At 40.6% G+C, this 144,179-nt stretch overlaps 4 protein-coding genes across 17 annotated transcripts; 2 read left to right on the top strand and 2 right to left on the bottom strand.

The window, feature by feature from the left end:
- The first annotated feature begins 47,994 nt into the window (after positions 1–47,994).
- Positions 47,995–105,067, top strand: SLC6A9 (solute carrier family 6 member 9). 9 transcript variants are annotated; one of them, XM_087960136.1, is made up of 14 exons: positions 47,995–48,228; positions 57,938–58,026; positions 92,466–92,622; positions 93,360–93,491; positions 95,174–95,429; positions 96,855–96,987; positions 97,587–97,721; positions 97,854–97,957; positions 98,675–98,912; positions 100,527–100,661; positions 100,786–100,885; positions 102,103–102,203; positions 102,536–102,706; positions 102,844–105,067. In XM_087960136.1, exons 4-14 carry the CDS (start codon positions 93,368–93,370, stop codon positions 103,057–103,059), a joined length of 1,713 nt encoding a protein of 570 aa, XP_087816262.1. In that variant the 5' UTR covers positions 47,995–48,228; positions 57,938–58,026; positions 92,466–92,622; positions 93,360–93,367; the 3' UTR covers positions 103,060–105,067. The 9 variants fall into 9 exon arrangements, with proteins under 9 accessions (XP_087816262.1, XP_087816258.1, XP_087816264.1 ...); XM_087960132.1 differs by having other exon boundaries at positions 57,938–58,088; XM_087960131.1 differs by lacking the exon at positions 47,995–48,228 and adding an exon at positions 48,997–49,329 and having other exon boundaries at positions 57,938–58,088.
- A 127-nt stretch (positions 105,068–105,194) lies between these two features.
- Positions 105,195–116,041, bottom strand: CCDC24 (coiled-coil domain containing 24). 4 transcript variants are annotated; one of them, XM_087960141.1, is made up of 9 exons: positions 116,006–116,041; positions 114,219–114,418; positions 110,362–110,528; positions 109,058–109,165; positions 108,291–108,380; positions 107,193–107,247; positions 106,355–106,424; positions 106,066–106,189; positions 105,195–105,782 (listed from the first exon to the last, which is right to left on the bottom strand). In XM_087960141.1, exons 2-9 carry the CDS (start codon positions 114,372–114,374, stop codon positions 105,416–105,418), a joined length of 1,137 nt encoding a protein of 378 aa, XP_087816267.1. In that variant the 5' UTR covers positions 114,375–114,418; positions 116,006–116,041; the 3' UTR covers positions 105,195–105,415. The 4 variants fall into 4 exon arrangements, with proteins under 4 accessions (XP_087816267.1, XP_087816265.1, XP_087816269.1 ...); XM_087960139.1 differs by lacking the exon at positions 116,006–116,041 and adding an exon at positions 115,804–115,825; XM_087960143.1 differs by lacking the exons at positions 108,291–108,380; positions 116,006–116,041 and adding an exon at positions 115,804–115,824.
- Positions 116,042–116,092: 51 nt separating this feature from the next.
- On the top strand, positions 116,093–121,639 carry LOC113410875 (von Willebrand factor C domain-containing protein 2-like). 2 transcript variants are annotated; one of them, XM_087960128.1, is made up of 5 exons: positions 116,093–116,317; positions 116,404–116,967; positions 120,071–120,200; positions 120,955–121,122; positions 121,526–121,639. In XM_087960128.1, exons 2-4 carry the CDS (start codon positions 116,641–116,643, stop codon positions 121,113–121,115), a joined length of 618 nt encoding a protein of 205 aa, XP_087816254.1. In that variant the 5' UTR covers positions 116,093–116,317; positions 116,404–116,640; the 3' UTR covers positions 121,116–121,122; positions 121,526–121,639. The 2 variants fall into 2 exon arrangements, with proteins under 2 accessions (XP_087816254.1, XP_026521438.1); XM_026665653.2 differs by having other exon boundaries at positions 120,955–121,639.
- A 350-nt stretch (positions 121,640–121,989) lies between these two features.
- B4GALT2 (beta-1,4-galactosyltransferase 2) lies at positions 121,990–138,101 on the bottom strand. Of its 2 annotated transcripts, XM_026665734.2 has the most exons (8): positions 137,820–138,093; positions 130,392–130,768; positions 127,480–127,715; positions 126,377–126,567; positions 125,554–125,676; positions 124,879–124,983; positions 124,437–124,490; positions 121,990–123,490 (listed from the first exon to the last, which is right to left on the bottom strand). In XM_026665734.2, the coding sequence occupies exons 2-7, from the start codon at positions 130,699–130,701 to the stop codon at positions 124,469–124,471; spliced, it is 987 nt and encodes a 328-aa protein (XP_026521519.1). In that variant the 5' UTR covers positions 130,702–130,768; positions 137,820–138,093; the 3' UTR covers positions 121,990–123,490; positions 124,437–124,468. The 2 variants fall into 2 exon arrangements, with proteins under 2 accessions (XP_026521519.1, XP_026521518.1); XM_026665733.2 differs by lacking the exon at positions 124,437–124,490 and having other exon boundaries at positions 137,820–138,101.
- Positions 138,102–144,179: the final 6,078 nt, after the last annotated feature.

Below are 144,179 nucleotides of genomic sequence, written 5' to 3'. Positions count from 1 at the left end.
AAAATGTAAAGAAAGCCTCTAAAGCAGTGTTTTTCAGCCCCCAGCAATTCTGGCAGTTGCAGGTCACACATCTTAATGTTGCTGAGGTTGAGAAATGATGCTCTAAATATGGTGTTTGCAGGTAGACCCTAAAGCTTGGCCTGCTGGAAATTGCTATCACCTTGCACTTTTACCTCTCCTGAAAAATAGGGGCTGCTTCAGAAAGTGTACAATGCAGAGGTGGTATTCAGCAGGTTCTGACCAGTTCTGGAGAACCGGTAGTGGAAATTTTGAGTAGTTCGGAGAACCAGCAAATGCCACCTCTGACTGGAGACTTACAGTATCTTTCCCATGCCACACCCACCAAGCCACGCCCACAGAACTGGTAGTAAAAAAAATTGAATCCCACCACTGGTACAATGCCTGTGTTACTGAAGACAACAACATTGTGTCAGAGGGAGGAAAATAGCTTTTTTTACAGACAAAATGTGGAAGTAAAGCTTTACCAAGAATGTTCTGATGAATTCTTCACAATTGTGCCTTTGGCATTTGGTCTCACTCTGGAACTACTGTCCCTGATCTGAAAGCTGATCAAAGACCAAGGGAGTGGGGGAAGAGAAATCCCCTGAAGGAGTCAGCCAATGATGTTCTAACAAGAAGTAAGGTAAAGGTAGAGATTCCCTTCACACATACGTGCTAGTCGTGCTAGTCGTTTCCAGCTCTAGGGGGTGGTGCTCATCTCCGTTACAAAGCTGAAGAGCCAGCACTGTCCGAAGACGTCTCCATGGTCATATGGCTGGCATGACTAAATGCCAAAGGCGCACAGAACACTGTTACCTTCCCACCAAGATGGCCCCTATTTTTCTACTTGCATTTTTACATGCTTTCGAAATGCTAGGTTGGCAGAAGCTTGGGACAAGTAACGGGAGCTCACTCCATTATGCGGTGCTGGGGATTTGAACTGCCGAACTGCCAAGCTTTCTGATCGACAAGCTCAGCGTCTTAGCCACTGTATGAATCTCTAATAATTTGATTCTACAAAAGGGTAAATCATGGGATCTGTGGTTTTTCTTGCTGGACTGCAAGCAAGGAATGAAATAGGGAGGGAACCAGCCCAATCTGAACTAGTTGGACCCATTGTTAGCTATATTTATGCATAGAAGGAAATGAAGCTATTTGTACAAATATAAAGAGCCTGGTATTCTATGTATATTATATAGTACCAGCTGGGGTAAATATAGTGGGTCTATATTCTAACATTCTAAGGAGCAGCACTTTTACATGAAGATACTCTACTTCCTCTAAATTTAATGAAATACTTTTGATATGCCCCCTTGTGCTGATTTTCTGTAATGCATTTTCACATTAGTTGAATATAACAGGGCTAAAATTGCATAACACCATTGGCTTCCAAAATCCATTATGAGGTAATCTTAATTAAGTTTTCAAAAGAGTTGCAAGCTTTGAATTTCAAAGAAAACAAGAAAATGTAAAATCCAGAAAAGAAAAGATAGAGGAGAAATGTTTTAATATCCGAGCCATATAATTTTTAATTTCCCTATATTAAAATTGTAGTCATGTACTACAAGTCTTCCCCAACTTAGGGGAAAATGGGGATGATATCTGAAGAGTGCCAGGTTAAGATAGGGTACATCTTACTCACTTATCTGAAAATACAGAATTCTGAGAACAAGATGGCAGTACCTAAATTTATTAAGTAAATAAATAAATAAACAGGATTGCAATGTTAGGATGATTGTGATATGGAGGCAGAAGATGAACAAAGGAGGGCAAATTGATAAAGAGAAAGCACTAATTATTATGAGCCATCTAGCTAATTATTGTTTCATTTGTGGAATCTTACATGTGCCAAATGATTAGGACATTAAACCCAACATGGTCTTTGATGGAATCCAAAAAGATCCTTCTGTAGAAATGACTAATAAGGTTAAGAGCAAATAACAATAAAGCAATACACATTAGATGGTTGGATGCTAACTGCATTTCATTGCCTGTATCCATGGCAATGACAATAAAGTTGAATCTAATCTAATCTAATTAACAATAGCAATATATTCATCAGTATACTAAAGGACTGAACAGGACCATCTAGCTACAATAAAGATCTTGAAGTTATGAATAAAATGTTAAAATGATGAAGATGATGATTTTGTCACATTTATATCTCACCTTTAAGTCTTCAGGACCTCAAAATGGTACACACAATACTTGGCAGGTGGTTCCAGAAACATACATAAGGTTTTTATAATTTTCTGCACATTCAACACATGGCATTGTCTGGTTCAAGGGAAGTTGCTTGGGCCACGATTGAAGATAGCTTTTGAAAGAGACTAGAAGATTAATGCTAGATAAAGCCATTAGTGGGTGCTAATCAAAATGGGATCTCCAGCTACCACAGAGGAAATGATCATGGAAAGGAGAATAAAATAGAGCGCCTCATGAGTAGGTTTCTCAGAGGCCTTGTTTGGGAAACTCACACCTGAGTGGATAGTCCCTGTTTCCTTAAAAACCAAAATAGCATTACCTTCCTAGTAGGTTCTTATTTTCTTTATAATATTTTCTTTGGCAGACCTATTTACATTCCCATTGAATTTCCTTCCCTGGTCTGGCAATATTGATCAAACTGACTAGGAATTCAAGGAGCTAGAGACCAACATTTGGAAAGACCTGTTGGAAAAAAATATCCTCCTGGGTTGAGTTCCAAGTGGGGAAGAAAGACACTGGAAATATGGTGACTGCTTGGAAAGATGGTTTAATGGTAGACAGGATCACATGCCTTGGGTGAAAAAAAGGGGGGGAAGAAATGCTGAGAGTCCCTAGATTTTATGCTCTCCGTTGGGATTTGAATTTGAGCTTGTATTCTGATTGGTTGTCAGACTCCCATGGGGCCATGCAGGGATAACTCTATAGGCTGTCCTGAGTCCCAGGCTTGGTTGAGCCTTGCTGGATGATGATGTAATGAAAGGGCTTTGAGTAATTCCTATATGGCTCTACCTGAAGCAGGTAGATCTTTGTTATGTAGAATAAACTGGCTCAGGCCTTAATGGCCCATTGGCAAAGATGGTGGGGCTGGGGCTGAGGTTCTGCGTCTCTTGAGTTTCTACTTCTCTTTTAGGGGAAATATTCTGCCTTTTTAGTATATCCTAAAATACTTCATTTTTTAGGAGAGGGGTAGGTTTTAATTTCCCAACAGCCCAGAAGAAGAGTGTTTTTAGCTGAGATTTTACTTCATTGTCACTAACATTAGATAAGCAAGTTCTACTGACCATTATTTCAGGCATTGCATTGACTTTCCATAGCCCCCATTTTCTTCTACATTATGCTCTTATTGAAAATTAAGCAGAGATTCAGCATCCTTTTTTTTTTTCTCCTGTTAGACCTCAGCTGAACTATCCTGCAACTTCAGCCCTGCTAACCCAGGAGTCTCAGTGTGCATAGGTTGTGATATCAACCAGATAAAAGGCTTTTTATAGGGAAATCTGACTCAGAGTGTGACTGATGTCCGATACCATAAGATATGAATGCCAGGCAGCAAGAAGGAGCTGGAAATATCACTGCCCTGTGGACTCAAGTGCCCAAAAGCAAATGTTTCCTAAAGGTGAGGCTTGCCTGTCCACTGGAATATGAGTGATAACTGTGATTTAATAATCTCAGTGTTCAGGTTGTAATCTAAGCAGAATTATAGGACAGTGTGCAAAACAGGAAAAAGTGGCAAAGATCAGATTTGGGCACAAATTCAAATTATACAACTAAAATATTTGTTCAAGGGATGTTTGAACAAACAAATTGCATTTTCTTACACAGATGTTCACAGGAAGCCAATTACTATAAAAACTCAAAAGATCCGAAGTTGGTATAGATATAACCAGTGATATGGTTGAATATTAAAATAAAACATAATTTGTCATTACCATAGTTCCTTCAATAGTTTTATGGATAATGAGTGGTAATTTGACAAATACATATACATCCAATAAACTAAAAATTTCAAATTTTTATCGCTTGTAGTATTTTCATGTCTTATATTTCCACAAAGTCTCTGTGATTTGGTAAAAGACAAAGAGAGATATTAAAGAATGTATTATTATAACTACAATGTAGCAATTTAGTTTTTAAGAATTTTTCATTGTGAAATCTATGCAGTGGGTTTGGAATAAATAGACAATAATTTTACTGTATTGCATTAAATAGATCTGGTACTTTTTGATTAATCCATATTATATCTGAAGGTATATTTGAAATACTTTTAGATTTGAATATTTGGACCATTTAGACAACCTATTAAAATATTATTAGGAAGACAAATCTTAATTTCAAAGCTCAGAGTAATGTTTTCCTTGTCTCTGCAATTAAGGTAATGCTTATAACTAAATGCCACATTTTATTCCATGTTCAAACGTTCATTAGCCTGCATATCATTCCAGACCTTCTTATCTATCCTGACCAGCTTAGATTCTCTATATACAGGTGAAATTTAAAAAATTAGAATATCGTGCAAAAGTTCATTTATTTCAGTAATCCAACTTAAAAGGTGAACCTAATATATGGGATAGACTCATTACATGCAAAGCAGGATAGTTCAAGCTGTGATGTGGCATAATTGAGATGAATATGGCTAACAGCTCATGAAAACCCCAAATCCACAATCTCAGAAAATTAGAATATTGTGAAAAGGTTCAAATTCTAGGCTCAAAGTGTCCCACTCTAATCAGCTAATTAAACCATAACACCTGCAAAGGGTTCCTGAGCCTTTAAATGGTCTCTCAGTCTGGTTCAGTAGGAATCACAATCATGGGAAAGACTGCTGACCTGACAGTTGTGCAGAAAACCATCATTGACACCCTCCATAAGGAGGGAAAGCCTCAAAAGGTAATTGCAAAAGAAGTTGGATGTTCCAAAGTGCTGCACATGAATAGAAAGTTATGTGGAAGGGAAAAGTGTGGAAGAAAAAGGTGCACAAGCAGCAGGGATGACCGCAGTCTGGAGAGGATTGTCGGGAAAAGGCCATTCAAAAGTGTTGGGAACTTTCACAAGGAGTGGACTGAGGCTGGAGTCAGTGCATCAAGAGCCACCACACACAGACGGATCCTGGACATGGGCTTCAAATGTTGTATTCCTGTTGTCAAGCCACTCCTGAACAACAAACAACGTCAGAAGCGTCTTACCTGGGCTAAAGAAAAACAGAACTGGTCTGTTGCTCAGTGGTCCAAAGTCCTCTTTTCTGATGAGAGCAACTTTTGCATCTCATTTGGAAACCAAGGACCCGGAGTCTGGAGGAAGAATGGAGAGGCACACACTGCAAGATGCTTGAAGTCCAGTGTGAAGTTTCCACAGTCTGTGTTGATTTGGGGAGCCATGTCATCTGCTGGTGTTGGTCCACTGTGCTTCATTAAGTCCAGGGTCAACGCAGCCCTCTACCAGGAGATTTTGGAGCACTTCACGCTTCCTTCCTCAGACAAGCTTTATGGGGATGCTGACTTCATTTTCCAGCAGGACTTGGCACCTGCCCACACTGACAAAAGCACCAAAACCTGGTTCAATGACCATGGGATTACTGTGCTTGATTGGCCAGAAAACTTGCCTGACCTGAATCCCATAGAGATCTATGGGGCATTGCCAAGAGAAAGGTGAGAGACATGAGACTGAACAATGCAAAAGAGCTGAAGGCCGCTATTGAAGCATCCTGGTCTTCCATAACACCTCAGCAGTGCCACAGGCTGATAGCTTCCATGCCACACCGCATTGAGGCAGTAATTGCTGCAAAAGGGGCCCAAACCAAGTACTGAGTAAATATGCATGGTTATACTTTTCAGAGATCCAGAATTGTTCTATGTACAATCCTTGTTTTATTGATTGCATGTAATATTCTAATTTTCTGAGATTGTGGATTTGGGGTTTTCATGAGCTGTAAGCCATAATCATCACAATTATGACAAATCATGGCTTGAACTATCTTGCTTTGCATATAATGAGTCTATCTCATATATTAGTTTCACCTTTTAAGTTCCATTACTGAAATAAATGAACTTTTGCAGGATAGTCTAATTTTTCAAGTTACACACTCACACACACACACACACACACACACATAAAATTATGTCTGTGATCAGTTTACATCACAGGCACTTAAATCCTAAAACGCATTTGTGTTTACCCAAGTCTGAATGCAATACGATCTGAAGAAATCCCAGGATGTTGTGCTTATACTAGACATCCTGGATTTCTTCATTGTTGACATGTGATAAATAGCTATCTATACCAGCTGAGTTACAAAATATTTTGCATCCTCATTCTTTCCATTTCTTATAATCTTATAATTGATTATTTTATCACGTCATCTCTTCCCATAACTAGCATTTGCCTTCAAACGGACAGGATATTCACTTGCATTTCTACTATATTGTGTCAAACTCCCTCACTTCATATTAACTATAAAGAATAAGATTATTCTGGATTGTGAGAAACCATTGTAATGATATGAATTAATGTTGTTTGACATTGAGATTCTGTCTATAGTCTCATGAATACTTGTTAATCAGTCTATAGTTTTTAATTTGTTTTTGTCTCCTCCAAGAGTTAATTTTCACTGATGAATAATAATAATACATTTGTAAATCAACAAAGGCCTCAGTATTATATGTTAAGAATAGTAAGAGAGGCCTTTCTGAAGATCATGTACATAGTATGCATTCTTTGGGTGTAATAACTATATTCCAAAAGTCCTTTGAGTCTTCAGAATACAATGCTGCCTCCTATTTGAGGGTATATAAGCTTGATTGTTCCCGCTGTCACAACTGTTTTTCAAAGGGTTCTTCATATGGGGTCCTCCCCAAGGCCTGCTGTTTGAGAGAGATAAGGATGCTAGATTCTGAGCTGCCTTTCGGTGACAAAGTTTTTAAGGAAACTAATTTTAAGGAAACGAATTTACCCAGTGGTGGTATTCTACCGGTTCAGCCCAGTTCTGGCATACTGGTAGTGCCGAAGATCAGTGGAGAATGAACCGGTTTCTCTCTGAGGAGCTGCTAGAGCTGATGTTGGGCCCACCCGCCCACCTGGGCTCCCATAATGACCTTTATTCCCTGCTTTTTAAGAGCAGCTGCTTTGTGTGGCACAACAGGGAGAGTGCAGGATTGCAGGAGAGAAAGCCTCTGCGCCTACGCAAAGTGCGCATTTGGTGTGTGCACACGCAAAGTGTGCGCGCATGCAAAGCGCGCCCACCAAGCCATACCCACCGAACCAGTGGTAACTATTTTGAAATACACCACTGATGTAGCCTCTTAGCTCTGTAACTTAGTGAATCTTCAAGAAACATGTCTCTCTTTGGGAACAAAGAGATAAATAAACATCACAAGACATGAGACAAAAATCAAACTCTGTTTTGAAAAAGGTAAAATATAATCTTCCTTTTTGATCTTAACATCTATATATACTAAATGCTGGTAGATAATGATAGAGCAGTTTTGATTATAGACATAAATATAAAAGGGAATTACAGGAGAAAATTATGGGGCTGATCTGCTTCAAATGGTTTGTTTCCAGTCAGAAACTATGTACGAGTGACTGGGGAAATAAAAAAACAACATACAGATCATGGGGGGGAGGGAAACGGGACGACAGAGAAAATAATATATCTTCATGAAGACTTATACACAGAGCCTGAGGTTTGCTTCAATACTGACATAAAACCAGCATTATAATTAATACATCGAAATAGAGACAGACTTAGCTAAGCACCATGTTAGAGAAAGAGAGATCTGAATCAAACTCCTGGCTTAAACATTATCTATTTTTTTTACAACAAAGCTATCTGAAGTCTCTTTTCTTCATTTTTCCTGTTTCCTGAGGCTATTTTCTGAGGCTATTGGAAAAAATAATGTTAATCCTCTGAATTTCCCAGGCCCAGTTCAATGTCTTGCCCAAGTTCTCCCAAGTTCGTTTTTCTATCTCCAGTAGAGGGAGGTGCTGAGATTACTACATCTGCACCTTTGTGTACACGATGGAGGATATTTCTCCCAGGTACTGCATGAATATGTATTGAGTACTTGAAACTGTCTGGCAAGCAAGAAAATTACATTTGTAGCTATTCCTTTGGAAATTGTACTTGGACGTCACTCTCTATCTTTGAACATATTCTCTTTGATTAGCCCTGTATTAATTGAGTTTCACACTGTTTTTTTTTTTTTTAAAGAATTGAAAAGTGGAATAGCAACTGAATGCATGCATGCCTTGAGTAGCCCAGGTCTAGGTAGCTTATTTGCATGAATTCAGGTTTTAAAATATTGTAAAGAGAGATTGAATGAATTAGGCATGAGAACAGGAAACAGGTATTATAATAGCATTCTTCAAACATTAAAAAGGATTTATTTGATTGAGTGATTAAGTGATTGGTATTTAGGAGCTCAAGACAGCATGCAGAAATCTTATTTTCTGTTGCTCAAGAGTGTTGGACACATAATAAAATAACATAAAATTTAAGTTATAGGAAGGTAAATGCAATGGAATCTTCCCAAAATTTCATAATGATTAGCATTTGACTATAGCATCAGTTAGGGAAGTCTATTAAGGACAATTTTGTTTCTATAATTTTTCATGTAAAGGTTTCATCATCTATTTTTCATCATCTATTAAAGAGATTAAGAATAAGCCATCCTTTCTAACTATATTGTCATGACATAATTATTCTAATTTTTAAAAGTATTGGCCCTTTCAAGCACACCATTAATTCACCAGCAACTATTTGGAGATAAGCTGAGAAAGTAACTATTTAGCCAGCTCTCTTTGCAAGACCAGGAATATTGTTGCTTATTTTTCTATTACTTCACTTTATATGGATACCCATCACACATAGACAACTCTGGTGTAAAATTTTAAAATAAATAAAATACATACAATTACTAAAACAAAATTTAAAAATAAAACTCATAGCAGCCAAAGAACTCCTAAATACCTTCAACATAACCCCAAAAATGGTCTCTGTTCTGCAAATTGTTTGGATAGTGAAAATTTTCCTGGGCCAATGGGTACTTTACTGAAGAACTGACAATAAAGCAATTTGCTATATGAAAGGACAAACTTTTAGATTTTATGTAAGGACACTGATAGTAAGTTGGCGTTCTAATGCAGAAGGATTTTCATTAATCTCACAATTTTATTAATTTACAATTTGTTATTCATTACGGTAAATAAGTTGAAAACCCAAGAAGGTGGGGGCCACCAATTGAAAAGTCCTGCTTTTTAATGCCTGCTCAGTTGCTAGTGAAATATCTATTATCCAACATTTATTATTGGATGAAAAGGCTGTTTTTACATGTATCGTGGAGATCTGGCTGAGAGATGACAGAATGATTTCTAGCATGGAAATGGATCTTAGATTTCTGGATTTGAAAGATTTCAGTGTCCATGCCAACATTGCCCAATCGTGAGAATGATGCTTCCTGACAGCATGCAGTCAGACAGTAGTGCTGAGGAACTACAGTGTGATATCTAGGTTGTTGTTGATTTACACTAATTCACAGATCATGTCTCCTCTCCTAGGCTATTTAAAACTATAACTGAAACTGCTGGGAAGGTGGTTCAGAACTTTGCCATGTGGTAAAATCAAAATTCTTCTGGACTGGTTGGTAGTCCCCTACCAGCCAATTCCAAGGAAACAATATCCTTGAACATTATCAAATTTTAATAGTGGGATGGATAAGGAAGGGTGAGCTGAAATAGAGCAGAGCTGGAGGAAAATGAGAACAAGTCTGACCAGGCAGGGTTAGAGTCGCTGTTAAGGCCTACCTCATGGTATTGGGGTCAGCAAAATAGCATCGTTTATGCCCTTTTATTGCATTTGCAGAGTGTCACCCATTGGCCCTTTTTAGGATCACTCCTGGGTAAGCAGGGCTCAGGGGATTGATTACCTTCAGGGCTGCATGGAGGAATTTGCTGAATATCTGATGGATAAAATCATTGATTTGTTCTCTGTTGAGACTCCAAATATGGGACAGATCCATTGGAATTATCCAGGGAGTATGCTTACCCTGTTATCTGGGAGCAATTTGATCCTATTGGGCCCGAGAAAGTGGACAGAGTCCTTGGGGCTGTTAGTACAACTACCTACTTATTAGATCATTATCCCTCCTGGTTGATGAAAGTCTCAAGGTCAATGACATCCAGATGGGTTCAGCAGTCATTAATTCATCAATGCAGAAGTTCCTGAACCTGTTTAAGGAGGCCTTGGTTTGGTCCCTATTTAAGACCCTATCACTTGTCCTCCCCCATCTAGATAATTTTTCTCCTGTTTTCACTATCTCTTTTTAGGGCAGGTGGTGGAAAAGGTGCTTGTGCTACAGCTCAAGAGGATTTTGGACAACTGATTATCTGAATCCCATCCAGTCAAAGTTTCAGACCTGATTATGGGACAGAAACAACACTGATTTCACTTGTAGAAGATCTCTGGTGAGAGCAGGATTTGGGTAGTGCATCCATCCTTGCTCCCCTTGACCTCTTGTTTTTCATCACCATCAGCTATGGTACCCTTTTAGAATCGCTACAGGACTTGGGGCTGAGGGAGGACAATTTTACACTGGCTTGCTTCCTGTCAGCGTTCCAATTCCATTTCATTCAGCACTCAGAAACAAAGTTCACCCAAATAATAATTTATTAAAGAAGTCATACTGCCATATCTGGGAAAACCCAAATTTCAGAGTTCCAGGTTTTCCCTTTGTAATTGAAAATCAAAACCCATCCCCTGCACCCACCGGTCCATCACATGATCCAATGACCCATCATCCCAACTGGAGACATTCCTCCAACCACTCCTTTCCAGGTGCAGAGTAATTTGTCCTTGACTTTATGAGAAGAATGTTGTTATGTCTAAACTTCCACCTTCCTCTGTGAAATCCCCCCTCCCAAATTCCCAGGCACTAAGATGTGGCAGCATGGAAGCTTCTAGGTAAAATATGGCTTCCAAAGCTGACACCTCCTTTGTTCAAAGTTCCAATTGGTGTTGATAAGGAGCAAAAAGTCTACTACAACTTCTCCTTTATGGGGTGCTGCAGAGCTCAACATTCTGCTCTTTTTTAACATCTACATGAAGCGACTAGGTGAGATCATCTGGCACCATGGGATGAGGTGTCTTAAAGTTAACTAATGTTACTCAACTATATATCTCTATCCTGTGTGATCCAAAATAATGCGGAGGGGATCAGATAGGGGACAACAGACATCAACTGAACCCTAGTAAGACAAAGTGATTGCAGGTGCATGGAACTTCAGGATCTGGTAGTTTATCATCTTTAGTTCTGGATTAAGTTATCATACTCCAGAGAGACCCAGTGTACAATGAACTCACAATTCCTGCTCTGAGCATGTAACACTTGTGACTAGGAGTACCTTTGCACAACTTTGTGTTGTGTACCATTTGTACTCTTTCCTGGATTGTGAGGCCCTGTTCTCAATCACTCATGCCCTGGTCATCTCTCTAAGAGGCACACACATAACACCTCCATTACGCAAGCTGCACTGGTTTCCACTTTGCTTCCAAGCCCAATTCAAGGTGTTGGTTATCATCACCTTTAAAGCCCTTCATGGCACAGGACCAGGTATTCTGAGGAGCTGTTATTGGTCTGCCCTACTTGGTCCAGTAGAAGGGGCATGCTGTGGACTCCATTGATGAAAGAGTTTCAGCTGGTGGAATCTAGAAGGAGAAGTTTTTTTCTGCTGTGACTCCTGCTCCTTGTAATATCTTGCCATCTGATGTGAGGTCTACTTGTATCTTTTTTGGCCTCCTGGAAGGATGTTAAAACCTGGGTCTTCAGGTTAGCCTGGGGTCCTGACAGGGGTGCTGTTGGTTGGAGATAGTGAGTGGATCAACAGAGAAGATACTACCACCGTATCAGTCTTGTCTTTTGCTTCTTGTCTATCTAATATTCTTTAAATTTTAGTATCAATATATTCATGATTTTAATTGTGTGCCACCCAGAGTTGTTATTTTTTAGCATCAGATGAGTGGCATATATATTTAATAAATAATGAACCATGAACACCAACTGGCAGTCAGAAGATATGACAACATAAATAAATAAAAATAAATTAAATCCAAACAAGCTGGAGGTGCTATTTAATAAGGAGAAAACTAAACTCAGGAATGTTGGTGAAGCTAGTTTTGGATGGGGCTGTACTGCCTCAGAAAAAGCAGGTTCACAATTTGGGAGTGGTCCTTGTTCTCACTGGAACTGCATCTGTGTCAAAATATTTGCATAATGGTGGCTACTGAACCAAATGTGATGCTTCTGAGTTATTTAGACTTGGCAACACTTACTTGGATATAACCCATTTTAGCAACTGCATTATAAAAAGAAGAAAAGAACTGCATTAAAAAGAAGAAAAGAAGAAAACAATTCAGCGCTCTTCCTGGACATCCTAATCAGCAGAGACCACAATCGTAAACTAGAAACGCAAGTTTATAGAAAAACCACCCATACTAACCACGTATTCCCCTACTTGTCTTGAATCAAACAGGGCATTTGTGATTTAATCCTATTATTATTTTAATTTCTAAATACTCTGTAGTGTGATTGTGATGTGGTGTTTGGGGCACTGTGCTGGAGTAGCTTTCAAATTTCATTGTATTCGTGGAATGCAATGACAATAAAGGTATTCTGGACTTCCGGTGGTGACGTGGGACCGAACAGCACAGGGTGACAGCGCTCTGCCTCCCGTTGTCGAAATCCAGCGATCTGGTGGCTGTCCGAGGTAAAAACCAGCCCTGGGGGGATCGGCGAAGAAGAGGGGAACCTTCGGAGTCGTAGTGGGAAGGTGCGATCCCCAACAATGCAAGCGGAGGAGCCCTCAGAGCCGGAGCTGGAGACTCGGACTTTAATGGCCGACCCAGAGATATTCAGAAGCTAGATGAGAAAGTGGGGCTGATCCAAGAGGTTTTACAGAAAAACGACCAAAGACTGCAAATGATTGAGAAGAGAACAGAAAAAAACAGAACAGAAGTTGGAATCGGTGGACCAGAAAATGAAAGAATAGAATAAGGAAGTGGAAAACTCTTTGATCCAGCTGGAAATGGAGAGAGCCTCATTCTACCTGCGATTTCAGAATGTGGAAGAGACAAAGGAAGAAGACTTAACAGCAATAATGGCTGAAATAATCGCAGAAGCTCTCCAAAGAGATAAGAGCGAAATAATTAACGAATTGGACGAAATTTACCGAGTTTACACGAACTATGCCAGAAGATTTAGTTTGCCAAAGGAGGTCCACATCCATTTTGCATGGAAAAAGTGAGGGATATAATCTACAAAATCACCAGAGATGAGCCTATGTCCTATAGAGGAAAATAAATTATTATGCTAAAGAAAATCCCGAAAAGAGTGCATGAACAATGGAAAGAATATTGCTTCTTGGCCACTTGACTTAATAAAAATAACATACTGTTTAGATGGATAACACCTGAGGGAACGTTTGTGTCATGGCAAGGGAAGAAGATTAAGAAAGATACCTTGGAAAAGGCGCAAGACTTCCACACCCAACTGGTAGGAACAGAAGAAGCGGGCAGCAGCAGAGAAGAATTGGAATCGAGCAGCCAAGAAGACCAACAATTAGAAACAAAAGAAAAAGAGCAGGAAGGAGAGGTAGAGAAAAGAGAAGAAAGACCACAAGAAGAGAACAGAGTAAGAACAAGGGCACAAACAGAGGCAAAGAACAACAGGAACTAGGTAGTAACAACAAAGAAGGAAAATGGAAAATAATTTGAAAATATTGTCAGTAAACGTAAATGGACTCAATTCTCCATCTAAATGAAATCAATCCTTAAAGAAATAAGTAAAACAAAAAATGGATATAGTGTGCTTCCAGGAGGTACACATTAGAGCTCAGGATAAGAAATATCTACAATATAAAAAATTAGGAAAACTCTATGCAGCATTAGCAGAAGAAAAAAAGATATATATTATCTAACATAATATATGTTAGAGAAGGAATAGAGGCAAAAATATTATATACAGAATCAGTGGGGAGAACATTAATGATAGAAGTTGTATGGGAACAGAGGAAACTTTTATTTGTTGCAATATATGCTCCTAACAAACAACAAGAAATTTTCTATAAAAAAGTACATGAGAAAATTTTAGAATTTTAGAATTTAGAAGATATTTGTATGATAGGAGACTTCAACGCAGTCTCAGACATAAAAAAAGGACTACCAAAGCACCAGTAAAAAAAGAAAAAAAAGAACACCCTTCCAAAAACATTTTTTAATATGGCAGAAGAACAAAATTTAATTGATATTTGGACAACATATAACCTAAAAGAAAAGCAGTTCACCTTTTATTCTATTCCCCACAAATCATGGTTGAGAATTAATATGGCGTGGATAAGTAAAACTCTAATGAAAGATATAGTGCAAGTAGAAATAGTACTATGAAGCACATCCAGAAAAACAGGCTGTACTAGTTTTTCTGGAAAAAAAATACTGGGGAAAAAATAGAATTTGGATAAAAGAAATTACAAATATCCAACTAGAACTTAAGGCTGAAATATTTTTGTTGGGAATGTTAAAAGGGGACTACGCAAAAGAAACGAAATATTTAATTTTCCATATAATTACGGCAGCAAGAATTGTGTTGGCACAAGGCTGAAAGGGTGACCAAATGCCAACAATTTGATTATTCAGAAAGTTCTTGACTGCGCTGAAATGACAATAAAGGTATTCTATTCTATCCTATTCTATTCTATTCTATTCTATTCTATTCTATTCTATTCTATTCTATTCTATTCTATCCTATTCTATCCTATCCTATCCTATTCTATTCTATTCTATTCTCTGTTCAAAGCAACCACCCAACCTCCCACAAGAGAAGCTGTGTAAGGACTTTATTTAAGGGACCCCAAACACACTGCAGCAACTCAGAACAGCAGAAAAAGGAAATGGAGCATCTAGACCAGGGGTCCCCAACCACCAGGCCGCAGACCGGTACCGGTCCGTGGATCACTTTGCACCGGGCCGCAAAGAAAATAAAAATAAAAAATAAAATAAAAATGGCGGCTTTCTTCGCCTTCGGTGAATGCTGCTGGGATCAGGGATCAAGGACACAAATGAAAGAAGGGGAGGGAGGGAGGAAGCAACCAAAGCCTGTCCTACTCTCTGGCTCAGCGGCTTCGGTTTCCTCCCGCCTCGTTCCTCTCTCAGTCGCTCTCTCGCTCCTCCACCAGCCCAGGAAGAAACTGCTTCAAAGAAGCCGGCAGGGTGGCTTTTCCTGTCGGCGCAGCTCCCCCGAAGCGCCCATTCACCCCCACCTCGCCGCCAATCAATCCAGGTTCAATCCAGTGTTCCGTTCTGCCTGCCTGCCTTCATTTCTGGTTGTTTCGGAGCAGCTTCGGCTGAGAATAATAACTATTCGCCTCTTTTACTCAGCCGAAGCTGCTCCGAAACAACCAGAAACGCAGGCAGGCAGGCAGGCAGAACGGAGCACTGGATTAAAACACGGGCGGCGGGGGGGGGTGAACGGACGCTTCGGAAGAGCTGCTCCAACAGAAAAAGCCACCCTGCCGGCTTCTTTGAAGCAGTTTCTTCCTGGGCTGGTGGAGGAGCGAGAGAGAAACTGAGAGAGGAATGAGGCAGACACCTGAGGGATGAGGCTGAGGGAGGGAGGGAGACACTTGAGGGATGAGGCTGAGGGAGGCAGGGCCGAGAGGTGGGGCTTCTCAGCTGTCCTGTAGGGACTTGTCCTGAGCCGCGGAGACAGCCGTGGGCCGCCACCGCCCAGCGCTCAGTTTTGAAGGCGCTCCTCAGCCAGGCGCAGTTCCTGAATCTGCAGCTGAAACCCTCCGTTTTAAATGTCCCAATAGAAGAGAATATCTGTCGCTTAGGGTTGCAATGAGGAGGCATTGGCGCTCCCTGAACTTGGTGGTTTGCTGGCAGATGTTTTATTACAACATCAGATGTTACCTAGTCAGGTAATGAAACGTCTGCAAGCAAACCACCAAACTCGGACTCCTTCCCCCCACCCCGGTCCTTGAAAAAGTGTTTCTGCGTGAAACTGGTCCCTGGTACAAAAAAGGTTGGGGACCACTGATTTAGACAACACATTCCAACAAAATTGATTCTCACACAAATTTATCAAAAAGTTATTGACCACTCAACCCAATACAGCATAACAAAGACAAACCCTAAAAAGGATTACCCTGCCATAATCAAGAATATCTCAGAATCCAACAAACAAATACTATGGAATCAGTGTAGCACACAAAGCCAGCAAAAGCCCTCAAAATATCTTAAGCAAGCCAAAAGGCTCAGCAACCCCAGAAAAAAAAACAGGAGTCATCTACAACATACAATGTAAGAACTGCAACCACCACTATGTAGGACAAATAAGCAGAAGACTGGCACAACGTATCCATGAACACCAACCGGCAATCAGAAGACATGATGAAAATTCTTTAATTTCACAACATATAAACAGATTTTAACTATAGTTTTAATTGGGAAAATGTGACAATCCGAGACCAAGCCAAGTCCAAAAATGCCAGGGAATTTCTAGAGTGCTGGTACTTTGACCTATGAGCCCTCAATAGACACATAAACATCAACTACATCTATAGACTATGCAAAAGAGACAATCAACCAGCCCAAAAGAGAAAAGATCTCAGCAGCTCTCCGCTGGTAATCAGCACTCAGATCAGCATACATTAAATCCAAGATTAACTTCAAACCAACAATCAAGTAAACAATACCCCAATCAAAAAACTGCCTAAGAGCCATCAGTGAACAGCCCAACCAAAGAATCTCTGCTTCCATCCACACAGACAGGTAAGACAGCAGAATATAAATGGACAGCAAACAGCACTCCTTACTAGCACTGATAATGTTACCTAGTTAGGGCAATGAAACCTTTGCAAGAAAACAAGCTCAGAGAGCACCAAGGACCCCGCATTGAAAGGGGTACAGACATTACAATTACAGTACAATTACTTCTGTTCGTGACCAACCCAATTTGGTCATGAACAGAAGCGAGACTGACTGCGCATGCACCTACAATTCTGCACATGCGCGGAAGGGGAAGTCACCGTGGCAGGGAAAATCACCACAGCTGTATTTGATCGGCACCCGAGGGTCTGTTCATGACCAGAAGCAACAATTTCCCCAAATTTTTGGTCGTGAACAGAAGCGTTCGTGACCAGAGGTTCCCTTGTAGAGTAAAATGTGATGGCCAAGTTGCAATTCAATGCAAGAGGTAATATGGGACATTCAAATTAAATAGTTGCACAAATTGATTCCTGGGTATAATATAAGATGTTGACCTTTAAGTCTAAATGGTTTAGACAGTCTACCCATTTGAGGAAACAACCTAATTCATCCACTATGAACATGCCTGATTACTTACTGTAGATCTGCAGATCTCTTCTGAAGAGAATCCTGCTGCCAAAAGCTCAGCTTTCTGGTACATGGGGGCATTTCTTCTTATGACTTCCAGGCTATATACAGTAGAATCCCCTCCCCAGTGAGGTACATTAGGCCCCCATTCCCCCAGTATCCAGAAAAATGGCACAGATATCTCTTTTGCCGACTTTTCAACCGTTAAATTGTTCCAATAATGATTTTAATTCCGATTTGAATATACTGTTCTGTTACACTTTGGATTTCTTTACAAGCTATCTTGAAGAGGACAATGGGGTAGATGGTGGTATTTTTCCTCACTACCAATCCCTGCGCAACTCATCCTATAGAAGTAAAACCTGGTACTTACTCCCAGGAAAGTAAATATATGGCTGCTTATCGGGTTTGTGTGTATGAGGGAAATGAAATGACTACACATGCATTAGAATGATGCAATAGCGCGTGTTATGTAATGTTGTTGTTTATGTAACGACAATATGGCATATGTCAGCATTTTGACATTATTGTGGTTTTTTTAACCAAGAGGGTCAGAGCTTTGGGGGAATAATTGCGTGCATTTTTATAGAATGCTTCTAAAAGGGAGTGAGTAAAAACTATATTAAGTACCCAAAAACATTTGAACTTGCAACAATCTGCAGGATTTCATTTTATTTTTTATCTTCCTACATCAGATCTCCTGACAATGCAAGGCTCTTTTTGGATTCTCAAGTGCCTTTTTGGATGCTATTACAGAAGCGCAGCCCCAATCACAGCATCATTAAGATCTTCAGCAATGTAGACTGAATATTGCATTTAAATGTTGCAAAATGTGTAAAGAAAGGTGTACATTAAAAGCATAGCTTTTTGCTAAATGCTACACCATTGCTATGAGCTGTAATAGCCATCAGAGGGCCTTCTGCTCTTTCTAAGCTGACCAGGCTAATAAAATTGCTTGCTGGGAAGCAGGACATAGAATTATGTAATTTGAGAGCAAAGGCTGCCCTCCACATGGCTTGGAGTGCCTGCTAATATGGAATGCCATCTGGTACAGGCTTCTGGATAAATCTTTCTTTGCAGCTTTCTTTGTAAACTCAGTTCCAGTTTACTTTTTTTCAAATGTATTTTTGTTAGTTTTAATTATTTTCGAATGCTAGCACAATAAAAAAAAACAACAACTTTGACCTGGATACCACAAACTGCTGAGAGAAATACATGACAACCAAACAGCACTAACAATACTTTATGTATCCAGAGAGAGAATTTAAATTACTCATTAGACCTGATCAATAGGGATGAACAGAGTTGGAATGGAATCGACTGGCACACCGAAAGAAATCAGCAAATATTTCGGGGGTTTACATGTTGAACAATAGCATCTGCAGAAATTCCACCTACTAATTCTCAGAAGGTTGGAAATTCTTATTTTGATGGAACTCAGAGACCCATATCTCTGTCTGTAGATCAGACAAGTTCAAAATTTACAAAAGGCAATTAATTCTGCCAGCTGCCATTTTGCATATACTGGTAGATTTAAATTCTAGTGGCTGTTTTAAAAAGACTAATTTGCACTCATGCCTAGTGTATATTTTCTATCTGTACCTGTTGGGGATGATGGAACCCTTTCCAAAACAAAACTTCAAGATTCTACTTGACCTAATTTACTTTCAGAGAGCTTTCATACAGTTGGAACAGAGATCAGGTAAAGCATTGAATTACTCTTTCGACAGTTCTAAATTCATTCAGTTGTATTTTTAATTTGGCATCAATGTGTTCATTGTACCTACTATTTGATTCCAAAATTTCTGACATTTTCTGAAAGGATATAGCCATAGGTAAGGACTAGGAGTGGGTGGGGAATTATTTCTTGCTCAGTTCACTATGCCCTGTTCTGGTACAGTAACCAAACCACAACAAATGGTGCTGCTATTACTGATTCAACAGGCTAGTAAAGGAAAGCACTTTGAGGATTTTTCCCAGCTTCTTCAACCTGTGATGTTGCACAAACAAGTCACAAGTGCACAGGTGTCACCTCTGTCAACTGTACCATTTCTGAGCAAAGATCCACCATATCAGGAAAAGTATTAAATCCATGTTCAAAAGTAATCCCGCCCACAGATTGTAGGTGGGGAGGAAGGGATGTCTGGAACAAAAGTGTCAGAAGAATTTTCCACCCACCCCTATTTCATCCCACACTTCTGTGCCACGTCTATCACTTGTTGGCCAACCTCTATAGCTCATTTGCAGTGATTTCCTTGGTGCTATTTCTCTTCCATTAGTGTTATAACCAATGTCAGGGCAGTTCAATATAGCAGTATTGCAAATCTTTACTCCCACAATACACATGTACTGTGGTCCCGTAGGGCTTTACTTCAGCTGCACCAGTTCCCCACTGAACAGGAGTGTGCTAAGGTGAAGTCATACTTGTGAGTGGAAAACACAATAGTGGCTCATATTCCCATTACTGGATGTTAGAAGATCTTGGTCACCGACAGCCCCTTCAGTTAGCCTGTACATACAATAAAACTTTCAGGAAGTTGTGGAAGGAAGGGTGTGTAAATATTCCTAAATACATTTTTAGCTTCTTGAATTTGCTTATTTCAGTTATAAGATGGGCATGATGGCAGGCCATCGATCTACCACTGCCCTCCCTTCTTTTGACAACAGGAGGGCACATTGAGTGACCCAGCAGGATGATCAACACCTGTTATGTATGGAGGGATTGCTCCTAGGTATTCTTTCAGCCTATTAATATCTAAATATGCACGTGTCTGTGATACAGGTATTAAAGAATTGGGATTTTACTGCACTTGTTGCTTATTAGAGCTGGAAAAGATAATTCACACATGTCAGTATAAAATGATTGCTGATATATGGCTGTCATTTCCTTAGGTTGCAATTCCTTCCTGTCTTTTCTGCAGGGTCCTTTAGGTGGGTTCAGCAAGTGAAAATACCAGGAGTTTGAGGGATCATTTGAACCGCTTTGAGATGATACAGCAGACCCAGGTTTGCCTCCACTGGAAGTTCACGCTGCTTCTAGGTCAAACTTCAGGAAGAGCTCTGTGTATCCAACCTTGGTCAGGGGCATCCTGGATATTTGTTTTGCTATTGGATGCAAATCATGAGTAATAAGGAATGAATTGTTAACAATGGAGCTCAGACTCACACTGCAAACTTTCCTTTCTATATATCTAACATTCCATCTAGTAGCTATTCATTTAGTGCATGGCACACTGACGTTTATTCCTTAACTGCATTGACGTGTTCACCTTCAAAAATAACCAACCCCCCTCACACTTCCATCTCTCTATATGTACTGTAATGGCATCTGTACTGCTGGATAAGCTCCAATGCTTCATTAACTACTGTCCGCAATCCACAGGGCTCCACATAGTCCAGAAAAAGAATCATGTCATTGTCCTCATCTGAACCAGCGGATGATCCAGAAAAGTCCACCAAACAAAGCACTTCTGCTAGAAGCAAGCCAGTTGAAAGTGAAGGAGAAAAATTCCCCACCACCCAAATTACAAGTGCAGACCACACAATCTGCTTGAGCCAAGTTTACTTGAACAGCACTGGTCATAGACTACAAGGTCCTGCTCAGTGAAGGAGGATATATGCAACCTTTACATACTTGTATAATAAATGCTGACCAGTAATAGTATCAAAGGCCAATCACAACATGGGTTAGATTTTCTGTTTATAGTAAGATAAGCAGAATAATAAAGTCAGTTTTTGTGTTAGTTACTTTCTAGTTTCCATCTAAAAATACAAGTGCTGATTTAAACTAATTTGTGAATCAGCTACTAAGCAGGCTTTCTTGAGTTAAGGGCCTTTGGAGGTTTCGGTCCAGGTACTTATTTCACTCCTTCAGTCCCCCTCTTTGGAGCTTAAATCTGGAAGCCATTCAGAGGAGGATTCAGAACTTGCTGGTAATCGCAATTGATTGATTCTGTCACATCAGCCAAAGCCACATTATATTTGGAAGCAGATGCTGAGACTTAGGTGGCCCGTGCATCAAACTCAGCTGTGGGTTTGGACCTTAAGTGTGTACAGCTGTATAATCTGTACAAACTTATCAATTCCATGCCCATCTAGGGCTGCCAGAGAAGAAGCTTGTCTCCTCCTTTTCAAGGTCTCACACGGCAAGGACCACTTGCCTCTTTGGAGTTGCAGGTAGTGACTTTGGCCACAGAGTGGGAGAGCCATAGCAGCGTAGCAGGCAATGTTCCTATAAGCCCCTCAGGAGCAAGGGAATAATTGTGCTCTACGGCAGGGGTCCTCAACCACCGGGCCGCGGACCGGTACCGGTCCGTGGAGCACTCTGTACCGGGCCGCAAAGAAAATTTTTTTAAAAAAATGGCGGCTTTCTTCACCTTCGGTGAATGCTGCTGGGATCGGGGATCAAGGACACAAATGAGAGAAGGGGAGGGAGGAAGCAACCAAAGCCTGTCCTGCTCTCTGGCTCAGCAGCTTCGGTTTCCTCTCGCCTCGTTCCTCTCTCAGTCGCTTTCTCGCTGCTCCACCAGCCCAGGAAGAAACTGCTTCAAAGAAGCCGGGGTGGCTTTTCCTGTCGCCGCAGCTCCTCCGAAGCGCCCGTTTACCCCCACCCCGCCCACCCGCGCGCGCTTCAATCCAGTGCTCCGTTCTGCCTGCCTGCCTGCCTGCCTTCGTTTCTGGTTGATTGGGAGCAGCTTCGGCTGAGAATAATAACTATTCGCCTCTTTTTATCAGCTGAAGCTGCTCCGAAACGAAGAAGGCAGGCAGGCAGGCAGAACGGAGCACTGGGTTGAACCGCGCATGGGCGGGCAGGGTGGGGGTAAACGGGCACTTCGGAGGAGCTGCGGCGACAGGAAAAGCCACCCCCCGGCTTCTTTGAAGCAGTTTCTTCCTGGGCTGGTGGAGCAGCGAGAGAGCGACTGAGAGAGGAACGAGGCAGACACCTGAGGGAGGGAGGGAGACACCTGAGGGATGGGGCTGAGGGAGGCAGGGCCGAGGCGCCCTGAACTTGGTGGTTTGCTGGCAGACGTTTTATTACCCGACTAGGTAACAACATCAGATGTTACCTAGTCAGGTAATGAAACGTCTGCAAGCAAACCACCAAACTCGGATTCTCCCGCCCCGTCCTTGAAAAAGTGTTTGTGCTTGAAACTGGTCCCTGGTACAAAAAAGGTTGGGGACCACTGCTCTACGGGGCATAGTAAAAGAGCACACCTTCAGCTATGGGGTGTGTGTGGGGGGGGTGAATCTCTGTTTTAGAGAGGCATCCTCTGCCTACTGTGCCATACAACCATCACCCACCCACCCTTGGCTCAATTGAGGCTGCAGACGTACCAAGCATTGACAGCTATGGGTCCATATTCTAGCCAAAATCTTTTAAAGGAGAGGTCAACCTTTGAATTGTACCGCATGAAAAGAATGTGGAGAAGAAAAGCACAACCATCACTGATTTGCTTGTTCCATCCCAACATCCCTGGTGAAGAAAAGGCAACAGGATCTGGGAGATCCTCTGCTATTCTCCAGAGAATCCCTAGTGGAAGGGGTGTCAGTCCTCAGAAATAGTAAGTCTGAACATCTTAAGCTTTTCTTTCACTCATTATTCAGTTTCCACGTTACAAAATGGACTGAAAAGGCAAGAGAGGGACAATTGGATGCCTACCCTCCGGTCATGTTCATCAAAAAGGGATCGATAGGATGTTCCTGGCTTTGCTTAGCAGAGGGAAAAGATGTAAAGTAACCTCAGGTTGAAAGCAATTGACGAATCAAACGTCAACAAGCAGGGGAGGAGGAGACACACTTCAGTGCTTTGAGAATATGTGGACTGAATGTTAGGGCAGGAAGGACACAACACATCATCTGGGCCTCCGCTCTACTTAGAGAAAGGTGAAAGGACTCAAGGCAAACTTTTGCCAAATATTGACCTACCAATAGAACACTACATCCTTAAAGTGGCTAGATTGTACTTTAAGCACCCTGTTTATATATGTGGGGGAAAGTAAGGGGAAAAATGGGGCTCACAGGTGTAAAGATTAAGTTTCCATTCAGATCTTGCTTTGTAATACTGTACTTTATTTGCATCCAGCAAGATAGTGATTCAGGGAACACAAAAGCACTATTTTCTTCATCATCTCTATAATACATGTGTACGCTCAAGTATAGATTGGAAGAAATGGTGTAGCAGAAAGTATTGAAAGATACAATAATAGAGTTCCAAATGAAATCTCTATAGTCAGTTTTGTTGGATGGATCTTCTCATTCTATCTTTGATCTCTCCCCGCAATAAGAGGAATGCACCACTGAAGATTCTGATGCAACTCTGGAGGCTGCCCAGAGGCTTCCCAGAAAAACATCAGTTTCCCTTCCCCCACGTATACAAAACTTGAACTTTGTGAGGAGGGAGGTATAAAAACAACCTGCCCCGTCATTCACTTCGTACCGCTTATCCAACTAGCAGGAACTCGCCTATCCCTATGGTCTGGGAAGTAGGGAACACACAGTGTAGAATATTCCCAATACAGATCATTATGGGAGTTTGTCTCAATCAAATCCTGTTTTGGTGTCACAGTATTGTATCCTTTCCAATGAGGTACAAACCCCAAAGTTATGTAAATCTACCCACACATACAATGCTTCTGACAGGGCCCTTTTAGCATACGGAGTCCCTTTAACATTATAAATTTAGGAAAGTCCAAAAAAAGGAGCATTATAACCATTAGCATTGTCAAGGGATGGTGCAATTATCTCAAAATGTTTTCCCTTTTATGCTGTGTCACAATGCATAGACCACCATTATAACCGGTAAACAAACAGGCCTAAAGGAGGAAAAATGCATCCACACATGGTTGCCAGGACCACTTGCCTTTCCCAAAGAAGTAAAGTGTACGCACTACCTCTGCAGTTAGTAGAATGAGATTAATACACCAGATAATGGAGGGATTTCTGGGCACAAAAGTATTGCAATCACTCCTATCCCCATTAATGTTATCTTCATGTCCATGGTGGAGTGTGTTCCATTATGTAGAAGTGGAATCTTTCTAATCCCTGCTACTGTGAGTTATGGTAGTTGTGTTATCTATAGAGTGGCAGTCTTCAGATTTGGGTTGCTCTCAAATTGTGCCTATTCCTTTCCTGTGTGGTCTTCTGACTGGAAGCATGATCAATCTGTAAAGTAGTAGTAAACCTTGATTATAAGCCAGTCAATAGCTTTCTGTCTACTTCTGAACCACATTTCTGATAGAGGTGGGTTTGAATTCCCGGTGACAATTAGGATAGAAAAGAAGCCAAACATTGAGATGGAATAAGCTGGGCTGCCAGCAGAATGGTGAAAGGCTTGTTTGTTGGATGGTTTAAGAACTTCACAGATAGCATGTTGAAACAGCAATGCTATTCGTTTATTTATCTAATTTATGTAGCCACTCATCTCACAGGGAAGAACTTTTATTTCTTCCCCAGTTGATATAAAGGATGAGAAAGTTTGACGTAGCGGGGAGTTAGTGAGGAGAGCAGACACAAAAGGTCCATCGGTGGAAACCATGCATCCTCAAGGATCCACCCAAGAAAAGGAAAGTGAAAGGAGGAAAGAGAGAAAAGCAGACTCATCAATTGGGAATTGTAATAAATAGAGTCTGGACAGAAAACTGGGCCATCACTTTGGCTAAAGTGGAGGAAGGGGTAGAAAGCCAGGAAAGGATTTATTACGCCAACCTCTTATGCTATTTCTAGCTGATTTATGGACAAGGCTGCAGTAAAAGACAGACCTGTGTTTTGGGTCTAGATGTGGGTTGCAAAAATCTGGATAACCACTAGATGATAGCAAAGCATCACAATTTACAATAGTAACTATAATTACAGTGAGATTTTGATAACCCAAATTTGATAGTCCTAACTTTCTGTATATTTGAAATATATAGAGATAGCTCCAGTTGTATCTATTATTTTTGATATATTGAATGAAATGTTTTTGTCCATGAAAGCCTAGGTAACTATGTTTTGAGACCAAAACTCCCAGAGTTTGCTCAGCCAGTGAGAATTTTAATCTTAACTCATCTGGTTAACAACAACCTAGAGAAGGCTAATTAAAATACCACAAGATTTTCTCTTCCTTCATAATAGACTATTGAATGAATGACTAATTATATACACAGCATCATTACTTTGATTGTGCTTTACAGAATATTTGGGAACTTCACCCTGAGTAGTTTACAGCTGAAGGTCCAATTCCATAAAAGCAATCAAGAGAGTGGAGGAGAGGAAAGAGAAAGCAGGAATATATACAATGCAACAGTAAATTGTTCTTTTGCTGCACATCTTTAAGCTAACCACAAGCTAAATTGCAATATAGAAGGAGAGTAGAAAATTGTGCCAAATGTTTTACCAAGAAGGCGATTCTGAGGATAGCTTGGAATGGAGAGAAATGGGATGCTATTCTAAGCTTCAGGGCTCCTAACTATTTGGAACTGTTCCCTCCCTCTCATTGTATGACCAGCTGACTTCTATAGAATGAAATACAGTATTTAAGTTTGTTTGCCTTTGGAACCTGTATTTGCCTTTGGAACTTTGTCTTTTGCCTTTGTCCCAAAAATGTTTATGGCCTACAGCTTCTGTTTAGAGACAAATGGTGCTTCAAAGATTCTGATCAATTTGATAAGTTAGATGAGACTTTGCAATCTAAGGGACTACACTGAATTCTCTCTCAAAATTCTCCGAATTTCTGGAGTATTTTGGTATATATACATGCATTTCAATCAAGTTTTTTCCCCCCTTGGTGTTGTTTTTCAGGAGTGATCAGCTATTGCTGAGAGAGTATGGCTAGCCCAAGATCACCTACTGGCTTAGTTGCTAAGATAGCACTAGAATTCACAATCTCTCGTTTCTAGCCCAGTGGCTTTAACCACTACTACAACATGCTTGTCATAAGACTGAACTGAGAGCTAGTAGCCAGAAGAACCATCTAATCACAACCAAAATCTTGTGACTCCCCACCTTTTTCAACTCAGAAATCTATTGGGACAATTTGTCTCAGCTTCCAGTCCAAATCAGCTGCCTACTCCAACCACTGAGCCTCCTGTGAGGGCCATCACAAGGTAATAACACAATGGTTATTTTGAGTAAGGATACACAACTCAGCTGTTGTGCTTTAACAGCAGGTGGGATCAGAAAGCAGTTTACTTAGGAGATCTTAAGAATTCCAGTCCCTGTAAAAACTCTACAGGAAAGCTGAGAACTTGACTGTTTTCTCTTTTAAGGGCCCCTTGGAATTGCTGTCATAATCATAATGTGCTATATTGTATGCCAATATAAATATTCAAGCATTTTATCCCTTAGAACTGCCACAGTGAATAGCCCATTATTAATCTCATAACTGAGGGAAAGAAATTTTCCTCTTGAGTTCATGACTATAGTGGAAGTACTTTTCCAAATTACATCTGCTGCTATCAACAAAATGTCAACACTGCTCTGCTCAGGGCCACCCTAAATAAGCAGCTGCCTAAACATCCTTCCAGAATTTAAGTATGTTTTGCTCTAATCTTCTGTCTTCAATAAATGACATTTACTGTTCCTTTCTCCATAATGTCAGCCTTTCACTTACCGAACTTTATCAGGGATAGAGTTGATCTGACTTACAGCTAAATAAAGTTTCTTTTTATCAAAGCCAGCTCAAGATATGTTGCTGCTTGAGATGGTGAGAACTTTTTTGCCTCATTCCATGTGCAGAACATAAGCGGACTAGTAGCTGAAACATTAACAATGGGGGAAGAACATCTGGGGCAGAAAGTTTTCTTAGTCCATACAAAATAGATTTCATGACAAGCTCTGTTCTGTTCTCCAATACTTTACTGCAGTCCAAACTTTCTAAAATGTACTCTGCTTGAGGGAGCTGCCCTGAATCTTCAGAATCAGGAAAAGGTTCACTAACCCTAAAGGGCAAGTTACATTAATAATAAGATTTCTTATTAACTCCGTTTTCCAATTTTAGTAGAACAGTTAATATTGCAATTCAGTTCTGTACCAAAGGATGTGACCACTCTAATTTCCTCAGGCTATTGTAATCCTCTGCTCAAAGTAAATACTACCAGTAGTCACAAATAATTCTGCAAGCTATTCAACTATTTAAGAGGTACTTTACACCCTCAAATATACAGGTTACAAATGAAGTGAAATTATTATTGGACAGATGCAGAAAAAGAAATAGGATATAGCTACTAGATAAGCTAAAATCTGATGGGTATAACTTTATGTGGAGGTCCTGAAAGATTAGTACAGCCACACCAATTGATTGTGTTGTGTCTGTTACTAAGAAAGAAATACTGCAATGCTAGCGTGCATTGGTCCTTCCGAGTAGACCATTCTATGCAAATGTCACTAACATGCAGAGTGTTAATTTTCGATGGACTAATGCTGGTGAGCAATTTTGGGGTTGGTTTTGGAGGCTTTGATATTTCCAGAAACCACGGAGTCTCCTCTCTCTTCAGAGCCTATGCAGCATCCCCTCCACAGATACCCTAATTTTCATGTACATAATCATTGTATTGACTATGCAAGTTGTATAATATATAACAAAGTCAACTATTTTATATCCTCACTAAAAGAGAGAACCTTAGACAACTGCACATTTCTTTCCAGCTATTTCCACCTTTTAGGCTGTTGTGCCTTAACCAGTTTTCTTACAGACCGAAATCCAGCATCGTTTTCCCTTAGCAGAGACGGGTAGAGGTGGGCACTATTATCTGCTGCATTTCTCTTAAGATTTATTTATTTGTATCCTGCCTTTATTATTTTTACAAATAACTCAAATGTGAACATATCCAACATATCTTCCTCCTACTTTCCCAACAACAACCCTATGAGGTGGGTGGGATAAGAGTGTCTGGCCCTAAATCACTCAGCTGACTTTCATGGGACTTGAGCTTATGGTCTCCAGCTTTCTAGCCCGATATCCTAGCCACTAGACCTAACTGGCTGTCCAGTTATAGCTGGTAATGATCCAGGAAAATAGGCAGTTTTGGCACCTTAAGAAAAGTTTTGAACTTGTTTGCCTTAGCCTGCAGGACTAGTCAGATTCATCTAGAAATGAATTCCTATTTCCCATTAACTATTCTTTGCCAGCCTTTCCCATTTTCAGTAATCAATTAACATTTTTCTCAAAACTGCTCTGAAGTTTTACAGATGGGAGGGACAGGTTTGGGTTGAAGGGAGCTTCCCAAGCACAAAGAAAAGTTTAACTTCCTATTTGGGACATTTTTTGGCCAGGCATTGCAAAAGTGCAAGCATGAGGTAGATACAACTTGAACATAAACATGGGGGGGGGGGGGTTGATAGAACTGTTCTTAGACATTTTTTAATTACAAAAACAGTTTTGTCAGATGATTTTAACTTACCTGAAGAGATAAGTAATTCAAATGCATATCTATTGTGCGAAGGTACTCTATTTTATTTTTTTTATTTTTTAATATAAATTTTATTAAATTTACAATTAAAAACATATCAACATTACATACACAAAGAAAGAAAGAAAAAACACTCGGCCTTACGAACTGGAAAGAGAAGAGAAGAAGAGATTTAAAAGAAAGGAAGAAGCAAAGAAAGAGAAAAAGAAATGAAAAGAATACTTTTAAAAAACAGACAATATCCTTTTTGACATTCTGCAAGATCCAATTCTCCTAATTTAATTTGAATATGCACATCTTATCGATATCTATGCTTAAATTACCCATTGTCTTTTAAGCAGTTTATCTCTGGATTAACCAATTATACCAAGAGTTCCAATTATCATAAAATGTTGAAGGCTCTTTATTTTTAAGTGCTATAGTTAATTTGTCCATTTCTGCACAATCACATATTTTCTGGATAACCATTTGTTCTGTAGGTGTATAAGGTGATTTCCAACACTGAGCGAACGCTAATCTGGCCGCAGTTAAAATATGAATTGTTACATATTTCATCTTTTTGGGTAAATGTTTGTCAGAGATCCCTAGTAGGAAGAACTCTGGTTTGTATTCGATTTGTTCTTTGGTTATCTCCTCCAACCATTTTCTGATTTTTTGACAATATTTCTGGGTTCCTTGCAGGACCACCACATGTGAAAAAAGGTTCCTTCTATGCTTTTACATTTCCAGCATTTTGGACTCGTGTTAGGGTTCATTTTCGCCAACCTCGAAGGGGGCAAGTGCCATCTATAAAACATTTTGTATGTATTTTCTTTATACGCTGCCGATTTTGTAATCTTGATATTTCTGTTCCAAATCTTTTCCCATTCTGATAATGTAATACTTCTTCCGACATTCCTGCTCCAGGCTATCATGTTCCCTTTGACTATCTCTTGTTCTAATTCTACTTCCAGTAAATATTTATAGAATTTAGATATGTTCTTTTTGTTTGATCCTAATAAAATTTTATCTAAATACTGCAGTTTGTTATAAATTCCGAAGTCTTTAATGTCTTGTTTGTATCTGCTATGAATTTGAATATATAACCACTGATCAATTTTAAATCCCTGTTCCTGTAATTCTTGTCGAGTTTTTAATTTTCCTTGCGGGTCTAATAAATCTTTGTATTTAATCATTTTTGTTATGTCCAAATTATTGGGATGTACCATTGCCTCCAATGCGAATAAGAACAAGAAAGGGAAAAGAGAATTTTCTATGCCCTGTAAGGACATGATGAAAGAGCTAAACTTAATAGATTTATGGAGAAAACTAAACCCAGAAGAGAAACAGTTTACATATTATTCCAATCCACACAAAATTTGGACCAGAATAGATATGGCCTGGATGGATGGGGAATTGGCTAATGAAATAAAAAAAAATTAAAATCCTACCAAATGAATGGGCCGACCACAACCAATACAATTAATTTGGAGAGATAGGAGAAAAACAAAGAAAAGATGGACACTAAATACTCAGTTAATAAACGAAGAAGAGTACATTAATAAGCTGAAAGAGGAATTAATTTTTTTTCTAAAAGAAAATAATAATGAAGCAACCACGAAACAAAATATTTGGGATACAATGAAGGCAATTATAAGAGGAACAACAATCTCTTATTTCTCCATGAGAAATAAAAGAATACATGCCCAACAAAATAAATTCCAACAACAAATTAAAGAATTAGAAATACAACTACAAAAAACCCCTAAAAACCAGAGAATACAAAATCAGTTAATAATAATTAAACATAAATTGAATTTACTTGAACAAGATAAAATAGAAGTTAATTTGAAAAGGTCCAAACAAACTTATTTTGAGTATGCAAATAAACCAGGAAGATGGTTATCCCATAAACTTAAAAAAGTGAAAGAAAAGAGATTGATACATCAACTAATGGATGAGAAAGGCATCTTACAACATGAGATAGAGAAGAAAAAAGATATCATTTACAACTATTTTCAAAGATTATATAAAAAGGAGGAAGTTAATGAAGATAAAATAAGAACTTATTTAGAGGAGACGAATGACAAGGTAATTGGAGAAGAATGGATAGAATTATTGAATAAAGACATTACATGGTCTGAAGTGAAGTCAGCAATGGAGAACCAAAGTAATAACAAATCTCCAGGACCAGATGGGATTCCGGCAGAACTATACAAAGCAATAATGGAACTAGTAGGACCACTGATACTGGAAGTGTTTAACAAGGTACTTCTGGCAGCCAAGATGCCAGACTCGTGGAGGGGGGCGCTGATTTCGCTAATTCCGAAGGAGGATGCAGATCATAGATATATTAACAACTACAGACCGATTTCACTTTTAAATGCCGACTATAAATTATTTACTTCTATCATAGCTAATAGAGTTAAACAAGCTTTAAATCCACATATCCATGAAGATCAAAATGGATTCCTTCCGTCCCGACAAATAAAAAACAATTTAAGAACCGTTATCGATGTCCTAGAATACTACCCTGTTTCTCCAACAATATGGCCTCCCCCAATAGGAAGTCCCAGCATGTTTTATAGGCATGAAATGAAATTAAGCCCTTCCCCCCAAATTAAGGCCTATATTAAAACATGCGAAATGGTGGGGGGGCTTGCCGTTAGGAAGTACTTTTGTTGCACACCCGGATATGGTGCTGCCTGCATTGACCCCGATACGAAGTGCCCCACCAACGCCGAGGTCAACATCCAAGCCATCGCCGCCCACCCGCCTGAAGATGCAAGGGGGGGGAATTAAGTCACCCCCCGAAAAGACGGCCTAGCCATTTTTTCGGGGCTCAAAAAAAAATAAGACCCGGCCTTATTATATGAGAAACACGGTATGAAGCCCATCCGGAGAAACAATCCGCACTCATGTTTTTGGATGCTGAGAAAGCATTTGATAACTTAAATTGGCACTTTCTAATTCAAAAAATTTACAATATGAGTCTTGGCACCAAATTCAAAAACATTATAACAACAATTTACAATACACAACAGGCTAATATACTAATTAATGGCAAACAAACAGGTCCAATAAATATAGAAAAAGGTGTTAGACAGGGCTGCCCTCTCTCACCTCTTCTTTTCATATTTGCCCTAGAATCACTTTTAACACGGATTAGACAAAATTCTGAAATTAAAGGAGTGAGGGTCAAATCAGAAGAATATAAACTACAAGCGTTTGCTGACGATATGGTTTTCTTTTTGGAGGAACCTATGGAAAAAGGATATAATCTAATAAAAGAATTAGAACGATTTGGCGCAGTGGCAGGATTAAAAATTAATAGAAAAAAGACGAAACTAATGACCAAAAACTTAACAGAAAACCAGAAGGAAGAATTAGAAGCAATGATGGGGATACAGGTAACAAAAAGGGTCAAATATTTAGGAATATGGTTAATACCACAAGGTAAATCACTCAAAGAGAACAATTATGATAAATTACTTCAACAAACAAAGAAAGATTTAGAATCCTGGAATAAGCTCCCTATTGGGCAGGATTGCCTCGATTAAAATGAACATATTACCAAAATTCCTTTATTTATTCCAGACAATTCCAATTAAGTTGCCAAAATTTTTTTTCGAAGAATTAAATAAGATTACACTTAAATTTATTTGGCAGGGGGGAAAAGCCAGGATCAATGTAAAGGCCTTACAAGATGCGAAAAGGAGAGGGGGTCTAGCTCTTCCAAACTGGGAATTATATTATTCGGCAGCTATCTTATTATGGTTAAAAGACTGGGTGAACTTACTTAATAAAAGAATTTTAGCATTAGAAGGGCATGACCTCCAGAGAGGGTGGCATGCCTTCTTATGGGAAGTGGGGAAACCCAAGCAGTCTTATTTTCACAGACATCGTATTAGGGACTCATTATTAATTAATTGGAAAAAAATATGCAAAAAACACTATCTAAAAATTCCGATCTGGTACTCTATTTTAAACTCAACTCTTTGGGCCATGTTTACTTAGCTGAGCCCTGGCTAGATTTTTCCAACAAAATCTGATGTCCATCATTTCAGGTACATTCTCTAGGAAGCCCAATATACTAAATACACTTTTATGAATTAATATTTTTTCATCCTTTTTTCAAACCATGTTTTGCCAAATCCATACGTTAAGGATGATGTGGAAAGTCATCATTACAAAAGGTAAGCCTGTGTATACCTTAGCTAATATGTTGTATAGAGGTAGTCCTTTCTTAATGTCTGCTTTATGACTGGTTGAAGTTACAACAGCCAAGGAATGGGTGCTTTATGACCCACAAAGTACCCTAGTCTATTAAAATAGGTTCACTTAAAGACTGTGGCATTTGCTTAACAACCATGGCATTGGTTTAATGACCATCATAAAAAGGGCCAGAAAATTACTTTGTCATTTCGGTGCCTTGACTTACAACCTCTACAATGTACAATCATAGTTTCCAGCTCAGTTATGATTGTAAATTGAGGACTACCTATATTTAGTCTGAGATGAGATCATGGGTTGAAATTCCTTTCAGAATTTATTTTCTTAGGAAATTGGTCTGTTACTTTTCAACTTCACCTAGGATCATAAAAAGCTGCCAATCAAACCAATAGCCATCTATTTCTGTATTGCCTAAGCCAGGGGTGGGCAAACTTTTTGACTCGGGGGCCTCATTGACTTTTAAAATTTGACAGACGGGCCGGGTCAGCACAAGATACGATACATATAAAAAAACTGCAAAATTTCCGCAAAATCAAGTCACTGCGCCTAATGCGCCACCTGGTGTCAAAATGCCTGTCATTACAAGTCAAAATCAAATGAATGCAATCATTCAATCATTCACATCAAACCTTAATTCTGTACCAATCTTCGGCGGGCCGGATTAAAAAGACCAACGGGCCGGATGTGGCCCGCGGGCCGTAGTTTGCCCACCCCTGGCCTAAGCTATGAGAGTTTCAGGAATAGCCAGACTTCCTGATCTGATCTACCTGAAGATGCCAGAGACTGACTCTCCGTTGCTCTTTTTAAAACCTAGTCACACATCATCAATAGAGAACTATTCTTTCTACCACTTCAACTGCTAAGTAAGGTAGATTTGTTTCCAAAGTGCCTTATGCTATAAATTTAGAGATGTTATAACTATTGCCTAGGCAATAGATTGTATTGGAAAAATCCTCTGACACTTTTGATCAGTGAGATTCTTTTCCAGTGTGCCAGTGCATATAAGCACATGCATTTTTTAATATGGATATATATTTTTATGACATGCTCACTTCCTGGAAATGCAGCATTTGTGAGTTCACAAGTCAGTTTGCACAGATTGAAACAAAGATTAATTCTATTTTTATTTAGGTCTAATTGTTTGTACTTTCCCAGCATACATTTGCCCCTTTTAAGATTACTCAAATTTTCTCAAATTGTTCAGAAACCACATTTCAGTCTCTTTAATTTCTCCACTGCTAAAGATAAAACTAAATCATATGGGAGACATTTGACCAGATTTTCTACTGCTTCTCTCAATTTCCTTTGAGCTCAGAAAAACTATTAGAGAAGTTATCAGCAATGAGGGAAGTCTATGAAAACTTTTTGGTCAGAGTATGTAAGTCCACAATTTCTTTTACATCTACCATGAATGCTGGTTACCTCTTAACCAAACTAGATATTTCTGAAGTATATCATGCCTCCCCCACATTTGTCAACTTCCTGGTGACAACTCAATGTCACTTGTTTTGGGGGTGCCTGTGGTGGCCTGAGCGCTCTGCCAGAGAAAACAGACTCCTGAGCTCCATTTTCAGCTGTGATGGCCTCCGACAACCCTCTGCCAGAGAATACAGAGCTCAGAAGGGCTGTGGGTACTCTGTTTTCACTGGCAGAGGCACCACGGGACAGTCCTTCACTGATCCAAGGGTGGCCTTGTGGTCCAGATCTAAGCACTAAACAACAGGCTGGCTCCTGCCCCCGGACCTTCAGTTTGACACCTCTGGTCTACAGTCTTGGACAAACCATACCGAGATTCTCAGGGGAAACCCGAAGCTGTCGCTGGAATCACTAGTGAGTTAAAAAGCAACCAGAGACTGACTAACAATGTCTTCCACTGCCAAATCACATCTCTATTGCCCTAAGAAAAAAGCCAGATCCGGCAGGTGGTTGCCAATATGTGTTGGACTGCCAATGATTTCGAACAGGCCCTTTACTACCATGGAGGCCACAAAGTCCTAGAGTGCTGCAGGTGTAATGTCACTGGTTGACAGATTGAAACCTCCAGACACCAACAGTTTTTGGGACTCTATTGCTAATGTAGCAAAAGAATCCAGCATCTCAGTCAGGGATGCCACTAGGCAGCAGGGAAAGCCAGTACACCAGCAGCAATTCCATCTGCGGCCTATAAGTGCAGCTTCAATCAATTACGCTATTAGTGGAGCAGAACCTCCTGAAACTCTCATGGATGATCACAGCCATCACTCAGTCTTGGACTCTTGGGCCCAACCATGCCTCAGTAAAACATGCCAGGCCAATTAATGCCCTCAATCTGGATAACATCATGGAGGAAGGCAGTTTAGTTACACACCAACCGACATTTAATACCCTCAGCGAAAGTCCAGGGACACTGGGGAACTGACACCAAAGGTGGAAGCCAAGGACCAAACAGTGGAACTACTTTCAAATAACAGATCCAGTATCCCTAAATGTGGCCTACACCCAAACCTCCCACCACACCTCCCTCTGCCCATCACTATGACAATGGCATTGCCTATCCTGACCAGAGGTGGTATTCAGCAGGTTCTGACCAGTTCTGGAGAACCGGTAGTGCAATTTTTGACTAGTTCAGAAAACCTCTGGCTGGACATTTTACAGTATCGTTCCCCTGCCACGCCCACAGAACCGGTAGTAAAAAAAAATTGAATCTCACCACTGATCCTGACCCACTGCCAAGGGACACATAAATAATCTACCACCACCACCACACAAATGAAATCCAATGCTCTGGAATTAAATTTTTGGTTGTACTGTACCAGTAAAGCAATATTTGAATTAGCTGATGTAATAACTGAGTCTTTGGATTCGTAGCAACCCAGAGTTGTTTTTAACCTTTTTATTGGTATGTTTCCTGCTGCTCCTCTCCAATTAAGTTTGTTTGCCTTATGTTACTTGCTGCTAAGGTCTATTGCCTAGAGGAAATATAACTGCTTTTAGAACTGTTTCCTGTCTCTCCCAAAGTAGGAGAAGTAACTGAAAATTGAGCTGTTCAAACATGTAAAAAGAGGGGAAAGGTTAGGGTTTCATTATATACATTCAGTTCATGGTCTTGCTCTTGGAACAGCCAGTAAACTGGTTCTTCTGCATTCAGGTCCTGACTCCTGACAGCTGGCATGTTGAGATTAAATTACAATCAGAAGAGAACCTTCTTCATGTACTCTAAATACCTACCAGTCAGCATGATACCGAGCTCAGTGTGACTCTCCTGCCTTGGCTGGTTGCCCCATAGAAGCTAACATCATACACACAAATCACAGGAGGTGGCAAGAAAACAACCCCTGGGTGATATACACAGGATAGGCAAGGAAAACATTTCAGCAAAACTGAGACAGCTCAGTATACATCCAACAATGGAGTGATCCATTCTGTGGAAGGTCTAGATCAGGGGTGTCCAACCTTGGCAACTTTAAGACTTGTGGACTTCAGCTCCCAGAATTCCTCAGCCAGCAACTGAGGAATTCTGGGAGTTGAAGTCCACAAGTCTTAAAGTTGCCAAGGTTGGACACCCCTGGTCTAGATTCTTACCACATGTGATACAATAGCAATAGCACTTAGACTTATTATACCACTTCATAGTGCTTTACAGCTCTTTCTAAGCAGTTTACAGAGTCAGCATATTTCCTCCCAGTAATCTGGGTCCTCATTTTACTGACCTCAGAAGAATGGAAAGCTAAGTCAACCTTGAGTTGATGAGGATCGAACTCCTTTTAGTGAGCTGAATTAGCCTGCAATACTGCATTTTCTAACCATTGCGCCACCATACAATCTGACTACATATTCTGTATCTTTGACATAAGGAAGAAAGTTAGAAAAGTGCTTCATTGTGAAATCATGTAAAATGACAGCAGTTCAAGTAAAGATCTTTAAAAGGGATTCAAATTTATGAGTGTTTGAGAAGACAAATAGCCCTCAAAAAGAGACTCAAAAAATAATGTTCCCTTTTCTGCTGCTTAAAAGTCTTATGGACTCTTTCAAATGCCTACTATATTTAGTCTCACCAGTGCAAACACGGCATACATCACATTGTCAGGGCTTTAATTTTTCTTTACATTATTGATCTCTTTTTTCATTTGTACTTAGTCAGCATTTCAACATAGATACACAAATGTGTACGAGATTCCATTTCCTGAGTTTGGTATCCTGGGAAAATAAAATGCTTGGTTTCGGTGGTGCATGTGTATGTATATGTGTGTATTTTCCAAAGAAAATTTTCAAACTTGGGTGTGGATTCACTGATATCCTTATCAGCACTTCCTGAGTTCTCTGGACTGTCAGTTTTGTCTAACATTGAGCAAAGTAACCCATGTTGTATCCGCTGTGAAAGTAATCTGCCTGTTCAGGCAAAGTTGCCTGCAGGTTTCCAGCTCATGCTGGCAACTAGCACCTGTTGATATTTTAATTGGCTGGGATTACTTATAAACCAAATTAATAGTTCTAGACTCTATGCTAAAGGAACACAATGTAAACTATGCATAACTCTGTTCATAAAATCCTGATTAAAAGAAACATATTTGTGAACAAAAAAACAAAAAAATTAAAATTAAGAGTACTAAAAGGAAGATGTAGAGAAAGAGTAGTAAAGATGACCGATGGCATAAAAATTCCATGACTGTTTGTTTATACTCAGAACTTGTTTGTTTTGAGAACTGCATGAATAAAACTCCCTCTGTGTGAGACGTTAATTCAGTTTCTCTAGGTTTGCCTGGAAATTTTCTCGAGAAAAGCAAATCTCCCACTTCTTGTTCAGATTTTTCTGACCCTAATTCTTAATCTTCCCGCTCTGTCACCCTCTTTTACCATCTTTTCTTACAAATAGTGGCATTTGATCCATCCAGAGGCTCATTTCTATCATTTTGTTTCCTTGGCGTTTGCTAAAGAGAAGACTCAGCTGTAACAGCAAGGGTCCTTTTTCAAGAGATGTGTTTGATCTCTGTATGTCTTCATATTAGCAGCCAAACCCAAAACAAAACAAAATTCAGATCAGTGAGTTGCTTGTGAGAAACAATGGCTGAAAGTCCTTTTAGTCCCCCCATTTCTCACCATGCAACAGATAGAACAAATCAGATAGGGTAGGAGGTAGAACAGACTGATGGCTTCAGTTTCAACATGTTGTAGAAGTTAGCAAATAGAGGCTCCCATTCAGTCTGTGGGGCTAAAATACAGTACTATTTTGGATGCACTTAAAATTGAAGAATTTCACTTTCTTAGCACTGCTTTTTAATCTTACAGATAAATGATTTCTAAGAACATTTCCTGAAGGTATGCATTCAGCTGAGCTTTATCTATGAAGAGTTTGATAACTCCCTAACCTGGTGGTGAGATTTGACTTTGATTTTTCTTTCCAACATGCTTTTACCAATTCCTTGTTTTAGAGACTCTTTTAAAGTCTGTGTTTAAATGCCAAAGTTGAAGTTTCTTGACAATATTCCATGCACGTCTGTTTTAAGAGCACTGGGTAAATCATGTGAATAATACTTCCATTAAATTCTAAGCATTATTTAGGATTACATCCAGAGTTGTGTCCTCTTTGACTAGTCAATGACCAACTGTTCTGAGGCATATCTGTTAAGGAAACCTCAAATTTTTACTTCATTTTTCATGACTGGAACTGAGGTCTACATAAAAGTACCTGTGATTACACTATTTTCTGCTTTGGATGCCTTCCTGGTTTTATTTTCTATCACAGGACAGCTATGAGCATTCTGTAGTAAATTACTAGGGAAGGAGCAGTGGTGGGATTCAATTTTTTTACTACCAGTTCTGTGGGCATGGCTTGGTGGGAGTGGCAGGGCAAAGGATACTGTAAAATCTCCAGGCGGAGGTGGTATTTGCCAGTTCTCCGAATTACTCAAAATTTCCACTACCAGTTCTCCAGAACTGGTCAGAACCTGCTGAATACTACCTCCAGGAAAGAGACATGATTGATACTAACACCCCTAACAATTCAATGAATTGGTCTTTCTGTTCTGAGGTTCTACTTCACAGGTGTCAAATTTAATTTCATTGAGGGTTGTGTTTGACCTTTGGGGGTGTGTGGCCAGGATGGGCATGGCCAACTTGATGTCCCTCATGTCGGGGGCGCTTGTGGTGGCCCGAGTGCTCTGCCAGAGAAAACAGGCTCCTGATCTCCATTTTCGGCTGGGACGGCCTCCTGCAATTCTCTCCCAGTAAAAACAGGCTGGTCCTTCGCTGTTTCCACAGCAGCCCCACAGGCCAGATCTAAGCACCCCGCAGGCTGGATCCAGCCCACGGGCCTTGAGTTTGTCACCCCTGTTCTACTTAGCATGACCTCCTTCTTGATGTACAAAGTGATACCATCCTCAAGAATGTCATTAACCAATCCTTCTGTAGATAATGACGCAATCAGAATATCCAGTAGTACTGTTATATTCACAATGTCTGCACTCTCCTTTTAAAACAACATCTCAAGCCTTTATGGTGATTTGGTGGTTTTTAGCATTAGCACTTTATTTATTTATTACCATTATTTATGTTCTTCCAAAGAATACTGGAATTTCCAAAAACATATATACCAATATGTTATGACCAATTCAAACTCTTGAGAGAGAAAAGCTTTTCTGAATTTTCCTAAGCAATGGATTAAACAAAAAGGGTTTGTTTTTTTAAAAAAAAATGCTTCAGAAAAAAAATTCAATTAAATGATGCATTCTTTTTATTTTTTTAAGTTTTATCTTTTTGCTGTTCATTTGTAGGAAGTAATATCTGAAATTCTTGTGCAATATTATTTCTGAGATCTCCCTTGGGAAATGATAGACTGGTTGAAACATGTAAGCAGTGGAAATCTTATCTGGAAAGCAGATAAGATGTGATCAAGGCTCAGCTTGAGATTTTTTTTTCTAATCCAAAAATGACTATTATAATAGATTAGATTAGATTAGATTCAACTTTATTGTCATTGCACATGAACACAGGCAACAAAATGCAGTTAGCATCTAAGCAGAAGTGCAAAACAGCAATGAAGTATATAAATATATATATACAGATATACAAAATATATCACTATATATGGATATACAGAATATCTATGAATATACAGAATATATATCTATGGAAGGATATACAATTGTACAGAGTGTTTATGAACATATTGAACATAAGTATAATGCACAGAGAGTTTATACAAGATATATTATATATTATCAGGGGAAGTATCAGTGTGTGTGTGGGGGTAGACAAGTTGAGTAGTTCAATAAGGAGACCGCCATGTGGTAGAAGCTGTTCCTTAGCTTGCTGGTCTTGGACTGCAGGCACCTGAACCTTTTCCCAGATGGAAGAAAAATAAACAGTTTATGGGCTGGATGGGAGGAGTCCTTAACAATGCTGTGGGCTTTTCGCAGACATTGTTTCCTCTGAATGTCCACAATGGCAGGAAGTGGGATCCCTATAATGCGTTGGGCAGTTTTCACCACCCTCTGTAATGCCTTCTTTTCTTTAATGGTAAAATTTCCATACCAGACTGAGATCCAGCTGGTTAGGATTCTCTCAACTGCACAGTGGTAGAATTTGATCAGAATAGTCGGGGAAAGGTGGTTCTTCCTCAATAATCTCAGGAAGAAGAGGCGCTGGTGAGCTTTCTTGATCAGGCTGGTGGTGTTGATCTGCCAGGACAGGTCCTCAGAGAGGTGGATCCCCAGGAACTTGAAGCTGGTGACACGTTCTACCGTTCTCCCATTGACATATATAATATGGAGCAAGTTCAGAATACTTTCAACAATCATATATTTATGGCAGTGCTAGGAAGGAAGGAAGGAAGGAAGGAAGGAAGGGAGTTTAAGCAATATTTGAGACCTTATACTTACCACTGAATATCATTCCTGCTCTCAGATTAATAATTGTTTTCTGGATGCTAGCAATAGCCTAGCTTTGATCATAACCTACCTGCAGTGTTAGTTGTTTGTTTTTTCCTAAAGGTACTGATATCCTCTTTAAAGCCCTTAATCATCTAGAATTACCTAGTTTCTTGATATAAATAAACCACAGTCCATTTCCAAATCATCAAATGAGTTCAACTAGATCAGAATTATGAGAGAAAATGTCATCTGTTCTTCATTTCAGAAGCAAAATATCTTGAGTCAGCATGACAACAGCATTTCTATTTTAGCTGGCAATGCTTATAAAAGCAATTTTCTAGTCCCTTTGCCAAACTTACAAATAAAGCAACAGAGAAGTAACATTTTATCAGCCTTATACAAGTTTATAGTGCCATAGCCATTTCCTAGATCAGGGCTTTCAAGTTTGTGGGCCGTGGGCTGGATGTGTCATGCAATGGTCATGCACACGCCCTGTTAAGTAAAGTGGGAAAAAGTCCTGATATGTCACATGATGCTGCCATGATAGGAGTTTGACACCTCTGTCCTAGATATTCCAGGTATAGTCAATTATGTTTAGGTTTTGGTCTGGGAGAAAAAAAGGAATATATGGTAATTTTTTGTCTATGTGTCCAGGTTTGGACAGAATGCACCCAATTGCTCAGTATTAGGTATTGAAAAAGCATTGGGATTTTCAAGTTTTATACCATGTTCAAGAGAAATTTTCCCTCCTACATTACTTCATACAATTTAATTTGTGCAGTGTGGTGCAAAAAAAAATATCAATGTACAAGTTTTAGTAAGAGCTAACACATGATAGGACCTGATGGTAAAGACTGCAACGACGACACCATTAAAGCCAACATCTTTAACACATTCTTCGGCTCAGTATTTGTAAACAGCAATGGATCATGCCCAGTATTTCCTAGCCGTACCACAGATAACAACAATGATCTAATACATATCGATTTCACAGAAGACAATGTTGAAAAAGCACTACGCAATCTAAAACCATCCCTATCTATTGGACCGGATGGAATATGTGCCTACTTCTTAAAAAAGCTATCCACTGCCATAGCCAAACCTCTAAGCATAATCTTTGAAAAATCTTTCAGGACCAGCTCCTTGCCTAACCTATGGTCACAAGCCACAGTCATCCCCATCTTCAAAAAGGGAGACCCAAGCCTAGTTGAAAATTACAGGCCAATCTCCTTATGCTGCGTCACCTGTAAAGTCATGGAATCAATTATTAACCAATCCATCATCCTCCACTTAGAGACAAATAACCTACTCTCCAATAAACAATTTGGTTTCAGAAAAAAACTATCCTGTAATCTGCAACTCTTACACTGCAAAAACATATGGACGACACAACTCGACCAGGGCAAAGCAATAGACGCAATCTACATAGACTTCTGTAAAGCCTTTGATTCAGTGGTACACGACAAACTACTCCTAAAAATAAAATCCTATGGTATCTCTGGACAACTGAATAACTGGATTCCTGTCAAACAGACAACAAATGGTCAAAATTGGGAGCGTCCTATCAAATCCAGTACCTGTCAATAGTGGTGTCCCCCAAGGCAGTGTTCTAGGACCAACTCTCTTCATACTCTACATAAATGACCTCTGTGATCATATTAAGAGCAATTGCGTTCTCTTCGCTGATGATGTAAAGCTGTTCAATACCACAGACAATACTGCTACCCTACAAAAAGATCTTGACTATGTATCAGAATGGTCAAACAAATGGCAACTTCAAATCTCAACAAATAAATGCTCTGTCTTACATATTGGCAAAAAAAATCAGAAAATAAAATACAAGCTGAATAGTCAAGATCTTGTTGATGACCCAAGCTCTGTAAAGGACCTTGGAATACTCACCTCTAATGATCTAAGTGCTAGAGCCCACTGCAACTACATAGCCAAAAAGGCATTAAGAGTTGTTAACCTAATCCTACGTAGCTTTTTCTCTGGTAATATCACACTACTAACCAGAGCATACAAAACATTTGCTAGACCAATACTCGAATACAGTTCATCAGTCTGGAACCCACATTACGTATCTGATATTAGCACAATTGAGGAAGTCCAGAAATATTTCACAAGAAGAGTTCTCCACTCCTCTACTCGTTGTAGAATACCTTATGCCACCAGACTTGAAATTCTAGAACTAGAAAACCTTGAATTACGCCGTCTTCGGTCTGACTTAAGCATGGTATATAAAATCATACATTGCAATGTCCTACCTGTCAATGAATACTTCAGCTTCAACCATAACAACACAAGAGCACACAATAGATACAAACTCAAAGTTAACCGCACCAAACTTGATTGCAGGAAATACAACTTCAGCAATAGAGTGGTCAATGTCTGGAATACTCTACCCGACTCTGTAGTTTCTTCCCCAAACCCCAAAAACTTTAACCTTAGACTGTCTACTATTGACCTCACCCCTTTCCTAAGAGGTCTGTAGGGGGCGTGCATAAGCGCACCAACGTGCCTACCATCCCTGTCCTATTGTTTCTCTTATTCTTTTATTTTTCTTATATGTACCCATTTCATGTATTCACAACTATGTATACACTTATACTTATTATCTTGTAAACAATTGGCAAATCAAATAAATAAATAAATAAATAAAAAGGTATAGCTGGACTTGCCAATTGGTAAAAACCAAACTGTCAATATGTGTAACGCATTTGGTATATTACACTTGATCAAGATATTCAACTGAATACAATGGATTGGATGGAGGCTTAGCCATACTTTTCTGCAGGACCAATAAAAAAGGTTTTTATTTTATTGTTTATTTAAAACATTTATATAGCCACCCATCTTCTAATCAACTGAACAGCTCCCACCAAAAGTCAAAACAACATATAAAATAATATTAAACCTACAAAATTAAACAGATTAAAACCACAGACTACTAAAAACAACAGAGAGCTAGCACTAAGTCAAACTCCCAACATGCAATTATCCAATGTTATTCAATGCTTGGCGGAAAAGCCAGGTCTTCAAAGCTTTACTGAAGACCTGCCAAACTTCAAGGGATAAAGTGTTCCATAGGGTTGGGCTGCCAGAAAAAAGGCACACTTCCTATCTCCCATCAGAGGATAATAATTAGGGAAGAGGCTTAAGAATGTGTCCACGCTATCTGACCTTGTAGGACAGGTAGATATCCTTAGGGAAAGGCAGTACCATAGATAACTTCACTGTGTACCAATAGGGTGTTAAAATTATGACCGGCACCTTGAATTGCACCCTCTTCAGGTCACACAATGAAAGTGTTACACATGGTCAAAGTTATGGGCCCCAAGAAAATATAATAGGGAATCTGAGAAAAATATATATATTTGTGTTTTATGTTAGATAGGGCGATTGATATTAAGGAAGAATGAAGGTGGTTAGCTCGAATTACTAACTAGAGGGGACAATTATATTTATAGTTAAGGATTGATAAAATGACAAATGTGACAGGAAAAAAATATGAGAAGTGACAATAGAAAGGAGTTGAGAATTTTACGTAAAATAAGATATAAGAATACACTAAGAAAAATGGAAGGAGATATAAGAGGATTTGGAATTGAATAAATGAACATAAAATTGAGATGAGAATTTTAGATAATATTGTAAAACAAGATATGAGAACATGAATCGGGATTGAATAAGTTTAATATTTAATAATGACAAGGACGACGCAATATGAAATTAAACAAATAAAATGAATAGGTAACTATGGTCATGTTTGTATTGGGATGTGAAACCTGGAACCACACTAGTTGCCAAATGAGTTTTTTTTTATTTAAAAAATAAAATGAAAACAGGGAGAAAATTGAATAATGGAATTGCTAGGTATGTTTAATTGATATGGTGGTAGGCATTTGGAGAGAGTAAGGTTGAAAATAAATATATGCAATGAGAGATGTATGATATATTGATGCCACACTGTTAATGTATTGTTGTTATATGTAGATTGAAATAAAAACATTTTGGGGGAAAAAGTTATGAGCCCCTACTACTCTGTGCACTGCTGCATTCTGGATCCATTGAAATTTTTGGATAGTCTTCATGGATAATGTGCATTGCAGCAATCCATCTTCATCCCAATTCCAAAAACATTGCCAAAGATTGAACCACCTTTTTTTTTCTGGTGTCTTTGCCAGAGTCTTCTGGAACTGAATCCGAAGCAAAATCCTTTCTCTCTCAATTGTTCAAATCTTCCATCTCCAGAACTGTTGTTGTTTCTTTGTCCCTTCTTACAGAACATTAGAAACGAAAGGCACATTAAGGACTATTCATTAAAGCAAAACTAACAGAGCCATGTAGCATACTATCAGCTTGATTTTGGAATAAACCATAATGGAAATTTTGAGATTTTGCCACACCTGTACTCCTTCCACAGATACAGCAGTTTGTCTAGTTTGCGGCTCTTCCTCCTGCGATTTTGTTCCTTTCTAAGGAACTTCATAAGTGTTTGCCTATGATCTTCCAGAGAACTGATAATCTGAGATTATGTCACTTCAAAGAACTGATATCGGACTGACTAATCTGAGATCATTATCATCATTTGAGACTTTTTTCAAGAAGATTGGACTCCCATCTGTCAGAAATGGTGTAGGGTCTTCCTGCTTGGGCAGGGGGTTGGACTAGATGACCTACAAGGTCCCTTCCAACTCTGATTATCTGTTATCTGTTACGTGCATCTATCTTTCTTTCCCTTTTTTTAACAGAGTGGAATGAGGTGGAGGGGAAGGCTTACGGTATGCATCAATAAGACACTCATTTTCTCTGCAGTAAAACTCCACACCTGGTGAAAAAAACTCCTCCCCCCTTTCTAAAGTTAGCTGTTAGCTGCCTCCTCCCACTCTTCATTGACAGTGTCTTGTGTAGTTAAAAATAAAGCTCTGAAATGTTGGTTATGAATTTTTCCACCTATCCACATTTTGCCTAGAAGAAAAAAGCTGGCACTTCTTAGTTTGATTCCCAAGAAAATGGTGAAATTCCACTGTCCCTCTCTTTTTCTCTGTCATGCAATCACTGGGTAGAACTCCTTGCAAATATTACTTATATACCACTTCACAGTGCTTTACAGCCCTGTCTATGTGGCTTACAGAGTCAGCATATTGCCCCCAACAATCTAGGTCCTCATTTATTTTATTTCTTCACCCTTCGTATAAATATTGATGCTGCTATTGTGTTCTAACTTCTTAGTAGCTGGTTAAATAATTCTGTGTGATAAAGATCTGATCTTTGTCATTCATGCAGAGAGTCATTATTTACCCCATTAATGGCTCTTGGGGTGGCAAAGAAGCTCCGTCATTGGCCACATTTTTATAAGTCTAGGTTTTAGAGCTAAATCCTTCTAAGAGGATTGGTGAATATCTGAAAGAGAACAGTATTATCAGTAGGACTGAAGAAGCAATAGAGCATAACTAAAATGTATAAATCTAAAATAATAAGCATGGCTGAAAATGCAAGACAATTTATTATGTAATAGCACTTTGACCTACACTGGAATACATGGGAACCTGATAACTGTTCCATTTATCTAGGTTATTTCCTTCTGCAGGAAGATTTATAGTCAAAACAATTGACTATCCAACACACATGCATGGACCATACACACTTCCCTTCAATTCTTTTACTTTCAGTAATTGACATTTTGAAGAAAGAAAAAAAACAAGATTTGTAAGCAAGTCATTGTTACAAGTTTCAGCAAGTACAAAAAAGAAAAAGTGAATGGTAACTATTTGCTCACAAATCAACAATTCATAGGAGTTAGTCTTGTTTCTTTGAAGAAGGGCACTGTGTGCATGCTAAGCAGTGGAAGCAGTGCTGCTATTTTGGATGACACAAACACTGTTCTCAAATTAAAATCCATAAGGCTGCACTTGCCTATATAGAGCAGGACAATAATCTCAGTCAGCAATGCTGGGGCAGAGGGGATCAGTAGCTATTTCCTTAATGTTTTTACAGTAAATAAGATGGAATTTAACTGGACCAAATACAAATCCTGCATTTGGATAAGAAGCATGTGAGAGAGTAATATAAAATGGGAATCTGACTTGGCAGTAGTATATGTAAAAAGGATCTTGGTGCCCTTGTCAAACACATGAATCAGCAACATGATACAGCTGCAAAAAAGCCAAATGCTATCTTAGGGTAGGATATGAAGTGTTTTTCCTTTTCTTCCGAAAGACCTCTTGTTGAATTACTGTTTGGAGGTACGAGAAGAGGGAAGGACCATGTGCTCCTAGCTGACTCAAATGTTGTGTTGCAAAGAAACTAGATTCACTGTCAACAAATATGAAAAAAAAAGCAGTGCCTTCAGCCAGCCTGGTTTTTTACAGTGTACTTTCCAGAATGATTGCATCAGCCACCTCCCTGCAGCAAAGCCAATGCACGCACCCACTACATAAACTGCTCTAGTAAATGGTCATTGTATATATTGGAATTGGTTGGTTGCATTCTTCATTGCCATTTAAGAAGCCCGAAATAATTCAATTACAACACTGGGGTTTGTTTGCATTTACCAGAAGACGAGTCTGCCTGTCTGCCTTTCCCTCACACACAGCATAAATGAACCGCCTGCCTTGGAGCAAATATTACTAGTAGACAAACTAGGCTACTTGTTACATCCTATCTAAGATCCAACTGAGTGACTGCTGGAACGTGGGCACTGACAGAAACCCAAGCCGATTGGGGATGACTGAATCGTTGCTATTTACAAAATCTATGGCTTATGCTGTGAAGGAAGCCTTATTCCCCCCCACCCGCCCCCACACACACACACGTCCAGTCCCCATGCCTGAAAGGATGCCAGCAGGGGGCGGCAGGGCACAAAATCCAGGGGTTCCCAGGCAGAGTTGGGGAAAGCAATGCCACGTAGAAAGCCAAGTCTAGAAGATCTACCGCCACCCTGCCCTTGGTTCTGCTTCGCCCATTCTCTGCCAAACAGGCCGGAGTAGCAGAATGCGTGAGGGATGTTTGTATTTTAAAGCAGCCTTCCCCGGTACGGTATCCGCCACATGCCTTTCTGCGTTAGTTTCCGTAGTTGAGGATTATGGGGGTTGTAGTCCAAGGTAATCTCACCCGGATGGGTGAGATTACTGTATTATAAAGGCGGGGCGGGGTGGAGTAGGCGCCCGCGCCCGCGTGTGGCGGCAGCGTGGAGACGAGGAAAGAAGGCAACATTTGTCAGGGGTGGAGAACAAGGCTTTGAACTGCCCCTCCCCTTCTTTATATGACACACGCCGAGCCAGACAGATGCTTTTGAGCTTGAACTCGCCGGAGATCCACCGGCCCCAGATAGCCGAGTCGAGATCGAGCCACGCTGGGCACGCTTAAAACCAAGGCGCTGCGGGCAGTGCCGAGCGATCCACCGGCTGATCTTTAGGTAGGAGGAGGAAGAGGCCAGAGAGAAAACAACGGCCTGTTTGCTAACCTTTTAACGGAGTTAAGCTTTCCTTGCAGGGAAAAACCCTCTTGAATCCGTTGCACGATTGGGTGAGGTTAAGGATGAGCCCCGTTGAGAGCTAAAACCTACGCCTGTGGGTGCGTTTGTGTTGTATACTTAGGTGTGGGTTTTTCCCGGCGTGACTGTGCATGGTTCTGTTTGAAGGTGAGATAAGCGATGCATGCTTGCCTTTCTCCCCCACCCCTCTCCTTTTTTCCTAACCCGCCTTCCGACGTTTGCGCGACGAGCTGTCAGTTGTTGGCAGCTCTCACGTTTCCAGGCTCCGGGCATCCAGACGTTTAAAAAAGATCGGCACGTTTCGTCGCGATCGAATGTGTTCCTGGTTTTATGCGCGCGCGCGCAGACGGAGCCAGGCGCTTTCAACACACACACGTGTGTGTGTGTGTGTTGTGTGTTTTGCTCTTCCCTTCGCCCGGATCGTTTCCCTCGTCAATCCTCCCACCCCACCCTGGGCGCTTTTACCCCTTTCTGTGTAGCTTATTGCCCGAGCACGCCAGACGGGTTTATTGGGTTTCCTCCTTGCCGCGTGGACTTGCAGCGCCCAAGTAGCAGGGGGAAGAACGTTAGCCCTCCGCCGAGTCTGGATTTGCTCGGCACCGCAAATCCAGACTCGGCACCGCAGCCCCTCCCCGGAGCTTCGCGGCGTGGCTAGACTGAGAAGCAAGAGCGTTCCAATCAGCAAGGGGGGCGGGATGGCTGGACCGCGACGCGGGGAAGGCGGGATCTCTCCGCTGCTGCTGTTGCCGCCGCCCCCCCTCCCTTCCCTCTTCGAAGCCGCGACCAAAACTTTCACTGAAGTCGGTGGCGCTCGACCCCCGACCCCCACAGAAAGGAGAGTGGGAAACGAAGGTGGGCTTGAGACCACGCGTTGCGGTCGCTTCGCCCCGACGCGCGGAGGGCTTGGGAAAGGGAGTAGCGAGAGCTGATGCAACTTTCTCGCTGAGTGGCGTGGGAGCCACCTTGACAACGCGCCTGGAGAGAGAGAGAGCCCGCGCGAGGCACCAGAGCGGCATGGCCAGGGTAAGCGGCGTTGGCGGGGACTCGAACGCGCGAACCAACGATGCCCCGAGGAACCTGTCTGGGCGCAAGAGCGGCGGCGTGGATTTTACTCTGGGGGTGGGGGTGGGGGGGGGGTGACAGCGGCGTCCGGCATCTTGCGCCTAGCTGGAGAAGAAAACGTGCCGCTAGGAAACCTGAGGCGAAGGGTAAGAGCAGCCGGCGCCTCCTTCGGCCTCCAGCGCTTTGCATTTGCGGCTGTCATTGGTCCTACGGTGCCAGGCCGAATTGCCTTTCAGTTCGAGAAAGGATGGCTGCGGTAACTCGAGCCTAGGCTTTCTCGGAGCCGGGAAGCAGCCTCGCGGCGAAGGGGGTGGGTGGGTTGTTTAGGGGCGGGGCGCGGGGTCTCTACTGTATGCTACCGAGGGTGCATCTCGTCCCACGGCCAGAGCTGGCGAGGGGGTGGTGGTGGTTCCTGGCTGTAATTTTCTATCTCACCATGTGTGGGAGGACGTGGAACGGCTCCCACGTGGCAGCTGATGTAACCCCCGCTTTCCGCCCATCGTGCTTTTAAAGGGTTCGGGAATCCTCTCCTGTCAGGTGTTCAGGATTGTTCTGGATCAATATTTATCCCCTTTGGGATATTTCTCAAACTGTTGGTTAGTGAAAGCCTCGCCGCTGGACCACGCTGTAGCATAAAGTATGGAACTTAGCTGAAGGGCTGACTTAGCAGAATAAGGGCTGGCTGTTTGTCAGTGGTCCCTTTTCCCCCCTCTTCATAGGACATCTTCATTTCCTGCTTATGGAAGAGAAGTAATTCCTTTAAGCAAAATCTTCTCAGTCTAAGCAGGTGATGCATAGTGTTTATGGATCACCTGCTTAGACTGAGAGGCTCTTGCTAAAAGGAATTACCTCTTCCATAAATGAGAAGGATGGAGTCTAAAGCATAAACCCACAGGAAACAAATGGGATAGTGTAAGAGCTGCCTTAAACTATTTGGAAGATAGTTTGTCAATACAGGTCAGAAACGGAGTACTATGAAAGGTTCTTTACTATTCTGTTTCTTTCTTTCTCTCTCTGTAACCAAATGCATAAACATCCCTTCCTTTTTTCTAGTTGATCAGTTGCCAAAGGAGAAAACAATTCAGCCAACATTCATTTCCCAATAAATAGTAACTCACTCTATCTTGATAAAGATAATCTACCAAAACACACATTGGGAATTGGAGGAGTAGCATTGTAAGAATAAAATGTAGCCATTCAAAAGTATGTTTTCAGCATAACAATATAGTTACTACAGAGTTTTATTTGAGATTCATTTAAATTGCTGTTTTATTTGAAGCATACTGTACCAAACTGTTCAGGCTATTGCAGATCCCTTAACTTAAATAAATGGAACAACTTCCTGATTACAGGAAGTTATTCACATAATAAAATGGGGGTGGGGGGAATGTAAAACAAAGAAGTTTTGAGAATTCTTGAGAAACACAAATGTCACTTCCAGTTCAGATTCAGAAACTGAGATTCATTAAAAGAAATAAACAGAAATTTCAAAATTACTGTTTAATTTTACATTACATTTCATAATAAAAACAGAGATCTATGTTGCTAAAAGAGGAAAATCTTTTCATTGCAGCATAAGTTTTGCACGTTAAGATCCTTTTCTGAAGTGCATGAAATGATCATTAAATTGGAGATGGGAACTGTTTGTTGTTGCGATTGTACATTTGTATCCTGCAAAAATATGAAAATAAACCACCAGATTTTAGTGCAGTCTTCTTGCAGAAACGGTTTATCCACCCTTGAGAAGGTGACACTACAGGTTCATTTTAATACATATCTTATTTTTGTGTAGCCATTGCTCTAGTTGCCTTCCAACACAACTTCCAATATGGGTGCAGTGCTCCCAAGCTTCCAAGGGTCCAAGACTGGCAATTTAAGATTGGGTAGCATAGCATGAAGTCTTTGAAGTGAATCAGTAGCCCTAGGGGGTAGGGAAACTTGGCTCTTTTATCACTTATGGACTTCAACTCCCAGAATTCCTGAGTGAGCCATAAAAGGTTCCCCATCCCTGGCCTACTGGTTTTTCAGTTGTGGGGGAAATCAATTTTTGACTTGAATGGGACTGTTTAATATATTGTCCTACATTTGTATGGAGTTGAAGTCCATAAGTGATAAAAGAGCCAAGTTTCCCTACCCCTGCCCTGGGAGATGGCACCACCTAAATGAACTTGACTGATCTTAACATAGCTTCCTAGGGACAGGCCTAGTTGACACTTGCATGGGGGGATCATAAGTAGACTTGAGAAATGGGGAAAAAAAAACCCACAGATAGGGCAGAGCAAACCATTTCTTGTCTTTGTTAAGAAAACAATGGTGTATGCTTGTGGGATAATCAGGAATCAAGTTCAATTTGAATAACTCTTAATTTACCTTTTGAGTGAATCTGTAACAACTATAGAGAACTGATTCCTGTCAATATAACATTATGGCTAAGCTGGGCAACATTTTTCTCATACTATCAGCTAAAATATATCCGTGTAGGTTATCCTCAACTTAAAACCATTTGCTTATGACCATTCAAAGTTACAACAGCATTGGAAAAAGTCACTTATGACTGTTTTCGACATGACTGTTGCACTTATTTCCATGGTCACATAATCAAAGTTTGGCAACTGGCATGTATTTATGACAGTTGCAATGTCCTGGGATCATGTGACCACTTTTTGTGACCTTCTGACAAGCAAAGCCAAAGCCAGATTCACTTAACCACCGTGTTACTAACTACAGTCATTCACTTAACAGCCGTGGCAAGAAAGGTTATAAAATGGGGCAAAACTCACTTAACAACTGTGTTGCTTAGCAATGGAAAATTTTGGGCTCAATTGTGGTTGTATTGAACAGCCTCCACTCAAAAAGATGGATTCATTGGCTTTCTTTAAAGACTTCTGATTCCCTGTATCCGTGATACGTAGCTGGCAAAATCTACTTAGTTAACTATGACTTATTTGGCAGGAGAGCTCCATATATCAGGCCATTACCAGTGCCCCATCACTGGAAGGTTTTAAGGGGAGATTGGGCAGCCTCTTGTCCAAAATGGTATAGAATCTTTTGCTTGAACAGGACTAGAAGACTACAAAGTTCCCTTCCAACTCTGTTATTCTATATTCTGTGAGTGGAAAAATGCACCTTGCTCTATCAAATGCATACCCCTCTAAAGAGCGTGTGGAGTTTTTTTTACTCCCTTTCTATCTCTCTTTCACCCTGAGACACCGTGCCCTCTCTGACAAAGCTTCTCCATACCCTTTTGTGAGATGTCCCTGCTATTTTACAGAATTCTTACTGCACTTCCTTGTTTTTGGCATGGCAGAGCAGAAAACTTTTCTGCATCCCAATGCAATAGGAGTTTGTTGGCAGGACAAGGACTGCTCAGGATGAAAAGGAAAACATCATTCCAGTCCCTGTCCAGAAGTGGGGGCATCTTAATTATGTCTAGAGATGGGGTCAGACCCCATATCACATAATACTTCCTGTGTCACCTTTTCCTGCCTCTTTGTGTAGAGTACAATTTTTCTTGTTTGGACCTTGACAAAAGTAGGGAGTATCTTTCACATACTTCCTTAAATTCAGGACACTGAAGCAGAAAGAGCCTCTGTTTCATTATCCCCTCACTGTCCCTTTGGTTGCACAATTTCTTCTTTAGCCTGAGAGGTTCTTTGTTGTGCTTGTTGCACTTCCACCTTGGTTTCTTGGCCTGTGATTCAACTGCAAAAGAGAATGTTTACAATATCCTTCCGTGAAGCAAAATGAACATTTCTTCTCAGTGTTTCTCAGAGCTGGACCTTAACCTGCTGGGAGACAGTAAGGTAAAAATTGGTTTATTGATCTGGCTTTGAAGTTCTTTTTGATACTGAGAGCAGAGGGAAACAATAGCTAAGAGCATTTTCATTCATCAGCCTTGTGATAATAGCATGGCTTTTTTATCATGAGGAAATCAACATTTCAGTATCATATACCTGGAATTATCAGCTCACTGCACATTTAAATTGGAGAACAGCACTAATATTGCCAAAATAATAATTTTTTATTTTTTATTTTATTTATTTATTTATTTTATATTAATAATAAATTAATAATAAATTGCTGTTGTTGTTCTTTGTTTGATAGGTTTATATCCTCCCTTTCCTCCAGGAGTTCAAGGTGGTATAAAGAGCACATCTAATTTTCCTCCACAGCAACCCTGGGAGAGAAAATTGCCCAGAATTCAGAAGTCCCCCAATGATTTCATTGGTTGAACCTAGATAGGAATTTAGGTCTCCTTGATCCTCATCGAAGACCTTAATTTCTATACCACACTAGTCATTTATTATAAGAAAATTTTCTTTTTTTAAAAAAAAAAGCAAGAAATGGACTTGGGGATAATAGGTGCACTATTGTAAGACCTGAATAACCAGTTAGGAACAGATCATTATGGAGAAGATCTATAAATATGCTCTAATAAATTGATATCTACTTGATGACGCATAATAAACAGTTTCTAAAGCACTTCAAATCCGATTTTTATCTGTTGATTTGCATCATTTCCTTTTGTTGATGAAAATTCCAGTCATCCAGGTAGAATTATCTGTGAGTTATGGCAACTGGACTTTTTTTTTTTGTTGGTTTGAAACAATGATAAGCAGCAAAATATTTCATACCAACAAGAAAAAAAGCTCAATTGCTATAATTCAAATTCCAGACCATTTCTGCTCCTGTGGCTCTAGCGAGCCATGGGGAGAGCCTTCATGAGACACTACACTGTTTCCCCATGAGCTTGAGAAAAACTACCACTTTGCTCCCTTTCAGGCTTCTAGGATTTTGCAAAACACAACTTTGTATTTCTGTTTTAAAATATTTATCTCTTCTTTTTTTCTTTTTCTTTTTGCATTCCATCTCTCTATTTTGAGAGTGGCAGCTTTCTCTGGCTGCTCAGTTTTTTGCCTATTTATTTATTAAATTTATATGCCACCATATGAATGCAAAGCGACTCTGAGTGGTTTACAAAACAATAAACACACACACACACACACAAACATTAAAAACATTAAACTTACAAGAATTAGATGAAACTAGGCACCAAATATATGAGTGGTGTGGTCTTCTCTCCACTAGCCACCTCCAGCATAAGGTGCTCCCAATTGACAGAGCTAGATTTTTGAGGTCCTTCCAGAAGGCCAAGAGGATGGAGGCAGATCTCACTTCCAGGTGCATGATATTCCAAAGGATGGGGGCCACAGCAGAAAAGGTTCTTCTAGACCGACAAGGTCCATAGCATGCCTCCTCTGCTGGAGCAAGTGAGGTAGGACAATCTTATAGAGGGAAACAGTTCCTCAGTTTATTGTCTGCATTCATGGACACTGCTATATTGCTCACTTATGCCACAGCCATTTCTAATGGGATTTGTTGCTGCATCTCTCTTCACCTCTTCAGTTTTCAGTTGCTCATGTTTTCTTCAGGCATGTGCCAACACGTTTTGCCATTTTTGTTTCATATGGTCCCTGCCTGGTCTCAACAGGTTAGTAGTGAAGTAACATTTGGCACTGTTTAATTTATGCCCCACCTTTTTGCTCAAAAATAGCTTATGGCTATTAAAAATAGAAAGTACAAAATGTAAGAATACTGTGTTATGTTTAAAATCAAAACAACATTTAAAGTAAGTATCATTGAAACTAAAGTTCTGCTCAGCTAATAATTACAGGCTTGGTGCAGCTAATTTCTTAAATCCTGGGGTCCAAATGCAACACTTTGGGAGCCATACAAGAGAAGACCCTTTCTGGTGGAAAGGGATGGGCCTTCTGGAAGCAGGAGGAAGGGAGAATCCGGTGGTATATTGGACCTGGCTCACAGCAGCCCATTTTTACATTTTCAGGAATATTGCAAGCCATCTGAATCATGCCACTTTGTGTCCTGTTTGGTGGCTCACAGTACCACAGCTGCATTGGAGTCGTCAGGACCAAATATTTTACATTTATCAGCACACCACTGGAGGAATCTTCCAGAAGCCTCTCCAGCTGATCTAAGCTGCCTGGCAGGTTCAGAGCGAAAAAGACAATCTGGCAAATAGTTGAATTGTAAGCTGTTTAGGGCTTTAATGATCAGCATAAGCACCTTATCCTGTGCCCAATAGGCAACTGGTAGTCATTTCAGATTTTTCAATATAGTACCATGTAATTTCCGTACTCTGTACCAGCAGCCTAGCTGTTGCATTTTGAACCAATTTCCAGACAGGTTTTAAAGACAGTCTCATAGTTTAGTAATGTTTTCATATATGAACAGTCCACTCCTAATAGTTAATGGTGTGACTAGTGCAATCAGGAGCATTCTGAGGAACTTTTGGGACCCCATTTAGAGCAGGTAACTTTTAACAACCTTGGTAACTTTTAAGACTTGTATACTTTGCTGGCTGAGGGATTCTGGAAGTTGAAGTCAACAAGTCTTAAAGTTGCCAAGGTTGGAAACTCCTGATTTCGAGGAATGAGCGGAAATGTCTCCAAATACTGCAGGACATTGTGAAGTAAATGGAACCCTATACTTCACTATTTTAAAAGGATACCTAATTGTCTTAAGCTAAGAAGTTTAAACTAATTATACCAGATGTTAAGTAATCCCCAAATTCAGTGCAGTTCTGGAATAAATTAGGAGGTCATTGAATCTCACTATTGCCTATTGAAAATATTTTCGTAAGCCAATGGGGGAACACAGTTACAAATATTTAAATATGTATTATTTATTTTTTCTTCCATAAAGAAACCTAGATGACAAGATGTTTACTGTGGAACAATACAATTCCTAGGGCCTGTAGCTTGTTTAGTCATTTCCTAAAATTAAAATAAATTTCTGTCCCTCTTGATTTTTCCTATAGTTCTTTTCTACTGGACTAATGATTCTGTCACATTATCCACTGGCACCTCTGTATTTGATTCCTTTAAATCTGCAAGTCCATAAAAAACTAAATCGCACACTTTACATAATTATATTGGATTGCATAATGATAGATGAGCTTGAATCCAATAGCTTTTGTTTTTTTATGTAGTTTCCTTATTTAAAATTTTAAACAGATTCTATTATGCCATGTATCTGATCTGCAAATTCTGGTTTTGATACTGATTTCGTTTGGTGCTCAGACCTGAACATAAAGAAATAAAGCAAAGAATAAGAAGACTTGTAATAATATTGCTTATATAAACAAACAATATCGATGGAAGGAAGTATTTAAGCTTATGAGTCCAACCCTCTGTGAAATGCAGGAGTCTAAATTAAAGTACCAGAGGATTTCCTAGCCTCTGTTTGAATCATCCATTGAATGAAGAAGAGACCTCTTTGGGTATTAGTTCTAACAGGAATTTAGGTAATGTTTGTCTGCAAGAATCAAACTGTTCCTGTGGTACCAAATTAGCTCTCTTGAGGATAAAACAAGACTCATGGGATCTACCAGTTTAACTCTGATGGGAGAAGGAGAAGGAGAAACTTGTGGTGGCTTCAGTTGGAGCGGGGAAGACAAAACTTTAAAAAGCCACATCTAAAGTGTGAAGTACACATTGCACTGATCAATGGCATCTCTGCATTAATGTCTCTGTATGACATAAGCATAGTTTTGATCTTCAAGAATATTTGACCCTAAAATAATATGAAGCTGTGAACTTGTATAACCTGAACTGAGTTCTTTTCTTCATAGATTTCTTTTCATACAACAGAAAATGTGAGTTTGAGTTACCAGTTATAGACTTCTGAGTGAGACAATGGTTTGGGCACTTTACTCAAGTTCTTATCTCCTTAGGTTTTGCCATGAAAGTCTGTCACCCTTTCTATCCACTCCATTGTGCTGTAGCACAAAAGTAATTTTTTTCACGTTCCAAGCTCTTATCATATCCTCCACATTCTTCAGGTTTGCTGTTTGGCAAAGTAGCTTTTCCTGCCTTGAATGGATAGACTTGCATACCTATACAGGTTTCCTTGGAGAAAATTTCCTTGAACCAGGAGAAAGTGGGCTAATTCCTGCCTCCTTTTCATTCCTGGCAGTACCACCTGGACTCTAGTGGGCTTGGCTTGGCACGTGACTAGTGCAATGGAGTGGAAAGTAATTGCCTTCCATCTGTGTCCTGAGTGGCAGCTGTGCCCCTGTGCGTGCTCAGTGCCCTGAAGACTTCATGCTCTGAGCATTAGCTATGCTCTTTTCAGCCATGTGCAATTCGGGGAGACTGTTCCTGTTTCAGATGGAAGAAATTGACAGAAAAACCCAGAAATAGTGAAGCAAATATAGTGCCTGTTCACCCAAACTCTGTGTTCTTTTCTAGCCCTGCTGACATGACTCATTTTACCATCTTTGGGCATATGTTGAATGTAGATTGTATAACTACAGTATGTGTGTGTGTGTGTGGTGCATGTTTGTGATATAACCACATATATACACGGTAAAAAGAAATGGCCTTTAAAAGTTAATCAAGCTCAGTTTATTGGTGGTTACTGCAAACTGGGCCTCGAGAAGCGTAATTGAGCATAATTGCTTTCCGCTGAAGATTCAGAGTCAATTCTTCCTGGTTACTTTTTCCTTTTTAATTCTTTTCTCTAAGTTCTGTCCTTTTCTTCTCCACAGCTTGCTGTTTCCTTGGTCTAATTTGTCCTGCCATATGATTTGAGGTCTCTGCTTATCCTGGAAGTGTAGCCAGCAAGACGGGATAGCAGGCAAGTGGGTGCCCACATCTTGGCCCAGAACCATGGCAGAAAAATGCGGTGAGGGGTTACTGGTGAGTCTGGGGATCCCTTTTGGATTCTGCAATATTGTGCTTGAGATGTTGGTATTTAAAAAAGAGAGGGTGTATCTTGGAAACTAAGGGACTCCATAGGATTGGGTGGAAAAGTGTCTCTCTCAGACTTTTGGCTACTGTTTAAAACACCCAGACCTTTGTGTTTCTTACCCTCCTCACTTGAATGATTTGGGGTCTGGCTGGCTATTGCATTGGGCCTGGAGCTGCATGCTGCATATGAAGGAGCTCTCTGCTAATCACCATTCCCCACCTTCTCTTATCAGGATAGTCCCAGAACAAGAAGCAGGATGGGTGTGAAGCTTCCTAGGCCTAATCTCCAGAATTTAACCTAGTATGAAGATGACTAGGGAAAGGCATGAAGTACAAAATCTACGCTGAACATAGATCGAATTTATTCAGGAGGTTAACTGTGACTATTGGAGTCTATATTAAGTAGTTACACAGGAAGTCAAGCTCAGTGCTGGGATGTAGCTGGACTAGATTATGGTCTGTTAGAGTATTCGTATTTTTCACAAGACTGGAAAATAGGACCGTTACTTTGCTTCCTTAATGCCCCTTGATTATGATTCCTGTCCCAAATAGTGTAGACAGAAGCATTACTTCTTCAGAGGTAATGTTACTTCCTCTGAAATGCTGTAAAGCCACCAAGCATTGCCCAGGAAACAGTCAGTGTCCAGCAGGTGGGAAAAGTTTGGCTCCAGTATGCTGCTATTTGTTTGTGGTTTGGGCTTCTACATTGACGAAGAATGGGGCTCCCGGGAGACGCCTGAAATAGCTTGCACCTCAGCCAGAGGCACCGTGCCAGTGTCAGTACTGGAACATGTGGGGGAAGGGAGCCAGATAACTGCAAGACATATTTATGTATATATAAGCACGCACATAATTGCGGACATAAAAACACAGACTCTTTTCTGCAGTGTTTCACAAGCATTGTTCATTCTATTGAACACATTTTGTGTATTATTTTATGCTTTATCTTCAAATTGTCTGAGCAGCATCCCTTATGCAAATATGATTTGCATTCATATTTACTTGTAAACGTTACAGTAATATGCACCACTTCCTCCCCCCTTCCCCCCCTCCCGTGCATAAGGACATTTCTCTGCCCACTTTTATCAATTCAGAGGGATATGCATAAAATAACTGGCTGCTATGACTCTGCTTTCTCGATCCTCCCTATTCAGTTTTGATTGCTAGGAAGTAACACCAATCAGCCAGCATTAATCCATTTGAAAAAATAGACATAAGAAAGTGCTTGTATTTTGCTGGTCTGCATTGTATTGGTTTGATTCCAAGCAGCAAAGTGTGTGTGAAAGCAGTTGGCTGCTTTGAACTGTCCATGCTGCTGTGGAAAGTCTCATAGCAGAGCTTTACAAATGCTTGTGCTTCTTACCCCTATTGTAGTACATTGCATTTCTTCTTGTGTACATGATGAACATTTCTGCCTTCTTCCTTTTATGCTATTTTTTCTGCTTTTGTCCAAGAGCTCTTTTGGGGTAGCAGTGTATACCCCAGGATAGAAATGAAGAGGATAGGCTAGAACACAGAACAAGGCCATGTTGCCTAGGCAGCAGCTGCTTTGGGAATGCTGCTGTTAAGGACATAATTGTCACCGTCTGTATTTTCTGCACATTATTTTCCTTGACCTCACTATTTATAGTTCTTTGTCCTAGTCATGTATACATGTTTCCCAAAGTGGCAGCCCAAGTGGCCTTCTGTATGAGCAGGAGATCTGCATGCCTTTTCTCAAAAAAAAACAAAAAAAAAAACTGGTCAGCCAGTTGATTGCCTTATCTGTACATGTTCTGAGCAGGACCCTCAAGATCTGCAGAAGGTTTTGCTTGCCTGTATAGGCAAGCAACACAACAAGCTTTGAGTCCCTCAGAGTAACACTTACATTGTAGGTGATATTCCTTAGATAACTCTCTCCATGCAGTGAGCTGGAAGGCAGCAAGTGAAGGCTTGGCTCTGATTCGCTTCCCATCTCTATCTACTGCCAGAAGAAGCTGCTTCATTGTACCCAGCAGCAGGGAAAAATGCATCTCAGAATAGCACTTAGCACATTGGAAAAAGTGGGATGTGGGCCATGAAAGTTTAGTATAATATTTAAGACAGAGCTTGGCAGGTTGCAGTCCATAAGCCACGTGTAGTCTCGTTTAGCTTTTGTTACAGCCTCTTTCATGAGTCTGTGGAATCCTGGAATCATGTTACAATACACTGTACGCAAATTGAATGGCAAAGCACCAAACCATAAACATCATAGCTCTGTGTCTCTGCAGCTCTCAATTATTGAAGAAAGTAACAACAACAAAAGAAAAAAAAAACCAAATGTAGCCCCCAATGCCCCCGATAAAAATTTGACAAGCCTGTTTCATTGTTTTAAACCTATTCTAATCAATTTCTAACTCAGTTTGGGAGTTGTATACTGTTTTGGAGGAAAGGATATTGAAGCGATCACTAGGAGTGTAATCTCACCTATAGAGCATGAAAACCTTTAATTGGTCTCATGCATCATGTATGGCTGCATCACTGGGACAGCCATCAAGAGCTTTCTGGGCCACAGGGAAGATGCTAATCTCACTGTGCAGCCTAGGCATTCTTGAAATAGCATCATAAGCCAATCATCCACTAATAACCTAGGCCAAGATAGATAACAGCATCTTATAGCCTATTGCTGTTCTGTTACTGTTTGTGAGATACGTAGCCTTATAAATTGGTTTAATAAATAAATTGAATAATTTCCTTAGATCCTTCCCTTTAGGGATTGACCATTATTGTTGATTCCTTACGGGTATCTCTTTCTCATGAGTATCATTTTTTTGGTAATTTTAAATAAACAAACAAGTCCTAGGACAAAATGTTTCAGTGTGAAAACCATAGAGAATTTTCCCAGCAGAGAAGACGTGCGTAAAAACCCTTCTATCCTTTTTGATACATTTTCAACTTCTATTCATTTTCTTATGGAATTATTTCATTGCAACTCAATTTGGCCCAGTTGTGACTTGGATTTTGCTCTACAAGTAACTTTTTAGTAAACCAGACCTTTTCAATCATTCTTCAGTATCTGGATCATATTAAAACTAATAATGCTTGACAGAAGGCCCCATCCTGATGTTTGAACGTGGACAATGCAGTGTAAGATAAATATGAAACTGTGAGTGAGTGCAATGTTTTGCTTTGGTTTCTGCATTTTATTTTACACATCCACACATCAAGAAATTCACTTCCTAATTAAGTGAACTGTAGCATTTAGATTAGTACCATTATTTAGCCCCTTTGTTTGATATTGGTTTTTTCTAGGGAGCATAATGGAAAAACATTTTAGTAATTATTAGTAACTAAATAACTTGTTGGCAAATGAATACCACTCAGCTTTGGGTAACTATTTTAAGACTATATTGCCTTTTCCAACTAAATGTTCTCTTAAGATATCGTAGGATTGCTGTCAGGAATTCTACAGTCACAGTTCCCAAATCATGTATATGGAAAGATGCCAGTTTGAAAAGCTGTTCTGTTGTTTTGGAAAACAAGGATGTTCAGTGTCAATCAACATCCTTGAGGGTGGTTGAGCTTCCAAACGCAGAAGAGGTCAGTCACAAAAGCAAATATGGGGAATGGGGAGAAGAGATAAGATGGCAGGTAGAGTGTTGTGATGCGAGCCATACATCTTTTGATGTGCATGTGACACAGAACAAAGGGATGCGACTTGCATCACAGCCTTATGTCTGCTGTCCTGCCTGATTCAACACACACATGCTTACATACAACCCACAGATACTCTTAGTTTGATGTGGCCATTTGCAAGCCATTGCTAAACCATGTATTTATAGCTTCTTGTGTGCTTTTGATATTCCCTTTTAATATTTCACCATCAGCCTTTTGCTCCCAAAACAGAAGCATGAAGATGTTTCTTCTTGCATTTGGGCCATTCACCCTCCCGCTTAAAAAAAAATTGTAACACTTCACTCTCCTTGTTCTTATATACATAGTCCTCAATTTATAACTACAATTGGTGCCAGAATTTCTATTGCTACGCAGGGTGGCTATTAAGTGAGTTGCATTTGATTTTACAATCTTTTTTGCCATAGTTGTTAAGCAAATCACTGCAATTGTTAAGTGAATTATGCAGTTGTTAAAGCTAATCAAAGGCTTTCCCCATTGACTTTGTTGTTGGGAGCCAATTGGGAAGATTGCAAATGGCAATCATATGACCCTGGAATGCTGCAATCATTGTTAATATATGCTGGCGGAAAAAGTGCCCAAATTTGGATCACATGTACATGAGGATGCTGCCATGGTAGTAAGTGATTGTAAGTGATTGTAAATCTCTTGTTTCAGTGCTGCCATAACTTCAGTCAGTTGTAATGAAAATTTTTATCCCAGTCTCTGAAGAATTGATTCCTCAAAATTCCCCACGTCATTTTAGTTTTAGTCTCCTAAAATATATCCAGGAAGTACAAGGAAAGAAAAAAAATTAGCTGAAGTGTGGCAAAATTTTAAGAATACAGCACCTTAGCTTCATGGACTCAATTACTTTGCAATATATTGGTCTAGGAATAAGACTCTACCCTCCCATTCACAGAAAAAAACCCTAAAAGAAAATCAGATTGTCCTGGGTAAAGAAATTGGCGGCTAAATCCAGTTACCTTACTTAGAGGAATGAATACAAATCCTGCTATATCCAGAGAGGATGACGTGCAGAATTCAATATTTTTTCCATATTCTGAACAGTAACTGGCAAAAACGATGGTGAAAAAGAGAGACAAGGTTTGCCAACTAATGAAGAATTGAGGGGAACTACAGCAGGCAATAAATCTTTTGGGAAGTCAAAACATAGGTTGAGATAGAATAGGGTGTTCTTATAGCTACAAACATGTATAACTGTACAGATTTTAACTATTACAGTGCAACAATCAGTGATAACAAAAATGTAATGTTTTGAGGCACAGGAAACAGGTTTGAATATTTATCTTTTCTGGATACTATGCTATAAATCTGAACTTCAGAGCATTTTTATTCCACTTCTTGCTGAATCTTGGAAATTGATCCACAAAAAAAACCTGACAAAGCATTCCTCTTTTACAAAGTGTGTGTATTTGCGGGAGAGGGAGGCAAATTTATGTTTACCAAGTATTTGTTACATTGTAATATCATTTTTATAGGAACTTTATGCCAGGGGGATAAAGGGAGGGAGGGAAAGAGTTTTTTAAAAATCTTAAGTGACAGCAAGAAGATTCCAAGACAGATTTTGCTGTCTTGTAATTGGTTTCTCTCCATCCCAGTGTACAAATAAGACTAACTTAGTACAGCTAATAAATATCAGGATGGGTGGAGGAGATAAACCTGAGAAAAACAGCTCTGTCCATTCCATTCCTTCCTAAGCCTGGATAGACAAAGCTGGGGCTCCAGCCAGTTAGAACATACCTCTGGCCAGTGATAGCTAACCTTTTCGGTACCGAATGCCCAAAGCGCATGCATCCACAAAATGCAATACATGCATGCCCCCACGCATGTGCCCTGCCCTTATGTATGCGCATGCTCCACGCATGCACATGCATCCCCCATGCATGCATATGCAGCCCCAAAACATGCATGTGCAGCCCCCCTGCAGCCTACCCCTGCGTATGTACCCCACCCCCACACATGTGCCCCATCCCCACATGCATGCACACACGTCCCCCATGCATGCACTCTGCCCCCGCATGCACCCTGCCCTCTGCACATCCACGGCAGAGATCTGAAAACCAGCTGGCTGGCTGGCGGGAGGCGAGCGCATGCATGCGCAGCGGAGCCGAGCTAGGGCGACAGCTCATGTGGCCTCAGAGAGGGCTCTGTGTGCCACCTCTGGCATGCATGCATGTGCCATAGGTTCGCCATCACAGCTCTAGGCTGTCCAGAGTGAGTTGAAGACGCAGATAGTGTAGGCAGAAAACCAGTTCCAGAGCTGCTGCAGGATGACATCTTCTGGAGAAACAGTCCAGTGTTTGATACTGCTTAAGTTAAATTAAAGACCTGTCAGAAAACACAGTATGTTCTGTATTCTGTACAGTGGTAGATTTTGTCTTCTGTACAGATACAGATAGATAAACTCAACAAAACATCCATACAAAGTTTTTATTATTGGTTCATCAGGTATCCTCATAACTCACATTTGTGACGAAGTTCCTTAATGACCAATCCTTTGCATATCTGCCTTGTAGGTAAAAAGATGGTTATCTCCTATCCTTTTTCTCCCATCTTGTAGCGATAGAACAGTTACCATGAGTCCGTGAATTCAGCCAAGAGTGAGGAAACCTCCCCCAACCCATTGTGGGTCAATTTAGTGATCAATCAGGATTACAGATGTGGTCACCTGGCATGGACTACATTTCCCAGGATACCTTAACTACATTTACCATGCTGTCTAACTATCCAATTCCCATACACTGTCTGGACAGCACACAGTAACTATAGGGAAGACTCCCGGCTGGCATGAATCCTGAAACATTAAGACAGTTACCTGTTTCAGTGCTGAGATCCATACACAAATTCTCTTTGTTTCTCTGACACTCCTGAAAAATGTGTGTGTGTGTGTGTAAGTAAGTGTGTGCAAACAACACTTTCTAAAGAAGTGCATTTCCAACTGCTGCCCAATCACCAGTTAGTGCCATTTTTGCTTGCTTGTTTTAAGGACATGATATTTTGTCCTTGGAATTGCCATTGCTCTTGCTGGCACAACAGTTGGCCAGTGGCTCCTGAATGATGAGCAATTTCTCTGCCTGCTTGGGTGCTTACGACATCTTTTGGAATATTTTTAGGTGTCAAAGGAGCAGGGGCCACCATGGTGTTGTGTTTATTTCAGAGTAAATGCAAGGGGGTTACGATCTTAAGTTGTGAGGTTGTGAATTAATGTGAGACGTTGGACTTGTTTGTGCAGATTTCAGAAACAGCCTTGGCTCATGCATGTTGGCTCCTGACCAAGCCACCTCCTGCGCACACTCACACACACACACACAGAGGGGGTGCTGAGTCTTTATTGGACTGCGGAAGTACGTCTGTTTGGAATAATAAGATGGAACAGAGGGAGGTGGGGGGGGGGATTGATGTGGATTTTCTGCCTGAGCAGCCCTGGAGAATTGATGCCCAATCGTCAGCAGGGCCTGAGAAAATAGCCTTAGGATGTATGTGCCTGGCACAGGCCACTTCCCTGCATCCTCCAGAATGACAGGGACAAAACTTCCACCTGTGAATGGGGGAACTAGATAGAGTTAACATCTCATACTTGGGGAAAATACCTTCCTTCCCCAGAAGACAGTTATTGTTACCTGACTGGTTGCCTTTGTTCCTGAAGTTTAAAGTTAAATTTAGGACAGATGACCATGTGTCATCAAACACATATCAGTCTCTCTTGGCACCCATATGCTTTAATGCCTCAGAGTATTATGATGTGGTGATAGTGCTGGTCAGCATAGACCCCCAGAGATGCTGTGCATGAGAAGAGGTATGAGAAGATCTTTCTGTCCTCTAGGATGAATAAACACTCAAAGCTAGCAGTGGCTTTGTAAATGCCCAATTTGCCAGTTATTCCTTTCTTTATTGTGCTATTACTGCTGGTATCCTGTTTGTCAGTCAGGTCCCACAGTTTGCCTTCTGAAATCTGGATGAAATGTTTAATCTTTGTCTAGAGTTCAAAAGTATCTCAAAAATACTAGCTTGTTTTGCATTGCAATCTCATTAAACTTTTCAGATATTAAGACTTGGTTGGTTTTATTTGATAGTTCTTCTACTAAACCTCCACAGCATTGCTGGGCCTGATGATTTTCATATAATAATATTGCAAGTGGAGGGGAATTTAAAGTTTTAAACCCTCTCCAAATATGACCCAAAGATTCATTCTCACCTCTTGCAGTAATGTCACTCTGAGTCCAAAAAGCATTATAAAAAAAACTCTTGAGTCCAAAAACATTTTTAAAAAATCCATAATGTTCTCTACAGTCACCTTTTAAATAGTCCAACGTGTGAGAAATAGTGGTAACAGCTATCCTAGGTTAAAGAACAAAGTAAACTATATTTTATTTTCACTTACTGTATTTATTAGCTCATATATTAAAAGTATTTTCTCGTATAACGGGCATATTGACTTCATCAGCATGAAGGAGGATATTAAATTATTGATATACATTTGCAAGTAATGCAAGCTAAACTGGAAACTTTAGAAAGGATGTTTATTTATCTACATTCAAAAAGCAATATAAAGTAGCCACCAAGTTTGCAAACATTGCATGAGAGAAATCATCAAGGCTACAGAATAGTAATTTGTAATTGAAAATGGAGATGTCTCTCAATGTAAAATTCTATCTGATGCTAAGAAGTAGAACATCACTACTAACTTCCCCTTCATTTAATGTCATTATACCATATGTATCTTAAGTCAGGTTGAGTAAAATCAAGATTTTATGCAAACGCTCAGAGTTTATAATCTAGGAGATTTCTCTATGAAAACCGATGTTCGTGCACCAACATGCTTGGATTCTCTGAAGTGGCGAGATATGTTTAACAGCATTAGGAAGGGAGAACTCTAAACTCATCACCCCTTGTTTTCTCTAAGCAGAGATACCTTTCCCTGCTGCACCCCAGCAGATAGATTCAGTGTGAAATTCAGTGTGATATTTCATTGGAAGTATATTTCTTTTTAATGTCCTCTCTTCCCTCCAGAGGATAAATCACAACACAGGATAACTTTTGAGCATTAGATAATGAGATTATGTGAAGATCCTGATAGGGTTGATAAGCTTTTTTCCCAGATTTTCCCCTCATTATATTGAGTAACTGCGGTAACTACACTGAGTAACTGCGACTTATTTCATAATATCCAAATTAAATTAACTGCAAGCATATTGTAGCTCTTTGGTGAGTAGGACAAAATGGATTTTAGATATGTGAAATAACTTCAAGTTTTACATATGTGTTCAAGATATTTTAAGAACTACAAGTCTGTATTTGTTTATTCTGATATAAACATTCATTGCCAGGTTCTTTTTCCAGAGAATTTAAAACACATAAATGTAGATAACTTTTAATGGGACCTTTCTCTTGTAATAGACAAGCTTTAAATTACATGGATGTTATTCCATCATTTTATTACAAGAATATTGAAATATTTTAATAAAATATTTTATATATTAATTGTGCTGTGGTATTATATTAAGTAATCAAACTAAATATAGCTCTATTTAATTTTGATTAATTTTTTTAATATATTTTTAAATATATTCTTTTAATATGAGTATTTTAATCTTCCTAATCTGTTCATATCTAATACCAATATAATCTTTAAAAATAAATTAATGTATAAACATATATATTTTACTTTTCCTCTGTAATAGTTTCATTTCTTTAACTTTTTAAAAAGTAAAATGGCTGATGTTTCACTATATGGAAGCATCTAGATGGCTTTAGCTGATCTAGAAAACCTATGCAAGATTGGACTTGGTTGTCAGTGGTGGATTTAAAGAAAAATTATTATCAGTTCTGTGCACGTGGTGTGGCGTGGCTTGGTGGGCATGGCAGAGGAAGGATACTGTAAAATCTCCATTCCCATCCCACTCCTGGGTGAAGATTACTGCAAAATCCCATTCCCTCCCCACCCCACTAACCTGCTTTCCAGCTCCGTTCTCCTGTGCAGGGCAACAAAAGAAGACCCAGCCAATCAGCTGGGACTCTGGAGGCAGAGAATAGATGGGGGAGGAGATAGTCAGAGGTAGTATTTGTGAGTTCTCTGAACTACTCAAAATTTCCACTACTGGTTCTCCAGAACCTGTGGAATACCACCTCTGGTGGTTATTACTCCCAACCAATTTCCTCTGACATTTTTTATATATGTTGCTTGTTTGTTTGTTAGAGCTACCAATAATATTGCCATAATAAATATTTTAGAATAAAAAAAGGTAACGGTTTCCCCCCATCCAGTTGTGTCTGACTCTAAGAGGCGGTGCTCATCTCTGTTTCGTAGCTGAGGGAGCCAGTGTTGTCCAAAGACACTTCTGTGGTCATGTGGCCAGCATGACTATACATCAAGGTGCACAGAAGATTGTTACCTTCCCACCAAAGTGGTACCTATTTATCTATTTGCATTTGCATGCTTTCAAACTGCTAGGTGGACAGAAGCTGGAGCAAGTAATGGGAGTTCACCCCATTGCGCAACACTCAGGTCTCAAACTCAGACTGTAAGTTTTCCAGCCAACAAGCTCAGCATCTTTAACTATTGAGCCATAGCACCCCATTATCTTTAACTTTATCTTTAACTCTATAACCCCTTATCTTTAACGATTGTTTTATAATTCAGTATCAGTTAAAGTTCCAACCTACAGTAATGGCATTGGCTGACAAGTGGCTTAAATATGAGTAGACACACATATGGTTAAGATGCACAAATACCATCTATGAGATTTTCCTTAGAATAATTCTCTGAAAAATAGAATGGACTTAATTCTGAATAAACATTCATGATACAATGAATAATGATACAGAGTTTGTGGCTAAGGTGGCATACAAATTTAATAATAAATATAACTGAAGCATCTATTTCTTGGTGTATGTTGTTGTGACTAATCCGTCTAATATTTTTGTTTGTTTGTTTGTTTTGGTACATTGGAATCAGTGTTGATTCTTGTCAAGTTTTCAGAAATGGTTTGCCATTGTCTGCATCTGAGGACTGAGGGAGAGTAACTGATGCAAGTCCACCCAACTGGATTGGTGTATAAGGCATGGCTAGAACTCATAGTTCCTTAGTTTCTAGCCTGCTGCCTTACTGCAGCAATATGTATAATACAGATAGTCCTCAACTTATGGCCATTTGTTTTAGTGACTGCTCAAAGTTACGATGGTGCTGAAAAAAGGGACGGTCATTATATGATCATGATTAGGGTGCTTGACAACCAACAGGTATTCGTAACAGCATCCTGAAGTTACATGATGGCCATTTACGACCTTCCCAACTGGCTTCTGACAAACTAAGTCACTGAGGGAAGCTTGATTCATTTAACAATTGTATGATTCCATTAGCAATCAATGGCAAAAAAATGTCATAAAACAGGGTGTGACACTTAATGACCACATGCCTTAGCAATAGAAGTTTCATTTTCAGTTGTGGTCATAACTTGAGGACTACCTGTAGTGGTGAAACATTCCTAAAAGTACAGCATGGATTGAGTTTTCTGTCCTATCTTTGTCTACTGTATCTCTCAGACCTATTGATAGATGCGTTTTTTTTTAATCAGTAATACTGCTTAATATTGTAATGTTCTTTGCATGTTGAATGTTTGAACAACTTCTGGTCTGATATTGGTCGTGGCTCAAGAAGGCTGCCAATTACAGATTAAAACAATGTTTGCATTCCTGATTTGTATTTCATTTTATGCTATAGCACATGGCTATTGTTTTATTAATGCTGAATAAAATTTAAATCTTCCCCTTGCTAAAGAGTTGAAGGAACTATCCTAGATCTCATGAGTATCTGGAGGAGGTTCTTTATATTAGAAAAGTGATTGCATAAGTATATTCAGTTATTTCAAATAGGCCTTGAATTGCAGCATAAGCTACCGTAGAAAAAGACGGATAGCTGTTGTGACATTACTGTTACTGGAAAGTGAGGTGTTTAATTATACCATCACCTCTACCCCAGATGTGTGTCCCTTTATATTATGGTATTGGTATCACTTGCAGAGTGTAAATAAGCTAAAAGTATTTTCCCATTTCATATATTTTAAGTGGAAAGACTTTTTTTGTTTCTGTTTTGCTTTTGGGGTGCGATTGTAAGAACAGGTCTGTTAGATCAAGCTTTTTGAAATTAATTTTGTTGAAGGTTTTAAGAGAACATAAAGACTAATACAAAGTAATAAGAAGAGACAAGGAAAAATAGTGAACAAGAATAAAAAGAAACAGAAAGAAGCTTCTGATTTCCTCTACAGCAAATATAAATATGATTGCAAAATTATCTCTTATTGTATGGTTACGAAACAGCTAACTTTTGCTGTCATAAAAACTACATGTCATAAGTGATTTTGTTTCTATTTTATGCAAAAAAAGTCTATATGGTATTTCCAGCCAGCCGTAAATTTGGGTATTGTCTTTTCTATGACCAAGGAAGTCAATTCTCCATCATGTTCACTAAGCATTCCTTCAATGTGGGAAGTATGCTTGAGCATACAATACTCTCATTGCAGTTGCCACATATAACATAAAGTTCCAACTTTATGACTTTTTCTAGTTCCTTGTCTATGAAAGAAAAGAAACCCTCTGGTTTCAGCTGTACTTTAATCTATAAAATCTTCTGAATTAATATATATATATATTTGTATGCATTTAATATATTAATATATATATATATATATATGTATATGTATGTATGTATGTTTGTTTGTTTGTATGCATTTTTGGCTTTTTTATATTACCACCAAAGATGATAATGTCCCCTCGTGTTCACATTTCCAGCAAAAATTTGAAACACCTTTATACCTTCTAGAAAATTTCTAGAAAAGTTTGTGAAGATTCTCTTTATGGTTAGAATGTAATTGAAATTTCAATTTTTTCAGCCACTTGTTTTCCCATTGTCCATTTGTATATTGTGATCAAAGTTTTAGACCATTTTGACATACATTCTTTCACTTAATTTTGTTCTCATATTTTAACAAAAGTGTATACATTTCAGCAATAAGATATTCATTATTAGTGCATAATTCTGTTTCAAACCCACTTTTACATTATTCAAAACAAAAACTATAATCTACTTTAAGTCTTTTTAATATTTGTATATATGAAAACCACTGAAAAATTGATTGTCAAATCTTCTCTTGATTTCATTTTACAATCTCCTTGAGAAAATTCTAGTACCTAATGATAAGTTTGTCATTTATTTATAACTTCCTGCCTATAAAATGCTTCATGCTGAAAGCCACACAGGTGTTTTAGGTAAACCTAAATTTGTAAGGGATTCCAATATTGCCCATTTATTGTTCTTGTTAATGGTATCAGCAAAATTATGTTTTCCAGTTTATGTAAGTAATAAAGATGTCAGTGAAGGTTACGATAAATGCCAGTAAAAGCAATAATTCCACTCTATTCTTAAACAATTGTAAATATGCTGGAGTTTTCAAGAAAAGATTGGGAAATAATTTTTCCAGGATGATGTAAGACCTCCTGCCATTGGACAGGGGATTGGACAAGACAACCTCCAAGGTCCCTTCCAGTCCTATTATTTGGATAATTCGGTGATTCTATGTTAGGCTATTGGGTGGCTCTGTTGTAAAGTATTCCTTTCCTCTCTGTGTAATGTCCTTAATACCCCATCTCCCCATGCATCTGGCTGTATGCTGATATCTGAGCCTTCCATCTCATGTATTTTCTTACAGTTCATAGCAAGCAACTGATTTTTGAGGAATTTGTAAAATGCCTTGACACAGCAAGTGGGGAAATGGCTTTTACAAGCCCTTCTTTGCTGTTTCTTTTACTCAGGTGTAATCTGTGTTTTACTTACAGTTTAATATTTATTATTCTGCCTGCCTATTTTTTTTTAATTCACTTTACAATGCTTTATAACCTACTCCAATCTCAAAGGATTTTGACTGGGATATAGCAGATTTCATAATACAATTTAATGTGACCGAACTATTCTGTTTAAGTAAAAGAGTAATGCTGCAGCATAGGAACCAAAAAGTGGGATCCAAATTATAAAATTAATTTCTGATAGAAGCAAAACTAAATATTGTCAAAACCAAACTTAAAACTCAATGTTTGATCTGAAAAACAAATTAGCAGTTCTAAATCAGTGTTATGGTATGCAGTCCTTGGAAGATAATTCATTATGGTTTCTAAGTTTTAGTCTTAATGCGTGTTTATTAATAGCTGGTAGTTACATGAACGCACAGGGTTTTTAAAAGAATAATTACTTAAATACATGAATACATGTCAATGTGATACATAACCACACCACATGTGATTTGGATACATAGTCCTATAGCTTGGTTATTATAAAAAAAAAAGCATGCTGTATTGGATTAATGTACTATAGTGCAGAGATCCCCAATCCCTGGTCCGTGGACTGAGACAGGGCTGTAGCATGGAAGAAACCAGGCCACGCAAACAAGCAAAGTCCCATCTGCGGGATGCAGGCAGCATGCAAAACCACGCCCCTTCCAGGCTGTGGATAAATCTCCCTCCATGGAACTGGTCCCTAGTGCCCAAAAGGTTGGGGGCCATGCAATAGTGAACAGTGAATCTGTGCATTGAATTTTTTTCTGCCTAATCTAACTAGCTCCCCCTACTGGTCACATCAAAAACTGCCGGTGTTCCTATCTGCTTTTCCTGCATCAGTGGAAAAAGGTCATACAGAGCGAGAGACTGGTCAAGTTTAGCATCTTGTAACAACTGCCTCCACACCAGAGCCCATCTATGTGTAGCTATGGTAGGCCTCCATACGTCATCTGGCATATACCTGCCCCCCCTCCTCCTGCTCCATATTTTACTGTGATGGTCTGTTGTTGCATTTATGCCTGATTGGGCTTCTTGATGTTGATGTTCAGAAAACATCTGGGCTGCTTGAAGCCATACGAGAGAGCAGAAAAGCTTAACATTCTGTCATATGCTGTACTATGCAACTCTCCCTAATAAAAAAAAAGCAATAAATAAAGCAAGCTGTGGTGAGATCAGAACTCAAGGAGAGGATAAAGTTTCTGTATTCTTGGAATACATCCAAACTTTGGGTAAATCTAAACCAATGGTGTGTCATTTTCATTCACCCTCTTATCCATTATTTGAATGTCACCAGATGGTCCAGGTTGCGCAAGGTGACCTTGTAAATGGTTACATAGAAATGGCTGTCATGATGCTAAGAAGAGGTGGCAGCAGAGGTGGTATTCTGGAGAACTGGTAGCAGAAATTTTGAGTAATTAGGAGAACCGGCCAATACCACCTCTGGTTGGTTACCCCCGCCAACCCAATCTATTCTCTGCCTCCCATTGAGTCCCAGCTGATTGGCTGGGTCTTCTTTTGCACAGGAGAACGGAGCTGGAAAGCAGGTTAGTGGGGTGGGGAGGGAATGGGGATTTTGCAGTAACCTTCCCCTGCCATGCCCACCAAGCCACGCCCACAGAACCGGTAGTAAAAAAAATTGAATCCCACCACTGGTTAGCAGCTAGAGATCACGGCCATCTGAGGAAAACAATCTGGGATATCTTACTTTAAATTCATGCCATTAAGACCTGCACTTCCCTTTCCACTTAGACCGTACTCACTTTTCTTCCTCCCATCTTGGAATCAGGGACATATAAATCTAGATGATAATATTAAGATTCATCCTCACAAATTGCTACTAAATTAAATATTTCTTGCTTAGTTAAAGAAAACAGAGATCACTAAAGCGGTGGTCTATTTGAATGTGGGGATTAGGTGGTACTTAGTTAACCTGTAGTTGTACAGTAATCAGTTTAGTCCAGCCTTCCTATACTCTGGAACAGGGATGTCAAACTCACAGCGTCACATTGTCGTGTGATGTATCGGGACTTTTTTTCCCCTTTGCTAAACCGGGGGTGGGCATGGCCAGCGCATGACGCAAGTTTGACACCCTTCCTCTGATACCACTGAGTTGAAAAATCAGGAAATCTTTGAGAGTTGAATAGAAGAAGCTGGAATGAAGCTCTACAAAATAAATTGTTGGTCAACACTAATGTAGGAAACTTGCATTTGTTAATTAACTTATTGGTTCAGTCCAGTATTATGGGCTTTGAACTGCAAACATATATTCTGCAATGAAACTCTCTCTTCTGTAAAAGAGAGAAAAGCTGCAGGCTTCATCTAGCCCTCCTCCCTCATGTCTAGAGTGGGTTTCCAATTCACAGTCCTCAACTTATGCAGGTAGTCCCCAACTTATGGCCATAATTGGGCCCAAAATTTATGTTGTTAAGTGAGAAATTTGTTAGGTGAGTTTGGCCCCATTTTATGACTTTTCTCACCACATTTGTTAAGTGGGTGACTGCAGTTCTTAAATTAGTAACACGGCTGTTAAGTGAATCTAGTTTCTCCATTGACTTGCTTGTCAGAAGGTTGCAAAAGGAGATCATGATTCCAGGATGCTGCAACCGTCATAAATGTGAGCCAACTGTCAAGCATCTGAACTTTGATCATGGGGATGTTGCAATAGTTGTAAGTTATAAGTCAATGTGACCATGGGGATACTGCAATGGTCGTAAGTGTGAAAAATGGTCATAAATCACTTTCTTCAGTGCTGTTGTAACTTTGAATGTTCACTAAATGAACTGGTGTAAGTCAAGGTCTGCCTGTAGTAGTGTATTAGCAACCTGCTGCTACCAATTCAGCCAGTAGTCCAGAACATAACTGTGTAACACTGTCACACATACATCCATGTGGAGTGGGAGGAAAGAAGAGTATTGACTTTCACATCAAGTCCTATCACCCAGATTGCCCTCAGCCTTAGAGAGAATGTGGTGTTCTATATATATATAGGTCTTTGGGTAACCTCTTAGCAACCCTAGCTTCTTATCAATTCTAGGGTGGGTTGGGCTTTTCAGGATGCCCTGCAACAGGTGCTTGCAAGCAGGAGCCCTTGGAAGATCAGGATGCACCAGCCAAGCCTAAAATAGCCCAGTGAGGAGGGAACATATGAACACAGTGAATGAGGCAGTGCTGATGATGTAGCTTGCTTCTGTAGATACCAGTAAAGCTGTATTCTTCAAAGCATGCCAAGCACGCCTGTTTCTAAAACTAAACCAAGCTGCATGCGGAAACACTAACCGTGAGCATCCAACTTGAAGAATACCTCAGCTCAGCTAAGTAGAAGGTTTGATGGTGACATTCCTTACTTATTACCCTTCTCCTTGTCCAGACACAATACCCATCCTTGATTGTCTCTCTTTCCATTGGTTAAAGCTGACTAATTGGGATGGTGGTAGTAGTCAGTAGCTGGATCCAGATAATTAATCCTAATTAGTACAAAATCAGGTGGCTGAGACATCTCTTTCAGCGTTGTGTGTCTGTGTGCTGGGCAGACAAGAAAGGATTGAGCAGTCTGTGATACAATAGGTTTCCCCATACAATATAGCCATAGAACTCACGGTTTTCCTTCTCAGTTCTAACTGATAATACAATGGCACCGTGAATTTTCTTTGCATCTCAGATTATGGCCTTCATGTTATGTCTTGCAGCTAAGATTGTATGTGCCTGTTGCTTCAACTGTTATAAACTCATATTCTCTGTAATATCGTAGGAACTGTAGCAGAGCATATACTTTGCATGAAAGAGGCATGAAGTTCGTTCTCTGATGTCTTCTGTCTAAAACCCTAGGACTGCCTTCTTTGGATGTGTTGAAGAGAGTAGAGAGTCTTCTGCTTGGGTTGCTTTGATTGGAACTCTTGCATCCCAATGTCCAAGTACTTGTAAGAAAACTATCTATTTGTAAGAAAGACTTACTTGTAAGAAGGCTATCTATTACCATTCAGCTTGGAAAATAGAAGAGTACAAATATAAAGTGATGTGCATTGCTGCCAAAAAATCCTGACCGCTCATACAAATTAATGGAATCAGAACTAGCAAAGACTAGAGACTGCTGAAACGGAACAGAGCAACGGTAAAAAGTTCAATGAAAATGTCAACACAGTGTGCATCTGGTTTTTTTTTTAAAGCCAATAACATGTTTGGGATAATAAGGAAGGGTACTGAAAATGGGATGTTAATATTACATTGTCCTTTTATAAATCAGTGGTGAAGCCACATCTGGAAGATCGAGGATAATTGAGATGATCAAGAAGCTGGTGCAGCCTCTCTATGAAGGAAGATTGCAACATATTTGGTCTAGAAAGGAGGTGATAAAGGAGGACATGATTAAGGTGTATAAAAGTATTATAGGTTTAAGGGGCACAAAAGATAAAATGGACAAGGAAAAGCTATTTTTCCCTTCTCAAAAGACTACAACTACATTCATGCAATGAAATTGAATCCTAGAAGAATCATGATAGACATAAGGATTTTTTAAAATACAGAATGTAATTCAACTTTGGTATTCAGTACCACAAGATGTGATGTTGGCTATAAGCTTTGCTGGCTTCAAAAAAAAAAAAGGTTGGACCAATTCATGGAAGTCAATTAGCCTTAATGGCAGTGAAAACCTCTAAAGGCCATCTGCAGGTAGTCTAGTAGTGGATTTCCTTCTGCAGTTGGTTGGCCACTCTAAAAACAGACTGCCAGGCTGGATGGGCTTGGAATCCAATCAATAGGACACTGCTTATATTCATTGTAAGAACAATTGATGAGAAAGCAATGGGTTCTCTTGGGAAGTCACTGCAAAAAGTTGCCTATTTATTTGTAGTGACTTCCCAGTAAATGGAATAGGTACCAAGTCTGAGTCATATTCTTCCTCACTGTATAAAAATATTAAGTTTATCTTTTAGTGGGAGTAATTATTTCAACATTCATATCTAAACAAATACTTTTGCAGTATCTATGTGATTAAAAGCCCTAGCCCCAGCTCTGTTTGTAGATTTTGTAATATTATTTCTTTTCATTTGTTTGAATATACAATGTGAAAGCCTCCAGAAAGCCAAATAAAGTTTGTGTGTGCACATGCACACTTTAAATCAGGAAAAGCATGTGTGAAATTAAGGCAAAAAGCTCCTTTCTCCCATGAGTTTGCTTTATTCTAATGTGGCATTTTCTGGATTACTCTTCAGTAAAAGACAAAATACTGGAAAATTCAGCCACAGTTATTCAAGACATTACATAATTTGGCCCCGATCAGTTTCCCTGTCTACATCAATTTGGTAGACTAGACAGGAGATAAATTTTGCCTCCTGCAAGTGAAGAGAAGTATTGATAAGATTTCAAATGCCCGAGGGCTCTTACCCTACCATGTGGGATGCAGGAAGACTTACAGGAACGGAAACAGAGGGGGGGGGGAAACGGAGAAACCAGCTGCAGAGCTATGTGTCTGGGTACAGAATGCTGATGGGCTCCCGGTAAGGGCACACAGGAGACTGGGCAGGCGGGGGCAGCATGGTGCTGGAGGAACTGAACTGAAAGTAATGCCAAGTCCATGAGTAAGAGGCGAGCGCATTATCACCCCAGAAGCAGCAGGACTGGATGGGAAGAAAGCAGCAAGCAGGAGCAGCAGCAGTGCTCGCAACGCCCTAAGATATCAGAAATGAGCAGCCAGGGGAGACCTTGCCCCCAAGAACAGGTCAGTGGGCCACCTTTTCTAAAGCACCAGGTGGGGAAGGAGCTGTTTGCTGATGGGGATGACAGAACAACAGAGGCACGCACGGGGAGAACTGCAAAGCTGACCACCTAGCACAACCATACTGTTGCTGCTGCTGCTGCTGCTCCTGCGGCAAGTTGCTGAAGGGGGAAAGGGGAAAAGTTAATGCCGGAGGAGACTCAATGAAAGCCGGTGGCTACACACTTTCAAAGCCTTTTGTGCCGGCTCCCGGGGAGACAGCAGCGTGAAGTGAGGAATTGCCAGGCTCAGTGTGGCTCCTGCATCTTTGCCAGTTTGCTTGGCATGAGGGTGGTAGTACACAAAACGATTTTGAGCGCGGAAGTCCAAGGCATGCAGGCAGAGGAGGGTATCTTGGCAGATGAGCCACCTGCTTCAGGAAGCCAGCACTCTGCAATTAAGCACTTGGGGTGGGGGGTGAAAATGTGCAAAATGGAGCAATAGTTTTAGTTGGGGATTCACAGGTCTTCCCTTCTTGTGAGCCACCAGCAGGCGGGGGATCCTCCCATTCCGGGAAGCTGCCACTCTTGTTTCCTTGGAGAGTCCTTGCCATCTCTCTCTTAAGTTCTCTAGGTGTAGTTAGGAAACAGGAAGTACTCGGCACTACCACCATTTATCCTCTTCTTAAACTTGCACATGACATTACATTTGCTAGTGAAAAGGGCAGAGAAGAGCAAAACCAAATAGGAAGCTGTTTCGTTATAAAATGAAATAAACATATTTATTATAGCAAACAGGTAAGTGGTTTTTTTTAAGTTTCTATGCAAGTCCCCTACAAGTCCACTAATTCCAAGACTGTTGCGTTTGGTCTAGATACGTTCCTACGGCAAATAGAAAGCTTTCCCCCCCCAAAGTAGTTCTTTTTTAAGGTTTGCCACTTTCCTGTCCCTTTAAACGATTCAGAAGAAAAAAGATGCAGCATGTTCATTCTTTTCCTTCTTTCAGCAGCAAAAGCGTTAGAAAAACCTTTGGAATGAAAATGGATAGATGTGTGTGTGTGTGTGCGTGCGTGTGTAAACCTGGCCCTAATTTTTTTTGTATTGGTCTTGATACCTTGGGTCACTGAGTTCCAAATGTGAACTGCATGTTTTGTTAATAGGTATGTTATAATTTTTTCATGCCATAACCAGGTTTGACAAGGGGTGGGGATCCTTTAAAACTAAGATATAGAGAAAGCAGGGTAGGAATATCAGCTCCATATTTTCCTTTTTCAACATGCCTGATCTATAATTGTTAAAAACATTGAATCCTTAATACAAAAGCTGATTATCTCAAAAGAGGAGCACAAGCTTTATAGTTAGAGGGATTTTTGCTGGGATTTTGTGGCGTGTATGCTACCTCCTAATTCAGCAGCTGCATTTATATTGCGTTCCTTTCCCCTTTTTCCAGATTTTGCAAATACTAGCTGAGTTTCTCTCTAAAATGAAATATATTACACTGCATGATTAATTCTCTTCCATAATCATTTTTTTCCTTAATGTATCATAACTCAGAACTGTTTTGACCAGTATTACCAAATTTTTGTGATGGGGTATAATTCTCACCCATAGCGGCAAATGCTATCAATGTGCCAAAATTGCAAATTATATTTCACTTCATTGTGGGGCAAGAGAACTCTGGAAATTGATTCCTTAAGCTACCATAGAATTAAACTGAACTAATAGAAAAAGTAACTAAATAGAATGTGAGATGGTGAAATAAGATTCTAATCCCTTCCTTGCTGTGGAGATGTTTTCATAGACCATTTTCTACAGTGACCAAAACTGAATCTCAGTTATTAGAATGTTTTTTTAAAAGAATAACATTTTGCAAAGGAATTAATTATCCAAAATGTGTAAGTGTATAGATATAGAATGTCATGAACATAGGTTAAGTGTTACACTCTTGGAAATGTGCAAATATTTTTGTCTCTCTTGTTAAATGCGATCAAATTGTAAATTTGAACAAAAACTCCAACTGAATGCAGCGCGGCCAAGCATAAAGTCATACGAAAGATATATAAGGAGAGTAAATACAATGTCATTATCAATGGTTGTACTCCCTTTTCTTCCTGAATAGCATATTTCCATGAAATACAGGGGACACTTCCATTTTTGCCATTACCCTTTAAGTCATTCTCAGAGCAAAGAGACCATTTAAAGAAGTTATTCCCTTAGTAAACCTAGCACAAGGTGTGTTGTTGTTGAGGCCAAGAGTTAGGAAAACAAACTGAACTGACAGTTAAATCTTCCAACATTGATCAGAGACAAGCCACATGGGATATATGCAGACCTATTCTTCCACCCAAGACCTACTGTTTATCTGGGCTAATGATAGGACTAGCGAATTCCATAGCCAGATTGATAAATCAGGACTATTTGTAACTTGTTCAAATGAAGAGGAGTGTATTTTTAAAATAAAAATACTGACTGTTTTTATATATATGGTTGATCTTAGTAATTTGCCTATAGAAACTCTACAAGGTAAATTTGAAACTTTAGGATGATACTGTCTTGGCCATTCCATTATTTTCTATCAAGATTCAGCCAAGAAACATTTTTAAAAAATCAGTCACAAGCTAAAAAGGTTTTTTTAATTGGCTTTCCGAAAGGTACATACACCTTTTTCATTTGTTCAATAATTTCTGGAGTTACAAAATATATTTTTAAAACTACGTATTTGCCCTCATTTTCACATATGTATTTTCACATATACTGAAAGAGAAAGGAAGAACAAAGAGCATAAGTCATTAATTTATTGTTGTTGAAAAAAATGTTGCTAGGTTAATTTTTTGCAAGTTTAAGCTTAGTGGCTATCTTAGGAACTGGGAATGCCAACCAAACACCCACACCTTCAGTCTGCAAACAAATGTGTTGTTTGCATTAGAATTAGATAAGAGTTTTGGTGTCCATTGTCACTTCCTTTCTTTTTAGCTTTCAAAGATTTCTGGCTGTCACTTTCCCTGAAGCAGCCTTGACATCATTTGTTGGAGAGTTAAAGTGAACACAGAAGTTTTTAATCTGATTTATAGGGCTCTATTACTGCACTAGATTTGCCTGGTGCTTTTGTGAAAGTAATATCAGTAGAAATAGATAGTAACCATTCAATTCAAGGCAAACCATAAGTGAAGTTCGTTGCAACTCACGGATGAGTTAGAAAGTGGAGGAATTTGTAGAATTGCATTCTTGTTTAATTCCTTTTGCCTGGTTGGAAATCTCGCTTTGCCTGTTTATTTTTATCATGCACTGATGAGCGGATGCTTAGATTTAATCGGGTCATGCATTTTTTCTATATTTTGCTTTGTATAGCAATTCAAGGTTCATCTCTATATGCCAGATGGAGTCCAAAGCATTATTGCAGTCAGTGAAGCAAATAACTTTTCTTTCTTTTAAAATCAACATTAACTAATTGAGTAAGGGAGCTGCTGTAATGAGGAAGGGCCACATATTAAAACTTGTAGTTCATTTTCCTGCATTTTGGTATTTGAGGTTGGCAAAAAAAAAAAAAAACCTGGATACTACAGTTTGCACACTAAGGCTTCTGGGCAGCTTGAACCTAGGGATAGATTTATTCTTTCTCAATTATGATTGACACTTGAAGTGGTTTCCCAAGTCCTTTGATAATAAAGACACCTTTTAATGAACAGAATGGATCCTTTCCATACCAATGTAGGCCGACCACCCTGCCTTCTACTTGATTGTGATCTTTTTTGATGGAGTCAGGTGAAACTGCTCTTGATCTGAAAAATACATGAGTAAGGATCCAAAGAAGGATTTCCCTTGGCTTCTAGTCAACTACTACTTGTCACACCTGGCTTTTAGCCCAGACCTTCCCTCATGACTGCAAGAGCAACATGTCACTTAGGAACTACTTGCCAAAAAAGAATTTCCAGGTAACAGGTGCTTCTCAGCATAAAACTAGTGACAGATTGAGATTTCCTGTTGGGAGAAGCTGGATGGCCTACAAGTTCAGTTAAGAGGTACTTCTGTTGAAGCCAAGCAGGTTAATGGCATGAGAAGGGTTTTACATGGCAGGGAGCATAAATTTTTTCTTCCCATTTGTGTCTACAAGCTTCCTAGAGAAACGTGGCAACTTTCTGAACCATGTGCTTTCAAAAGTAAAATGCCTTGGTACCACATCTTTAATGCAGTTTGATTTTCATTTGATTTATCCAAAGTTGACTCTTGCCCACAACCATATGACATAATAAATGTGTCAGTTTTTTAAATGGTATTTTTGCTACAGCAGCCTAATACAGGTGTCACTCTGGCAGTTACTGCATTTCTTAAATAGATATACATTGGGGCTGTGCAGCACTTAAGGTGTTTCAGAACCAGCAGGGGCAAACGTACCTTCTCTTTGTAGCTGTAGCCAGCTATTGCAAGATTTCAAAAAAGATGGGACTGTTTGGAAAAGTTGTTGAGAGGAATTTTCCCACTTCCGTATGATCTAGTGCATCTTTTTGGAAATGAATTTAAAGTGTTGCACAATTCAAGAACAAAGTGTGTGTGTGTGTGTGTGGATGTGCACATAGCAAAGGGATGATTTGTTATTTATTCCACAGATGAGTTAATGTATATGTCAATGAATGTGTATCCCTAAATGTACGTGTTTTTAAACTAATAATATTTGAACTGTAATGCTGAGGCAAAGACAATAGTTTGGTGTTCTTGATTGGTAAGGATTGTTTAATCATAACTTACCAATGAGGACATCCCTGGAAGGGAGGAAAGGAGAAGGAAGGGAGGGAGGGAGGAAGGAAGGAAGGAAAGAAGGAAGGAAGGAAGGAAAGAAGGAAAGAACATTTCATATTCTGCATCTGGTTTGTATGGCTGAACCAAGCCAACCAGTAAAATCATCCTGATTCAATAGGAATGAAATAATATGTTGAACCTTCCTCACAAAAGTCAGTATACTCCTCTTCTACTACTTCCCAGTATTCCCAGAACATGCCTAGAAGACTTGGTTTTGAAATGTTTGAGTTGACCCTCTGGCTGCACCCAACATTTATATAATACAATTGGTTACAGCAATGTTTTCTCATCTTCAGGCCAACATCTTATTCTCTGGCAATATTGTATTTATTTTCTGGTGAGTTTTCCTCTTGGCAGAAATCAAGAGTGATGCTTTTCAAGTTTTTATGAAATTGCAGGCACATAAGATACTGGGGGAGATTTTAAAACTGTTGCAGAATTCTTTTTTACATAAAGTGGTACATTACATAAATTATTTTTTAAAAAATCAATCTGTAGCTGCATTTAGTCTGCTAATACTGTTTAATATTTCTCAGCTCAAATTGCATACAAAAAGTGTATAAAATGTGCAGCAAAGATGCATTTAAGATTATTGGATACAAAACAAATGCATATTCAACTATACATATATTAGGCAAAGATATATATCAGGTGTTAAGAAGAGTTATATATAGCTGCTTTTAGTGTTTTTTTAAAAATAGAAGAAACAAGGATTAAAATGTATAACTAACATCATATTCATATTGGTATGATAATAATAATTCTAATAATTCACACATATATGTAAATGTGGAAATGGATTATTATTCAGATATATGCTATATTGACATGGCTTACATGATCCTAGACCTGGACACACCTTCCTCCAAATATTTGTTTTTTTGCCTAAATACCTAACTGTCTTTAAATTGAGACTCGATGTGAGATGTGAGCAATGAACTATGTGAAGAAAACTTGTTTCACTTCTCCTTAGAAATAGGGTCGCTAAATGAGCAGCCATAACTGTTCTCAGCCTTGACCTTTTCTGGAAATAAATTCAAGTGCTTTCTTCTAATGAGGAACTGTTGGGGAATTTATCCTCCTTTGCTAAACCAGTTTCTTTGTGGGGTTGGCAAATAGCAAGGATGACTGAAGGTGAATGAAGTCCAGGTGGCTAAAATTTCAAAACTCACCTTTCTCCTGGCATGCAGGAGGGAAGTGATTTCCTGACTGAATTTCTTATTAAGGAAGTACAAGTAGCTTTTGCTTAATAACTGGTTGCCTAACCCTAACCCTAACCTACTCAAACTTACAGCGGTACTTGTAAGTTACTTACAACCCAATTCTAGAATTTTGCCGGTGGCATGTGTGCACACTGCAGTCACATGACTGCATTTTGGGCACATAGCAACAGGTTCACTTATTCTGTCAGTTCAGCTGTTGTGTTCTTGGTCACGTGACCACAATTTGCAACATTTTTTACATATTACTGGCCTTTGGATTGGTTTCCGGCAAAAAAAAATGCCAATAGGAACAAATGGACTGATTTTATAGCCGCTGCATTCATTAAATGAATGAATGGTAAGAGCTGCTACTGGTTACTTCCTGTCTTGATTATTGCAATGCGCTCTACATGGGGTTGCCCTTGAAGAGCATCTGGAAGCTCCAGTTAGTGCAAAATGCAGCGGCCTGCATGGTTTTGTGCAGACCCTGGTGTGCACATGTATCATCTCTCCTGCAGGAGCTGCATTGGTTGCCGATTTGCTTCCAGGTGCGTTTCAAGGTGCTGGTTGTCACCTTTAAAGCCCTTTATGGCTTGGGATCAGGTTATCTGAAGGAAGGTCTCTTGCCGGTCACATCCACCCAACCCATTAGAGCGGGGAGGCAGGGAATGTTGCGGGTCCCATCCCTGAGGGAGATACACCTGGTGGGACCCAGAAGAAGGGCCTTCTCCGTGATGGCTCCCTCTCTCTGGAATATCATTCCCCCAGAGATTAGAATGGTCCTCACTCTAGCACTCTTTCGAAAGGCACTGAAGTCCTTGTTTTGCCAGCGAGCCTGGGGAACCCAGAGTGGGATGGAGCCCATCAAATGGCTAGTGTGATCTGCTGTTGGCAGGGCAGGGGGGGTGGGAGTGGTTCCCCCCAAAATTTTTTGTTCTATTGTACTTTACTAATTTATTTGATTCTTTTTGTTAGTTTTTATTGTTTTTATTTTATTTTATTTTTTTGTTTTAAATATGGTTTTACATTGTGTAAGCCATCTCGAGTCACCATGGGTGAATAGGTGGCAATATAAATTAAATAATAAATAAATAAATAAATAAATAAATACTGCAAAAAAAAGATTATAAAATTGGGCCAGTCACATAGGTGCCTTGATTTATGACTGTCAAGACTTTTGGTGGAAATTCTGGGCTCCATTATGGTCATAAGTCACGGACTACCTAATTGATCCTCAACTTCTACAGATTGGCTCATCTAATCATGCTGGGAGCTGTGGTGGGATTCAAATAATTTAACAACCGGTTCTCTGCCCTAATGATTTCTTCCAACAACCAGTTCACCAAACTGCTCCAAAAGTTAATAACCGGTTCTCCCGATGTGGTGCAAACTGGCTGAATCCTACCACTGGCTGGGAGCTTCTAACTTCAGGTTTTTACTGTGCTTGTTTTAAGATGGAGCCCCCATTTAAGTGGAAATCATGTGGCTAGAGTGGGCCAAGCTCCATTAATTAAACTGAGCGCACGCCTCATTAGTGCTCACTTTGCAACTTAATCAGATTATCTTGGTCAGAATTAGCTGTTTTAAGAGGTCAGCAATGGAAGATCCGTCCTTCAACTTGACAGTAGGTCTTCTTTTGTTTTTCGTATTTTGTTTCTGAATTGAGATCTCAAACACACCTGTTTCTTTATGGTTCATTTGCCTTGTTCCAGTTCAGCTGGCCAGTTTGAAACACGTCAAATTCCAGAATAAAGACAACACTCTTGTAGGTTGCAGGATACATTGGAACAGATTTTTTTCCCAATGAGAATCCTTTCAAAGTCCTGGCCTGCTGGAGAGTACAAGCTGGCTGAAGATTCTGTGCATTGTAATCTGGCCCATCTGGAGGGCAACAAGTTGGGAAAGGCCTGCCTGAAGCATCTCGTTCATCATAGCTCTTTATAGCAAAAACTCCCAGATGGTGTACCAAATTTCCTTTGTAGTGTTGTGTAACCAGGCAGACAACCAATTCACTGCATAGGCAAATGTGCCAGTCAGCCACATGTGGCTCCTGCCTGAACATCTTGTCCTGAGCCCCTGCTCAGGGAGCATGAATGGTCCTAAGCCCCAAGCAGGGACTCAATCGAAGCAGGAAGGACAAGCAGAGCAGGGAAGGAGCTAGTTATTTGATTTACAGCATCTGGGTTCCCTGCTTCCGTGGGACAAGGGCAGGAGACCAGTGTTTCCTCTCTCTGCCCCAGATTCCTTGCTCAACTAGGGAAAGTTGTACTGGCCAAAAGGAAAAAGCACTCCGGAATCTCTGCTCTCTGTGCTGCTATATATTTCACAAAACAAAAGAGAGAAAGCTGCATCCGGGCTGCTGTGGCTCAGAGAAGTAGCACCTTAATAGGGAATAAGAAGGTGAAGGTGTGAATATTATGGCATGTCTATGCAATCCCAGAGCCCTGCGTTATTTGAGAGAAGACTCAAAAACTGCCTGAAAACAAAGTCAGTTGATTCTGGCTACATTCTGAGGAGTTGAAAAACATCCCAGAAAAAGGCAATGGCAAGGCTGCCAAGAAAACTGCAGGGATGCAGTCATCTGAAGCTCAGCTCCAGGGTCTTTCTACATTTTTCACCCCCTGTACTCCACACTGAAAGTTTGTTAAATGTGGGAGCATTGCCAGCTCAGGTCTTACGTGAGAAAATTAATGAGATATTTGTATTATAATCAGAAAATAGCAGAGCAACCTCCCCCCCCCCCCAGGTTAAAATAACCCCAACTGATCTGAAAAATGCCATTCTTCAATGCATAAACACTCAAAAGAGATTTCATCAGGCAACTGCAAACCTCTAATGAAGGTAGATTATTTTTCATTTTGATATGAGCAGGAACATTGATTTCTTGGCCCACAGCAACAATTATGTAATCACCATTCCCTGCTGTTATATTGTAAATACTGCTTTTGCATTTATTTAAGCTTTATTTGAAATGTCACAAAGTATACATTTTCCATTTTACTGCAAGTGTGTATACACATTTTGCCAACTCGCTCTAATATTTCACACATCTGATGAAATGGACTGAAAGAACAAAAACTAAGGTCGGATTAAGTAGGTTACTCTTATATAACCACTCCACCATGACCATGATGCTGTATCACTTTTGAAATATTGACCCAAGGAGCTAATTCCCTTAGCTCCCCACTTTGCTTAGGGTAAATGTGCAAAAATTTCAGAGATTTACCTTATCTGCATTCCTTCCAAGATCTTGTTTATTATGGTGTAAGTTTTCAAGTTTCCAAAAGGTCAGGTATAGACATAGACAAGAATTACAGTAGAATTTTGAATTGTTTGTGGTGCTATGTTTATAGTGATGTAAAAGGATTTTATCCTACAGTATTTTTATTCAGCCAGTGGCTTGGAGAGTAAAGCAACATGATCAGGAAGGAGTAGTATCTCAGGAATACTCAAAGTAGTAGTTTCCTCTAATCCGAAAGATAATCCTATGTCTTACATGTTTTTGTTCCCACCAAGCTTAACACTAGATCACCAATGTACAGTGGTCTCCCTCACCTTCTGTTCCCAAGGGTCACGGACAGCTATGGTTATTTGTGGAAGGCTCAACCCCCATTGCATTCTGCCAGTCTTTTCTCCCAAATTAGTGCAGAAGATGGTTTCTTGGCATCTCTGTGTCCATGCGACTACTATCTCTAATTGAATGACACGCTGAAGTGCACAATTCACTATCTGACAGCCCCATTCCATCTCGGTGACAGAAAGCAGAACTGAAATGACATTTTCCATTTGTTATAGCCATTGTTAGCAATTGATTGAACAGCATAATATATGTCTAAGAACTGGATTGTGTTCTATGAAGCAGGGCGAAAGAGAGATTTTTTTTTTTTTTATTGAGGATTCTGTGAAATTATCTTGTCCAGGTCTTATTTTTGGACACATCTCATATGTCTAGGAAGCCATGTCTTCTGCTCCCTCTATTTTTATTTGAGCAGTGCTGGCCACTAAATCTTCCATTAGGTAGTGGAGGAACCATGTCTTCAACTCCTTTCTCTCCTCAGCAGAGATACTGCATTTGAATGACTAACATAGCACTCAATGTGCAAGCTGTTGGCCGGCCAGGATTCACACCATACCAGTCAATATATTTTATTGCACTAAACCCAAGTTTTCTGAATACAAAAGATCCAAAAATCACATTGGTGTTTGTTAATAGTGAAGTGAAACAGGTACAATCCAAAGCTTGCAATCTCCTGGCTGTTAAGAATGGGCAGTCACCTCTCTTTGCTGTTTGGTTATAATAAGGCTACTTTGTGCTTTTGCTCTGTCTGAAGAATTCTGCTCTGATCTCAAAAAGAAAATCCATGATCTGTTGTTTTATCATAAGTGGCTGACATACCTTCAATCCACTTTAGCTCCCAAATTCTTTCTTGAATATGTAAAGTTGTAAACAAAAGATTGAACTGAACTGGTGGAAATTGATACAGGCACATAGGGGATATGGACCATCAATGTTCCAATTTAGTTTGCAGGTGAACTGGCTAGCTTCTATCAACTCCCAATAGAATGAAAGGCAGAATAAGAGCCACAGCACCCAGGAGATTCTTGTTCCAGCACAAAGCCAGAAATTCATTACCCATTTCTGGATGAGAAACTGTTTTTGTTGTTGTTGTTGTGATGAACCCTCCTCCCTGCTCCCCATTTGATCTGAGCTTTGCTCTTGTTCTGTTGGGAGATACAGAGAAGTGGTGGTGCCAGTGTGGAGCTGGGTGGACAAAAGATCTATTTGTGTTGTCCTAGAAAAGGGTTCACGCTTGATGTCAGCATCCCATCTTGTTTGGGCATCTGTGCAAGCTGCTGTTCCAGAACTAAAATGTGCCTCTATCAGCCCAGAATGTGGGCAACAATAAACAGTTTGCTCCTTTTTTTTCTTCTCCCTATGGGACAGAGAAGATGGAGCATGCATCCTGGTCTTTTGGGGCTTGGGGTAGCAATAGGTTCATTTGGGAGAGCGATGGGCCAACCTTGCTTAGCATCCTTTATCTAATAGCAGCAGACTAGAGCTGGAGTTGTTAGTTAGAGGCATGAGGTTCCCCCTTCTGGCCATGCCCCTTCATTACATCCTAGAAATTATTGTACTGATCACAGGTTCACTGAGTAGTTTGAGAAGCACAACTTCTAAAGCAGGGGTCTCCAACCTTGGCAACTTTAAGATTTGTGGAATTCTGGGAGTTGAAGTCCACAAGTCTTAAAGTTGCCAAGATTGGAGACCCCTATTCTACCCAGTCAAAAGATACTGGACTGGATTTTTTTCCCCACCAGGAAGAAAGACAAAGTACAAATATATATATACTTTCAATGATTTCTGTTGTGTCCTATATACAATTCAATTCTATGAACAAGCCACTATATTTCACAATAACAACTTGACTGGAAGTGCCTACCATATTCTTCCAGTGGGGAAAGTATATTTCCTCTAGAAGTTAAAGGTGGCATATGTAGTGGCCTCTCATCATTTTATCATCACAGCAGTACTCCTGCAAGGGTTTTGCAGCTGATGTATAATCACTGCTAAAAAAAGCTCCCATGGTCAAATGGGGATTTAACTATAGTCACAGTCTTTACATTACTTTACACAGTCACATTAACTACTAATTGATACTGATTTCAGAGTAGTGGCTTTTTGCTCGACCACTCTTTTTTTTCAATTATAGTTTTAACCTGGATAGCAGATTGCTAATTTGATTTAAATCAAGGTGGGAATTTAAAGAAAGGGAATAATATATCTCATAACTTATTAATGGCACTATTTCCACTATTTCTTTTGACTACATTATCTTCTATCTTGGTAGTCTCTCCTTTTTTTTGATTTGTGGTTGTTGACTGATGTAAAGTTAACTTGGTGTAACTTAGTCCAGCTAAGAAACTGGACTGAAGCAGAAAGCACTTGCTTTGAATTTATCCAGCACACATTGTTTGCATTCCTAAAATTTACTTAACCCGTTTACTGCATTATGTCTTGGGACTAAGGTACCTGAGGGGGTTGCCTTTTTTTCTAGAGACTTTACCCATCCAACCAGGTCAAATAGAATATGCATGCTGCAGACAAAAAAGTTGGCTGACAGGGACTAAAAGATGAGCTTTTTCTGCAGTGGCCCCTGCTCTGTGAATCATCCTCCCTTCAGAGATTAGAATGGCAATCCTGTTAGACTTCTGTAAAGCTCTAAAAAATTTGTTAGGCTCCGAGCCTGGGATGCTACATGTGCCAAGAGCCCTATATTGTTAACAGGCCAGATATCTTGCTTTTGTACATACTTCGGATAATGTTTTTATTGTTTTAATGCTTTTTAATATTTTTATTGTTTTAAAATGTTTTAAAACTTTAATTGTAATGTATGTTTTGAATATATGTCAGCTGCCCAGAGTGGTTTGCTAAGATGGGCAGCTATAGAAATCAAATCAAATCAAGTAAATACATAAATAAGCAAACTCATTTCTGCATTTGCAGAAAACTTTAAAGAAATGTGGTTAAAGTATCGGACTAGGGCCAAGGAGATGCAGGTTCTATTCCCCTCTCAGCCATGGAACCATTTTCTCTCAGCCCAACCAACTTCCTAAGGTTTTTGTTGTGAACAAAAATAGGAAGTTAGATTGCTATATATGCTGTCTTGAGCTTCAGAATGACAGGTGGATACCTAATAAACAAACAAGCAAACCATAAATGAACTGAACATACTGGCTTTGTGAAATATATGAAACACCACATGCACACACACATACACACACAAATGAACATTAATCAAGCTGAGCATGTTATATGAATAAATGTGAACCTGGCTAAGTGTATGTACAGTCATCACATGTCCTTAAGCTGCTCTTTCTAAGCCCCAATATCAATCTATCCTTCAGCATTTTGTGGAAAACTAATATTCTCCTATCCTAAAAAGAAAAGCTATACCTTGAAGTTCAGATATGTGTTTTGCACATACATGATCCCATACCCAGTCCCAGGACCTTCAGAGAAAATTGGGGAAGATTTCTGCTTGAAAATATATAAAGCTGTGATCAAAGCTGGCACCCTCAAAAACACTGAGTTTAACAGTGTGACTCGGAATAAAGCAATTTCTAAGAATGGCTTAAACGGAAGTAATAAATATGAAAAACTTTGCGTCTGAAATAATTATACAAATGCTAATTTATCATTCCTGATTCCATAAAAAGTTAAGTTACATTAGATCCTAATGCTAAATGCTAAGATAACCAAAACAAATAATTTTGCTCATTGCTTTCATTATGAGTACAAAGGGATTTAAACAGAGTTACCATATCTGGTACCAAATTCAATTGATCATTGAACATGGTAACAGAACATTAATAAATGTTTACATCCTTTGGCACCTTCTACAGGTTATTTAATTTTGCACATGTTTAATTATATTATAGCCCTTATTTGAAATATTTTTAAATGTAGCTTATTTTAAGTAAGTATTTAGCTGATTTCCCCCACCCTCTCTCCCACTTACTGAACTGGTACAAGTTTGCCTGGAGAAAAATGGAATTACGGCTGAACATATTGGAATGGGGAACCAATCATATCAAGCCAATATTACATACTAAGTAGGCAAATTTGATATATATATATATATATATATGTGTGTGTGTGTGTGTGTATATTTATTTTCGTAGATTTTCACGGGTACAGGTATGTAGGTCTAGGTGTGTTCGGGTCTTTTCCCATGTACTCTTAATCTTACACGGGAAAAGACCTGAACACACCTAGACATACATACATACATACATACATACATACATACATACATACATACATACATACATACATACATACATATATATATATATATATATATATATATATATATATATATATATATATATATATAATTTGTTTCTCAAGTTTTGAGGTACTTACAGGTATGGCATTCAGCTTTGTTTGGGTATTTTCCCACGTCATTGTAGTTGTGCTTTTAAAGTTGTAGCAACGTTTCAACAGATGAACACTATAGAGAAAGCCTGATGATGGCAGATGAGATTCTGCCGAAACGTTGCTACAACTTTAAAAGCACAACTTACAATGACGTGGGAAAATACCAAACAAAGCTGAATACCATACATGTAAGTACCCAAAAACTTAAGAATATATATATATATATATATATGTATATATGTATATATATGTATATATGTATATGTATATATGTATATATATGTATATATATATGTATATATGTATGTATGTATGTATGTATGTATGTATATAAAATTTCCTTTGAAGAATTTAAGAGAGTTCAAGAGTCTGAGGTTGACTTCTGAGGTTGCTACAAACTGAAGGGCATTTGACTTCTTTTTTCATACAATAATTAACATGTCAAACTTCCTACCACTAGATGCAATCATTAGTTTAAATAGTTTTCAAAAGGGAAGACAGGTTTCTGGAGAATATATTCTGAGCAGCATTTGCACATGGTGTGTAGATAGGGAAGTATCATATAAGAAGGTGATTCCTAAAATAATTGGTTCTTTGGGGAGGCTTATATCTATAAATAACCATGTGCTGGGAACAAGCAATAAGGTTGACTTGCAGCCTTGGTTGTGCGCTTCCCAACTGAATCTGGTTGGCCAAAGATGGAAAGATAACACGGGTTAGATGAGTCTTTCTGAGCTAGCAGGGCTTCTCTGATCTTGTGGGGGCTCAGCTGCGCAGTGGGTGACTAGAGGGACTGGCCCTGCCTGGGGTCTCTTATGCTGGATCATTGGGCAGGCAAAAGAAAGGGGAACAGAGGTTCCTTTGTGCTGCCTCATCTCATGCCTGCTTTGTATGTGTTGCAGATGCCAGCTTTCCTACAGCTTGACCCAGGATTATTCATCTGGGCAAGCAGGGGGTAGCAGCCCCATTCCATCCTCAGATTTCCCATCCTCCCCTGCCTTTCCATCAGTTGGAGAAGGGCAGAGACATAAAACAACCAGAGTGCAGCCTTTCCCTCCTTATCCTCTGTTACATAAAGTGGGTGTAGGCTGTGTTTTCATCTCTGGCTGTTCCTTCTTTGCATCTCTCGAAGGAGCTCCAAAAAAAAAGTCTGCGTAGAATCAAGCCTTCCTTCCTTCCAAGCCTAGCTGTAATAACTGACCGTCCTTCCTCTTTTGACAGAATGGGGCTGTGCTTGGTGAAACAGGTAAACGACATGAGAACATCAAACGAGGCAACTGGGCCAACCAGATTGAATTTGTTCTCACGAGTGTTGGCTATGCTGTTGGGCTTGGCAATGTGTGGCGCTTCCCTTACCTCTGCTACCGCAATGGAGGAGGTGAGTACGGAGGTCAGAGCACTGTGTTTGTGGGAAGGCTGGTGAGGGCTTTGTGGGAAACATGGGCCTACCATAGTCTGGCCTGAAAAGTACAAAGTTGCTGGTAGCAGAGAAGCTCTTCATAATTTATTCTTCATCCGACTGGGGTTCAGCGCAAGAGGGAATGGTGGGCCTTTTGCTGTAGCATCCTAACAACTCTGGGACTCAGGTTTGTTCTTGGGGCCTGGCTTAGGATAGAAAGCTATATGTTGCCTTACCTTCCTGACCAGAGGTACTTTAAATGTATTATGTTTAGAAGTGATTTTCAGGACTTGTGAACTAAACTGAGCTGGGAATTCTTTAACTAACATCCCATCTGAAAGAAACCAGATTGGGGAAAGCCCAACTAACCCACCAATTGCACATACTACTGGCATTAAATTTGTAGGAAAGAACTGCATGAAACAGCTGGGAATTGCTGGCACAAATAGAACGCTTTATCCCCATTTCAAATAAAACCTAACATGTATTCTTTATTTCTCACAGGGCTTTAAAGTCCTCCATTTCCTCAATACGAGAATAAGAAGCTGTCCCCAACTCAAAATTGTTTTTAAATCTTACCCAAAGTGCTTTCTTATTCTACGCTGACTCTTTATAACTGCAGAGGCCAGGAACTGAATTTGACTTTGGCATACAGAGCATGACTTGTACTCCTGAAATCCTGTAAGACTGATTGCTTCCTTTTGTTCTGCCTCTAGGTGCTTTCATGTTCCCCTATTTCATCATGCTGGTCTTCTGCGGGATCCCCTTGTTTTTCTTGGAACTCTCTTTAGGACAATTTGCTAGCCAGGGCTGCTTGGGCGTCTGGAGGATCAGCCCCATGTTTAAAGGTGAGAGAGAACCAATGGACACTCCCTCAGATTACTCTGCCTCAATCACATTCTCCATCTGCATCCCACGTGCCCCCACCCCCGTTCCCCCTCCCACCCCCACGTGCAACAAAATGTCTGAGCTGAGATTTTTCAAGACACACTGACGTTATCAAATAAGAAATCGGTATCATTAGATATATTAATATGTTTTACAAACATTTAAAACTAGAGAATTTTAGTAGTTGGAGGTGAAAGTTGCTATCCTGCCCCACTTCCAGGTCAGCTACATCATCCACATTGCTTCCTGTGAGTGGACGATTGCTTTCTCCTTCTGAGGCAGAATTGAAGTCCTAAAGACACTTTTCTGGGACCATCACCACACCTGTTGCAGTTTTGGACACACCCACACACACCCACACCCACATCCCTGCAGGACAAAGAAGGATGTAGATGACACAGCATGCATGAATACAACAGTGCAGTACAGATCCTAGTCCCTTTCTACTTACGTTACAAATTTGCACACAATTATGTAAACAGCAGAAATTATGTTTTGATGCACAATGCACATTTCATCATTCGACAGAAATCTCAACTTGCTGCAGATGTCTTGAAAAAAAGAAAAAGGAAGGAAGGAAAGGAAGGAAGGAAGGAAGGAAGGAAAGGAAAGGAAGGAAGGAAGGAAGGAAGGAAGGAAGGAAGGAAGGAAGGAAGGAAGGAAGGAAGGAAAGAAAATAAAACAAAGCAACAAAACAAAACAATGGTGGATACCTATTACATCCACTCCTGACTATCCAAGTCTGATCAAACAAATACATATTTCTGCCCCCACTGGGGAGAGCAACTGGAGATAAAAGATATCCCCTTAGCTTCCTTGCAGCAACTCTAGAATTTTTTAAATGGTTGCTGTATGACATCCAGTTTTGATCTAATTGGCCAGAGGACTGGATAACTGTCAGCCACATAATGTGAACACAATTTCTAGAACCATATCTGATTATTGCTAAAAACCTGATTGAAGGCCTAGCACCAAGCCTGTGTTTTCATTTCAGAGAATCTGCTTTTTTAAAGGTAGAAAATTTGAAGTTCACAATAAATCCAAAAGAAAAGGTCAGAATATTTACTTCCTAGCACTAGCTTTCTGCCATATTTATTCTGCCCAGTTGTAAACATATGAGTTATGGTCCCTCTAATCTAGATACTATTCATATGCAGCCTTCTGCTTCTCATCTCATGGCTTCATTTTTGCTGTTCTGAATCTGGAAGCAGAAGACTGTAATGACAGTGTTTGCACTAGATATTTAATGCTAAATCACCAACAGTCAATTCTAATTGTGATATTCAGCTCCTTGCATACGCTTCAATGAACCATGTAATGGCTTAATGGATAATCTGATTCACACAACTGGATAGGAGAATGGATAGGTTCCAAAAAACATGCTGAACCACAAACCACAATATTGTTTAAGTTGTATAAACCTAATCAGTGTGTGTGAGTGTTGGCAGGACCTAACTCTGTATCATAAACTAGCCTCATGGGCTTTATTGTTTCTGCTTTTAAATTAAACTTGCCATATGTAGTTTGCACGTTGCAAACTTACATCCTCTACTTTACAATTCCAACATCAATGTGTTACATGGATCAGCAAACTCCCACCTCAAAATCTTCCTATTTATCCTTATACTTTTATTTCCTTCAGGTGTTGGCTATGGTATGATGGTTGTCTCAAGCTACATTGGAATCTATTACAATGTTGTGATCTGTATCGCCTTCTATTATTTCTTCTCATCAATGACACGGGTACTACCCTGGACATACTGTAATAACTTTTGGAATACAGGAAATTGCACCAGCGTGTTGGATGTTACCAACAGCTCAATGGGTTCATCAGTCAACATCACACATATCTTCAACCAGACTCTGAAGCGCACTAGCCCCAGTGAGGAATACTGGAGGTGATAATGGGGGCAGATAATGGGCAGGGAGGGGGATTGTGTAAATGGATATGGGGGAAAATGGGAATTGGTTTACATTCTTCCCCTTCCGTGGGAATAATCTGATCTTACAACTTCTGAGCATTTAGTTACTGCACTTACTGGGGATGATGGAAGTTTTAATTCAAAACATACAGACAGGGACAGAGTTATGGAAAACTGATCCATAATTGGATAGGTCACAATGGCACATGGAATCTGTGATCCTAGCTCATTCTGTCTATAAGTTTCAGCCACCATCCCAACCTATGTGTCTGAATGACATCCCCTAAGGCAAGTTGCATATTGGAAAGATGTTGCTTGAAATGGAACAGGTAGCAGAAAGATTGGATGTAGGCAGAGCCATATGTTATTAACATGATTTATAATCAGAGGCAGATAGACTTGCTGTACCAAGGGATGGAAACAGTAGGTAAGAAAATAAAATTGCAGTATTTTTTACTTGAGTTGAAATAAATCCATTTTGTCCCTTGAATTAGGAAATCCAAGAATACTCTAATAGAGTATTTATACTCTAATAGACTTAACTGTCACCTATATTTTAAAAAGTTTCTTATTAGAGATGGTTGAAAACAAAATTTCTCCATAAATTCTTATGAATCTTCAATCTATCTATATATATATAAAAGTGAACTACCACTCACGCATCATCACAAAATCTCCAGAACCGTAAAGCCTACAAACTTGAAATTTGGCACATATGTTCCTCTTGGCTTCTAGGTGCTCACTAAAAAAGGATTTTTCAAAATGACTATCAGAGCATTAGTATTTCATATATTATTATTAACATGCTCTGATGCTAAGGAGTTCTACTCCCCCTCCCCACCTGAAAAGAAATATGTTCCAAATACAAAACACAAGCAGAGGAGAGGAGTTTCAGTTTTAGTTTCACAGCACCAAGCAGCTTTAGTACAGAACAGTTGAGCCAAGCCATGCCCAGACTCCTTGCTCACACAGCAAATACTGTTTCAGTTTCCAAACAACCCTCAACTCTCTCATACACTGACAGGACGCTAGCCAGATGAATACCGATGGATGCTGGTAGGCAGAGGCAGAATCCCCCCCTATTTTCCTCCTCAAAAACTAAGCCCGACCACATAGTTTCTTGGCGAAGCACAGGTATCGAGCTAGTCTTATCCTGTTGGTGAAAGTTGGTGTAAGTTCATTGTGCTGAACGATGAACATCTATATATAGTGTACTTAATTTCTGACTCTAAAATTTGTTCAAGGCAGTTAACTATCCTACCTTTTAGAATCCCCCCTGTATTTGTTGGTCTTGAATGTCAGTTTTGGAGACCTGTGGATGCAGATTGGTTTGGTGCATTTGCTAGAGATGGATGCAAAGTACTTGCAAACTGGAGCTTATACTCCTATCTTTTTTTCCAGGCGGTATGTATTGAAGCTGTCTAATGACATCGGGAATCTGGGTGAAGTACGGCTTCCCCTGCTGGGTTGCTTGGGCGTCTCTTGGATCGTCGTCTTCCTCTGCCTCATCAAGAGTGTGAAGTCCTCAGGAAAAGCAAGTAGTGTTTCTTCTTCCTTAATTTACCTGCACTGCATATAAATCCTTGATTGCTTTTAGATTGGCTTTTGACACCATCTGCAAACACCCTTGTCTTGGACTATTTTCCCACTTGCTCTTTTACGTTGACGTAGCACTCCTGATGTTCATCCTTGGTCACATAAGAGTGGCTTTATCTCCATTCTGTGGGTTTATAATCTAGTCAAAAATGAATGTTCCTAAATGCTTATTAAATACTATATATTTGTTAAACTATAGTGGCTGCAATAGAGGTGTTAATTTTAAGAGGTAGAGAGTCAAAGCTTGTTTGGATAGGCTGATGGTTGTCATGCAGCTGAAATCAAAGTTCTGGGAGAAGGAATTTTTATTTATTTATTTGATTTGTCAATCGCTTACAAGATAATAGATATAAGTATAAACATGAGTAAGAATACAGGAAATAGGTACAAATAAATGGGGACAATAGGACAGGGACAGTAGGCATGATGGTGCACTTATGCACGTCCCCCCCCCCTTTTTTTTTTTGCCAGAACCTACTTTCTACTTGCAATATGTCTGAATGCTCTTCAACTTTTCCTTTGTCCCCCTTCTTTCAGGTGGTATATTTCACAGCAACATTCCCGTACCTGGTGCTAACAATCTTATTTGTGCGGGGAATCACTCTTGACGGCGCTGTTAGTGGCATCACGTACTATCTGACACCACAGTGGAACAAAATCCTTGACGCAAAGGTATTCAGAGGGGATATCACAGAGGGCTTCGTAAGCTGTGCAGTCCAGAGCCATAACTCAACAGCCTCCCTCCAATTTGAAACTACACGGGAAACTCTTTCTTTCCCCAGTGACATATTTTATCTTTGATAGGTATGGGGAGACGCTGCCTCTCAGATCTTCTATTCGTTGGGCTGTGCCTGGGGTGGGCTTATCACCATGGCATCGTATAACAAGTTTCACAACAACTGCTACAGGTATGATGTTGGATAGAAATGATGGGGAAAGAGATGTACAAAGAGATTTTTGGGTGATACACAGTAGTTCATATGTCTAGAAAATAATCTGCATGGAAAATGGTGCAGAGATGTCAGGTAATAAACTGCTAGAATCCTTGTCTCTCCCATTGTGGAGGAACTTGATTTTAAACAATACATAGTTTTTGAGCTTTTTTTTTTAAACATAGGTACTACAACGTTTATTTTTGTCTTAAAGCATGAAGTGGAGTAGTCTCAGAATGCAGATTAATTATGAACACAATCAAAGTTCACGTAATGCTTTGTATTAATTTGGCAAATTGAAACAGAAGTTGTGTTTTCTTTGTTCTTTGCAATTAAATAATTTTACCTTCTTTCATCTAAGGATCTCTGAACCGCGGGTGGCTTTCGTAAGATTACCTTTAGAAAGAACGTGTTATATTTTATCAGATGGGTTTATATCCCATCCTTTTACCAACAAATGGTGCTCAAGATGGCTGCAAGAATACGGTCTTCTTGAATTAACTAAAACATAGTTCAGTGTAAATAAAATATAACAATAAAAATAAATTGCTCTCCTAATTTTAGTAGCTAAACCTACTTGCAACATCACACATGGGAGCCCCTTCTCTAGCTGCAGATCTCTTGGCTCGCTTCAGGATGCTCCCCTTCACAGCTGCGGCGTTCATGAGTTCTCCCACCTTTGTGTACCCACAGAGACAGCATCATCATCAGCATCACCAACTGTGCTACCAGTGTGTACGCAGGTTTCGTCATCTTCTCTATCCTCGGCTTCATGGCTCATCACCTGGGCGTGGATGTCTCCAAGGTGGCCGACCAAGGCCCTGGCTTGGCATTTGTGGCCTATCCTGAGGCATTGACACTCCTCCCCATTTCCCCCTTTTGGTCTGTTCTCTTCTTCTTCATGCTCATCCTGCTGGGGCTGGGTACACAGGTAAACACAGCTGTTTGCAGCTCGTGCTTTGGGGAGGATTCTAGAGCCCGACATGTCTGAAATCTACAACTCCAGAGAAAGCTAAACTAGTCAATAAACATAAATGGAAAATAGTGTGCATCTATTATGTGTTTGTTAAAATGCAAACCGTATGTATGCAAACGGTATGTATGTATGCATAAACACATGCCCCAAACTTGATTCATCTAGTTGAAAGGAAAGATGAAGATTTAATGGTGCTTGGAAATCATGGGAAATGGAGAGTAATTACTCTAATACCGCATGACTATCATTCCAAATCCTTTTATGGCAAACTGGGTCATAATGAAGCTGTACCAATAGGGCAGCCTTCTGTATCCTGGTGCTTTCTAGATGGAATCAAGCTGAAGCTCCTATTATATTTAAATTGTATAATCAATTCTCATGCCAACTTAGAATGATGAGAATTGTAGTCATACACATCTAGACTACACCCACCTGGGGAAAGTGAACTTAACTATTAGTGCCAGATTCTCCTCCCAAATAAAGTATATTCAGGGGTGGGATTCTACCAAGTCACACCTATTCGCTAGAATCGGTTGTTAACATTCTAAACAGTTTGGAGAACCGGTTGTTAGAAGAAATTACTGGCCTAATCCTGTAAGGAAGGCAGGAAGGAAACATTCTGGTGTTGCTTACAGAAACTGCCTCTGTTAATCCTTATTACATTCTTGGCAGGACTAGACTTCCTGTCTCAGGAACTTCTCTGGAATTGTTTTTCCCTCCTTTGCTGGTACTTCGCTTATGTGGAGTGACCATTGAAAAAAGTGACTTATGACTGTTTTTCACACTTACGACTGTTGCAGCATCTCTACAGTCACGAGAGGCCAGGCAAGGAGATGCGTGCCTCGATGTGAATGATGTTGAGTTGGTCATGCCTAGCCAGTAACATGACCACCAAGCCATGTCCACCCAGTCACATAACCACCAAGCCACGCCCACCAACTAAGCAATGCCCACAGAACCGGTTGTTAAAAAAATTTGAATCCCACCCCTGAGTATATTTGCCCCAAGTGCTGATTCACTTAAGAAGCATGCTGATCTCCAACCTTTAAATTAATCAAAACTGATGCACAGGTAGTCCTCGACTTACACCCACAATTGAGCCCGAAATTTCTGTTGCTAAGTGAGACCCTTGTTAAATACTTTTGCCCCATTTTACAACTTTTTTTGCCACAGTTGTTAAGTGAATCAATGCAGTGGTTAAGTTAGTGACATGGTTTAATGAATCTGGCTCCCTCATTGACTTCGCTTGTGAGAAGGTTGACTCTGGGACACTGCAACTGTCATAAATATGAACCGGTTGCCAAGCATCCAAATTTTGATCATGTAACTATGAGGCTGCTGCGACGGCCGTGTGGAAAGCGGTGATAAGTCACTTTTCTCAATATTGTTGTACCTTCGAATGGTTACTAAATGAATGGTCGTAAATCAAGGATTGCCTGTAGTTGGAGAGAGAGAAAGGGAGACTGTGTGATTTTATGGTTGCTAAATGAAGGAAGATAAGAGAGAGCAAAACTTCCATGGCATGTATGTATAACTTTTATTTTTTTCTTCTTCACTATGTTTCCTCAGTTCTGTCTCCTGGAAACTCTTGTCACAGCCATTGTGGATGAAGTGGGAAACGAATGGATATTGCGTTGGAAGACTTTTGTGACTCTAGGGGTGGCTGTGGTGGGCTTTCTGCTAGGTATCCCACTCACCACACAGGTATGAGGGAGAGCTAAAGGGCAAGGCAGAAATAAACAGCCCATTCTCATCCTAAGGCTAAAGGGGGCAAGGCTTGCTTAATCCAGGACTTGACTGTTTTCTTCTTCTTTTGTTTCTCCTCTAGGCTGGTATTTATTGGTTATCACTGATGGACAATTATGCAGCAAGTTTCTCACTTGTGGTTATTTCATGCATCATGTGTGTTGCTATTATGTATGTCTATGGTGAGTATCTTCTGCCCAGTTGCATGGATTAATTGGAACAATTCAAGAATATAATAAGAATGGCACTTGAACAATAGAGCCAGAACTCCCCTGTGGGCCTGACAGCCAGGAATACTGAAAGATTAACTATATTATATAGATTCAAGAGTAGAAAATGGTGCTTTCCCAGAATAGTTTTCTGACCTTGGAGCCTGGAAGAAGGAACAGATAGGGAAAAGCTGCAATCAGGAATTTTTGTTCAATTCTTTCTTGTGAAGAGTCCATAAACTCAAATGCAGACCAGACTAATATCCAATCACAGTAATTCAAATGGCTGTTGCCAGTATTTGGTTTCACTGGACACATTCACTCACAGCTCAGAGGACTGCTGATCCAAGGTGCAGATCTGATTACTTTCTCCCCAACTAAAAAGAGATGGTAGTTAAAAAAACAGATTACAGCAGCAGATTTAGTACAGAAATCTGGCATTCTTGCACAAGTTTCAAGGGCGTAAGGCTAGTGTTCTAGGGCAGAGGTCTCCGAACTTGGCAACTTTAAAATTTGCGGACTTCAGCTTCCAGTATTCTCCAGCATAGATGGCTGGAAAATTCTGGAAGTTGGAAGTCCACAAGTCTTAAAGTTGCCAAGTTTGGGGAGACTTGTCTAGGGAGTCAGGTTATTGTGTTGCCTTGTAACCAGAGGTGGTATTCAGCAGGTTCTGACCAGTTCTAGAGAACCGATAGCGGAAATTGTGAGTAATTCGGAGAACCGGCAAATCCCACCTCTGATTGGAGATTTTACAGTATCCTTCCGCTGCCACACCCATCAAGCCATGCCCACAGAAGTGGTAGTAAAAAAAATTGAATCCCACCACTGCTTGGAACCACTCACTGCTGTTGCAATCACATTTACACCATACCGAGGGAACCCATTGCCCCAAGAGGGCGTGACCCAAAGGATATTTTGCCTGGTGTTCTCTGGTCTGGATATTAACCCTTTCAGTTACTCTGCCACTAAGTAATGAGAACTTGCTTCAAGTCTCTTCATTGCAGAGACTTCCTTTGTGCTGTGCTTTCCCTCTCAGGAGTTGTGATAGAGGTAGGAGCAGAGCAAAGGAGCCACAATGAGGAACGGGGAGAATCACAACAAAGAAATACACCCTGTGGACTCTTGCAGTGTTCCTAGTGTCTAATTATATAATACCTCCACTCTAATCGACTGACCATCTTCTCATCCAGGGCACCGGAGCTATTTCAAGGACATTGAGATGATGCTGGGTTTTCAACCACCCATATTTTTCCAGATCTGTTGGAGGTTCATCTCTCCAGTCATCATCTTTGTGAGTACAAAGTGGGGGGGCAGGGGAGGAAGACAAAAGATAATAGGAGACAGGATTGGGAGTGAGGGAAAAAGGGACTGGGGGACTAATGACATAATCAGGATGGAATAAAGACTAAGCTACTTTTGTCACTGTGACAAAAACACAGTGATAAGCAAGTGGGGGGGGAGAGGGAGAGAAGGCTAGGGGTTTTCTACTTCCCGTGACAAAAACATCCATGTCTGAGAAATCAAGAGAGCTTTTGAAGGTCCCCAGAATGCAAGACTAGGAATGATGCCATGCAGTATATACTTTGGTTTCAATCAGCCTTCCCCGCCCCCCTCTCTTTCCAGTTTATCCTCATATTCACAGTGATTCAGTATGAACCGATCAAATACAACACATACGTGTACCCATCCTGGGCCATCGCCATTGGTTTCTGTATGGCGCTCTCGTCGGTCGTCTGCATCCCTATCTATGCAGGTTACTACATTTTGCGCTCCGAAGGAGACTCCCTACTGCAGGTAAGGACGGGGGCTTGCGGGCAGCTGGGCGGAGATGCTGCTGCTTTCTGGACATGATGGGTGCGCTTGCCTCAGATCCCGCCGCAAACCAGGTCTTGAAACCACCAACTCCTTGTTTGCCTTTTGTATCTCTGCAGCGTTTGAAAAATGCTACTCGGCCAAGCCGGGAGTGGGGCCCGGCGCTTCTTGAGCACAAGACAGGCCGCTACGCAACAGCATTCAGCTCAACAGAATCCCAGCTGGAGGTGCAGCTGCTGAACCCTGAGAAACCCAAAAGCGACGAGGCTGGCATGATGGCTGCCATCACCATCGGAAGCAATGGCTCAACCCACAGCCAAGACTCAATGATGTGAACCTTAGCCTGGGAGGCAGGGCAGGGAGCACTCCTTGCATCGATCCATTCCCACCTGTCCTGGTTCTCTAAACCCTGCTCTGCTCAGATATACTAAAGTACCCCCACTGGGTGGGGGACCCCTGGCTCCCAGGCTGTGCAGGACTCTGGGGGAGGGGGCTATGAGTTCCCATCCCACCCACCTCATTAGTGTCCCTGTGCCATCTTGTAACCCTTATGTTTACAAGTCATGCTCAGATGGCCCCAATTCACAGCCAGGACCAGGATCAGAGGCAGAGATGTGTGCGCTGGCTAACTAGGTGGGGGTTCCTTGAGAGGTACCAGTAGGAAGGTTGGTTGATGTCTTAGAAGCTTAGAAATCCCTTCAGGATGGTTTCTGGCAGCTACTCCTGGGTCCAGCGAATCAAGAATCTACCGGGGATGATATGTCCCCTCACTGCCCTGGATCAGGGCTATTTGCCTGGCCCCACAAAGGAAACTAATGGGAGTGCTGCAGGGGGGTCAGCAGTGGTTTCAAAAATGAGCTGATGCTCTAGGCTGAAGTTCAGTCTAGAGCTAGACAACCTTCAGCTAGACTACTGCCTTTATGAGAACTCTTGCACACATGCATGGAAAACTGCACACTACCCATCAGTATCTATTCCTTCCCAGCTTTCCCACTTGTCTAGTATTTTATGAAAAGTGGGGTAACTTTTTCAGGACTGTAGATATAAAGTTCCAATGATGGTTCCAAGAGCTTAAGAAAATTCCAGAAGTCTCATAATTGGTAGGGAGAATCTAACCTTATTTGTCTAACTGTCCAGAATTATTCTCTCTCTCTCCCTTCCCCTCCTTCTCTTTCACATACACACACACACATCCTTGCACATAGTTAATAGACACACTATGTGACTGATTCAAATCTAGGAAAGTCCCAAGCTTATGGGAAACTCCTGTAAGCTGCTGCCACACACTGTGTAGAGGTGGAGCAAAGTATTGAACTGAATTACGCCGAAGCCGAACTTGAGTTCTGAGGAATGGAGCCTCTGAAGCCATTGTTTACTCTCTTCCCTGACAGAGGAGCAAATGAATTTGAATAGGGGTCCCTCCAATTGCAAGGGACCCTTGGGACCTAGCCCTGCCCCCGCCCCCATCTCTAGGGAAAGGAGCAGAGCCAACCATGGTGCTAAGAGTCGATGATGTGCCAAGACCAGCCCTTGCAACTTGAGGGAAGCACAAAGGTCAGAACACATGATCTTCCACAAAAGCTATTCCTGGTTAGCCCTGGACCCTGGGTTACCATTTCCCAGTGGGGATGGAAGCCTCTATTCCTATGCTAGTCATGAAGAAGTTGGCCAGAAGCACCAGTCTCTCATGGCAGGACGATCTCTTCATAACACAAGCCAGGTTCTCACACTGGCTCGAATGGGGAGGGGGCGGTAACTAAATGGTTGTGTCTTCCTGCCTCATTGCCCCATATTTTCATTTCAGCATTGCTGCCTGCACTTTATCCTGAGCAAGGCCTTGGAGGAGGCCCTGACAGCCACTACCTTGCCCTTTATCCTGTGGCAGCAATGATACCAGGACACCAATGCCAAACTTTTTGTAGGGACATCAATGCCAAACTTCTTGTAAGGGGCATCCCTCAGCTCCCAGGAATGCACAACTGCTACCAATGCCAACAGCAAGGGTCTGGTCCCTACCCACAGTGTAACTGCCCCAGCCAGTGACATGGGCAAAATGGCCATGGTTTTAAGTGCCAAATGCACAGATAGGACAGATGGCTTCATGTCATGATGGCATTTTTACCTTAAGCTGCCAGCATCCAACCCTTTCCCTCCTCTGTACTGAAAATGCACTATTTAATGCATGGTTCCATGTCTGTCCCTCCCTCTCCTGTAGAGTGTGGCAGCTGCCACTGCCACCTCTCATTGTTCATAGCAATAATTGTACGAGTCTCCCATACTGTGACTCTCCCAGTTGTAGATTGTTAAAGTCTCATAGATTTTAATGAAATTTATATTCCTGAACCCAGGATGTACAGTTCTTTCTGTGGGATTGGAAGGACAATTTGAGAAGCTGTGCCTTTTCTTTAATGTTATCATGGAATTATTGTACTGAGTAATGGAGATGAGGAGGAGGAGGAGGAAGGATCCCAGGGGGCACTGCTGCATTCCCAGGACACTTATCTGTACAGAAGAAGGGTTATTTAGCATGGCCTTGTTACTTTCTTTGGAATCCATGAATTTGAACATAAGAATGAGCAAAAACAGTAAGCCCATGTCAAGCATAGGAAACAGCAGCATACAGTTTCAGTGGGCACTGTTGCCACAAAGCAAATGATGAGATGTCAAGAGGAAGAGGAAGTTCTATTTTTCTTAGCTTGGTCCTTTACACTGCAACAATCTAACACGGGGACAAAAGCGAGACGGAGGACAAGGTTCTGTAGGAGGCATGGGAAGAAAAGCAGGTTCCCAAGTTGATGCTGATGCCGATCTATCAACTGAAGCAGTTGGATGTCCTGATGTTGTAGGCAGCTTAGTGTCACTGTCCTTCCTTCCTTGGTTGGAATCCTCACTCTTTGGATGCAACCATCCCAAAGGGGTTCTTGTTGAATGGCTCCATCGGGGTGATGGCCGATAGCAGAGTAGAGTAATCTGATCCCTGGGATCTGGAGAAGCAATCTCATTAGAAGCAGGATTGAGCTGTCCAAATCCTGGCTCTTTCACTAAGCCTCTTGGGTGGCTGTGAAATAAAGAGAAAGAGTTGTGTGATACAAAAGGTTTTATTTAAGCATCTTTCCATCAAAAGTAACACAATTGCAGAAATTTGAGTCATTGCAGAAGAGTTTATGGATCTCCAAACTCCACTGAAGTGGACTGAACAAATTCCAAAAATGTTACTTCAAAATTCTGGAGATAGAGTAATAATAAATCAAGACTGAATTAAATTTCTCACTTTCTCCTGGAAGGCTTTTGCTCTTTCCACCTCTTCTTAGTATTGTAGCTTGCAAGCATTTTCATACTACCTGAGTTGAGACAAATGGGTGCTATTCCCAAGCTGGTTTGACATCGGGGAAGGAGGCCTAGGACATGACTTGGGCAGGCTCAATTGCAAATCCCGCTCCATGACACGTTTCTCTTCCTGTAGTTCTGCGGACAGAGGATTACTTCAAGATGGAGAAACAATAAGCCCAAGAACACTAGCACTTAGAAATAATCTATGCCCAATTGTTTATACTGTCTATACTAGAAAAACCCTCTTTCCAATTCCCAGTGTAATTCTAAATAAAGGCATGAGATTAGAGTTCTGCATACCAGCCATGGTAGGTTCATGCATTTTGTCTTGCAGCTCAGTGGCATGTTGATGCACTTCCTCTAGTTGGTTCTGTAAATCAAAGAAATGTTTTGAAAGGAGGCTGAAATGTGTAAGTTCCCAGAGGAACACCTGTCTTTCCCAAAAGAGTTTATACATTGAGAACTCTGTACACAGAAGTGTTTTACTTTCCCCCCTTCTTACATGCCCCTATCACAACAGAAAGCTATTTTAGATGAGCAATACACACCCAGTCCCTTAAGTTAAGGAGATTAAGTTTCCTTTTCCCTGGAAAGTAGCCTGTGTTAGCCTTCTTCATTCCTATGTCATTGCGACAATATTACCCAGAATACCTGTGCAAAGAGCACAGAGCAAAGTTGGTTCAGAAAAGCAGAGAAAAACAGCAGGGGGTAGTGTTGTAGCAACTTTGCATCCAAAGCATTTGCACACCAAAAATACCACTGACTTCTCCTACTCTACATCTCTCAGCACTCATCATCACCACCACCTTCAGATCAGAGAAGATGAGAGGAACGGCACCTAATTAATTAGTTACAAAGCTGAGATAAAAGTCAAACATATCTTCATTACATAATACTCCCTCCTTGAAAAACCTAAGTACTGTAGCCATAGGATTGTGAGTCCTTCGTAAGACAAGCTTCCAAAGCAGAGGAGATCACTGGACCACTTTGGATATTCTAAATGAAGAGCAAGTTGAGAATGAAGTTTAACGACACTGGTGTACAAAGCAGCCTCATAGACCCATGACCAAAATCTGAATTGGATGTTTAGAAGTGCAGGAGTGTAGAAGCTCTGGGAAAGCTGAGATATAATCCTTACCTGTAAACGTGTAATGTATCTTTCCAGAGCATGGCATTCATCCTCTAGCAAAGTCCTAGATAAAAATGAGATTCTAATAAAGCTTGACAGAATTTGGGAGAAAGTAAACAATCACCAACTGCAGATACCGAGTATGAGACTTCCACAGGTTCCTTCAATATTTTTTTTTGTCTTTTCCCATTATAGAAGCTAGCCATTCAAAACTGAATTAGAAGACCGGACATCAGCTACTTTTTTACAATAGGAATTCAGTGCATTGAGGATGACATGAAATCCAAGTTAGGGAGGTGCCTAACTGAAGTGCTCAATAAGAAAATTCACAAGCACTCCTAACCTTAATAGCTTCTGTTCCTCAGAATATTAGCATTCTGGTTCAAAATTTCCCTAACTCCTGAGCAGTGAACTGTTTTGTGCTGGATTCCTTGCAACTAGGACCCCTTTCGTTCCTATATCAACTTCCTAGAACTCATAGTACTATATACTGTTTAGTGAGGTGTCAGCTTCGTGATCCTTTTTCCTGAAAACCACATTTTTGCATCCCATAATGCAATGGGGCAGGTTGCACATTCTGCCTCTTCCAAAGAGGGAAAGAAATGGAAGTTCAGATACATTCAGGCCAAGATTTCAAGACAGAAGTTGACACGATGCCTTTAGAAGCAAGTGCAATAGGGCTGTTTCACTAAGATTCCCAGTTTAAAAGTTCTCATTGCATTGATGCTCAAAAGCTCTTCTGCAACAACTGATCCATTCACTATATTCACACAGAAGGAAACATGCAACACATGTGCAGGCAGAGGAAATCAGAATGAGATGCTTTGCAGACCTCCCTGTTCTTGTTTTCATGAGTATGATGCAGGTTATCATATAGGGAGCAGAGGAAGAAATTCTGAATACAAATTGTTGGGCTCATTGGCATGTATTTTTATGCTCTGCTGCCACAAGCACTCCTATTTCTGATGAGCCAATCCATTATTTACCGTATTTACCATTGGCAATTCTGTTTATCTCCCTTACAAGTCCTCTTTACACTCCTTGCTTCTAATAACTGTTCCTAGAAGAAAAATATAAAGCAGAAAGGAAGGAGGTATGCAAACTTGCCTAAGTCTAGAGGCTATCTCGCCGATCTGAGTTATATTCAGTTTATCAGAATATGGTTCCAAATCATTTGTGCTGTTACAGGACAATGACCTAAGAAAACAGAAAGGGGATTAATACAAATGTCATACAGCTTAAGAAAGGCCAGCTTTTCCTTCAGCCAGGCAAGATTCCAAGTCCACAATTAGGCCTTCTGGCACGGAGCAGCTCAGACCAGGAATGGGAAGCAGAAGCTGGATGGAGTTGTTAGTAGCTTTTATTGCATGTCTGCAAATGTCCTGAACTCCCTCTCCTCTATGGAGATTACAGAGCGGTGACTGACCCACCTAACACAGCATGCATTTCAGTTCCAGTGGTAGATGAACAAGAAAGCCGTTCATGACCAGTTTTTGCCCAAATACCCAAAGTCAGAAAAACTACAGTCACCAGGTCAAAATACTGGACCTAGGCAAACATCCCTTATATGTTGATGCATACTTAGATACTATTAATTAAAACTTCATTATATTTATCCAAAATAAGTCTAATGGAACACTTATTTGTCTGTGTCTCCCTCTTTCTTTCCTCTCCCATTATCATATAAACATAACTAGGAAGAAAATGAAAAAAAAATACAATGTATACAATAATATAATATAAAAATAATATAACAATCCCCCCCCCCAAATAATCTAAAAAGGGGGGGGGGAAACATGTATATAAGAATTAACATATTACAATAGATATGTAATATACAAGACAGCTGAATAAAGTTTACTTTTGGGTTTTACCTGATGAGATTGTTGCTCCTGGATGACGGCCGATTACCTCCAGCATTTGTCTTGAAAGCAAAGTTGATCACATGTGTGTTGTATTTAGCAATGGCACAGTCGTGGTCCCTATGCAATAAGCAGACATGAGGCAATCTTCTAAATAATAGAGTCATGAGTAGGCCACCAATCTCTTACATTTAAGGACTGCAGCCATAAATGTATTGGAATATGGAATTAAAATCATTTAGATAAACATCCTTAAGACTAAAAAAAAATGCAAGTTTGACCAAAAGACCCTTCTTTCCCCCTATCCGCTGTATGAAAGAAACCATGGCTTAAACTCACTCAATCATGTGAATAGCAGTAACAATAGCATTTAGAGTTATATACCGCCTCACAGTGCTTTACAGCCCTCTTAAGTGGTTTACAGAGTCAGTATATTGCCCCCAACAATCTGGGCCCTCATTTTACTAACCTCAGAAGAGTGGAAGGCTGAGCTGGTCAAGATTGAACTCTTGGCAGTGGGCAGAGTCAGCCTGCAAGACTACATTCTAACCACTGTGCCATGATGACGCAGTGGCTAGAATAAAGACAATGTGGGATGAACTCCTCTAACCAAACTACACAAGGCTGGGTCTGAGAGACAGCAAGGTTTAGATAGTGAAGAAAACCCTGGAGGGGTAATAAAACAAACTTGTTTCCAGCGTATAACTGAAATATTGGGAAGAAAAATATTTTCCTTGTGGCCTGTCCATTCTAATTGTCCTCAGTGCCCTTTCTATTGTTTATACAGCAGCAAAGTGGGAGGCAAACATCTGGCCCTTGCTCAGGTTGATCCTGGTCCCCATTCTGTTGAATCCTTTTGAATTTGGAGAGGGAGGGAGACATAATCCTGGCCTCAATATATGGATCGTGGATCATACACACTAGAAATAAAAGCTGAATGTGGGAGTTGTGCTGTTGTGAGACATGTACATACATGGGGGGGTTGGAGACAGAAGTGAGGTGTAAGTTCTATGTATCAGGAAATGCCTAATAGTATTGGGGGAGTTTCTCTATTTTCCCCCATCATCACGACAAAAGAAGTGGGAAATAACACCTTTCTTGCCCATAAAGTTTGACATTATGATTTCTGGAGAATTTAAATCACAAGGAATTTGGAAGTTTTATATAGCCTGGTCCACAGACTCTTGAGTTAAAGATTTACAGCTTCTTTCTCTCCATGAAGAGTGGAGACCTTAATTTGTAGTCCTGCAGGCAGTATTTTAGAACTTGTGAACAGGTTAGACCTTCACCGTGAAGCATTTCATTTTCACCAGTACCTGCCCTCCTCCAATGCCTTTTGCTGCAAGCCAACCAGGAGCAGGCGAATCTCCTCTCTTACTAGCTCTTTCAGATGGGGAGGAGCAGCCAGCAAGATGCAGTTATCAGGTCTTTGCTCAAAATGGTCCAATTGCAATTCTTGGTAGAATTCCAAGAGAGTCTTTGCCTGTAAAGAGGAAGGAGGCCTGACTCTGTGCATCGGACGTATCCCAAAATATTTAGAGTTGCATGATACAAATCCCAAGGTCACGTGTTAATCTTTCCATGCCCTTCCATCACATGCCCAGATCATGAGAAATAGTTACACACCTGAAGACTAGATTTGTAGCATTCCTGCTACATTCCAGATGCTTCTTTGTTCAAAGATTCATAAGCAAAATTAAGCAAGATAACCCAGAAACTCTCCCTCTTGTTTGAAACACTAATTCATAATGTAGCCTGGATAATCTTCACAAATGAAGGCAAATATATGTGACCCAGGATAATGTTGCAAGATCAAATCTGGGTTGGGGTTCAGATTCAGTCTTGAATAATCTTCAATACAATGGTACAACTCTACATGTTAGGTAGGCTGCAAGATTGGTAAAAAAATTGTTGTGGAGGTTCTGAAAATATCTGATGCCTTTCCAAAATGTCAAAATCAATCATTTATGTGATATCCTACCTTTTCTTCATAATCTCAAAGCAGTACTCTCTTTTATTTCTCCACAACAATCCAGTAAGGCATTTTAGCAGTGATTGGTGAAAAGTCACCTAGGAACTTCTGTGGCTGATGATGGATTTAAATCCTAGGACCAGCTCAATGTCTTAATTACCAAACAAAATTGATTCAAAATTTTCCAGCAAGTTTCCTTAAAGTGCTATCACATTTTTGTACCACTTTTCTCCAAACTTGTACATGCAGCTATGTTTGGCCACAGCTCATGGTAGTTGTCATTTGTCTCAAAATAATAACTGTTGCCCATCCTATCTTAGGAAAAGAGGAAGATTGCAATAGATATGTTATCTTGCTTGTCCTTCCCTTTTATGTCTCTTTGTGTGAGCTACCTTTTATAATATTTTGGAGGACAAATTCCAACACTCCCTTCCTGACCCTACATATCAACAAAAATACAATTAATTTACTGGACAACGTCCCAGCTGTCCTGACTGGGGACAAGAGCAGAGAAGTGAAGTTAGGTATCCCTTGTGCCACGTGACAGCTTGAAATTAAAAGGAAATAGAAAGGTAGGTAAGAAGTCCCAAAAGGGGTGATGAGTTACTATTACAATAGAAATCCTGATGCTTTGGAGCCATGGACTCCAAGAAGATATAGATCAGAGGTCTCCAAACTTGGCAACTTCAACTCCAGCTGGCTGGAGAATTTTGAGAGTTGAAGTCCACAAGTCTTAAAGTTGCCAAGTTTGGAGACCCTTGATATAGATGGAAAAAGCATACCAGTTGGTCTTGGTAGGCAGGGAATTAGGTGCCTTTGAATCAGATCTGACCTCTGACAAACCAGTCCCTGGGGACAATCCCCAACACTTCCAGAAACATCCTAGTAATATCTTGATTCTGTCCATCCTCCCCATGTTATTTCTTCTATTTTCTTTATTTTTAAAGGCATAGTATATTTTTAACTAATCCATGCAGAGAGAAGTAAATCCATTAGCATGAGAAAGGATTTTGGAATGTTTATTGTTCTTTGCCCCAGGCTGAATAAAGGGTGTGAATGACTGGAGTAGAACAAAGGGCTTGAAATAGCAGGTATTAGGGACTCTAGCCAAGTGTTAGAAGCCAGCTGAGATGAGTCAAAAGGGAAACTTGCAGATGAGAGAATTCACTCTTACAATTTGGCCTTCTCGGAGCAGATAAATATCCCTTAGAGCAGTGATCCCCAACCTTTTTATGCCGCCGGTACCCAGTATCAGCTGGCTTTTTATGCCGCGGCCCGGTCCGACATCAGCTGGGCGCCGCCATCTTGTTTGATGAAAAAGTGCTTCTGGTGACCTCACCGAAGCACTTTTTCATCAAAAAGAGGCGAGCAAGCTCGTGATTTCGGTAGAAATGGCTTTCCGGAAAAGCTCACCGAAGCCATCAAAAGATGGCGGCGCCAGCAACCAGCGAGGACTTGTTCCACGGACCGGTACCGGTCCGCGGACCGGTGGTTGGGGACCCCTGCCTTAGAGGATCTAAACTAGACATTGAAAGCAATTTGGGCACCCCGATTGAACTGGCTAAAAAAGCAAAAACAAACAACAGCAACACTTGAACAATAAAATAATGAATACATGCATGCTATTGCTTGAGACCAAAATTTGATGACTGGAGGGAGAAATATCTATATATTTCAAAAGCAGTGAAAAGAGAGACATTTTCTCCAGAACTCAACACAGTCTAACTTTGCACAGACTGCTGAAATTAAGTATATGGAACCACAAGTATACAATATAATACTGGCAAAACATTATAGAAACTTTAGCCAAACATATCAATGGGGCATAAAGTAAATGACAAATGAAATATCTAGTATCCTCACTTTTTTCTTTTTCTTGTTTAATTTTTATTTATTTGTATTCCATCTCTTTTATGTTTACAAAAAACTCAAGGTGGCGAATATATCCAATAGACCTTTCTCCTCCTATTTTCTACACAACAACCCTGTGAGGTGATTTAGGCTGAGACTGACTAAAGTCACCCCAGCTTCTAATTCCCTTAGGGCAGGATTAGAACTCGTGGTCTCCTGCTTTGTAGTCCAGAGGTCTCCAACCTTGGCAACTTTAAGACTTGTGGACTTCAACTCCCAGAATTCTGGCTGAGGAATTCTGGGAGTTGAAGTCCACAAGTCTTAAAGTTGCCAAGGTTGGAGACCTCTGTTCTAAAGGTTCCCAGTCAAAAGACATTGGACAGGATTTTTCCCCCCACCGGGAAGAAAGACAAAGTAGAAATATATATACTTTCAATGATGTATGTTGTGTCCTATATACAATTCAATTCTGTGAACAAGGCACTATAAGTTCACAATAACGGCTTGACTGGAAGTGCCTACCATATTCTTCCAGTGGGGAAAGTATATTTTTTACATTTATAGGCTAATGTTCTAGGGCAGAGGTCTCCAAACTTGGCAACTTTAAGACTTGCGGACTTCAACTCCCAGAATTCTCCAGCATAGATGGCTGGAGAATTCTGGGAGTTGAAGTCCGCAAGTCTTAAAGTTGCCAAGTTTGGAGACCTCTGTTCTAGCCTGAGACCTTAATTACTAGACCAAACTGGCTGGTGGGGTCCTACGTGTGTACCTTCAAGCACCTTTCCCCAACCTAGTATTCTAAAAGTATTTGGATTACAGTTCCCATGTTAAAAAAAAAGCACACCACATTAAAGCAGCTCCATATACATAATACAATGAAGTTTTTATTCAATTAAGCTCTTTGCCAAAAACTCAAGGGACCCAAATGTGAAGGTGGTAACTCTCTTGACACCATCCACATCAGAAGTGGTATTCAGCAGGTTCTGACCCGTTCTGGAGAACCAGTAGCGGAAATTTTGAGTAATTTGGAGAACCGGCAAATACCACCTCTGACTGGCCCCGCCCCCATCTATTCTCTGCCTCCCGAGTCTTCTTTTGTTGCCCTGCACAGGAGAAAGGAGCTGGAAAGCAGGTTAGTGGGGTGGGATGGGGGGAGGGATGGAGATTTTACAGTATCCTTCCCCTGCCACGCCCACCAAGCCACGTCAGTAAAAATTTTTGCATCCCACCACTTATCCACACCCATTCAAATGAGATTTTTGTAGCCCCTCTATATGCACTATTTCAATAGGAAAATGCATAAACCACTCTTTCAGGTCATACAGTCGGCCTGAAGTTCCTCTTCCAAACCTCATTATGAAGCTCCAAGCTGTGCTCCACGAAATCAATTCCCAAAATAGTCTTCACTTCCAGTCTCTCGCTGGGCGCAAGCTGCTCTTCTATCATCCTCCAGAGCGATGGCACTGGCTTCAAGGGCTCCCAGGAGAAGCTGGGCAAGGGGAACATGGGGGCACAGTCCAATTCCAAGGTAACTATAGAAATTCCCAGCTCTAATGCATTAGAGGAAAGAAGGAGATACCGGTATATGGATTAAATAGAAGGTGACAGGCGCCCAATGCAAGGACACCTGGCAATTTGTCCCCATTTCTTCACAAGCAGCATTAAGACTAATACCATTTAAGTGTTGTTGTTGTTGTTGTTGTTGTTATTTGACACAAAAAACAACAGTGTACACAGCAAACGAGATAACTATGCTGGGTTTCGTATCACAAATCACTAGTCGAACACTTCCCAAGTGTTTAGGATTGCGTGATATATCGGTGGATTATGGGAGCAGATCCCAGCAAGGTGGCCTTCTGAAGTTGACCAATGGTGATTTTGTCATTGCCAATTGTTTTTAAGAGCTCACCTAGGTCTTTAGGCACAGCACCTAGTGTGCCGAGTACCACTGGAACCACCTGCACTGGTTTATGCCAGAGTCTCTGCAGTTCGATTTTCAAGTCTTGATATCTGGTGATTTTTTTCAAGTTGTTTCTCATCAATTCTGCTGTCACCAGATATGGCAATGTCTACGATCGACACATCATCATCATCATCATCATCATCATCATCATCATTATTAATGTTGTATTATATACCCCATTCCTAAGAGGTCTGTAAGGGGCGTGCATAAGTGCACCATCGTGCCTACTGTCCCTGTCCTATTGTCCCCATTTATTCGTACCTATTTCCTGTATTCTTACTCATGTTTATACTTATACCTATTGTCTTGTAAGCAATTGACAAATCAAATAAATAAAATAAAATAAAATAAATTAATAATTAAAATCTGCCTATCCCAAATCTTTGAGAAGGGCTCAACAGGTTGATAAAATTGCCAAATCCAACCTAAAGGTGTGATCAGCCATCATCATCATCATCACTGTGTATTAATCATTCACAACAAAGTATAGCTACAGTCCCTGAAGCCATTAAGCAATAGATCAAACTCATAATTTAAGACCTACTGATCCAGACCTTTCCCAACCTGGGTACATTGACCTCACCCCTTTCCTAAGAGGTCTGTAGGGGGCGTGCATAAGCACACCAACATGCCTATGTGCCTGTCCTATTGTTTCTTTCATTTTTCTTATATGTACCCATTTCATGTATTCATAACTGTGTATATACTTATAGGTATAAGTAAGTAATAGGTATTGTAAGCGATTGACAAATCAAAATAAATAAATAAATAAAATAAATAAAAATAAACATTACTTAAATCTGGTTCAAGTGTTTTCTTTGCATAACAACCAACGAACCCATTTACTTTTAATCAAAAAAGAACATTCAACCGTTTTACTTACATTGGGTTAAAAAAAAAAGGGATATTTTGGAGTAAAGGAGGAAAAGGTTTGGGAAGACTTCACTAATCCCTGCAAGCCAACAAGCCCACCTGTTCTCCATTATCCCCAGCTCCACCATTTTGAGCTAACCCCGCAGTCTCCCCCTCCATTGGGCCCAGCTTCGACTGTGCTGCCAACTTTATTCCTCGCCCCCCTCTCGCTTTTGCCCGCAGACTGACCAACACCCCCTGCCCGCAGCCCCACGGGGAGTGGGGAGAACCCCCTCCCTCCACTCCCCCTCCAATTCTTCACCTTCCCGCGCGAGCTCTCGGGAGCATCAACTCCTTGTCTCTATGGTAACTCCCCCCGTTCCTCGGAAACCTCGCCTCTTAAAGGAGCCGCGTCCGGAAAGCTGAAACAGCCGCGAGCCCAGCGTTGCAGACCAGCATCCTCGGAAACAGCCTATTTGCAAAGGGCGGGAAATGTATCCGACCCGGCCGCTTGCTGCATTTCTTCCTCGGTTCGCGTTCCCAGAGCCGTAAAAAAAGGGGCATCGAGGGGAAAGGCGGCGCGGGGGCATCCGAGCCGGGAACCGGGAGGCAGCGCGATCCTTCGAGGTGCGAAGTTCGAAGGGGAAGGTCCGGGGGCTGTGTGTGTATGTGTATGTGTAGGCGGGGTGGAGCGCGGGACCAGCCTGGCAGGCAAAGCAGGCAGGCAGGCAGGGGGGCAATGCATCTACCCCTCCCAGCTCCGAGGTTCCGCCCTCCCTTTTGGGGAAGGGGTGCTCGGGTTTCACTCCGGGGCGGGCGGCTGCACAAAAGGGCAAAAGGAGCGCAGGGCCGGCCAGGTTGCTTGTCAGCCACGGCCTGGATCCCTTTGCCCGGAGAAAAACGGATTTTCTCCACCCGCTTCTCCGCTCTGCCCAGCCGCCCCTGGAGTTTCGCGCCATGCCTTTGGATCCTTTGGAACGGCTGAGCCTGGCATTGCTCCTGGCTGCTCTGGGGGGGACTCAGCCCGGGCTGGCGGGGCCAGTCAGCACTTGCGATGCCAATGGGAGCCTGTACTTCCGAGGGGAATGGTATTCCCTGGATAGCGACCCCTGCATCCAGTGCGAGTGCACGGCGGAAGGGCCCGCTTGTGCCCGCACGGACTGCGCCGCTCTGCCGCCTGCCTGCATTCACGTCAGCCACTATCCGGGCGACTGCTGTCCGCGCTGCGAACGCGTCGGCTGTGAGCACCGAGGACAGGTTTATGAACTGGGGCAGCATTTCCAGGTGAGGCAAGCAAACGAACGCTGCTCTGTCTGTCTGTCTGTGTGTAAAACCAACCGGCAACAACACCGAGGCCAGGGATGGGTTGGTGGCCGCCACTCTGAATGCGCGAACCTCCTTAACCAGGGCTAAAAGTGAAAGCCGCTAACAAATAAAGTGGTCGAGAGAAGTATTGAAGATCCGAGTTGGGACGTTAACAATATAGCCCGGGCTTGTTCACTTCCACAGGCAAGACCTGGTTTTCGTGGAGCATAGTTTGGCTATGAAATGGAAACTGAATTGCCACTGCAAAGGAGTGTTCTTACAGCGTACTGGAAAGGGAGGTGGGTGACAGACAAACACTAGATTAGAAATTAGGTTAGAAAAAAGAGGCTTCTTAAAACCAAAGGGTCTTGACAGCACAAAAGTAAAATAAGGACTTTGTTGCCTACAGTACAAATGCTGTCTATTCCACTATCCTCTATTTCTCTCAGTCTGGACACTAAATTACTTTGGGACCTTCTTTCTGGCTACTGCTAAAATGGTTTGCAATGTATTTTGAAGAGGTGAGTTGTCAGGCCAAAGAACTTGCTGGCAGGAGGAGGAACTGGGCAATGAGGGAGGGACAAAGATTGTTCCTAATAGCTGAATAAACAGATCTAGATGAAGGTGTTGCTAGTGGAAGATTAAAGCCTGCTCTACTACTCCTGTAGAATCTCATGAATCACTCCCATGAAGTGAGGGCCAAAGCCTCATAACTGGACAGTGGGCAGATAATGTCCTTGCTGTCAATTTTGCTGAGTATTCTTAAGATGTTTTGCAGTGAGGAAATAGAGTCTAGTTCATCAAAAATATTTATTTCCCTTCCCATTAATTTTCCTCTCACCCCTTCATGAGTAAGATTGAAAATGATTTGAGAGAAGTGCTTTGGATCTCATGAGTAAGCCTCTTCCCCTATTCATTAGAGCAGCCCCAACTTTTTTCATGCTTCTGTGCCAACAGAACTGTTTTAAATTCATTAAAGTTAATTCACTTTAAAAAGTGGCATATTTTTGTTTTCAAGCTTGCTGAAACAAGAGTGCTTCCTTCCATTGTTTGTGAGGCACGAACAGCCCTTTTAGAGGCCTAAATTTTGAACTTTGCCCAGAACTTTTTAGAGATGGGTACCAGTGGTGGGATTCAATTTTTTTTACTACCGGTTCTGTGGGTGTGGCTTGGTGGGTGTGGCTTGGTGGGCGTGGCAGGGGAAGGATACTGCAAAATCTCCATAGCCTCCCACCCCACTAACCTGCTTTCCAGCTCCGTTCTCCTGTGCAGGGCAACAAAAGACCCAGCTGATCAACTGGGACTCGGGAGACAGAGAATAGATGGGGGTGGGGCCAGTCAGAGGTGGTATTTGCCGGTTGTCTGAACTACTCAAAATTTCCACTACCGGTTCTCCAGAACTGGTCAGAACCTCCTGAATACCACCTCTGATGGGTACAATATTGCATGTTTGATTTTTAGTAAAAGTAACAATAAAACTGTGTAACACCTTGCATCTGTTTAAAAGTGAAATGTTGTTGGCAAATAGCTTTTTTAAAAATATGTGGTTAGCTGAAGGTGATTACATTTTAGTATAAGAAACAAGACAAGCAATTTAGGAAGAAGGAAAAAAAATGCTTTTCTACATCACTAGAATAGGGCAACATCTTGCCAAATCAGATATGGAAAGTCTTTGGGGATTTTTAAGAAGCCATGGAAAGCATCTTATATTAAACAAGTCTTTTTTTTAGTTTTATGATTCTGATTGTGTCTTTTGGCAACAGGCCTATATAATGTCCATGGGGCCAACTAAAATGATTCCAACAGTTCAATAGAGGTGTGAGTTTATATAACCATTTGCTGGTCCAATGGAGAAAGAATTTAATACAGCGAAGAATAATGTGAGGGTTTTATCTTTAAGTAAATATGGTAGCTGGCAGGAAGGGAACAAGAGGATAGGGTCTAGCTCATTGTTATTTATTTATATTTATTCATTATCATTAGTTTGGCTTCCCTAAAACTAGAGGTAGGCTTTGCTACTAACTAGAGATATAATGAACTGAAAATAACAGTAACATCTTTGTTGAGTATTTAAGTGCAGATCCTGTCATAGGATTACTGGATCGCATCCATTGTTGTAGATGTGTTTAGTACATCCTGCTGTGAAATGCCACACCACAATCTTTACATGCACAAACAGAACATAAATTTATTTATTTTTCCTACTGTATAAAAGTGGTGGCTAATAGCTCAAGAGATTCTATTGGAGGCTTGCATTTCTCCTAAAACTGAAGCCAACCTGAATGAATGAATGGTGCCCTCTGATGGTGTCATCTTAGTATTGTGAAGTCTATGAAAACATTTGCAAGTGCTGCAAAATTGCAGAAAAATGTGAAAATAGTGGTAAAATGTATCACTTATGGAGAAGTGACATCTCTGCCAAATAAATCTTTTGGGCATGTCTTTATCCCACTTGCTTGGATCACACACTTGCCTTTAAAAAAAAAACACCTGTTGCCGTAACACTATTATGGCAGATTTGAGCATAAATATGAGGTTCTTCAGCTGGCAGGATCCCAATAGCAACATGGCAGCATCTTATTCTTAGTGCTTTTTAGAAAAACTCTTTCTGGAAGAAACTTCTGCAGGACCTGAAAAGGGAAGTGTGAGTAAGCAAGAAGGAAGTTGCTTAAGCATGGGATCAATACTGAAATCAGTTTTTCTTGTTTGTCTCTAAAAAGGTGGCCTCTGTCAAGTTTTTGTTTAAAGGGGACTGATTATGTCTTACAAATACTTACTAGGTGACTGCGGTGATAGTGAACTGTTCACACAGCACTAAGAGAGTCACTGTAGTGAGAGAATGAAGAAAAAGAAGAGGCAAGCTTGCCCAGAAGGCGTCTTCCAGAACCTTGCAGAATGACAAATGTGACAGTGCAGAAATAACCTTCAAAATAAGTGCGTCAGGCTGTAAAAATACGTATGTTGCAAAGTATTACACAGGATGGGCACCGCTTGGGAATAAATTCTTCCAATGCTGTTGTGCACATAGAGGAATGATTGAAAACTGCTGTGTCCCATTGACCAATCTTTGTTCTCCCCACAGCCCTCTGAATGTGAGCAGTGTACTTGCGAATTGGATGGAATTGCCCGCTGCCTGGTAGCAGACTGTGCCCCTCCACCATGTGTCAATCCCATCTATGAGAAAGGCCATTGCTGCCCCATCTGCAAGGAAGGTGAGAAATTAAAAGGGGAAGGTGTGCCACTCCCAAGTAACCACTGGGCTATGGCCCTTGTTTTCCTCTTTGAGGGGTGCCCTAATGGAAATGTAAAGAACAAGTTAGATTTCTGTGGCTAATATAAGTACTATAAAGTTATACTCTTACTTATGTTCCAAAATATGGGAATGGAGGCAGTCCTCACAATTGTTCAGTTATGACAATCTCATCCTCAAATCTATGATTGCTGCACACATACACACTGTGGTCAGATGATCGGATTTTGGGTGCTTGACAACTGGCTTGTATTTATGACCAGTTGCAGTGTCCTGTGGTTGTATAACTGCAATTTGCTTTCTTTCTTTTTTCTTTTTTTGTACTTTGTGGGGTGTTTTTTTTGTCTGGTTTCCGGCAAAAAATGTCCATTGCATGCAAATGGATTTGCTTAATGACCTTGTGGTTCGCTTAATGACTGTGGTAATTCATTTTGTGAGCATCATAAAAAGAATTGTAAAATCGAATAAGGTCACATCGTGATCTGCTTAATGACCTCAACTTACCAATCATAATTCCAGGCTCATTTGTGAATATTAAGTGAGGACTACCTGTATTTGCCTTTTCTATGCCACACCCACATAGAACATCCATTTTCTTTCTGATATCTCATGCAAGCTACATTTAGAGGGTCAATGACTGATGGTCTCTGTTGTTTTATCTTCACGGTATATCAGCATATGGGTGAAACGTTGAGAAAATACTTTTATTCCCACAGGACCAAATTGCTATGTAGATGGGAGCCAGCACAACATTATTCCTGCTGGAGAGAACATCTGGGTCAGTCCCTGTATTCGCTGCCGCTGTCACGATGGCCAAGATGCTGGCTACTGGGAAGGAAACCGCTTAGCTAAATGTGAGCAGCTGGCAAGATGCTGAATTCCAAGTAGGCACCATTCCTAACTCCTTTAAATATTAAGTGGTTTCTTAACCACATCTCATAATCTCTTTAAGGGCTAAGTTACAAAGACCCCACCAGATGCTCTTCTGCCAACTCCAAACTACAATTACTTATCCTAGACCCTGATCTGAGTCCAGTTCCCTACTCCTGCTATCTAGACCTTCCATAAAAGACCCTTCAGTTGCTGCTACACTACAATTCCCATCATCCCTTGCCAATAGCACTCCTGGCTAGGGTTGCTGGGTTATATGCTTCTGCAACAGTTGCAAAGCAACAACTTTCCTATCCCTGCTCCCCAAACACATTGCCAATAGCAATCTCTGCTATATTTTATATAGGATTTGATTTTCCTATCTGTTCCTATGTATTTTCCTATCTATTTCCCCAGAATTCCAGTCACTTCCACTCAAAAGACAGCCTATTTTGTACAATGTGAATACTGAATAGCTTCATCGACATGTACTCCTTTGGCTAAGTGACAATAAAGGATCCTTATAAAACAGCTTTTCTTTCCTCTACATCTGTGCAACTATACGTATAATTTCCTGGGCCAATTACTCAGGTTTCTACCCCCTAAAATCAAAACTGTGAGAGAAATTATAATGTATTTTGGAAATGTCTTTAAATTTGGCCTTGCTGAGAAGAATAAAGAAAAGGAAACTACTAGAGGAGGAATGTCCAATCTGGTTTCTTCCACAAACTTCAACAAGCAACACTGTCAGCCAGTATAGTCAAAGGCTGAGAATTCTGGGTACTGAACTTCTAGCATGTCTGGAGAGCACTAGATTAATAAAGGCAATGGTATGGGCAGTCCCAGCCCAATGGCTCCTACAGAATTCTAGACACAAGGAGTTTCCAAGTTTTGAAACTTTACTGAATACAAAAGTCTGATCGTAGTGACCAGTGTTGCATTCACCATAGGCTTGAAAAGGGATCAAAACATTCAAATGTACAAAAGTCACCAACACCCGGGCTATTTGACATGCTGGTGCCTGGCTTCCAGCCTGGCCCAGTTGTCACCCCAAAGTGGACGGATGCAGGTGATTCTACTTGCCAGGCACCATAACCAGAACGAAGGAACACCAGCAGCTTCCTAGCTCCAAGCACTAGGGTGTAGGGCTGCCATCAAGATACCATCCGGGCTGTGACTGAGGGAAGTTTGATAAAAATAAAATAAAAGAATGAGTGGTTAAGGGCAGGATGCCGGGTAGAAACTGGAGGGCTGCTAGAACTGCTTGAGGAGTGGAAGTTGAGTGGATCAAGGGCAAACAGGCTGAAATCTACCTTCACGTTATTCCGTTCTATAACAATGGCTATAGGTTCTGCGTGCTTATGAAAGTGAGGAGCAAGCCCACTTTAGGGTATGTCAAACCATACATCCATCTACTAAAAGGTACAACCTCACTACCCATCCAATCTGCTCCATTCAAAGGAAGAAGAGAAATCACAGCTAAGAAGAAAGTCCTGTTGTACCATGCCAGACAGGCTACACATACATTAACCCAGGAAGCACTCAAGTATTCTAATGAGGATTTGTATAAAACACCCCTGTGTACTGGAGTCAGAAAAAAAAGCATCCAGGATCCAGCAGGGGACAGCACCAAGCCAGGAATGGAGGTGGGCAGTGGGCCAAACCCATTAGAGCTTTTACAGGCCTTGGAGCTCTCCTCAATTGTGAACCATCTCTACACCTTGGTAGCTGGCAGCCATTGTAAGACCAGACAGTGCCTGGAGTAAAGGCTCAAAAGGCAGTAGTCCTTCAGTCCGTGAGAAGAAGCAAAGAGCACTCTACTGTACTCTTAGGAATCTTTCAGGGACACAGCCTTGCAAAAAGTTCAGGGAGAGGATGGACTCTGCCAGAGACAAAGGGAAGGTCAAAGCCCTACGCAAGGCTTCTCTGCTCTCGGGGCCTTCCTCAGCAATCGGAGCTTGGCTCTGCCCAAAATTGAAACACCGGACCAAGCATATAACACACATTCATTCTCCAATCTGAAGGGCACTGCGGAGAACTGACTAGTGTTAAGGAGCTGGTCTTCAGCCAAAGGCCAGGACAAGACAAAGGGGTGTCCTGAGCCTTTTCCCTTTTCCCACAAAGGAGGCAGACAGGTCGTCCAAGTCAGGACACAGTCCTCTGAACCGGTCAGGGCTGAGATCCATGTTGCTCCTCATGCATGGGACCATGGGCAGGACCAAGCAGCAGAGTCAACCCCGAGGAGGGCGTGGCGGTGGTCGCCCAATATCCACAGTCACATTGGTGTACATGGGACGGCGAAACGTCTCCACGAGGCGGTACTGCAGTGAACCAATGCCATCACGTTTCATGGTCACCTTGGTATTCTGGATTTTGGTGAACCTGCCACAAGAACAAAACAGAACCTCATATTTCACCTATATTTTACAGTTTACTTTGGCATAGGCTAAAACAACAATCCCTCAAGTGAATGGAACAAAAGATTAAATAGAACATGACATCATTTGGTGGGATTCTGATCAGTGCATTACATAACATAACATTAGATAAATTAATGAATGATGCAGTGGTTTCTGTAGTTTTCACCATAATGCATTTGTTATTCCACAAGTACTATACAGGGCTGCCAAAACTAAATTACATCATTTGAAGACAGAGTTGCTACCCAAATCTTTCCATGGAGGTTTATTCAGGAAGAGGTTATACAAGAATCTTCCTCAAATTACATGCCCTGAGTGGAATTCAAAGTGAAATAGTTGGCAAGAGAACAGTGAAAACAGATTATATTTAAAGATTAAGGTTGACAGGAATTCAATCCTGCCTCACTTATCAAATAAGCTAAGGGAAACCTATGAAAATCAATATCAAATTTATACCATGCTAGTTATCCCACATTGTCTATTCTCTGCATCAGTGGTCCCCAACCTTTCTGGCTCCACAGACCGATGGCAGCGGTGGCGTGATGGGTGGGGATGGTTTTACACGTGCAACCTAATCTCGCAGATGCACAAATGAAGCTTCGCGCATTCGCCTACCACTTGCACAGCCTGGTTCCCAACGGGCCACGCACTGGTAGTGGGCTGTGGACCAGGGCTGTGGACCCCTGCTCTATACAGTAAATGCTAGGGCAGTCCATTCAAACATTTCTACCCTTTCCTGCATCAGTAGACCATAGTGTTAATCTAACCATTGATACATGTACATATATAGGCATGACAGGCAAATGAGAGTAGAATGGGAAAGAGAAGACTACACAGCATAAAATTCCCCTTGGAGACATTTTACAGCAGGGAAGTACAATCTAAGACTCAAGGATATAACTTCGTACCTCCTTCCAAAGTTTTCAGCAAATTCTATTTTTCAATGTTGATAGAAGGGGGAACTATTAAATATAAGAGGATTAAATATTGGTTTTATTTATTTAATTATTTAATCAAATTCCTTTCCCTTTTCCCACCCACTTCTTTATTTTAGTTTCCTTAATTTTTAAATTGTGGTTTCAACTTTCTTTTGAAAGGCTATGGTCTTTGTCCTCTTCTCACAAAATAGTCTGTACTCCTCTGCTACAAGGAGAAACATAAACATGTTTACAGCATATAATTCATCTCCCTTTGATAAAGAGAAGATCATTGAAAGATTAGTCTCGCAACCTTCCAATAGATGTCTGAAAGGTTGCTTTTGCAACAGAAAATTGATTTGCAGTCTGTGGTTTGAGAGTATGATGAAAGTTATGAGGATTAGATAGAAATTTAACACAGATACATTCTTACCGTTGGGGATTTGGTTCATTATGTCGATCACGCTCATGCTTGATCATGCGATAGCGCCCAATGCGAGCGTCAGGACGTGATACTTTCATGCCATTAAGTGAGATCCTGTGAAAGAACAGTATAGGACAGCGGTTAGCAAAACAGTGAGTTTCAAACAAGCCTTTAAAATAATGGAATTCTCCCAAACCCTCTCTAGTCTTTTGCCACCAACATTCCTGGCTTTCATGAATTGATCAAGGATAGCAATAGCACTTAGACTTATATACCACTTCACGGTGCTTTACAGACCTCTCTAAGCGGTTTACAGAATCAGCTTGTCGCCCCCAACAATCTGGGTCCTCATTTTACCAACCTTGGAAGGATGGAAGGATGAGGGTCGAACTGCCAAATTGCAGGCAGCCAGCAGGCAGCAGAAGTAACCTGCAGTACTGCATTCTAACCACTGTGCACATGCATGTGCATCCATGCATGAAGCCGAATGAGGTAAAAGCAGAAAACCATCCCCCTTTTCCCCCTCATCCTGCCACCACCTCTGCCAGTCTGCACCAGAAAGGTTGGAGACAGCTGCTGTGGACACTATATGGAAAAATGGATTACACAGTTCATGCCACCAACCCACAGACAACAAGTATAATTTACTGGATGGGCTTAGCCCAACTGAAATATCTCATATACCTGTTAAATATGTCGTCATCTTCTCCACCCCAGCCCCAGTACTCATTAGGGAAGCCATTAATCTTCAGAAACTGTGTCTTGCTTAGGCCAGAGACTCCTCCAAAGTAGCCAGAGTAAGGTAACCTGTTGGGGACAAGCAAGAGAGATGAGGATCAATCTAGAAAGCCTGTTGTAGATTAAGCCTTGATTTCTAAACCATATTTGTGACGTGATCTATGTCACATATTGTTCCCACAATAGCATGTTCTCTGTAAATCGTCCAATTTCTCATCACATTAATTGGACTCCCCAGATTCTATCTGATAAATCCAGGATCATATCCTTTTTTTCTTGCTTATTTTCAGTGTTCTGGAAACACTGATAACAAGGCTTACAACATGACATATTCACAAACCATTCCAGCCTAAGTTTTTACCTCTCTAGTATATAGATTTTGTGCTGGATAACAGAAATTTTCATAAAGGGACAGATTTAGGTATGGTTAAGTGTGCAGTGTGAATGTAAGTTACATCTTAGGTATGTGCATTTATTAAACAAAAACAAGTCCAGATTCTGCTTCTTCTTTATTCTTGAGTCTAAAAATTTCGAAGAGCCTCTGGTATCTCAGGAATAACCTGAGTGCAAAAAACTACATATACCTGTGAGTTCCAGTTAAGAATTTCATGTGAATGAAATCCCAAAGAGCTGGTTTTGAAATGTATTAAGAAACAGATGGGAACTTATCAGTTTCTTATACTATACTGTGCCAATAGCATAGTGAAATTCCAATCCAAATCAAAGTTTGAGTCCATTTGGCAAGGAAATTCCCAATCCATTTACTCACCGGAAACCAAACTTATCCATGGCAACAGCAAAGTGCCGAGGCTGGTCATAACAGCGATAAAGATTGCGGTCATCCATGGGCACAAGATCAACATCACTGAATATGAAGCAGTCATAGCTCTCATTATCTCTTAAGGCTTCCAGGAAGCCCACATTCAACAATTTGGCTCGGTTAAACGTGTCTTCACCAAACTGTTTGGAAACATCATGAATGACAGGGTAACCCCAAGCAACATATCCCTATGATAGTTACATTATATTTTTGGCCTGAGCTTAATTATTTTCTGCATTGTAAAAAAATTGACAATTATTGCATTTCTGTATATGATTCTAAATCCTCACCACTCGTCATAGCTTTTAACTTGGCTTTCCATACTTGACTATAACTAAAACACCATGACCGTCTCTAACCCATAGTGTAATACTATGGCTTTCTCAGTATGTTGGAAGCTGTTACTTCATCACTGGGAAAACCTTTCTAGCCCCACTCCCTTGAAGCCACATATCACTGAAGGCCAGAAATAATCACAACCAGCCCTTCTTCTTTTTGACATTCATTTTTGGACTTTCCCTGTCTCTCAGCTCCTCCATAAATTGAGGAAACTGCCAGGGTAAATGACTCTTTCCAGAGGTCTAATAACGTGTGTGTGTGTGTGTGTGAGAGAGAGAGAGAGAGAGAAATTAAGTTAAGACTATTAGCCTTACAAGACAGGAAACACTGTCAGATAAACTAATTCCACTTTATCACAAGGTTACATTAACAAAATGGTTCAAGTCTGAAAGTACTTTTCTTGCACATTCATTTTACAGCCCAAAAAAATTAAGGAGGGTCTCTTTTGAACCTCTTGCCCTGCCCCTATTCCTGCTGCAAGCTGACCATTCCCTTGGCTTTATCTCATTGCCCTGCCTCCCAAGGTCAGACTCACATACCATTCCAAGGCTGCAAACAGCCAGAGACCAGCAAGTCCTGCTCTGCTGCTGGTTAAGATAGAAAGGCTATTTCCATCAAGGCCAACTTTTCCTCATATGACACCACTCTATTCTAACTATCTCACTTATCCCCTCAGACTGCTACAAGAGGGCTATATTTTACCTTACATTTACCTGATTAATAATGTAGATTCCATAGGACACCTTCTGACGTCGTAGGATTGGATGCAGGTAGTGGAGCCAGTATTTGAGGTGATGCTCGCGGTGGCGGAAAGGTATGAGGATGGCCACTTTCTGTCGAGGCACACAGTCCAGAGGTGAATACTTGCCACCCTCCTGAACATCTGGGTTCTCCCGCTGTACTCTCTCCATGCTCATGGGAGAGCTAAATTCAATAAGGAGTCGGCCCACTGAAGAGAAGAAGAAAAAAGGATTCTGTTAGGAATGCCTCAGTTAGCCAACTCCAGAACAGGAGCTTACCCTTCTCAATATGAACCTGCCATCGATCCAGAGGAGGGACTACTGTCCTGAAAAGCTCAGCAAAGGAGCGTAAAATCCAAACATATGAAGACATGTAGTTCAAGCCACTGACATAATATGCACCATCATTTAATCACACACAAATGACACTGATTCCGGAATTTGCATCAGTCGTGTCTAATTCAAATTGTGTACATTTGCGTGATGATGTCACGATGCATACAATGCTACTTGATGCGCATATACATTCTGCAAATTTCCCTTAGGTATAATTGGGGCATCAAACCGTCAAGATACAATTAACCCACTTGCCCAAATATGTCTTGGTAGCTATACTTTTATCTAGGTGACCCATCTGCAAGCTGCCCAAAATAGGGTGTGCCAAATTTTTCAACTTTCAATTTCCAAACATTAGGGGTGCTCAAAAGTTGTGACATGCCCTTGGGGATTGCAAAGATATTTTGGTTAATTTAATATAATTTAGATGTGCTTGGTAAGTAACTACATAAATTTCATAACTTGTTTCATTAAGCAATGACTCAACAGCTGCCCTGCGAATTGGGCAGGATTATTACTGAAAGCAGCAATAGGCGTGAATAAGTACAATCGCTTCCATCTAGATCGGGGTCACCAACCTTTTGGACCTCAGGGATCACCAAACTCATAATTTTAAATCCCGCGGACCAGAGACCCTGGGATACCCAAAAATACCCACCCCATTTTCCTACCAATCGATCATTCTTTATTGGGGATCACAGAATACTGTCTCCAGCTCCATTCTCAGGGGGAGAGAGAGAGAGAGAGACTTCAGCTCCATTCTCAGGGGGAGAGAGAGAGAGACTTTTGGCTTCATGCAAGGAAAGCAGCAGAAGTCTTTCTTTCTCTCTCAAAAACTCCGCCAGAAATGAGTCTTTGCTGGCTCAGCCTCTTGGAGCAGGATGCCTTGCTGGGTCCCAAAGGATCATTTCTGGCAGAGTTTGGGGGAGAGAAAGAAAGACTTTTGCTGCTTTCCTTGTGTGCAACCAAAAGCAGAAGAAAGAAGTGGAAAGAAGCAGCCTGGTGGCCAGGTAAGGCACGTGGGGTGCATGGGGCAAGTTCCCCCCTCCGCCCTTTCCCCCCTCTTCTCACTACCTCATGTTGTTCTCAATGCAAGCGACGCAAGCCTTGTGTTCCCGTGGGCCATGTGGGTGGTGCAGCCTTGTGTTCCCACACAGCCTGGATTAATTGCTTTGGGAGGGTGCTTTGGGGGTGACATTTCTCTGTGGACCACTGAAATTTTCTTGTGGACCACCAGTGGTCCCCAGCCCACTGGTTGGCAACCACTGAGCTAGATAATGTGAAGAAAAACGTTTTTTCCTTATCTTTTCCCACGAGAATCCAGCTGTGGTGATCAGAGTAGTGGAAACTGTACTGTTCCTTCTCCATTATGCTAGAATTCTAACAAATTCTAGTTTAGCATCTTTTCTGAATAAACCCCTGGATGGTTCTGTTATCCCTGAGAGAAGGTTGAGTTAACTAATTTGAGATTACAGATGGATAGTAATCTCATTTTAGAGCAGGGGTGTCAAATTTGCAATGATACATTGTCACATGATATATTGTAACTTTTTCCCCTTCAGTAAACTGGGGGTGGGGGTGGCCAGTGCATGTCGCATCCAGCCCACCGGCTAGGAGCTTGACAACCCTGTTCTAGAACAACAATATCCATTTGATAAAGGCACACCCATTTAGCAGCTGAAGGTGGTAAGCACAAGTACTGGCTACTGTCTGCAGCTGAAAATGTGAAATGCTATGGCCTCCCAAACTAAAAAGACTATTTTTAAGCAGAGGATCAGCAGCCACTATTACAGTACTTTTGCAATCTGCACAGATGCTAAAACATTTCCCTAATTATTTGCAATCCGTACACAGAGATCCTAATAGCATGCGCTAGAAAACACTTCAATTTTATCATCAGAGTTACAACCGGTCTACTGAATTTTATTAGTCTGACTTATTAGGATGACTTTGAGTCCTATCCACTGACTAAGATAACTCTGTACTTTCTGTCTGCTTTGAGTTCCTACAAGGATGGGGAGAATATTGCAAATCCTGCAATGAGAAAGATTACATTCAACAGCAAAAAAACATTTAAAAGACAACTCTGCTGCAATGAATTCAGTTTTACCACTGCCTTGTACATTTTTAATATACTTTGGCAAAGATTAAAGTGAATACAATTTTATGGAAGGGGGACAGCCAGGAAATATAGGCCGACAAGAATTTAAGAGCTAGGCTAAAATGGGGAACAAATGGGTGTCCAAGGTAAAAATAAAATCATTATGTCACCACTTCTTGGTTTAACTCACATATTTTCCATTGCATCCTAATGACAGGATTGGATTATTTATCCAATGCCATTTGCAACCCTGGGCAGCTTCTATCTTATAGTTCCCTTCCTGCGCCTGAAGTCAAATATCACTTTTCAGCAAAAAGGGATGCTGAAATGCAAGAACAACAGGGGTGAGCAGAACAATGATACGCTCAACGATATAATGCTGGATCCTCCCTGCAGGCTTTCATTCAAGACAAGGTACAACCCAGGCAGGGTTCATTTGTAATCTCACCAAGACCAGGCGGCATCTCTGGGCAGGGTGGTAAGGGCTTCTCAGTGACGGTGTAGTTGCTCCCAACAGGCTTGATGCTTGGAGCCAGGAGCTCAGAACCCAGAGGCCCAGCAGTACCATTAGGCCGAGAGACGTTGGCATAGGGCAGAGAGCGGGAAGAGTTGCGTATGTTAAAGCGGCTGAAAAAGTCCAAGCGCTGGGCATAGACATCAAAATAGAGAATCATGATGATAAGGAAGTGCAGTAAACACAGGAGAAGTACAGCTTTGCAAATCCTCTCGAGGGTCACTCCCACCAACAATCTGCTCATCTTCTGGACACAGGCTGTTCAGCATCAGGAGAGCACAGCATTGGCAACTCAGGTCCAAACGCCAAGCCTGTTGGGGAAGAGACGAAGAAGTGAGGAAGGATACCTAAAACTTCCTTTTTAAAAAAATGTTGGATAAAATTAAGCAGACACGGCCTCTCGCCCAGCGAAAAATGAATGCATTTTTATCTCTAAAGCTATTAGACCCACTCGTGTCTTGCAAAATGACTATGCGTGCTTATGCTATGCGTCTTGGTTCTAACCTACCCAGACAAGCTCTTCCAATTTACTAGACATCTCCCTCAATAGGCAATATAGGCAGTTGGGCAGAAACAAGCCCAGCTGACAGTGCAAAAATAAAAGGCAGAAAGATTGGCTTTTAGCTAGAAGACATAGCCAAGGAGTCATTAGCAAAATAAGTGGTAACTTTCCCACTTATTACAATTAGTATCTCAATTATTCTCTCCTTAATAGCAAGAAGGAGAGGGCTATTTTGAGCACTGAAAAGGACAAGCTTAAGAATCCCCTGAAGAAATACAGAAATATGGGCATTGTGGCTCTTTCTCAGGAAGTAAAATTTCCCTGCCTCTACAGTGACAATTGAGATTAAGTCAGGGGTCTCCAACCTTGGCCACTTTAAGACTTGTGGACTTCAACTCCCAGAATTCCTCAGCCAGAAGTGCTGGGGATTGTCCAGATTGAATTCTGGGAGTTGAAGTCCACAAGTCTTAAAGTGGCCAAGGTTGGAGACCCCTGATGTAAGTTACATTCAGTTCCTACCACTTCATCGTTCCCATAAGAAGCCCTCCTAAGCCTTTTCTTTTTTGTGGTCTATCAAAGAGCCCTTTGCATTTTCAAAGGTCTGAATCACACAAAAATGCATAGAAGGCAACCCAGAGCAGTCAACCGTATCTATATCCTTCAACAACAATAAAAAATATCTATAGCATTTGGATTTGGAAGGAAACAATTTGCAACAGGAGGTTTATTTAAGATGAGCTGTTCCAGTGGTGGTATTCAGCAGGTTCTGACCAGTTCTGGAGAACCAGTAGAGGAAATTTTGAGTAGTTCAGAGAACCGGCAAATCCCACCTCTGACTGGAGATCTTACAGTATCCTTCCCCTGCCACGCCCACCAAGCCACGCCCACAGAACCGGTAGTAAAAATATTTGAATCCCACCACTGAGCTGTTCCATTCTCATTGCCTAGATTTCAATGTCTCAGCTGCAAAGTCAGAGAGAGAGAAAAGAAAAGGATAAGCTGAAACCGAGGCACAATTGAACATGCCTGAATAAAATATATACACTGTATATTTGTATTCTGTTGTCCAGCTGAATTTCATAGCTAAGACAGGACTAGAACTCACGGTCTCCTGCTTTCTAACCGCTAGACAAATTTACCTCTCTTATCTTATTATTACATTCTCCTTTCTCTTTCATTTAGTTTGCAAGATAATAGTAAAAAAAGCAGAGATACAGGCTTCATTTTTCAGTGACAAGTCAGATGCTTCTATGTATATTGTGTTGGTTGTTAACTGTTGCTCAATTTTCAATCCTTATTCAGTTTATTTGACGGAGTTTTTAATATTATCTAATTTAAAAATGAGTAAACAATGGGTAGGAGGTTTGCTTCAGGATTATGACTTGCAATGTGGGTCAAGTATCCCTCTCTAAATAATGCACTTCTTTGTCCCTCTTTGACTTCTGATTATAGTAGGAGGCATGAAGCAGGTCTGCTTATTCTGAGATTAAGAAAGAAGTCCCCATAATAGTCAAGTGCATTCAATAACAAAATTCTAGTGAAGTTTCACTGGATTTACAATTATAGTGAAAAAGTATAACCCCACTGATACTGATTTGAAACCACTTAAGGCAAAATAAAACAGCCTCTAATTTCAAGCTAAGCATACAGTTAAGTCAAACCAAATGGCTGCCTTGTATGCCAAGCGAATGCTCAGCCTTCAGTGTTAAAAGCCCTATAACACTCTTTCCCCTCTTTTTCTGAGTTTATTCCATGAGAATAAGAGCAGAAAACATCTCCTACAACCGAGCAGGAGGACCATCTGGTTGAGGTCTTATTAGCACCAGGATTTTCACCTTCAAAGAGAATAAGATTCTCAAAGTGGTTGGAAGCCAACTTTCTAACAGGAAAAAGACAATCAAGTGTAGAGAAAAATAAAGGAGTGCAATTAAAAGGCTAAGTTGGAATCCCATAGGACAAGAAAGCAAAGAAACAACATGTTATTGTTAAAAGCAACGCACAGCAGTTAATGGGGCTGACTGGAGAAAAGTGAGAGATAAAACAAAGAAGAGAAAGATGAAGTGGACAAATGGATCGGATTCAGAACAGAAGATTTTTTTTTTCTGGATACCATGAGTGGAGGTGAGAGGAGAGCCCAGCTGTTGGGGATCCCTGTCAACAATGTGCCACGGCTGGCTGAGAAAGAAGCAGGAGGGGACCAAGAGACAGCACTGCAGCAGCTGTGATGTGGAGCTCGCCCCGATGAAGGAATGTCATAATTAATTCATGATAATAATAATATCCTCCCACCAAATACAAGAACATCAGCCTCACTCTTAGCATTCAGAAAGCTTTTCCAAATGTGGCTTTTAAAATATGCATTTAAAACAAAGGTGAAGATGAGAGAAATGGCCGAGTTGAGATGAATCCGGTTGTTTGGTGTCAGATTATATAATATATATTATTACCACACAGAATCTAAATTGACAGCAATTGTTATTATTGATCGGTCTAATAGTTTAGTATAAAAATCCTCTTCATTGATGCTAGAGTTTTGCAGATCTATTCATCTTCAGAAAATACAAGAGGGTGGAAGAATTGTGCCAGATAGGATGGTCAGCCATGCAGGCTATCAAAGAGGCTGTGCAACTGAAGAAAGGCTCTCCGTTGCCCAAGGTGGAATATTTAAGTTTGTGATGGAATGGAGCAATTTCCAAGCAACCTGAGAAAGGGGCTGTTCTACTGAATGCCCACGTGGCCTTTAGAACCCAGAAACAGCCATTGCTCTAAACAGTATTGCTCCTCAGGGGCCTCTAGAAGCTCAGGAGTTCTAGAAAAGGAGGTGGATGAAGAAAGTTCTAGAGCAAAATTTGGGGAAGATGAGAAGCAAATAAGACTGGACATGGGCATGAGATGAAGAAGGAATTACTTCTCCACATTTACTGCATGTGTAGAAGAACATCACCAAGCTGTACAGTTTAAAATGACCCATTTTTTTCTTGAAAGAAATAGTCTAGACCCAAATCAGTGCAAGTTGTGACCTTTGGCCATTATTTCATGGATAAAATTATTCATATAATATCTGCTGCACATTGGTTGAAAGAGATGGAAGAGACAATACCTTGCAATATTATTTGAGAAGTTATGAGCATGTGACTTCTGACTTACACATGTGTAGAGAGTAAGGAATGTGACCTTAATGGGGATATACAGGAGCTCTATCACCTAGGAAAACTGGGTTGAATAATATTTAAGTCCAAAATAACTAGATAACATTTGGAAAATGTTCAAGCAAATGTCTCACTAATGAAATGAACTATGAGGAGGAGGACTATCAGATCTGCAAGATTCTGTTATAAAGCCAATCTCAATAAAAGTAGTTTTAACTTTCTTGAGTTGCTTTCCTAGTCTGATCCATCTAGTGGGGCTGATAGTATGTGACTCAAATCACATTAGTCTCCTTTGTTTTTGACTTATGCCCTGGTGAAGCATGGATGGTGAGAAAGCAAGCATCCTTATCTTGGTTTCACTAGCTGCTGACACTCTTGATCAAAGTATTCTTCTGGACCATCTACAGGGATTGGGAATTGGAGGCATTATCCTAAAAGGGTTCCATCCTTCCTGAGTAGGTTCCAATTGACCAATATGGAAGAAGTGGGGGAAATTAGATCCCTGAGTGCTACTCAAGGCTTGGTCCTCTTCCTCATCCTGTTGAACATGTACATGAAACAGCTAGGGAAGGTCACTTTCCACTTCAGGATAAGGTATCATCAGTATGTATCATATATCCAGTTATACATATTCACCCTTGGCCTAAGTATCTTCAAGACTACTATTGTGTATAGATTTTTGCCTGGCCAATCTGAGGCCACAGAATGGCTACCGAAGGAACTCAGTGTTAAGGGATGCAAATGGAGGAAACTGAAGGCAGGGATTCTTTGTGAGGGGTTTCTTTATCTGGAATAAGGTAGCTCTCACAGTCTTGGCTTTCCAGAAGGTTATAAAAATCTCACTGTTCTGGCAGGCCTTTGGGATTTGAGTCCCGTAGAGCTTCTGGTGCCAGAAATACTGATATTATATTAAATGTTTTAATATAATTGCATATTGTATTTCTGCAATTGAACTTCTTGTTACTATTGCATTGACTGTGGCTATGGCTTTTATATACAGATGAAGTACCTTACTGAAGTGGCTTATAACTGAATGAATGAATGAATGAATGAATAAATAAATAACCCTTAGTTAGGCAAATATTAGTTAATTTCAAAGCATTTAGTTAATCAATCAAGCAGGTTCCTGTGCAGTATACTTAATTACCACCATTCCACTTCTCCTTTGGCAGTATTTTCAAAATATTCCTGGTTAATATTAGACAGTTTTTCATTTGTTTTCCCTGCTGAAAAAGAGTGATTCCTCATTAATTCTTAGCATTTTTACAAATGTTTTTGGCACTGATTTCTGTGAGCCTTAAAAAAAGTTCCAGCGATCACATTCAGACTAAGAAAATGGCCATTTACATGGATATGATTACAACAAAAGGACTGACAGAAATGTATCTTATACCTTTGGTATACAAGCACCTTCCTAACATCACTTCCAGTGTCAGATTTCTTTCAGATCCAGAATTAATGAAACACACCCAAGGAAGAAGACGATAGTATGAACTTTAAGGGGTGGTAAAGCATCCGGCATCAATAACCAGTCAACTGTCTTACCTAGCAATATATTCCACTCAACTAAGAACTGTTCAAGAACAAACCAAGATATTGATGCAATGGAGGATGGTGGGAGGGGGGTGGCTATAAGAACCTTCTGTAAGTTTTCAGCTGTTTAATATTAGAAGCTGTTGCCTTAATGTCCATCAATTCAACCACTCTCTTGCACTACATGCGCAAAGGGCTGCACTCTAAGAAGCAGGCCATTGAAAGCATCATATCAGCATCATGACCAAGCAGCTACTGTAAGCTATTGGACTAATGCTCAACCACAATGCAGACTGAAAACTCCAAGCTCAAAAGTAGTTGCTTTTCAGTTTGCCACTTTGCACTTTCTCCCTTCTAGAGGAATACACTGGTTTCTCAGCCACTAAATGACACATCCAGACAGGCAAATTTTACAAAAACAAAAAACAAAACACCTAGAGGAAGCTATTTATACAAGCAGGGCCACTTTAACCTCTACTATTAGATGGAAACCCTCTTAAGTTAGTTGAAATAGTAAATAAAAATGCATCAAGATGTTTCGTCCTCTGCTTTTATTTTCCTAATTAATTATGTAATTATATGTTCCAATATTAAAATGAAGCAAAGGCAAGCCGTGAAAAACACAGGACTTTGAAGGGGATTTTTTTCCCCTTGCATCATTAACAATCCACTAATGGAATTGTACTGTTACTTGGCTATTCCTGGGTTCTGAATAATTTAGCTGGAAACTCAAGCTTTCTCTTCTGTACAGTGATCAACAGAAGAAAGGCTCCAATAACTAGATGACAGACAGAAATATGCAGGTTAACTATGAAGGCAAAACCCGTTATGAGGCAATGATGTTCCTTGAAAACTGACTTGATGTATGTGCTTCAAGTTACCAATGGTACCTTTTGAAAGCAGACACTTGCAAAAGTAGGAAAATAAAAGTAGGAAAATAAGCCACTATATACATGAAGATGTAAGAAGTCACAAGTAGTGCAGAGCTCTCTGATTTTTCAAATGTCTACTTTTCTAGGAGAAGAATACAGCACTCTTAAGGAAATCTATTCAGACTTGGCGCTCCAATCCTGTAACCCTTTTTCCACGTAAGCTCTTGAAGGGTGCAAAATAATTTGGCTTCAGAGAAACCCAGAATCACGTGGCAATATGGAGAAAGATAAACTGCTACCAGCCAAGTACATTGATTCAAATTCCAACAGCAAGGCCACTCTATATACAATAGGCAACCTGGCAAACAGAGCCATGCTGTGTGATTTCCCTCCCTCCCTTCACTGTTCTTCACTAGTAAAAGCATCTGATCTTTGTCTTTTTTCTTTTTCTTTTAAACAACCAGGCTAGTTTGTTTATCCAGGAAATCAGTAGCAAAATCAGTGGGAAATCTGACTCTTAGGTACCCATAAGGAAAAGGACCATAAAAGGAATCCTGCCAGAGAGAGGGAAGAGGGAAGGAAAAATGCTTGCCTTTTGAGTACCAAAGCCCATCCAGGGACAGACCAAACACAACTCCAACCATCCTTGATTACAAGAATCAACTTGGGGGCTTGTGCAGAAGCCATCTTGGGGGAGGATTGGGGGGGGGGGAACGAGGCTGGTTGGGGGAGGGGCTCAACTCTCAGCATCCTAGAGATACGCACTTACAGATGCAAGCACACCTTTTTGCACTAAGCCGCCCGCACGTTATCTGCCCGTAAACACACCTCTGGGCAAAGGTAGGCACCCCAGTTCCTTTCATCTACATTTCACGAAGTCAAAAACTTGCACCCACCTACGCCCTACAAGATACCTACGCATAGGGGGAAAAAACCCCAAGTCCTCACACAGCGGCCGCTTCACTCAACTGAGAATCACAAGAGAGCCTACTAAAAAAACACCGTCCGGGCACGGATGATGTGCCAGCCTGGGATGCGCTTCCCAATGGCAAAGAGGCATCCATGCAACCGTTGGATTGTTGGGGGGAGAGAGAGACATGATAGAAGGAACACACCCAATCCCCCGGCTCGACGACAACAAAAGAAGGGTGCCGGACCAGAAAGAAAAGGGCAAGGTCTCCGCCCCACTCCTCTTCCTCCTCCTCCCGTCGCGGTTTCCCCCTGTTTTCCCCTGGATTTTCCCTATTCCCCTTCAAACAGCGCGGGGGACTCGGGTTCTTCCCTGGCGCCGTTCGCTCCCGCTCACCGCTTGCTCGTTCCTGGCCGTGCTGTAAGCTCTTTGATGCCGGCTGTCTCTCGGCGCCCGGGCCGGGCGGCTCAGGGGACGGCGCGGCGATTCCACCACCACCCCCCCCGGCCCCAGCCCAGCCCGGCCCGGCCTCACGCCGAGCGGTTTCTCGGCCACCAGTAAGAGCGACCCCTGCGCGCCATCGCGGGCAGCACGAGCGGAGCTAAGGCGGGAGACCAACTGATGGCCAGACGAGTTGCGGGACTCAGGCCTGCTTGGGCGCGCCGGCAGCTCCGCCTCTTTGCCCGCTCAGCACCGCCCCTGCCAGCCGTTCTAGCGAGCCTGCTCTTTTCATCAGCCCCATTTAGTTCATCCGACTGGGGGTGGGGGCTGAGGCGCTTCTCCGAGGAGTCACGTGATGGAAGATGGTGGAGCATCTCCGAGGCTGGCGGGAGTCCGGGACTCTTTGAGAGGACCGGGATTCCCGGTCACATCGAGCAAGGAAAGATTTGTGGGAGACCTTCTGCTTCTCTTACCGTTCTGGTATTCATATACATCTGGCGAGCTTTTTTTTTTTTTCCGTATTAAGAGAATTCAACCCTTTTCAACCAGAATAGAGCTTGAAGGGACCTTGGAGGTCTTCTAGTCCAGCCCCCTGCTCAAGCAGGAGACCCTATACAAATTCAGATAGGTGGCTGTCCAGTCTTTTCTTAAAAACCTCCAGTGTTGGAGTACCCACAACTTTGAGAGGCACGTTGTTCCACTGATTAATTGTCCTCACTGTTAGAAAGTTTCTCCTTCATTCCAGGTTGCTTCTCTCCTTCTTTAGTTTCCATCCACTGTTTCTTGTTTGCCTTCTGGTGCTTTAGAAAATAAGTTGACACCCCCCCCCCGCTCTTCTTTGTGGCAGCCCCTCAAATACTGGAATACTGCTATCATGTCATCTCTAAGCCTTCTTTTCTCTAGTCTGGCCATACCCAATTCCTGCAACCATTCTTCATATGTGTTTTGTCTCCAGGCCTTTAATCATCTTAGTTGCTCTTTGCAATTAGCATCTCAACAACCCTACATGATACTATAGAACTTCGCAGCATATCAAAAAGCAATCCAGGATGAGTTTAGCTTCAGGAAAAAACATATTTTATTTATTTCAAAATAGCCCCAACTCCTCAGCCCAGTAATTAAAAGGAAAGAATTCTCTTTTTTTTTCACAATGCCAGCATAAACCTTCCAAAATTGAACAACTACAGTATATTTAACAAATCTACTGAAGCACTCTTTAGGCATTCAGTTGGTGATGGCAAATCACGGGTCCATATTTCTGGACCGAGAAACAAGGTAGCTAAAGCTACAATAATGTTGCCAAATTAAAAATAGAAGGAGATTTAGCTTGGTATTTTGAAATCAGTGATCTTTCATTATATAGGTAGAAACATACTGAATTAATATTTCACCTGAAATAGTGATTAATTTTTTCTTTTACAGTGTGTACAATCTTGGTAGCCTGGTTCATCTGTTATAGTTACTTTCTGGCTCAAAAAAGTTCTAGTGTTTTGGCCCATGACAACTTACATTGGCATTCATCACTATTCTTTTTATGCTGGTAATGCATCCTACTAACTTGTTCCAGCTAGCATATTTTAGCTTGAAAGTGGTACTGACAAGCCAATAGCTTGGGGCTATTTGGTGAAATAACAGTAAAGAGAAGACTTTGGATCTTCCAACCTGGAATTGGGAAGAATTAAGATTTTAGAAGGAAGAGAAAAGAAGCTATCTCTGCCCTTGTTTCTTCTTATAGGAAAGTAAAGGGGGGGTGGGGAACCAAGATGTTCTAATATAACTACTAGCAAAGTTCCAGATTGGATTCTTTTAAAGAACCAGATTGGTGTAGGCGCTAAATTGATGGACATAAGACCAGAGAGACCAAATTCAAGTCTATGATTACCGTAGATATGAAAGGGTCTGGATGACTGGGCAAGAAGTTTTCTTTCAATTCAACCTATCTCGTAAAACTATGGAAAACATTAGAGGAGAGAGTGCTATATAAGCCATTTTAACTTCCTGGATGATATAAATCTAACAAATGAAATAACCATGACCTTGCCTGGGCTTCCTATATCCTTTGCTAGGTAAGATAATTGGAGAAAAGTTCAATACATCTGGTGCCATGTTAATATGCATATGGTATTCAGAGGAAATGAATATGCAAGGAAGTTTCTACTATTTATTCCAGGATCATACGAAAATTAAAATTACAATCTAGATTAGAAAAAAAAAATCTCTGAACTTATTTTGGTTGAATATAAAAACAAAAACACAAACAGAAACCACATACTGCAACAGCTATATTAATATATCTGGTACACCTGCCCAGATCAGATCTGAAAATGGTGTGCAAGGTTTTTGGTTCAATAAATCTTAATTAGTAAAATTAAAGAATAACTACACCACTGAGAAATATTTGCTTCCTAGTTCCTAAATCCCTATGCGTGACACATTAAATGAACTATAGTCTACTCAGTGGACTCAAATTAATCTCTTGGGTTGGGTTGGCATGAAATGATAAGGTAAAATATGGTTGGATGCTGTCATGTAAATCCAACCTAAATAAAGGGATGCTTGGGCTAATCATTTGAATAATTAAAATGAATATGAGATATATTGAAGTATGGATAGAATATCAATGTCCAATAATTTGTTTTCCATAGTGCTGAAGTACTAAGAGCTTTCCTAGACTTTCCTGCTTGGAAGCTGCAATCACACATTCTATTTAAGATGTTATGTTTTCCCATCTGATGCACTTCAGCTTTCACATTTTGTCTTTATTCCCCCAGTTCAACTTGATATATGATATATTTCTTCAAATTTATACCTATAATAGCTCTTAACAGTGCTTCTGGATTAGAGACATGCAATCATATATTTCCAGTGAAAGGGGACAAATCTGTTATAAGATATAGCTGAGAAAGAAGAATATTTTTGATTTGGAAGAAAAATCAAATAGTAAGTTATTTCTAGTTTTGTCTTTCCTCCACCATGAAACCACCATGAAAATAGTAGACCAACCATTTAATCATAGTCTAGAATACAACCTGAATCCTTAACAATAACAGGTAGACTTATTTTCATTCTGCAGCTTTCCTATATTTAAAGACTATCAACCTTTAATCCTCATGTCCTTTTTATAAAAATTGGAGAATCAACTATCTGAGATTCTTGAAAAATAGCACATTCATGTAAACTTAGAATTGACTTAAAACACACAGTTCCAAGATGGGTGTCACGCTGATGAGAAACCTTTAAATTCTGAACTGATTAGTATAATCCCTAAAATATGACATTTGCTATTCTAATCTATTTAAATTATTGCCATCCTTATTTTTCCTCTCTGTGTGTGTGTGTTTGTGTTGAGAAAATTAAGGCAAGGTTGATGCAGTGGCAAGCCATCCTTTGAAGTCCTCAGGAACTCAGAAATTATTTTGCATTAAGCATAGAGAGGAGAGCTGTTTTTACTGGTACCCAATAAAATGAAAACATATAGCTGTTTTATACAAAATGTGATTAATTGGTTTACATAATTTGGGGCTGTCTGTCATGATAGTGGCTCTTTAAAGTCCAGATGATTTCCAGCAACAAGAGTTTTCAAGACAGAGATGCTAAGAACTAAATCTGTGGGTTCCTGAATTCAAAAGTTGCATTTAGCACATTTGGTACTTCAGCCCCTGCTAAAAGATAAGCAAAAGGGAGCGCATCTCTGTTTCAAAGTAGTGGCATTTTAAAGTTGCCATCAAAGTAATCTCATCATGGTATCCTCAGGAATTGTATTTATTTATCAGCTTGTATTTGCTGCCTGACTGACTTACCCTTAATGTCAACAATGCAATGTGCTTCAGCTTTCTGTAACGTTTAAACAGATAAATGTCCTGGACTGAAAAGGCCCTGAAACACCTATCCTTATATATTTCTTGTCCCAGTTTGCACTGCAGCTTCTCTCCTGCAGCTTTGAAACATGTGGATGAACACACTAGCTCCGCTCATGTAGCAGACTGTACTAATATTCCTGCCCAAACACATTTGAGCCCCAGTGCAGTATTGGAGGGCTCGTGGATTTATTATTTTCTTTCCCTGTGTTGCCAGGCTTCTCAGCACTTTTTCCAACTTCTCTTGTTAATCCAATGATTAACAGCCCCACTGCCTTAATACTACCAATTTGCAGGGAGTGGAGATACAGACTTTTAGAATCTTTGATTCTACCCTAATACCCACCCACCATCTTGGCATGATTCCTTTTGCCAGTACATTTGGCTAATGAGCCAGCTTCATTTTACAAGGAGTTTGCAGGGATGTAGCCAAATCAATCAAGAAGCAAACAATAAGGCAGCAAAACCTCACCGTTGCTCCCTAAGAGGTGAAAAATTGTGCAGGGCTGCTTGAGGTTCAAGACCATGCTTATGACTTCATAGCTCATCTGTGTGGTAGACCTGCTGTCAAGAATCAGGCTGCAAGGGAGTGTTTTTCTAAGGAAGCCATACCCTAGCATATGAAGAGTCAGTATGGAATAAGTGTTAAGATGCTGGCTTAGAAACCAGGGGACTATGAATTCTAGGCTTTCCATTCGGCATGAAAACCAGTTGGATGACTTTGGGCATAAGTCACTCTTTTTCAGCCCAAACCACCTTGCAAGATTTTGACATGGGAGAAATAGGAAGCAGGAGTATTAGGTATGTTTGTTGCTTTGAGTTAAATATCGGGTTAAATATCTAAAATAATATAGTCAGTTTGGTATACTGCCTAGAAACCTAGAAGGTTAAGGTGCTGCCTAGAAACTAAGAGATTGTGAGTTCTAGTCCTATCTTAGGCATGAAAGGTGGCTGTATGACTTTCAGCCAATCACTCACTCACAAATACAAGGAGGAAGGAGTATTAGGTTTTCTGCCTTCAGTTATTTATAAAGTAATAAAGGTGGAATAAAAGTCAAATAGTAATAAACTTCTAGAACACCACTTGCACACCATCAGGATTGACCAAATTGCCATCAATCAATTCCAAAAGCAAGATTTACTTGGAACAGCTTACATCTGCGACAAAACACCGTCACAAACACAGAATTGAAATAGCTTTTATTATATTTTAATATCTTGTCTCAGCAGGTCCTACTCTCTTCCTGCTTTATAAGATCCTGGAAGTTAAGTAGACTTGATTCAAGGATGGGGCTGCTGTAGGTGACATTGGGAAGTTGAAAAAAATAGCCTAGAGAAAGACAGTGGCGAATCCTTTCTCTGTTATTACCAAGAAACTACACACATGTGTCAATGAATTATTTTTTGTAATAAATCAATTTTATTATTATGAGCGATAGTTCTAGGATAACCATTTGACAGAAAAACTAATTCTGCAGTTAGATCAGATGTGATCATCTGGAACAGCTGGGCCTATAACGTTTTGGGATGGCAATGAGCTTGTAGATCATGCCACTATAGGTTATAACTCCCTTAAGCCAGTAGTTTCAACATATTTTGATTGGTAGTTGTAATATATGCTTCCTTCCCCAACAGCAAGCTATGGGGAGCAAGCCTCAAAAATTGCCAGAATATTTTTACGTTAATAAAATCAGACTTGTAGTTTACCAAAGAGAAATAGTGCCATTATTATGAAAATATCATATATGAAAAATCTTATATAAGAAAATAGTGTATAGATTATCTAGTCAAACAAGATTACATTTTGAACAATAATCATTCATCCAACATGTATATGAATAAATAGAATGAAACAAATCCCAGAGAGGCTTATAGGAATGAGCTTGTGAAAAATCAAATCTTATCTTGTGCAGCACTTCAGAGTTAAAGGCAAAAAGGTACCTGGGAACATGTATTTGTGTTCAGATTTGAGACTAAATTTGGATAAGCTTACTGATATTATTAATATCTAATAAGCAAAATAAGTTGATCTGCCATTTACTAAAGTACTAAAGAACTATGGTGGCACAGCAGTTAGAATGCAGTATTTGCAGGCTAACTCTGCCTACTGCCAGCAGTTTGATCCTGGTTGGTTCAAGACAGGGGTGAAATTCAAAAAATTTCCCTACCAGCTCTGTGTGTGTGGCTTGATGGGCATGGCTTGGTGGGACTCAGTCTCTAAAAGGAAGAAGGTGAGCGGGCGAGGGCAGGGCCAACCGATTCAAATTGTCCCTACCTCCTCTCCGAACCGATTCAAACCTTTCCCGAGGTATTGCAAGGTGGTTGAATTTCACCATTGGTTCAAGGTTAGCTCAGCCTTCCATCCTTCTGAGTTTGGTAAAATGAGGACTCAGATTGTTGGAGGCAATATTCTGATTCTGTAAATCGCTTTGAGAGGGTTGTACAGCACTATAAAATG

This window comes from Notechis scutatus, chromosome 3 (assembly GCF_049901735.1).
Source record: "Notechis scutatus isolate UNSWTSFEM ecotype Mainland chromosome 3, rNotScu1.2, whole genome shotgun sequence".
In the NCBI taxonomy this organism is placed as follows: Eukaryota; Metazoa; Chordata; class Lepidosauria; order Squamata; family Elapidae; genus Notechis; species Notechis scutatus.
Note: the sequence above shows the minus strand (reverse complement) of the source record. Positions and strands in the feature narration are given on the sequence as shown.

Coding starts and splice junctions, on each gene's coding strand:
- B4GALT2 (XM_026665733.2), bottom strand. CDS start 130,701: ATGAGCAGATTGTTGGTGGGAGTGACCCTCGAGAGGATTTGCAAAGCT. Junction 125,677..126,376: donor ATGGATAAGTTTGGTTTCCG/GTGAGTAAATGG, acceptor TGTCCCCAACAG/GTTACCTTACTCTGGCTACT. Junction 123,491..124,878: donor AATGAACCAAATCCCCAACG/GTAAGAATGTAT, acceptor TTCTTGTGGCAG/GTTCACCAAAATCCAGAATA.
- SLC6A9 (XM_087960129.1), top strand. CDS start 77,296: ATGAGCAGCCAGGGGAGACCTTGCCCCCAAGAACAG. Junction 92,623..93,359: donor CTGCTACCGCAATGGAGGAG/GTGAGTACGGAG, acceptor TTCTGCCTCTAG/GTGCTTTCATGTTCCCCTAT. Junction 97,958..98,674: donor TTTCACAACAACTGCTACAG/GTATGATGTTGG, acceptor GTGTACCCACAG/AGACAGCATCATCATCAGCA.
- CCDC24 (XM_087960141.1), bottom strand. CDS start 114,374: ATGTTCCCCTTGCCCAGCTTCTCCTGGGAGCCCTTGAAGCCAGTGCCA. Junction 107,248..108,290: donor GAGATAGCCTCTAGACTTAG/GCAAGTTTGCAT, acceptor ATTTTTATCTAG/GACTTTGCTAGAGGATGAAT. Junction 105,783..106,065: donor ACCCATTTGTCTCAACTCAG/GTAGTATGAAAA, acceptor TTTATTTCACAG/CCACCCAAGAGGCTTAGTGA.
- LOC113410875 (XM_087960128.1), top strand. CDS start 116,641: ATGCCTTTGGATCCTTTGGAACGGCTGAGCCTGGCATTGCTCCTGGCT. Junction 116,968..120,070: donor AACTGGGGCAGCATTTCCAG/GTGAGGCAAGCA, acceptor TTCTCCCCACAG/CCCTCTGAATGTGAGCAGTG. Junction 120,201..120,954: donor CTGCCCCATCTGCAAGGAAG/GTGAGAAATTAA, acceptor TTATTCCCACAG/GACCAAATTGCTATGTAGAT.